Genomic DNA, 144,179 nt, shown 5'->3' on the forward strand with positions numbered 1-144,179 from the left:
TACCTCCACTAGCAGGCAGGAATCTGTCCTATTCCCAGCAGCCACTAGAGGCACTGCCTGACCCTACTGTGGCCACGAGCAGAGGGACCCCAGGATTCTCAACTCCATTACCTTGTCTCGCCTCCCCTAGGAAGCAGAAGAGTGCTATGGTGAGTAGAGATGACCCATGAGACCCAAGCTTTATCTTACTGCAAACAAAATCTACATTAAAAAAGAAATAAGAATTTCCACCCACATTTTATTACTGAAAGCATTTGGAATGAAGCAAAGGATTTAACAATATATATAAAAATATACATTTTTTTAAAAAATCGCAAGTAGACAATAGATTTATGGAATTATTTTTCTGATCATCCAGAAAAGACAGCAATAGTAAACTGCAGTTGGGCAAGACCAGCCACTGGGCCATGAGACCTGAGCAGCCCTAACGCTGCCTCAGCTCTCAAGAGTAGAAGAAATGCTCGACAAACAGAGGGAGGCTGTGGGAGGGCATCAGGACAGCCCCACCAGAAAACCAGAGCCCGAATGGGCTAGACAGGGCCAGGGCTGAGGTATCAGGATGCAGGAACAACCAGGAACCTGTGTGGTTTGGGGAGACATGCCAATTATTCTGGCTTGGAGAGGAATTACCAAGACACAAGAACTCAGACCATCTGCAAGCAAGCTCCCTTGTGTGTGTTCACTTTAAATCAATTCATATTTAACTCACTGAATGAATATGTGGGTTTGGGTGGGAGTCATCCTTGTGTCTAAAATCATCTCAGGGAGACCAAAGAAGGGAAGGCCCAACCGATCAAAGCAGTTTCCCCAATTAAGCTTAAGTGCCCACTAGGATGGGCGCCCGCTGCTGGGGCTTCAGGGAAAGCAAAAGCCATGAGGCCCAGGCCCTGCCTCAAGGAACTGGCACTCTAATGCAGCGAGAGGCACTTGCTCAGAGGATGTGTCTTGTGGCCCATGATTGGATGTGGGACAAAGTAAGAGGATTGTTTCCACATATGTGGACAATTAGGATAGGGTTAGAGAAATCCTTGTGATCTGAGATGGGCCTGGAGGGACAGGTAGGATATTGACAGGCAGAGATGGAAAGTGTGTGGGCAAAATCTTCCCAGGGCCTGTGCAGCAGGAGTGGGAGGTGGCCTTCCCAGGAGGGTTTGGAACATACTGGCAGCTACGGGAAGTGAAGCAGGAAAGGGAGTGCGAGCTGGAGGCCAGGCCAACGCAGGGCCCCAAGCATACTCACTTATTCTTTCATTCATTCAACAAAAATGTGTGGAGTGCACACCCTCTGCCCGGAGCCCCTCCAGGTGCTGGGCACACAGGTGAACAGGGCAGCCCCCACCACCCGAGGCTGGCATTGCCTCCCTGGAGAGTTCTGAGCGGGAGCGTCCCATGCTCAGTGCTGTGCTTCCAGGAGCTCCTGCCAACTACAAGGGAACTGGAGGCTGCAGCCTGGTCTCCAACGAGGGCCAGGCCCTGCACCAGGTATCACAGCTGGGAGGGGTTACTTCACAGGACAGCGAGGTCAGCAGGGTCAGTCACAGAGACCCCCTTACCAGGCCAGCCATGTTCTCCACAGCTGACACTGGGGAAGAAATGTCCCCATCAATGTCTGGGATGGAGGGACAGTAGAACAGGGCTTAGAGAGGAGAAGGGAGGCCCAGAAGTGGGAGAATGAACCCCTAACCCTTCCTCCGCCGCCCTCTGCTGCCGGCTCGTCACTGGCCGAGGTCGTCTGGGGATTCACGCCCCGTGCTCCTCTGCTCTTCTTGCCTGTCGTCGTCCTCCTCCTCCCCCTCTCTGGAAAGTTCTCTCAGCTGCTCTGGCGGCTCCTCATAGGCTGCCCGATTCCTGCAGGGCAGCGGGGGACAGAGGGGAAGGATTTGCTCTCAGGTGGACCCGCAAGGGAGCTGGTCCTCATGAGCAGCCTCCAGACCTCCTCCCCACCCACCAGCTGCAGAGGACACTGGGCTGAAAGGCTGGGCTGAGAGTAAAGGTGCCACACACTTGTTCCATGCATGAGCTGAGGGGGTTACAGGAACAGGCTGGCTCTACCAGCCCAGGAGGAACTGGCCCCGTGACAGGGGCTCCAGGCCACACTTGGCTCTAGTCATGCCGCAGGAAGCCCTGCCCTCAGCTCCCAGACTGGAAAACCACAGGTCTGGGAGGCAGGTCCTGGGGCTGCAATGCACATTTTATGGGTTGGGCAGGTCATTGTTTTGTCAGCACAAAATGGGGGTGATATACTGCACAAAATGGGGGCTGCAAGTAGAAGAGGCTGTGAGGAATTGGGATGCATATTTCCAGTTTCCCCAGACCCTTCCAACAGGCTACCAGCCCAGACACTCACGGCCTTGCATCCTCCTTGTCTTCAGTGTTGTCCTTCCCCTGGCAGCAGCAGCAGTAGATGATGATGCCAATGATAATGAGGGCTGCAACCACGCCCACCGCGATGCCCACATACAGGGCCACGTTCATGGAGGCTGCAAGAGGACAGAGCAGCTGCACTAGCTAAGCTTCTAAGCTAGCTCTGGGCCTCCTCCCAGCCAGGGGAGCAGCAGCTGCCAGCTTCTGGTAACACTCCATGAAAGGCATGGTCTTGGAGGAACGTGACCAGCTATGGCCCAGGAATACTTTTCAGGATGGAGGTGCAGACAGAGACATATAGACCACTTCACATCTTAACACTCTCTGGGCTACCCTGGCGCTGCAAAAGTCCTCAGGTGTCAGCTCAGCCAGCTCGTTAAGCTAGACGTGGTGTCTCACCCCAGAAGGACGTGGTCCAGACTCTGCGGCAGCTGCCCTGGGTACTTCCTCCACGCCCACTGAGTGACTTCTAGGCAGGTGGGACTGATGAAGCCTCTCAGTCCTAGAAGTCAGTCCTAGGTTCCACTTCCAAACACCAGTGGAACTGGACTGGCCTCAGAGTGAGAGGTGCCTGGCACAGAGTCCATCCTGCCTAGGTCACCACAGCTACCCTGCAGGTGCGTGGCCCTAGAGAGGCTCCCCTATTCCTCTTCACGGTGGTCTCTGGACCACCACCAGTTATCCTGTGGCCTTTGTCAGCCCTCCCTCCCCAAACTGCTCTTACGAGATCTGACGGCCACTGTGATGTTGCAGAACTGGATCCCCGCCTCATTGCTGGAGGTACAGATGTAGTAACCCGACGTGTCTGTGGAGACATTCTTCAGGGAGACAGGCTGGCCTGAGGCTGCAGGGGAAGAAGAGTCAGGGTGAAGAGAGGCACCACAGTGGAGTGGAGATAGCCAGGAACGGGAGGTCTGGACTCTTAGGGAGGCACAAACTCTGCCACTGAGCTTCTCCAGGCCAGACCCCCCTCTCCACCTCCAGGGCTGCAGGATGATTAAACCAGGCAGGGCTCACAATGTGAAGTGCTTAGAATTCACTCAGGCACCCTGGGTTTGACACCTGGCTCTGCCACTTATTAATTTGTCTTTAGCAAGTAACTCAGCTTCATTCAACCTCCATGTCCTCAACTAAAATCAGAAACAATAGTACCTGCCTCACAGGGTACTTGCGAGCATAAAATGAGGTACTAATAATAAATGTAAGCCCACAACAGAATACCTAATATGTAGTAAGTGCTCAGGAAACATAATACACATTAGGTATTGCATGAAAATGCTTTCTAATCAGAAGATATTATTACTTTGGAAATCAAAAGCTCTGATCTCTGGATTTCTGCCATGAGAGAAGTGTGTGGGGTGTGTGTGTGTGTTATGCGGTGTGTGTTGTGTGTCAGTGTGTGTGTGGTGTGTCAGTGGTGTGCAGTGTGTGTGTGCTTTGCTCTATGAGAGTAGTGTATGTATGGTATGTGGTGTGTGTGAAATATGTGTAGTGTGTGTGTATACTCTGTGTGTGGTAGGAGTATGTGTGTGGTGTATGTGGCATAAGGAGTGTGTGTGATGAGAGTGTGATGTGTGGTGTGTGTATAGTGTGTGTGATGGGAGTGTGATGTGTGGTGTGTGTATAGTGTGTGTGATGGGAGTGTGATGTGTGGTGTGTGTGGTGTGTGTGATGGGAGTGTGATGTGTGGTGTGTGTGGTGTGTGTGATGGGAGTGTGATGTGTGGTGTGTGTATAGTGTGTGTGATGGGAGTGTGATGTGTGGTATGTGTATAGTGTATGTGATGGGAGTGTGATGTGTGGTGTGTGTGTAGTGTGTGTGATGGGAGTGTGATGTGTGGTATGTGTATAGTGTATGTGATGGGAGTGTGATGTGTGGTGTGTGTGTAGTGTGTGTGATGGGAGTGTGATGTGTGGTGTGTGTGTATAGTGTGTGTGTGGTGGGAGTGTGATGTGTGGTGTGTGTATAGTGTGTGTGATGGAAGTGTGATGTGTGGTGCGTGTATAGTGTGTGTGATGGGAGTGTGATGTGTGGTGTGTATAGTGTGTGTGATGGGAGTGTGATGTGTGGTGTGTATGGTGTGTGTGATGGGAATGTGGTGTGTGCTGTGTGTATAGTGTGTGTGATGGGAGTGTGATGTGTGGTGTGTGTATAGTGTGTGTGATGGGAGTGTGATGTGTGGTGTGTGTATAGTGTGTGATGGGAGTGTGATGTGTGGTGGGTATAGTGTGTGTGATGGAAGTGTGATGTGTGGTGTGTGTATATAGTGTGTGTGATGGGAGTGTGATGTGTGGTGTGTGTATAGTGTGTGTGATGGGAGTGTGATGTGTGGTGTGTGTATAGTTCGTGTGGTGGGAGTGTGATGTGTGGTGTGTATAGTGTGTGTGATGGAAGTGTGATGTGTGGTGCGTGTATAGTGTGTGTGATGGGAGTGTGATGTGTGGTGTGTGTATAGTGTGTGTGATGTGTGGTGTGTATAGTGTGTGTGGTGGGAGTGTGATGTGTGGTGTGTGTATGTGGCATAAGGAGTGTGTGTGGTATGAGATGTGCATGTGGTGAGTGGGTGATGTATGGTGTGCTGTGCACTATGAGAGTGGTGTGTGTGTGTAGTGTGTGGTGTATGTATAAGGAGTGTGTGCTGTGTGTAGTGTGTGGTGTGTGTTTCTGGGGTGTTTGTGGTAGAGGGGTGGTGAATGTGGTGTGTGGTATGTGAATGTGTGTAGAGTGTGGGAGGTATATGTGTGGTGTGGGGACAGTGAGTGTGTGTGGTGTGTGTAGTGTGTAGTGTGTCGTGTGTGTGATGTGTGTGGTGTGTGTAGTGTGTGGGGTACGGTGAGTGTGTGACGTGTCTGGTGTGTGGTGTGTGTAGTGTGTAGTATGTAGTGTGTGTGATGTGTGTGGTGTGCGTATGGTGTGTGTGTGTGGTGTATGGTGTTCTGGGGTGTCTGGGTAGTATATGTGTGTGGTATGGGGGGCAGTGTGTGTGTTGTGTATAGTGTATGGTACGTGAGGGGTGTGTGTATGGTGTGTGTAGCGTGTGTGATGCATGTGTGTGTGATGAGTGTGTGATATGTATGGTGTGTGTATGTGTGGTGTGTGTGGTGAGTGTGATGTGTGTGGTGCATGTAGTGTATATGGTGCATATGGTATGTGTTGTGTGTGGTGTGTGGCATGTGTAGTGTGTGTGGTGCATGTGATGTGGTGTGTATGTGGCAGCGTGTGTAGTGTGTGTGGTGAGTGTGTGATGTGTGTGGTGTGTGATGTGTGTGTGGTGTGTGTAGTGTGTGTGGTGTGTGATGTGTGTGTGTGGTGTGTGTAGTGTGTGGTGTGTGATGTGTTGGTGTGGTGTGTGTGGTGTGTTTAGTGTGTGTGATGTGTAATGTGTGTGGTGTGTGTGTGGCGTGTATAGTGTGTGTGGTGTGTGATGTGTGTAGTGTGTGGTGGCATGTGTAGTGTGTGTGGTGTGCGGTGTGTTTAGTGTGTGTGGCGTGTATAGTGTGTGTGGTGTGTGATGTGTGTGTGTGGTGTGTGTAGTGTGTGTGGTGTGTGGTGTGTGTGTGGTGTGTGTGTGGTGTGTGTAGTGTGTGTGGTGTGTGATGTGTTGGTGTGGTGTGTGTGTGGTATGTTTAGTGTGTGTGGTGTGTAATGTGTGTGGTGTGTGTGGCATGTATAGTGTGTGTGGTGTGTGATGTGTTGGTGTGTGTGTGGTGTGTTTAGTGTGTGTGGTGTGTAATGTGTGTGGTGTGTGTGTGGCGTGTATAGTGTGTGTGGTGTGTGATGTGTGTAGTGTGTGGTGGTGTGTTTAGTGTGCGTGGTGTGTGATGTGTGTGGTGTGTGGTGTGTGGTGTGTGTGTGGTGTGTGATGTGTGTAGTGTGTGTGTGGTGTGTGTAGTGTGTGTGGTGTGTGATGTGTGATGTGTGTGGTGTGTGTAGTGTGCGTGGTGTGTGATGTGTTGGTGTGGTGTTTGCGGTGTGTTTAGTGTGCGTGGTGTGTGATGTGTGTGGTGTGTGTAGTGTGTATGGTGTGTGATGTGTGATGTGTGTGGTGTGTGTAGTGTGTGTGGTATGTGATGTGTTGGTGTGTGTGTGGTGTGTAATGTGCGTGGTGTGTGTGGCGTGTATAGTGTGTGTGGTGTGTGATGTGTGTAGTGTGTGGTGGCGTGTGTAGTGTGTGTGGTGTATGGTGAGTGTGTGATGTGTGGTGTGTGGTGCGTGTGTAGTGTGTGTGGTGTGTGGTGTGTGTGGTGTGTGGTGTGTGTGGTGAGTGTGTGATGTGTGGTGTGTGGTGCGTGTGATGTGTGTGGTGTGTGTGGTGAGTGTGTGATGTGTTGCGTGTGTGGTATGGGGGGTGCTGAATGTGTGTGCTGTTGGGGTGGGACAAAGGCAGACTGTCTAGACTCTTCCTCTGCATCTGCCGCCACTTGAGCAAGCCATTTAACTTCTTTGAGCTCCAGGCTTCTGGAAAGTGGGAGTGAAAACACCTGATCTCCGGAATCCAAGAGAATGGACCAGAATGTCTCATGGAAGACCTTTCCCTCAATCTATCATCCTCTGAATTTCATCATCTTGAGAGCAAGAGCTTTGTGCTTGGGCATATATATATGTCCTGCCATCCAAGATGCTTTGTTATAACTGCTATTTTGAGAGGAGTTGGAGACCTGCATCCTCTAATTTTGCTGCAGAGCCAGGCTTGCCTGATCCCTACTGCCACCAGGTGGTTACACGCCATTCCTAGGAGACGCTCTAAATTGTAAATACGATCCTGTCACTGCTCTGTTCAGACATTTCAGGGGCTGCCCGTAATCTTCAGTAACAAGTCCAAGCTTCAGGTCACAGATATGGCCCTGTCAAGCATAACAACTTTGTCTCTTGCCACTTGGTGCTAGGGGCGAAACCAGGGGAGCAGCCCTCTCTCCTCCCCATCGTCACTTTCTTGCAAGATTGCATCTCAAGATTTTCCTTCTCCAGATGTGCTGCTCAGTACACATCCTCAAATGTGATGTCCTCTATCCTTCCAGCAACCCTCAATATTTCAATCTCCAATTCATGGAGTTAACTGGAGGCTTAAAGAAGTTAAGTGAACTGCTCAAGGACACAAAATTAAGAAATGATAAAACAGGAACAAAAATCCTGTTTCAGGTCTAGAACTCCCTGGAGCCACTGATAATTTTCTTTTAAAAATTTGTGGCCTGGCACAGTGGCTCACGCCTGTAATCCCAGCACTTTGGGAGGCCGAGGTGGGCAGATCACTTGAGGTCAGGAGTTCGGGACCAGCCTGGCCAACACAGTGAAACCCCGTCTCTACTAAAAATATAAAAATTAGCCAGGCATGGTGGTGCACGCCTCTAGTCCCAGCTACTTGGGAGGCTGAGGCAAAAGAATCGCTTGAAGCTGGGAGGTGGAGGTTACAGTGAGCTGAGATCGCACCACTGCACTCCAGCCTGGGCAACAAAGCGAGATTCCATCTCAAAAAAATAAAATAAAATAAAATTTTTTATTATAAAAGCAATGTATGCTCCTTATAATAATTTATAAATGATATAAAACTATTATTTCAATTCAGTTCAATACAGAAAATCTTTAGCTGCTGATCACAGCTATAAACGAGATAAAGAGGGTCCCTGTCCTCTTGGTGTTTCCAGGTTCCCAAAGAAGACAGACATGAAACGATGGTGGTTACAGTTCAAGATGGAGGTACCATCTGAACTTATGGCAAGGGGTTTTAATCTCATCCAAAGGGCCAAGGAAAGCCTCTTTAAAGAAGAGAGAACAAATAAAAATCATTCATAAATTCCATCACCTAGAAATAACACTTTGATTTGGTGCTATTTTCTTTCAGCCTTTTCGCTTGTACTTTCTTCAAATTCTTCCCTTGAACCCCAGGACACACTCTCTGGATGCTCATTCTTCATAAAATGTGCTCCCTTCTATCCTAGAATTCCACGCCTCAGTATGTTTTCTGGAACATTGTTTACATGTGATATTAATATGCGGCATGGAGGGGTCCCTAAAAAAGCAATAGGAATCACTGAGTTAGGGTTAAGTAAGCTTTCTAAGGGCAGCACTTTCAGAGTTCCTACAATGCTGTTGAGCACTGGGAACCTCTGACAGCGGGGTGTGGTATTCATGCTCTCCATTTTCTAAATGAATTGGATTTGTTATTTTTAAGAGGCATCTTGAAGGAATACACTTTAGGAAATGCTCTATGGTCCTGGGCATGCTTACGAGGTCTAGAGCTCGTAACAGATTCCCCACCACTTTAGAGGGTGAAGCTCAGACTCTGGGTTTAGTGTAGGCAGCACATTGCACAGTCAGGACCTTTTTAGTCGTCAGACTCCAGGTTTGAGCTCTAGGCCTTGTTGAGGGTGGGGAACATGGGGTTTCCTAGTCCACTGAGTCAGCGCTATCCTCCCCCAGTTCCCTGATGCAAACGGTGTGCATTAGAAGCTGCTGGGATGAACCAATGCAGGTCTTGTGTCACAGGACCTTCTTTGTTCTGAGTTGGGGCTCCCAAGCCCCTTTTCCTTCGGAACGGGACTAGTAATTTCCGAAATCCGGAGAAAACTAATGTTTTCGCTGCAGTGGCGACACCTTGTGGTCAGAAAGGGGAATGCACAGGACGGTCACACGCTTCCCACCTTCCTCTGCTCCAGCTGTGGTGAGATTCCCCTTAAGAGAACCTCCGGTCTCACCAAGACGCTAATGTCACGTTGACAAGATCTAACGTTTCTGCATCCCCCCAACCCCTACCCAATCCCGTAGCTTGTCGGCAAGCCCCTGCTGCCACCTCTGTCTCACACAGGGCCCTCACGATCCTCCCGGGACTGGTCCCCACCCTTCGCAACCTCCTCCCCTTAAGTGCTCCAGGCCCCAGAACTACCCCCTCCCCCACTTCCTTGATATCCAAATTCCTGTTTCTTCAGCGCATGAAACTCAGCTTCCTGGGACACAGCTTACAACGTCTGTTCAGAGCTATAACGCGTGGGATCTCCTCTCATCCTCTTCACAGCTTTTGGGGAATCCCAATGTTTTTCAAAGGGCAGTACTAAGGGTCAAAGAGGCTGTGAGTGACTCACAGCTCCAAAGTGGAGAAGTCAGGACTCAAATCCTTGTTTCCTGATTCTAGATTCCCTGTTCTTTTCACTGCTAGCTTGTTTCCACTGAGGGTTTAGTCGGAAGAACCAATCTGTAATGTTGGAAATTGTCTTCAGATGTAGGAGGGCAGAGGTACCCTCCTCTGCAAATCATCCATAGTGGACTGAAATGTTTTAAAAGCCAGAAATAATTTAGGCTGACCCACAGAAGTAGAAGAATTAGCAGATTCTCTTTTTTTAAATTTATTTTTTGTTTGTTTGTTTTGTTTTTTTTAAGACAAGATCTGGCTCTAGTGACCAGGCTGCAGTGGTACCATCTCGACTCACTGCAACCTCTGCCTTCCAGGCCCAAGGATCTTCCCACCTCAGCCTCCTAGGTAGCTGGGACTACAGGCATACACCACCATGCCAGGCTAATTTTTGTATTTTTGTATTTTTGGTAGAGACAGGGTTTCATGTTGCCCAGGTTGGTCTCAAACTCCTGTACTCAAGCGATCCACCCACCTCAGCTTCTCAAAGTGCTGGGATTACAGGCATGAGCCACTGCACCTGGCCAGAATTGGCAGATTCTCCAAGGCTCTGTGAAGCGGGGTGGAAGCAAAGGCTTTGAGAACTCTGCCCTCACCCCACAATGTCTCCAGATGCAAGAGCGTGTTGTTATGGACATTAACTATATTCTTTTCTGTCACCCCCAGGTCCGCATTCTGACTCAGCAAATCTTAACTAGAGACAGGATAAAGCTTTCACAAATTAAAGCTTTCACAAATTAAAGAAGCAGTTCTCTTTTCACCTCCTTTCCTGTCCTCAGGATTCTCCCCTTTGGTTAATGAAAGAGCTAAGTTTTGGCTTCTAACAACCAGAGGAGTCTCCCGGTGGAGGCAGGAGAGAACTGCAGCTGTGGCGTCCCTTTGTGAGGCTCCTCAGAAGGTACCTGTGGCTTACAGGACAAAGACTAACCTCCCTGGTGTGACGCACAGACTCTTCGTGATTTCTCGTCACTGTGTTTCTTAACAAGAATATCTCCCACCATTCCTACACTACACATGCACTCTGCCCCTCAGCCACACCAGATAGTCATGATTCCTTCCTTTTCTCCCTGCCAAGCCTCCTCATCCTTGAGGACCCAACTCAGACAACAGCTAATAATACTTAGCATTAAATGAGTGCTTACTACCTACCAGACACTGGTCTCAGTGCTTTATATCTACTTTCATTTAAACTTCACAACCCTATGAAGTAAACACTAGCATTGTGCCCATTTCACAGACATAGAACCTAAGGCACAAAGAAGCTGAGTCACTTGCCAAGGTCATACAGCTAACAAATGTCCGAGCCAGGAGTCAAGCGCATGGCATGCTCTTAACCACTGTCGACTCCAATACCCACTCCTTGGAGAACCCTTCTTTGATCTTATGCATCTTCTGTGTTACATCACCACTGGGTATAAAGCTATTATAGCATTTGCCACCTGTAACCTTCAGCTTTGGGCGCTCTTATACACACTTTGCTGGAAAGAAGATCAGACACTACCAGTGTCCACAGCAGACCTACCATGACCATGACTGGAGTCACTAGGCTATTCACAGACCAGAGAGAGGAGGCCACGGAGCCCTGGGATAGCTGCCAGGTGGTTTCAACAAAAATTCCAGACATACTCGATAAAAAGTTGCCAACTGGAAATACGTAAACACAACTGGAAGCTTGTTGAAAATCTATGTTACATTGACCTATTTTAAGTTAGGTCAAGTGGATTCTACTAACTTTTTTAAGAAGGCAATTTGCCCCCAAACGAGTGATAAAACTCATCCTGGATTGAGTGCACCCCCAGTGTGTGCATCTGTTCGGCTGGGCTTATCCAGGACACCAGATATTCTTCCCCCGGTCCTCACCCCCACCCCTGGGCACCTCATCTTCTCAGAAGAGCTGTGTACCCCGCTGGCTTTGCTTTCCACCTCTGGCCTCCTTTTCCAACTACACTCAACTGAAAGACCTCCCAGAAGCTAAATCTGCTTGACACCTTTCAGGCCTTGTCTTTCTTTTTAAAAAATATTTTATTTTATTTTATTTCATTTTATTTTGAGACAGGGTCTTGCTCTGTCACCAAGGCTGGAGTGCAGTGGTGTGATTATGGCTCACTGCAGCCTCGACCTCCAGGGCTCAAGCGATCCTCCCACCTCAGCCTTCTGAGTAGCTGGGACTAAAGGGTGAGTCTTGCCACGCCCAGTTAATTTTTAAAAAATGTTTTGTAGAGACAGGAGTCTCACCATGTTGCCCAGGCTGGTCTTGAACTCCTAGCCTCATGTGATCCTTCTGCCTCAGCTTCTCAAAGTGCTGGGATTACAGGCATGAGCCACTGCACCCAGCACCCAGCAAGCCTTGTCCTTCCTGATCCTCAGGAGCAGGGGTGGGCACTAGGCGCCCTGGGACTCCACCAGGGTATTTCCACACCCATTGGTTCTGGATGTGGAAAGGACGGTAGGATTTTTATATAGCTCTTTTTTTTTTTTTTTTTTCCAGTTAGTTTCCTGACTGAAAGGTCAAATACCAAGCTGCCCAGTACAAAACTGGTCTCCTGGCAACTACAGCTGAATCTACCATCGCCTCCCCTAAGGACCCTTACAGCAATATGGTGCTGTAGTTGGGTGAAGCCATAAAAGGGTGGTGTGTTTGGGGCAGTGGGGGTCTGTGACCGCTGAGATGGACCCGCCTGGATAAGGAATGGGAAGGTTAAATTTCCCACCTTTGAGTGGAGCCGCTGAGTTAGACTTGGGGTCTCAAATGTATACTTCAGGACACAATCAAATTAAAATCCTACCCATGCTTTCGCACAGAGTGCATATCAGGGCACGTTCATCCAAGAGAACTGAGGAATGCGGAACAAAGAAAACAAGTTAACATTTACCACGGCTTCCGCTACGTGCTTTACATGAATCATTTTTGTTTCTTGCCAGAACCTATGAGGTAGGTATTATTATAAGAAATCAGTGCTGGCTGGGTGCAGTGGCTCACACCTGTAATCTCAGCACTTTGGGAGGCTGAGGTGGGTGGATCACCTGAGGTCAGGAGTTCAAGGCCAGCCTGGCCAACATGGTGAAATCCTGTCTCTACTAAAAAAATACAAAAAATTAGCCAGGCATAGTGGTGGGCACCTGTAATCCTAGCTACTTGGGAGGCTAAGGCAGGAGAATCGCTTGAATCTAGGAGGAGGAGGTTGCAGTGAGCCAAGATCATGCCAACTGCACTCCAGCCTGGGCGACCAGGGGAGACTCTGTCTAAAAACAAGAAACCAGTGCTTAGAGAAGTGGGGATATGGGGATAGGGGTAGGGTAGGGAAGCAAGCGGCCTTCAGGGGGATCTGACTGGTCAACCCGAGTTGCAGCCCCTAGCCAATCAGCTGCACGTGCTGCACCTTGATGTGGGTAGCCCGCCTTCCCTACTGCCCTCTTACCTGGCTGGGCCAGGGGCTGCTCCTGATTCAGGATGTCGTACCTCTTCCAGCTGTACTGAGGGGTTGGTGAGCCCTCCTTTGATTGGCAGGTCAGCTGGATGTCGTTCCCAATTATGGTCTCTCCCTCGATGCCGCATTCTGGTTTGGAGGGTGGCACTATGTAGAGGAGAGACCAAAGAGAAGGCATGAGGCAGGTGGGGCTTGGTGACAGCCACCGTCCCCGCCCCCCACCCCCGCCCACGCACACATACTGCCTTGTTTGTTCACAGGCAGAAAATTCCGTAGTTGAGTAGTGAGATGGAACGCTGTAAAACCAGTTTACCCCAATATGCCCTCAGTGGTCTGTCACCATCACAGAGGAGTGGTACATATGCTGGGAAGCATCGTGGGCCTGCAGTAGCTTTCGAAGGCATGGTTTCATGTGTGCTCTAGTTTACAGTCCTGGGATTTTAAAGATAGCAGAACATGGCTGTTAGAAAGATGGGGATGTTCCAGCTGGGCGAGGTGACTCACACCTGTAATACCAGAACTTTGGGAGGCCGAGGTAGGTGGATCACCGGAGGTCAGGAGTTCGAGACCAGCCTGGTCAACATGGTGAAACCCCATCTCTACTAAAAATACAAAAAATTAGCTGGCCATGGTGGCACGCACCTATAATCCCAGTTACTCAGGAGGCTGAAGCAGGAGAATTGCTTGAATCTGGGAGGTGGAGGTTGCAGTGAGCCAAGATCATGCCATAGCACTCCAGCTTGGACAATAAGAGCAAAATTCCATCTCAAAAAAAAAAAAAAAAAGAAAAGAAAAGTAAAGAAAAGAAAAAAGATAAAGAAAGAAAGATGGGGACATTGAAGCCCAGAGAAGACACTTGCTCATGGGTCCTGGCAAAGCTGGGACTAGAACCCAGCTCTTCTAACTCCAGATCCTGTGCACTCTCCACCAGCCTATATGAGCTCCTTCTGCCACTGATTCATCTGTGCCATTTTGGGGAAATCCTCAATTCCCCTCGACCTCAGTGTTCCATTCTATAAAATTAGTGGACAACAAACCTGTTCTGTACTGGGCCAGGTGGCAATATTTTAGGCCTTGCAGACTACATATTGTCATTGTTGCTGCTACTTTTTCTCTTTAAATAGTATGTTAGAAATGTAAAAACAGTCTGTGGGCTGGATTTGGTCCTAGTTTGTCTACCCCTGGACTAAGTGATCTCTGAAGCCTTCCACTCTAACTTCTTAGTAATGTTCTCTCTGGGTTCGGCACCATCCTCCTCCTGTGCTTTGCTGATAACGTGCAGTTGCCATGAGCACGGGATGACGGGAGGACCCCCAGGCAGCAGTAAAGTTGTGCGCAGGGTGAAGGATGAGGACTGAGGGAACTCGAGCAGGCAGAGGGCGCAGAGATAGGAGAGGGAAGCCCATAGACTGGAGGTTACCCAGAACGGCAGCCACCCTCATCTCAACCCCAACCCGATTCCCTGGATTTCCGGGAAGCTTAACCCTGCGCCTTTCACTCGGCATTGTCAAGATACCATTGTGGAGCTGGGTTCATTCTACAAACCTCACTGGGTGCCTACTGTGTGTCTGACAGTGCTGGGCACTTGGCGGACACAGTGAGTGGGTCAAGGAATCTAGTGGGGTCAAAAGACAAGTAGCTGAACAATGACCAGGCAGGAGGCAAGGCTGCTGGGGTGGATAAGGCCTAAACACAGTCCCAATCCCAAGATCAGCTGTGGCCTAAAGGAAGCAAGACAGTAAACAAGACCAGTGGTGGAGGTGGGAGTGGTGGTCGGAGAAAGAGGTGATGATACTCCAGGCAGAGCGAACAGCACGTGCAAAGGCTCAGAGGCAAGAAGCAGCATGAAGCACGCTTGAGACTTCGGGTCCTGTCCTTGGAGGTGAGAAGCGGAGGACACACAGTGGAGAGGGTTGCTCATGGAATCTCTAGGTGGCAAGCCTGTCCCCTCTGCGTCTTTCTTTTTTTTTTTTTTTTTTTTTTGAGACGGAGTCTCGCTCTGTCACCCAGGCTGAAGTGCAGTGGCCAGATCTCAGCTCACTGCAAGCTCCGCCTCCCGGGTTCCCGCCATTCTCCTGCCTCAGCCTCCCGAGTAGCTGGGACCACAGGCGCCGCCACCTCGCCCGGCTAATTTTTTGTGTTTTTAGTAGAGACGGGGTTTTGCCGTGTTAGCCAGGATGGTCTCAATCTCCTGACCTAGTGATCCGCCCGTCTCGGCCTCCCAAAGTGCTGGGATTACAGGTTTGAGCCACCGCGCCCGGCCGCGTCTTTCTTTTCACATCCCCTTGGATGGCTTGCTTGCCCAAAGAACAGTGCTGCTCATTCTATAATCCAGGTGCATGGTCTCTGAGCATCAGGAGTGCATTCTGATCTCAGCCCCACCCGGCAGCTGCTGAGAGAAACCCTTCCACACACACCACTCCCCTCTAGCCCGGCAGCCACAGTATTTCCTCTTGGAAACAGCCAGGCTATTGCTGGGTGCGCCCAACATCTTCTGCTGCCATAGTCAGGGCTGGCCAGGTGTGGGGCGAGCATGAGGGAAATTAGAGACCCTCCCTGATTGTTGCTTTCCCTTGAATGGTTCCTAAACATCAGAGGTCCAAAGTTCAAGGCCAGGCCTCACTTATCCTGGACCAGACCCTGGGACTGGAGCAGTGTGGGGAGGGGGAGGCTGCGGCCTAAGGACCACTCTTACCAGCAGCCAACAAGCAGGTCCCTGGGGAACAAGAGAAGGTGAACACCACTTCCCACAGGACCCCTAGGATGGGCTTGCTGAGCCAAGCGTTCTCTCTTGAGCTTTTCAGAGGTACGGGAGTATCCCTCGCCACGCATCCAAACCATTCAGCCTTTTCCCAGGAATGCCTTGAATAGGAAGCAAAGGCTTATTCCACAACTGGAGAGCGGGCAAAACACCAATCCCACCGGAGGAGTCCCAGGTGTCCCCAAAGTCATACCAAGTGTGCATGACTGACAGTAGAGCCTTTCTACAACCAGGTTTCGTTGGGATAAAAGACAAAAAGGGAAGAAAAGTAACTGAGGCCTACTGGCATCTACAGAGCACTCAAAGGCATCTGAACGCATCCAAAAACGGTTACGGCTTTGCTGAAACCACCATTTGCTAAGGGAAAACTGCTGAAAGCAAATCCTTAATTCTCTCCAGAGGCAGAGGTACAGACAATGGCAAAGAAGTGACCAGCCACTCCCAAAGAGATCAGCCTCAGGGCGGAATGTGTCAGTTCTCAGCCCCTAAACCCTCTGGCCTCACCCGGGAACCCCTGCTCTCACCCTGTCCAGATCCCTCACTAAGGTCTCTCTCCTCAGCCTTCCACCATGGAACACAGGTAGGACCTCCGATCAAACAGATCTTTAACAGATCAAATCGTCCTTCCACACATGTGGGGACCGTGAGACTCCGGGGCCTCGGTGCAGTCTCAGTCTTACCTCCCCAGCAGACTGCAGATGTTACCTGAATATTTACTAGAGGAGCAGTGATAGGGAGAGAGGGGAAAGGGAACCAGTCGGGTGCCGAGGCCTCTCCGAGGCCTGCGACTCCCGCTACAGACATCAGGGGGCGCCAGAGGCCGGGGAGACCGCCGATCTCGCTCCGCGGCACCGGGTCCCGGGTCCCAGAGCCCCAGTTTTCCCAGCTGAGAACGAGACTGAGACCACGCGTGCTGCCCCGAGGCGCGGGCTGAGGGGCTGCCCGGCTGGGAGCTTCCTGCTCACCTCGGTTTACTGAGGTCATCCAGCCCGAGTGGGCCGGCTGCCTTAAAATAGCCTAGCTGCAAAGCCATTAGGAAAGAAAACGTGTGTGTGTGTTTATATATGTTTTTATTTATGTATGTTTATATGCATATAATTTAAACTTGTTTCTTAGAGTGCATTTAAAAATGGGCTATCTCTTCTCTATGTTTTTTGTTTGCTTGCTTGCTTGCTTGTTTGTTTTGAGGCCGGTCTCTGTCAACCAGGTGGGAGGGCAGCGGCTGGATCACCGCGGCTCGTTGCAGCCTCGACCTCCCCAACTCAAGAAATCCTCCACCTCAATTTTTTTTATTTTTTTTGTAGAGAGGAGATCTGGCTATGTTGCTCAGGCGGGTCTCTGCCTCGGCCTCCTAAAGTGCTGGGATTACAGGCATGAGCCACTGCACCCGACCCTTCTTCTGTTTTAAAAAAGTAAAACATTGGTTTCACCGAGTTCCATAATCTCAGGTTAAATTTGTATCCTTCTGGATCTAGTTGGGAGGCAGGGGATCAGCATTTACATAATGCTTATGTGGAGGATTTCGGGGAAGTGTGCATTAATACTTCCATTGCCCAAAGGAAATGAGAGCGCTTTAAGAGACCCCGAACATACATATGTACATGTGTGTATCGGGGGTGTCTATTGTAGTATTGTTCATACAAAGAAAAAAAGTTAATGGCCTGAATATTCATCAGTATGGAACACTTGAATAAATCATGGTACCTCCATGTGAGAGAATGTATGCTGTTAATCAGTAGATCTGCATGTGCCCGTCTGGATAAATGTGCATGAAACATGGCTAGAAAGAAAAAACGCAGTGATCTTTATAATATGATTCCATTTTTTTAAAGGAAAGAAAGGAAAAGAAAAAAGTACGCAGGAATGTGTGTGTGTTGAAAGGACAGGAGGAAAATAGGGAATACCTACCTGTGCTACCTCTCTAGGGGGTGGGGTGGAAGGAGACCTTAGTTATCCTTTATACAATGCTAGTTTGCACAGTTGTATAGTTTGACTCACTATAATGCTTTCAAAATGTCAGGCAACCACCTTATGGCAATTAAAATATCTTAATTACTAATTAAACTAAATTTTAAAATAAATTTAATTTAAATTAAACATATTAATTAAAAATAAAATGCAATCAAGTATGTAAAAGGAAGAAGGAAAAAGGATCTTTGTTTTGGTTTAAAGCATTGCAACCTCTCAGCAGTGGTGCCATTTCTTATATTGGACATAGACTAAGTGCTCATTAAATAACAGTTATTTTCCAATAACAATTTGACTTTGAGTCAGTTGCTTCCTTTCTCTGGGCCTCATCTACAAAATGAGGATATTAAAGTAGATGATCTTTCAGATCCTTCCCAAACTATAAATTCCAATAATAAGTCATTCCTATGAAAAGAATGTTATCTTGGGACACATTTCAAAGGGAGTAGAACCTGATTGATGGAGTATGTGTTGAGGGATGGGGGTGAGCAGATGGTGGCATGAAGAATTTCTGCTGGGTAGCCAAAGTTATGACAGGGAAAGATACAAGAGAATCATGATGTGCACCCAATTAAGGCACAATGAGTCTTTGCAATAGGATTTAAGATTTTCCTTTATCTTTGTAATAAGTATGGCATGAAAAAGAGGAGTTGGTATGGGGGAAAGGCCACCAACAGAGCAAGGACCACTCCAAATCGGCCTTCTCTGTCCTCGAGAACTGTTGGCCACTGGCGGAGAACTCAGAATAGTGTTTAGTGGCAAAGGGAGGAACGGTCCCTCTGCCGGAGACAACCTGGACGAGGGGAGGAGTCTGAGCTCCTTGTTGCTGCCTCTGGCTTTGTCTCATCACCAGGGCTCTTCTCCCTGTGCTGCCACCAGCCCACCCTCTTCCTGCAACTCCTGAAAGACTGGAGACACTCACGGAGGACCAAGAGGCGGACGCGTGACTTGGTGGTGCCGTCCAGGTCTGACATCAGGGAGACGGAGCACTCGTAGGTGCCGTTGTCAGCCATGGTCAGCTGATCAATGGTGATGGAAGCATCGGACTGCTCAACATTGCTGGATATGTTCACACGATTCTTATAAAGCTCACCATAGATGTAGTCTTTGTTTGAAAACTGCCAGATGACCACCCTTTCCTGGGAGAGAGAAGAAATGGCACTAGGTTTTCACCCAAAGGCCCTTGCCTGGTGCTTCCAGCCTGCCCTGACCACCCTCATCCCCCAGTTTCCAGGACCCAGAAGCATAGACATGTCAACCCCTCAGAACAAATAGCTCGCATACATGCTACTAATTTGTGAATTTCTTTTATTATATATATATGTTTAATTTATTTTTAAAATGAAAATATTGAAAGAAGTTAGGCAGTTCATACCACAGTACACATGTGGGTAAATGGGTCCATCTGGGATCCCAGCGCTTTCACCTCTTGTAATCTCCAGCATCTCTCTTATCCATTCCATTTTCTCCATCGCCTATCTTCATTCATTCAGTCTACCAGTATTTACTGAGCACTTCCATGTACCAGGTGTCTTGCTGGGCAGCCAGCCTTGGCTGCCAAACCCACTTTATTTACTTGACTCTTGCCTTTGGAATGTACTGATTGATTGATAAACTCATCATTTATCAAATTATATGTGGTAATGGCTAAAATCACAGACTTTCAAGCCAGACTGCTTCAATTCAAATCCCCATTCTACCATGTACTAATTGGATGACCTTGAGCAAAATGCTTGACCTGTGATTCTGTTAACTCTTCTACAAAATGGAGATGATGACAATAACACCTGCCTCACAGGACTGTAGTGAGAATTAAAGTAGTAGTATACACAAAGCAGACAGGGCATTGCGTGACATGTTAAGTTTCTAGAAGTGCTAGCCATTATTACAGCTGAGCATCTACTAGGTGTCGACATTCAAAGATGATAATTCACGAATTCTGCACTCAAAGAGTAATGGAAGTGATAGACAACCAAACGTTACAACATCTTATGATTATCTCTAGGACCCCAGAAGAAAGTATCACTTCCAGACTGGGAAGTCAGGGGAGGCTTCCTCAGAGAGGTGACAGTTGCCTTGAATCCTAAAAACAACTAAGAATTTAGCCAGGCAAAGGGCTGGGGTATTGGGAGAGTAAGTGTTGGAGTAGGATAAAGGTGTTGGGCATTTCAGGCAAAGGAAGAACCACAGAGAAAGAACTAGATGTGGGAAGCAACATATCAACCCCAGTCGTTCACTATGAATGGAAGTAGGTGTGTGAGTGAGGGACTGGTGAGAGGGTGAGCTTGGGCAGGTAGCAATAAAGATTATAGCTGCTATTTATTGAGTGTATGCTATGTGCTAGGTACTAGTCTATGCACTTGGTGTATATTATCTCATGGAATCTTCACAACACCTGCGAAGTAGGTATATGATTATACTCATTTTACAAATGAGGAAGCCAAGAAGTTAAATGCCTCCCCCAAGTTCACATGTTTAAGTAAATGACAGGGCTGAGGTTTAAACCGGGCATTCTGGCTCCAGAGCCTGAAGTCCGGAGATTCTACAATGCCAGGTGTCAGACACCATGTATATCAGACTAAACAGTTTGCATTTACCCTGAAGCACTAGAGAGCCATGTATTTAGGAAGTCAGCTCTCACCACGGGATGGAAAGTGACTTGGAAGGAGAAAAGGGACCATTTAAGAAATCAGTTTAACAATTCAGGTAAAAAATCATGGGTCCTCAGATAAGGTTGCGGCAATGCAGATGGAAAGAATAAAATGAATTTGAGGAGTATGAAACGGGGGGCACCAGTGAGACCATGAAACCAGGAGAGGATCGGATGGACAAGGTTAGGGAACGGCAGACCTCCAGGGTGAGAGTTTTTTGGCTTGGATATTTGGTGATGTCATTTCCAAGAGAGGAAACACAAAGGAAGGGAATGTTTTATGAATAAACGATGTGTTCTTTTTACATGTGGGGTGTCTGGAGTGTCGGTGGGAGATCCATCTAGGTGGAGGATTCAGTAAGAGCCAGATGGGTCAGTTTAGTGCAAATAGGGATGAAGATTTGGGAGCCAACGACATGTCAATGTTCACTGAGACATGGGCTAGATGAAGCCACCTGGGATAAATAAGTAGAGAAATGGCAAGTCTCCAAGTTACTTCATTCAAAGGGTCAAGGAGAGTTCAGAGAGCTAAGAGGAAAAGCCAAGACAAGACTGCCAGAAAGTCAAGACGAGAAGACTCCAAGGTTGAAAAGTGGCTGCTGGTGTGAAATGCTAATGAGAGATGAAATAAGATGACCGAATGAAGTGTACTGAATTGAGCAAAAAAAGAGGTTGCTGTTGATTTCTGTAGAGCGTTAGGTATAGAAGTGAGACCATGATGGACAGAGAGAATGTGGAGACCCAACGTCAAGTCTGACGTCTGTGCATGCAGCGCGCTTTGTGCAAATTAGAATAAGGGGCTCTACAACCTGTGCTGGGATACATGGCTTGGCTAACGAAGCACATACCCTTGTGCAGGGTGCAATACGCCCAACCAGAGGCAACAGACCTGGTTGAGGCAGACAGCTCTTTCAGGAAGCTTAGCTGAGAAGCGAGGGAGAAACAAGATGGGAGATGCAAAGGTGTCTCAGGCTGTGGATCAGTCCATGGATACTGGTCTTTCCCAGCTCTCCTCTTTTCTGACCCTGACTGGCTCTGACCAGGACCCTTTGCCCACTAACGCTCCTCCCATCATAGACATCCTAAGGCTCCCTCCCTGGATCTCCCCCAGGCTAGAAGACCTGCTAGGACCTGTCACAATAATGTCCTTGAGGGGCTATATTTAAACCCTTTCTCTGTACTCTTGCAGGGTCTCAAGGCAATTGCCTGAAATCCTTCTGGAAGTAAGTGACCCAGCAGTCAATAAAATAACTTTAGTATCTACCTTAACACCTAGAAAACTGTCAGGCAGAGACCTCATGTCTGGCTTGCTAAACATGTGTGATGGCAAGAGAAGGTGCCCTTTTGCTCCTACAAGCTAAAGGCAGCAGCTCTCCTCTCTGGGATTTTACCCTGGGACTCTGGGTGCAGTCGGGACAGGTGGCTGTGGCCCATCACGGTCCCTTGATGCATCTGACCTAGACTTGCTCTCTTTCCCCATCCATCCTGCTGCTCGAGGCCTTGAGTGTTCCAGGCCACCCCTTCTTTCCTGTTAGGGAAAGAGCTAAGTCTTTCCACTGTAAGGTCGGGGACCTAATGCTTATCTCTGCCAGGCACGTTTGCATTTTAAAAGGATACATCACTTTTAAACTTATGAATAGATGCTCTACTTCTTTTAATTAAAGAAATGTTAATTTGATGATGAATGAGATGCTTTTTCACTTCTCAGACTGGCAAATAGCAAACAGTTTGAGAGTGCTCTGTGTTGGAGAAATAGGTGTCCTCACTGTTGGTGGTGAAAATAAAGATTGGGAGACATTTAATGAGAACAATTTGATGTTATTTATCAAAATGTTTAATTCACATACCCTTTGACCCAGAGTTTTAATAATTTATTATATATATGTATATATAAAGAGAGGTACATATAAGGGTATTTATATTTATGCAGCATTATTTGTAGCAGCAAAATATAAGAAACCAAATGTCCATTCATGGTACATATAGTACCTTCATAAATTGAAATGCCTTATGCAATGTTGAAAAATGAGATAGATAAATATACTCATATACACAAAGAGCCCAAGATGTATTAAGAGTTGAATGCAAAATAGTATGTGTGTAGTACATGTAAATATACATATTCATATATGCAAATGCATCTATTAAAACATATATCCATGCTTGTATATGCCCTGCCTGGGGGTGGAGGAGAGTGGAGGATAGAGGATGAGGGTGTGGGAACAGGGTGGGTGAGACAGGAGAAGCAGGGATGGGACTGAGCCTTATCAATGCACACTTTTTATGAGGTTTTGATTTTCAAATCATGAGATTATATTATCTATTTAAAAATAGAAATAGAAAATAAAGCAAAACTCCTCCACACTTCCCAAAAGAATCCAAACAGGAAAATAAAACCCATAAAATAAAATTTGGCCTCAGAGCAAGGGCTATGCTAATCAAAAGGAGCGACTGACTCACATGATACAATTTAGGTCATTTGAGATTGGCCACCAGAAAGGTATTTTAGGGGCAGGTGACATTTTCAAAATAAAGGTGACATACTCTGGCCCTCCATGAGTCCAACATTCACTGCTCCCTCCTCGCCCACCCCAGCCTGCGTGCTATCATTTATGGAAAGACTGCATAGTGCTTGCCTTCTAAGAGGTCCTGGTCAGGTGATAATCATTCCCACGATGCCTGAACTTGTAAAGCATCCTTACCGTATGAGTGAAGAGAAGTTTATCCCATTGAATAAGTCCCTCTCGACTGGAGGTGGAAGTGTGGTAGGTGCAGGGCAGGGTGACACTCTTTCCATGCAAAGCCCGAAGAACATTCTGCGAAGTTTCCACAGTGATGGCATTGACGGTCACCCTGACTAGAAAGAAAGTAGGCAGTGGAAGAGAAAAGCAAAGGACACGGACAGACATACCCACTCACTGCCCACTGGACCACTGAGGGAGTGCCCAGGGCTGTCCTTGCGCCTCCAGCCACAGCTACAGCCACCTTGGCCACCTTGGCCCTGACAACCAGCTTCTCCTCCAAGACTGCGATGAGGACAAACACATGTGCCTTGGTCCACCTAACTCCACCCCACAGCATCATGAATTGCCTGGCCCCGAACCTCAGCCTTACCTCTTACCAGCTGTGTCAACTTGTCTGAGCCTCAGTTTTCTCATCAATAAAACAGGAGCTCTAACACTTATTTCCTTGAGTTATTGGGGAATTTAATGGAGATACTATGTGTAAGTATTTTTATTAGTCCTTGGCACATAGAAAACTCTCAATAAACATTACCTGCCATCATTTAGGTTGTGATGATGATGTATTCTCTTGTTTAACAAGTATTTATGGAACATTTTTATGTGGTAAAGAATTTTATGAATAAGATTATATCAAGGTAAAGAGATGGGCCCTATTCTCACAGAAGTTTATTTCATGTAAGTTTATTGGAACAAAGTAAGGAAAAAGAATGTGGCCACACTAGCATCTTTTATCACACATACTCTTGCCACGTGATGTTGCCTCTCTTCCCTCAGGAGGTGGGGTCTGTGTTCCTTTTCTTCGAGCCCGGGTGTGCCTGTGACTCTAGTGTAAGGGATGCTATGTGGCTCTGAGGCCAACTCATAAGAGGCCATTCACTTCACCTGGTCCCTTGCGATGCTCACCCTGGAAAACCATCAACATTCTGAAAGAAGGTAAGCAGCCACATGGAAAGACAAGTGTCGGTGTTTGGGACACCAACTGAGGTCCTTTGGGACAGCCAACTTCAACTCCCAGACATGGGAGTGAGCAAACCCAGCCTCCCAGCTGTTGGAACTGATGCCAAGGGGTGCAGAGCTGAGCTGCCCTGCAGATCCCTGCCCAAATTGAAGACTCAAGAGTAAAATAAAAATTGTTATTGTTTTAAGCACTGAGTTTCAGGGTGGTTTGTTATACAGAATAGATGCTTGGCACAGAGAGCCATCTGGATCCCAGTGGTGAGAACTTTCCAGGCAGAGGCTAACCAAGGGTCAGGCAGGGAGACAGGAGTCAGCTTAGTCCATGCACAAGGAACAGCAAGGGAGCTGGTGTAGTGGTAGGGAAGTGAGTGAGGAGGAGAGATGAAGTGGAAAAATTGGGGGGGGTGGCGGATCTCAGATTGCATAGAGCAATGTAGCCCTTATTTAGGACTTTGTATTTCGCTCTGAATGAAGTGAAAATGCCCTGGAGAGATTTAGGCAGAGGAAATATATTTGACGTACTTTTTTTTTTTTTTTTTTTTTTTTGAGACAGAGTCTTGCTCTGTTGACCAGGCTGGAGTGCAGTGATTCGATCTTGAATTGCCTCCTCCTGCCAGGTTCAAGTGATTCTCCTGCCTCAGCCTCCTGAGTAGCTGGGATTATGGTGGCATGCACCACCATACCCGGCTAATTTTGTATTTTTCATAGAGACGAGTTTTTGTCATGTTGGCCAGGCTGGTCTTGAACTCCTGACCTCAGGTGATCTGCCCACCTCGGCCTCCCAAAGTGCTGGGATTGCAGGCGTGAGCCACCATGCCTGGCCTGACATACATTTTTAAAAGATCATTCTGGCTGATGTGGGGTGAACAGATCGAAGTGGAGTGAGGAACAAGAATGGAAGCAGGGAAATCATGCAAGAGTTGACTTCAATAGTCCAGATGAGGGCTAACGTCTTAGACACAGGTGAAGGTGGTGGAGGTGGTGAGAAGTGATCCAAATTGGAATGTATTTAGAAGGTAGGGCCAATGGGATTTGACTGCAGGCTAGATTTGGCGTGTTAGAGGAAAACAGGAGTCAGGAATAGATAGAAGGATTTGGCCTGAGCAACTGGAAGAATGGAATTGTCATTTACTGAAATGACAACAGTTAGGGAAGGAAGAAATTTCAGGGGGCAGATCAGGAGTTTGTTTGAGGACTTGCAAAGTTTGAGATGCTCCTTAGGCACCCTGGTGGAGGTGGCAGTGAGGCAATTATGTGAGTCTGGAGTGTCATAGAGGCACATAATGGGGATACAACTTTGGGAGTCACCAGCTCTCCGTCATTTAAGGTCAGAGGATGTTGAGGATCACCGAGGAAGTGCATGAAGATAGGAAAGACATGTGGGACTGAACCCTGGGACACTCCTGTGCTTCATGATGGAGGAAATTAGGAGAAATCAGTAAGGGAGAAGTAGGAAAATCTGGCTAGGGAGATAGGAAGAGAACCAAGAGCAGGAGAAGTTTGTTGAAAGCAAAGGAGGTCACTACTCAAACGCTGCTGACATGTTCAACCAGGAGCTGAGGGCAGAGAGATGGTCATTGGCTGTGGCCACACAGAGGTGACCTTGGCATGAGCGGATGCAGTGGAGTGGTGGGGATGGAGCCTGAAAGGAGTGAGTTCAAGAGCTGATGGGACAAGAGGAAGCAGACAGTGTTTGCTGGAAAGCAGAGAGAGCACGGAGACTGTAGCAGCTAAAGGAGGCTATAGGGTCAAGAGGAGTTTACGCCCTTTTTTCCAAAATATGTGTATGATGATTTTAAAAATACGTTTACACTGTTTGTTGATGATCAGAATGAGCCAAGAGACAATGGGGACAGAAATGATGTCCTTGTAGGGCAAATGGGGCTGAGGGTATGGTGCTATGGGAGGACAGACCTTAGAAGGGATCCCAGGCTCTCCACCCACTGTAACAGGATGTGGCTAAAGATGCAAGTGGGCTGGTAGATTTGGTGGCAGAAGGGTGAGCAAGTTCTTTCTGAGTGTTCTCATGATGATGGTGCAGCATAAAGAAGGAAAATGTCCTGCTGAAGACCCCCCCCAGCTGGAAGACTCCACTATCCAGTCAAATTCCAACTGGATGAACACACTTCTCTTTCAAAATGCAAATCGCTCGGGGGGAACAGTGAAGCATCTGGGCTGTTCATACTTCAGTATGCAGTATTTCATAAGGTGAAGGTCAGCCACCCTCCCGGAATGTGCACTGTGCAGTGAGGGCCATGTGAGCTCCTGGGGTGAGTTTATATGTCAGGGAGTATTGGATATTGGGAGTGAGAGAGACAGGAAGATGTCAAAAAACAGGTTTCCCCTCTGGCATTTGCATATTTTCCTCATGGTGACGCCAGTGCCAGAAGCCCCTGAAAATTCGTTCAAATGCTGGCTTCCTGAGTCACTGATGTTGTTCCAGAAGGTGATTCCAAGGTGGCCAGGACTTATCAAATGACCCTCCATGTGACTGGTGGTCTTTCCACCACCTTCATCTATCAGAAAACAGTCGCTGGCCGGGCACGGTGGCTGGTGCCTGTAATCCCAGCACTTTGCGAGGCCGAGGTGGATGGATAATCTGAGGTCAGGAGTTCAAGACCAGGCTGGCCAACATGGTAAAACCCTGCCTCTACTAAAAATACAAAAAATTAGCCGACTGTGGTGGTGCACGCCTGTAGTCCCAGCTACTCGGGAGGCTGAGACAGGAGAATCGCTTGAACCTGGGAGGTGGAGGCTGCAGTGAGCTGAGATTGCACCAGTGCACTCCAACCTGGGCGACAGAGCAAGACTCCATTTCCAAAAAAAAAAAAAAAGAAAGAAAAGAAAAGGAAACACATTTGTCATCATTGCTAACAAGTCACCCTTCATCAAAAGGTTATTTGCTTGAATGGAGCCCTCCATTGCCACCTGCCCAGCTCCCAGCTATGGCAGACAGTCTAGATATCATTCCTCATATGACTGGTGTAGTCATGATAACTGCCACCTCACCTCTTCTGTCCTTGCCTGGACCAAGGCATTTTCCCTGGAGACTTGTCCTCAGGGTGACCACTCTCAAGCCTCTCCATGACCTTTACACTGATTCTGTTCTTGTCTATCACCCTGGCCACAGACTACACATTAAGGGACTTCTGCCACTGGCAGAACCTAAATGGCCCATGCACCGTTGGTCCCCCAAACTCAAGCACATTCTATCTGATAGTAACAATTCTCACTCTTGAATCAAAGAGAACCAACCCACTAAGTCATTCCTTTAGACAATGGAGTGTCTAATTACCTGCTCACTCAAGATTAAAGAGATGTTAAGTCAACCATCAATGGATGAAAAATGAGTCACTCTACTGAGTGTTCTCAATTACTGTTAATCTCATGTTATATTAATTACATCTCAATGGTACAGGCACTATACAGGTATTTTACAGATAGTCTCTCATTTATTTTCATACTCTCTTTAACGATAGACATTTGTATTTTCCCTATTTTACTGGTGACATAATTGAGGTTCCAGAAGGTTAAACCCTTTGCTCTATCTAGATGTGACAGCTAGCAAATGGCAGAGCTGCTGGCAAGTCCTCAAATAGAGGCAGCCCTAGTGAGGGTATAGGGCTGCTGCTCAACAGTCAGGGAAAAGTGCTAATTGTTGCCTGCAGGGACTGGGGGATGGTATTTTCCTTGGCTGTCAACAGAATCTATTTCCTATTTTGTTCCTTGACCACATCACACCCCTCAATCTTGTCACAGAAACTCTTCTGCTTTCTTCAGTCAACCAACAAGTATTTAATATGTGCCTAGCATATAAAACCAGCCCCCTGCTCTACACAGCGAGATAAGATAGATGCCCACAAAGTCATCTTCTTACCCTAGCAAAGTTAATGGACATACACTACCTTCACACATACACTTAGATCCTCTTAACCAAATGCTAAGTACAGTATTTGCTCATAGAAGAGAATTCAATGTGACCTTTATATAGGAAAAGAACTAGGGCTGGCAACTGCATAGAAACAACACCCGCTATTCTCTAGCACCTCAAAGTTCTCAGGAGCCTCACATCCTTGTGAGAGGCGAGACTCCGCCAAATGGAATGGCCGAATTGGCTGTATTCAGATTCTCTGAACATCCCCTTCCCAGGAGGGCAATACACTCCCATCAACCACTCCTACCACTTTTTCTTTCTGTCTCCCAGCTCTCCCTTTCTTCTGGTTCAGAAACATCCCTTCGATACTTTAATCCCGGAGCGTGTACCGCTCTGTATCGCACAACTTCTCCATGGCCATTTCAGGAGGCAGCGTGGCATAGAATTTGAATGCACAGGTTCTAGAACGAGAATGCCTCCTTTGGAACTCTGGTTCCTTTCTTTACTACATGTATAACCATGAGCAGTTTCCTTAAGCTCTTTGTGCCACAGAGTTTTCCTTTGAGAAATGGGTTGTGTGAGAATTAAGTGACATGAAATGGTACTTTGTTTAGAATAGTTCCTAACTCATAATCAATAAATGATGGTTACTATTACATATATTTTTCATATTGAGCCACTTCTGTTTCCTTATCTCATACTCTGTTGTGGAGGTGCATCCTTGGTAGAAGTTAATCACAAGAGGCAGCACTCACCGTCACCATGGGTGAGCTGTCAAAAAGGAATAGTAATTGCTAATGATTATAACTAAAGAATAGATCAGTTTTAGAGATCATTATAACAGAGAGTTAAAATCCATTTTATGTTATTAGACCTGTGAAGGAAGAAATGGAAATGAATGAATAAGAAAGAGCTCATAAAGAAAAAAACCAGCCGGGTGTGGTGGCTCACTCCTGTAATCCCAGCACTTTGGGAGGCCAAGGTGGGCGAATCGCCTGAGCTCAGGAATTGGAGACCAGCCTGAGCAACAAGGTGAAACCCCATCTCTACTAAACTACAAAAATTAGCCAGGCGTGGCAGCGTGCGCCTGTAGTTCTTACTCAGGAGACTGAGGGAGGAGAATTGCTTGAACCCAGGAGGTGGAGGTTGCAGTGAGCCAAGATCATGCCACTGCACTGCAGCCTGGGCGACAGAGCGAGACTCCGTCTCCAAAAAAAAATCTTACACAAATATGGAGCACTCTTTCGATGTTATTTGTAAACCTGAGAAGGATCTTAAAAAGCTCATCCCATACCCTGAGGCACACTTAACATTTTCCATAATGTGAGACGAGAAGTTATTCCGTGTTTAAAAACTTTATGCCAACAGCCATCTTGGGAATCCTTCATAGCTAGCCTAAATCCTTTCCACCCATTCAGTCAATATCCTCTTGTCCTGACATTACTGGCAATGAAGACATCTGGCTGGACTTTTTGTAGGTTTAGAGGCTTCTGATGTTTGCAATCACCAGCTTTTTCACTTCCATCTGGAATAAATCCAGTTTCTTTTTCTTCTTTCCACAGGCTTTATGCTTATTAGCGCTGCATCCCTCATTTTCTCTTCTGGGGGTCTTTGCACCCCTACTCAGTGAATGAGACCAAAGCACCAGGTAGGACATCTAAGCTGGGATGAGGAAGTTGAGAAGTGAAGCTCATTTTTAGAGTCTTCCAGCTCCCTCGCTTTTTACTTCCTTGTCTAGGTCGGCATTCAATATCACGTCTCCAGCTGCCCAGAGCCCACCCTCCTCCCAGTAGTTCTGGCTCTCCCATCCAGTCACACCGTTTGCCCTGTGCCCATCATGCTGTAGATATTTTCTTTCTTCCATCCTCTCTCCCCTACTCTCCCTGTCAAGGCTGAGCTCTTCTGATGGTCAAGAAGAGCATCCATCAGATAAGCTAATTTACTGTAAGGTGTTACTAACTAATAATGTATCAATGTGTTAACCTCCAGGGGTATACAAGTTAGAAGTGCAAGCGCCTTTACTTGCAATGAAGGAATCATAACAATCTCTTGCATGATAGCACATGCATCGTCCTAAAGAAGATACCTCAACCTTCCCTAGAAGAATTGATAACTCTGTCCTTTGCGTCACCTACTACCCATGGCTTCCTGCCTCCTAGTCCTTCTCTCTCATAAAAATTTATTATACAATACAGCAGCATGGCCAAGAGCACAAATGCTGGAGCCAAACTATCCAGGTTGGCATCCTCTTTCTTACTTTTCCTAACTGTGTAACTTTACACAACTGAATTAACTTCTCTGGGCTTCAGTTTCCTCAACTGTAAAGTTAGCATCATCATATTATCTGACTCCAGGTTGTGAGAGGGTTGAATGACTTCACATAAGGTGCATATCCTTTACCCTGGGACATAAAGGACTCTACAGGCAATCTAAATTGTCATGTCTCTCTCCTCCACTGCCCTGTGTTTTCTCCATCTTCATATCCCCAGAGCTCAGCAAAGTGCCTAACACGTAAAAGGTCTCAATATGTGCTTTCTGACAGCAAATGAATGAGTTATAGAGAATTTAAGCTTACAGGATGGGTAGGATTTAAAACCAGAGAAACTTGGTGGAAGAACCTATTCAATGAATTGCTGGAAACTGACCAAAAGTAAAATAAAGGACCAAAGGAGCCCCAGAGATGGGAAGTGGAGTCTGCAAGATACCCCAGCTGGAAATGGGAGAGGTCATTTCCCCTCCCTAAGGGGGTCGGTATGGAGAGCCAGCTTGAGGTCTCGATGATTGCTTGTAAAAAATTAAAGTTTATTAAGAAGATAATAAACGATCTCTTGAGAACTAAATGGAAAGTAATACATTGGAGGATAATGAAATGCTTGATGGAACCGGCGGCTTGAGGCATACATAGCACATTATGTGAGCCCTTGGGAAACTGGCATTAATGCCTCCACTTAGGAAAATCCATTTGCTCAGAGAAACCACATTCTTAGGGAGGAGATTCTGGAGGCCAGAAGGGACCCAGCCAGCCCCAGGACCAAGTACCATGCTCTGGTGTTGAGAAAGTGCTGGTCTCTAGGGAGAGGAAGGCAGTTCGCACACACAGGTTGATTTGTCCTTCCTTTATAGGCAGGGGAAACAGCCCCTGCAGGCTCTCAAACTGGCCCCCGAGAGAGGAGAGATTGAGAGGCTAGGAGGGAGGTGGTTTAGGACTCAATAAATGTTGAACCGTTCATTCAACATGATTCTTTAGGCATCTATAAATTCAAATCAATCCAATAAAATTCTCCCAATGTCCTAGTTTAGTGCAAGGCACCATGAAAATGATCAGAGGTATGTTCACACCCCATCTTGGAAGCCCACCAGGACCACCCCAGCCCTTCCTGCTGGCTAGCTTTCCCGAGCCACTTCGGGCAGATGTGTCCCAGGCACATGTAGTTCTCATGTTGATATGGGCTGTGCATCAGGCTCCTTCCCTCAACAGATGGCAGGCTCCTTGGAGCAGGGTCTGAATCTCAGACTTCTCTTATATCCACCACTCGCCGGCTCGACCCGCAACGTGTCTACACTGAGCTGGGTCCTAATAAGGCCTTGTTGATTGAGTGGTCTGTGGCACAATCCCTGCTCAGGAAGCAGTCAGAGGTTACTGTCAGCCAGCATCCTAATAGAGCCTAATTAAGTGTTAAAGTGCAAGTGTTAAGAGAACGAGGTGTGTAGGGGGGGAGGGGAGGAGCTGAGTTAAAACCGGGAAAAGAGATTTAATGGGAAGGCTTATCGAGGAGGCAGAACTTCACATAGCTCCCAAGGGATTCAATTCACGGTGCAGGACTGCATATATAAGGGAATAAAGCAGGATGCAAAACTGTACATACAACAGTGTCCCAATCCCACACAATCACAGACAGAGAGAGCGCGAATATTTCTAGAAGAAAATATACCAAAATACAGTATTAATAACAGTTATCTGTGGCTTCTGAGATCATGGAGCAATCTGAGATTTCTTCTATGTGTACTTTCATTTCCCAAATGCTCTGCAACAAACATACAGCCCTCTTTTAACAATAAAGCCAGCTAGGAGGTGAAGAAGTAGAGACAGTGAGGGCAGCCTATTTTGTCAGGAGCTCGCCTAACACTGGACGATAAGAAAGCTGAGACCAGAGGGGCACAGAGGATCCTGAGCAGATTTCTTTAGCCCCTCTGGGATTGAAGATGGAGAGACAGGGGTGGATTTGTAGGTTATAGGGAAGGTGCTCCCAGCAAGGAAGAGACTGAAAGTGCAGGAGACACCAGATGGAGCAAGCCTGGGAGGGGACCTGAGAGGAGGGGAAGGGCCAGGGCACAGGTGGAAGGCCAGCTTTGCTCACAGGAAGTGTCACCTGTTCCCCAAGTGCAGACGGGTATGTCGGTGGGCAGGTGCAGGGCGTGAGCTCTAGCCAATGAATAAACATTTTATGCTCCTCTCCCAGTGAACTTTGTGATGGCCCTAATGGGAAGCGTCTGTTTGTCGCCATGTTCTGCCCATGCCCGGTGTTTATGGCATCCCTGACTCAGCAGGGCAGAAAAGGAGGAAGCAGCCCAAAGGTCACTGGGTAGGAGAGGAGAGGGAGACACCTCAGGGAGGAGGTGGTTCCAAGCTTGACGGTTGGTGCCCCAGGCAGAGAGGAGAAAGGGTGATCTGGGAACAGAGACAAGCCCCACAGAGCAAGCAGAGAGAAGACGATGGAGGGCACAACCTGAGTGCTGCCAACCTGGGGTGGCTTGAGGGGCAACTGAACTTCCCCGCAAGTCCACTATGTCCTATACCAGCTGTTGGGATACTGAAACTTCCACCATTGACAGAATGCACAGAAACTCCTGCTAAAATGCAGGTGATGTCTGAGAGGCAGGGAAGACACAGTAAGTGACTTTCTCTAAGTCACCTTAACCTGGGGATTAATCCATCTCCCTAACTAGCTAACGCCTCTTATCTATGAAACCCAGGAAAGGAAAGTGAGGCAGGACCATTCTGAGAGAAGCAAGTGAGATTAGGAATGCGGAGCTTGGAGACAAGCAGGGGCAGCCTGGAGGAGGAAGAAAAGCAGGAAAGGCAGGATAGGAAGTGGTGAAGCCAGCCAGCCTGTTGCCGGGGGGCGATTCAGAAGGGTCTGCACTCATTCATTAACACCTATCCAGCAAACGGCTGCTGGGAGCCCGTGTCCTGGGCACTATGCCAGACTCCGGGAATACAACGTGGGGCAGTGACAGATGCAGTTCCTGCTCTCACACGTTCACTGTTCCAGGGAAGTCAGATGGTAATAAATAAATAATCATAGAAAGAAATATAAAACCACCATAGTAACAAGTGTCATGCATTTGATGGGAGGATATAACAGAGAGAGTACCCTGAGGAAGGGCCTTTTGAGCTGAGATTGAAACATAAGCAGGAGTGAACCATGCGAAAATAGGAAAAGAGGTGTGAGGGAAGGGCATCGTGCAGAGGTCAGGGGGTGGCAGAAGGCGAGGCATGTTTCAGAAACTAACACAAGCCTGTGTGTAGCTATGGCACCAGGCAGGTTTCCTGGGGGTACATGATTCCCCATATGATATCCTTTAGCCTCCCACTATCAATCCAAGTAAACTTGTCCAAATACAAAACAAATAAAAACAGCTTCCTTGTCTCATCCAAGTAGTTGAGGACAAATCCTGCTATGCGCCCTTTCAGCCAGATTTCCTGCCCCCATCAAGACCTTCCTACAAGCAACTCAAATCACACCATACATGGCCAGTGCAGCCAGAAATGTGGGCTGGGCCTGGCCCTTATCGGCCATGACAACGATCTGAGTCTTTATCCTAACAGTCATGGGAAGTTACGAAAGGGCTTTAAGCAGAGGTAGTGACATGGTCATGATTTTATTTTACAAGATCATTCTGGCTCCAGGGTGGAGAGCAGTTAGAAGAAGGGCAAACAGACTCAGGAGGCAAGCGAGGCAGCTGTGGCAGTAGCTTAGGCGAGGCAGTGTAGAGCATGAGGTGACAGAGGAAATGGAGAAAAACGGGCAGACTGAAGAAATGCTGGAGAGCTAAAATCATCACACAAAGTGATGATCTGAATTTGTAGGTGGGGGACAAAGAGATCAAGGGTGATGTGGCAGTTTTAAAATGTGGTACCCAAATTCTTTTAAACTGTTCTCGTGAAAAGGTGTTCTTATTCTCTCCCTTGAGTTGGGTTCTGTGACTACTTCTCAACAGAATATGGCAGAAGCGATGCTGGGTCAGTTTCTGGGCTTTGCCTTAAGAAACCAGCAGCTTTAACTTCTTGTCTCTTTAGATGTTTACTCTTGAAATCCAGCCATGACGTTATGAGGAGGCACAAGCTCATCTGTGGAGAGGCCCCTGGAGAGAGGAACTGGACTATATACCAGTTTGTTAGCCAGTGAGTGCATCATCTTGGAAGTGGGTCTTCCAATGCTGGTTAAGCCAACCCAGCTGACACTGCATAAAGCAAAGACAAGCTGTCCCTGCCAAGCACCACCCAAATTGCTAATTTAAGAGCAAAATAAATGATTTTTATTATTTTAAGTCACTAAATGTTGGAGTGATTTATTACACGGCAACAGAAAATGTAACAGATAACTGCTAGATTTCTGGTTTTCCTTCCTGAATGGACAGTTTGTCATTTATTGAGAGAGGTTTGGGGACCCAGGTTTGGGGACAAAGATCCTGAGTTTTGTTTTCAGTTTGAGAGTTTGCAGTGTTCCACAAATCTAGGTTGAGAAGTCACGTGGGCTGTGGGACTTGTGAGACAATAGCTCAGGAGAGATGCTGGGTTTGAAGACAGAAATTTATAAGTCAGCTGGGAATGGGTGGCAACTAAAGCTCTGGAAGTGGCGGTGGATGTAGAGTGACAATAGGAGAGCCTGGGGCACTCTGACATTTCATGGCAGGGCAGAGGAGAATGAGGCTGCTAAGGAGACATGGAAAGATCAAGTCCAGAGATGCAGGAGGAGAACAAGGAGAGGAAGCCTCATGGGAACCAACAGAATAGAGTGTTTCAGGAACGAGGCAGAGATTAGCCAGGTCAAACACTGCCAGGATTACAAGTACATGCTGGGCCAGGCACCCTTTCCCCAGGCTTCCTGGTGACCAGCATCACAATAGGCAGCATGGTTGTATTACCAAAAAGCCCTGAGAAGGGACTCTGCTGGGCAAAGGCAAGATGAGGATCACACCTGTGCCTATGAACCAATTCTTCCCTATGGCCTTGCTTCTCAGACTCTGTGGTCCCTGGACCAGGAGTATCATCCGCTGGGAGCTCATTAGAAATGCAGAATGTCAGGTCCTACCCTGGACATACTGAAGCAACTGATTTTAACAAGATCCTCAGATGACTTGTATGCACACTAATGTGGGAGAATGCATACAATTGAGCCCCCTAAATTGAGGGAATTGGACAGTAACTCAGAGAAGCAGCCAGATGATGAAAAACGGAGCCGAAAGTCACATGCAGTGTATTAGAGGCAACTGTTCATTAAACCGACTTTTCCTCAAGTTCCAATTTGTGTCTGGACACCTAGACTGCACATCAGAATCACCTGGGTAACTTTTCAACAACCAGAGAGAAACTCAGACCCTGCCCCTCTGGATCCTGACTCAGAAGGTATGGGGGAGACTGGGCATCTGTATTTTCACTTCCCAGGTGACTCTGATGGGCAACTAAGGTTGAAAGCCACTGGCCTACACTATTATTCTTCCTCTTTTGAACACCTACCCCTCTTAAATGGACCATTCATTACATCCTTTCCCCATTGAGGCTGGGACTGAGACTAGAGTAGGACATTTTAATCCTGATTGCATCTCGGACAGGCAGGCACCTTTCCCAGGTTAAAGTTCTCCTGAGTTTTTCTCATTTAACTTAGAAAAACAAGGAAGCCTTCTCTCATTCTAGGAAGGTGGGATGTGTAAGTAAGTGTGTGTGAGAGGGAGATTGGGTCTTCAAAGCTTTCACTGTCTCTGAGCAGAGCTGTTCAGTGACTTTTTTCTCCTGGAACTTTCCTCTTTATGTATCCCTTTTCATGCAGCTGTACATGGCAGCACGTCAAATCTTTCATGAAGTCTGGTGGCTGAAGAAAAATCCTGAAATGGAAGTGCCTTGATTTTGTGCACACATTGGAGCATTTTCTCTAACAGCCTTATGGACGGGGCAGCACATGGCGGCTTTTTGGGTGATAATTTAGGGTTCGTCCACAGCGACCTCTGACTCCCTTTCTTGGCACGTGTCTGCCATCTCAGAGCTCTCAGATGATTGGTCACCAAAGTCTACTAATTTTCTGTAACTTACATTTCCCCACAGTAATAACAATAACTGCACTCATAACTGGCATTTATTGAGTGGTTATTATGTGTCAGGTACTGTTCTAAGATTTTTACATGTGCAAACTCATTTAGTACCTATAATAGCCCTGTTGGGGCACAGTGTGAATTTTACACCCTCTCCATTTCAGACTAGAAGACTTTGCAAGAAGACTTTAGCAAGGTGAAGTCATTTGCCCACACCATAGTCAGTTAAGAGGCAATAGGGTCAGCCCCCTTTGATCCCTTGGGATGGCAGTGGAATGTCAGGAGCGACGGGTGGATCATTTCCCAGGCATGGAGGTCTGTTTTGTCACTGACTCTGTTTAGAATTGTCAGCACATGGTAATCATAAAAAGCAGATCATCAGTGGCTCATGTCTGTAATCCCAGCACTTTGGGAGGCAGAGGCAGGCGGATCGCGAGGTCAGGAGTTCAAGACCAGTTTGGCCAGCGTAGTGAAACCCTGTCTCTACTAAAAATACAAAAAATTAGCCAGGCATGGTGGTGCATGCCTGTACTCCCAACTACTCAGGAGGCTGAGGCAGGAGAATTTCTTGATCCTGGGAGGCGGAGGTTGCAGTGAGCTGAGATCATACCACTGCACTCCAGCCTGGGCAACAGAGCGAGACTCTGTTTCACAGGAAAAAAAAAAAAAAAAAGGCCAACTCTTAGTCGGTTTTAAACTCTCTAGTTTAAAAGCACTGCCTTATGTTTGTGTCCCCTGCATGGGACCCTATGAATAGCTTCTGCTTCCTCAAACACCACTTGAGTCCTGGGACCCGTTTATCAGTGCAGTGCTTCCCTGCCCAGGTCTTAGCAGAATCAATTCCTGGGAAAGGTCAGATGGGAAGAGAAAGAAAAGAGAAGCCCAGTAGGTCCTCTGGAACCCAACTGAAGCTCCACTTCCTCCAGGAAGCCTTTCCTAATGTCCCTGCTCCTACCTGGGTCTCCCCTACCTGTGCAGAGGAGGAGGTGGTGTCCTCTCATGACGCATGGTGGGGAGGACTGCCTGGTTGCTTTTGTTCAACCTTTGAAGGTCTTCCTTGCTCACCTGCAGTGGCAATGGCTATTTCACTATTGGGTAAACTCTGTCTATATGCCTCGAGTTGACCACCAAGCCTGGCTTTTCCTGCCCCACTTCTTTGGTCCCTTCCTCCTCTTAATGTAAGATATGGAGGAAGAAACGGTGGTGGGCAAATGATTCTCGGCTGGGCAGGCTGTGGGGGGGCATGGGGCGGAGGTAGAAGACACTCCATCAGTGTGTCTGAAAACATGCCCAAGATTTGTTCTGCTGGGTGCGTTCCCCAGGGGCCACCTGCCTCCTCATAGGAAGAAGCAAAATGTCCTGTTCCAGGCAATTCAGACTTAAGGCCACTTTTCCCTCCAAGCTGGGTGAGCATTTCGTTTTAAGATCTTTTTTCTAAGCCAAATTTTCTTCTTTTCATTCATGCATAGGTTGCAGCCAGACTACAAGTGTGGGGCTATGTGTTGGGAGCTGGGGTGGTGCAGGCGTGGAGCAGCTTCTGGCTTACCAGGAGAAGATGGGAGAATCACTGGCCCAGTCAGGGAGGAAGGGTGTTTCCTTCAGCCTCCCTCCCTCAGGCCCTGAAGCATCCTCCTTGCCTGAATCTGATGGCTGAGATAGGCCCAATTATGACTAATCATTCCAGACTCCTCACTTCTATGGCGCCTGCACAAACTATATGCTCAGTAAAGAGTTGTTCGGATAAAGGAATGAGCCAACCAGTCCATCTTGGTGGATGATGAGGGGCTTTCTGCCTTCAGTCCGATGGACTTGAGCCAGCCTGAGCTAATGATCTTACCCAGATCTTCCTCCAAACCATGTGATCCAGCCCTTCCCCAGCAGCAGGCTGCCCTTCCCTCAAGAGCCCCAATGCCAGGTGTTGAGAGATGAGCGTATCTAGGACCTGGGAGAACCAAGATGAGCTGTAGGCCACGTGGCCCTTAGCTTTCCTGTGTATGCTAAAAAGTGAGCTCTAAACCAGTCTCCTGGTTTCCACTTCCCGAGGCTTAGTGCTCCTGAGATTCCTGGTATAACTCTTCTCCTCCCCATTGCTGCTGGATCCTGGAAGCCCTCAACAGTGTCTGAATTGCAACGTGATGGCCAAATACACTAAACCAAAGATATTCCTAAACTTTCCCAAACCCTGCATCTCTCAACTTCCCTCTCTCCATTCTATTTCCTTCTGATGCCCAGCAAAATAGTTGGAACCTTAATGCCAAGACTTCCATTCTAATCCTTAGACACTCCATAGGTCCCCACACAACACTGTGCTATTAAGCACTTGATTTGGATTCAACCATATGCTCATGAATGTCTGATTTTATTCTGGAAGGTTTCCCTCCCAGAGGGAAATGCTCCGAGTCCCAGAGTTTTCAATGACCAGGGTCCCAGAAGGGGCAAGGAGCTTTGGCCTTTGGAAAAGACCCTTCTAGTTTGTTGTTTGTTTTTAGGGTTTGAATCTTCTCTTGCTCTGAGAATGCTACTGGATAAGTTGCATTGTCTCTTCTCTCTCAGTTTCCCATCTTTTTCTCTGGTTTTAACACAAATGTTCATATACTAGATAATGAACGTATCTAGATCCACACACCCTGGATTTTCTAAGACAACTTGGATTTCAAATACTTTGTCCCCACTGTCAAATTCTGTGTCTGATCCTATAATCTAATTTGGGATAAGAAAATATGGTCTTGAGAGTACTTTGAATTCTTCGTTTCAGCAATGGGCTAGAATGTTATTCACTAATATGCAAATAAAAACCATTCTGATTCCGGGCACTGGCCCGGAATGTGTAATTCTGCCCAGCAGGAACACTGCTGGGTTGCTGGAAGCCCTTCCTGGGAAGGCTCTGGGAGAGTCTCTCCTTCAGCCCTAGGTCCCCATGTCTCACCCACCCCTGGGCGCTGGACAGAAAAGGGGCCTACTCACCTGCACAGAGTGTCCACAGCACAGGCCACATCTTCCCCACCATGGTCTTGCTTCTTCTCTGCCCTAAACCTAGCCTGTCACTGGCAGCCATCTGACAGGTCTGAGCTGTCTGGTTAAGGCAGCCTCTGGCCTGGCCCAACTGGAGGTCCCTGCAGTTCTCCTTCCCACCCACCTCTGCCCAGCCTCAGCTGGATTGGCAGGTGAGCTCCTCAACTAGATTGGCAGGTGAGCTGGGGCTGGGCTCATGCGTCACCTATTCCAAAGGTCCCATGAGGAGTCTTCCCTACTTCCCTCGAGTTCCCCTTAAACCAGCCACCTCCCCTGCCTTCTCCCTACTTAGCAGGTGTACAAAGTCCTAGACCGGTCACAAAGGGGTAGGCTTTATAACTGACAGGAAATAAATAATAAAAAGAGAAATACCCTCAGAGGTAGGGTTCCAAGCTAGTAAAAGAAAGGTGTTGCCCATATTTGCTGAAACACTTCAAGACACAATGTGATCTGTTTCTCTACTTCTCTCCTCTTTTACATCCTCCACCCCACAGTGCGCTAGAGATATAGTCATGAAGAAAACAGGAAATCTCTCCCCTCAGAGTTTATATTCTGATTGGGAAAGTAGCAAGTTCATAAGTGAAAGAAAATCATCTTGGGGACGTGTGACCAACTCCTCTCAGTTTTCCTAGGACTGTCCCAGTTTTCAAACCAAAAGGAACCCCCTCAGTCCCGAGCAAATTGGGATGATGGTCACCCTACTGAAAGAATGATCAGTGGTGTGGAACCATAATTCTCCAGGAGCAGCGGCTGTTGCTGGTTTCTTCCATAGATATTCTAGATATGTGACAGAATAAGCACAAATGATAGCGTTCCATATACATTGTTCTGCAATGATTTATTCATTTTTCATTTAATGAAAGGTTTTGGAAAACTTTTTGTATTGGTATGTATAAAACCACCATTATCTATTTAAAATGGGGATATTTCACTGTATATGAGTGACATGATTTATTTAACCAAACTACTTTTAAGATTGTTTTTCCCCATCTTTCACAATTACGAAACGATTGCAACCAATATCTATTATGTGTACGATATTTCACACGTGTTGTGATTATACATGTAAGATAAATTCTTAAAAGTAAAATTTCTGAAATGACTCACTGAAAGGTTATACGTATTTGTAATTTTTATAGATTTTGCTAAACTAGCTACCAAGAGAATTTTGCAGACTACGCTCCTACTAGCAGCATATGAGGATGACTATCTCCCCACACACTCACTAACACAGCTACCAAATGTCTATGACACAGTTATCAAACTTTCTGCTCATCACCAATCTAAATGAACATGATATCCCATTGTGTCCGGAATTGGTGGATTCTTGGTTTCACTGACTTCAAGAATGAAGCCTCAGACCCTCGCAGGGAATGATGTTACAGTTCTTAAAGATGGAGTTTGTTCCTTCAGATGTTTAGATGTGCCCGGGGTTTCTTCCTTCTCATGGGTTCGTGGTCTCTTCCTTCTCATGGGTTCGTGGTTTCGCTGCCTTTGGAAGGAAGCTGCAGACCTTTGCAGTGAGTGTTACAGTTCTTAAAGCCAGCGCATCTGGAGTTGTCTGTTCTTTCTGGTGGGTTCGAGGCCTCGCTGGTTTCAGGAGTGAAGCTGTAGACTTTTGCGGTTAGTGTTACAGCTCATAAAGGTGGCGTAGACCCAAACAGTGAATAGCAGCTAGATTTATTGCCAAGAGTGAAAGAACAAACTTCCCACAGCTGAAGCGGACCCCACCAGGTCGCCCGGCTGGCTCGAGCAGCCTGCTTCTATTCCCTTACCTGACCCCACCCACATCCTGCTGATTGGTCCATTTTACAGAAAATTGATTGGTCCGTTTTAGAGAGAGCTGATTGGTCCATTTTACAGAGAGCTGATTGGTCCATCTTGACAGAGTGCTGATTGGTGCATTTACAATCCTTTAGCTAGGCACAAAAGTTCTCCAAGTCCCCACTAGATTAGCTAGACATAGAGCACTGATTGCTGTGTTTACAAACCTTGAGCTAGACACAGAGTGCTGATTGTTGCATATACAATCCTCCAGCTAGACATAAAAGTTCTTTAAGTCCCCACCCAACTCAGGAGCCCAGCTGGCTTTGCCTAGTGGATCCCATGCGGGGGCCACAGGCGGAGCTTGCCGGCCAGTCCCGACCCACAGGCAGCACTCCTCAGCCACTGGGCGGTTGATGGGATCAGGCACCCTGGAGCAGGCAATGGCGCCCATCAGGGAGGCTCGGGCCATGCGGGAGCCCACGGTGGGGGCCGGGGGAGGGCTCTGGTATGGCGGGCTGCGGGTCCCGAGCCCTGCAGCTTGGAGAAGCGGCTGAGGCCCTGCGAGAATTCCAGCGCGGCGCTGGGGGGCCGGCAGTGCTGGGGGACCCTGCGCACCCTCCGCAGCTGCTGGCCCGGGTGCTAAGCCCCTCACTGCCCAGGGCCTACAGCGCTGCCTGGCCACTCCCAGTGCGGGCCGCTGAGCCCGCGCCCACTGGGAACTCCCCTGTTCCCACTGGGGCCTCTCCACACTTCCCGGCAAACAGAGGGAGCCGGCTCAGGTCTCAACCAACTCAGAGAGGGTCTCCCAGAGTGCAGTGGCAGGCTGAAGGGCTCCTCAAGCACGGCCAGAGTGGATGCCAAGGCTAAGGAGGCGCCGAGACTGATCGAGGGCTACTAGCACATTGTCGCCTCTCACCATGTATATATAATTTACTTTTAAAAATTATTGGTGAAATTAGGCCAGGCGCGGTGGCTCACACCTGTAATCCCAGCACTTTGGGAGGCTGAGGTGGGCAGATCACAAGGTCTAGAGATAGAGACCATCCTGGCTAACACGGTGAAACTCCGCCTCTACTAAAACTACAAAAAATTAGCCGGGCATGGTGGCGGGAGCCTGTAATCCCAGCTACTTGGGAGACTGAGGCAGGAGAATGGTGAACCCGGGAGGCAGAGCTTGCAGTGAGCCAAAATGGTGCCTCTGCACTCCAGCCTGGGCGACAGAGCAAAACCCCATCTCAAAAAAAAAAAAAATTTATTAGTGAAATTGAAAATATGTTAATATAGTTGTGCATCATATATATAGAGAGAGACTAGGTAGCTCATTTGCCCATATTTCTTTTTTTAATAAATTTTTAAAAATATAGAGAGAGTCTTGCTATGTTTACCAGGCTGGTCTGGAATTCCTGGGCTCAAGCAATCCTGCCTCAGCCTCCCAAAGTGCTGGGATTACAGGCATGAGCCACCACGTCCAGTCATTTGGCCATATTTCTATTGAGTTGTTGATCTTTAGCTTGTTGACTTCTAGCAGCTCTTTGTACATTAGGGAAAGGAACTTTTGGATGTGATAAGCATTGCAAGTATTTCCCCTAGCATTTCTTTGTGTTATGAATTCATAATATCCTGCATGAATTATTGTTATCAATCCTTTTGACTGCTAGGTTTGGTTGACATACAAAATTTGTTGTTTTCTGTTTATTACCTTTCATTCAGGCACCTTGTTAAATTCTCTTATTATATGTAATAATTGTTCAGCCCCAACATTTTATAATATCTTTGCCAAATTATTCTTCCTAACACACAGCCCTGATGCTATTACTTGTCTGCTCGGGTCCTATCACTGACTCTGCAGAACCTAACAAATTGGCTTTTAAGGTATTCTAGCATTTGTTCTCAAACACAGTCTACCTTCCAGAATTTGTAATTTATGCTCTGACCAAGTTAGACATCTTTTCATACCCAGAACTCATACTTCCTTACCCCCAAAACTTTGTTGATGCCACCCCCTCGGTACCCTTCCCCTACTATATCTGCTGTTATAATCTTACTTGTCCTTTAGAAGCCAGCTCATTTATCACCACTGCTTCTAGGAAGCCTTTCCTAATTTCTTCAGTCAGAAGGGCTCTTTCTCACCTTTGAACTCACACAGCACTCTGGATCTCTTTTAGGACACTACATTCTGTCTTATGCTTGAGTTATTTTTGGTCTGTGCCTCATTCCTCCTAATAAACAGTGAGCTCATTCATTCAGCCATTCCGAATGATACTATATACCAGGCATCGTTCCACCTAACTAGGAAGAAAGACAACTTTAAGCTACATGTCTTACCAACTTTGGTCAAGTACGGTGCCATATGTAGTAGGTAATCAATGAATATCTGTAAGTGGGTAAATAGATGGATGGATAAATTAATGAAAAGATGACTATAGTATGTGTGGGATGAGAGGTGTGGGCTATTTGGCTTTGCTTTGATCATAGTGATGGTAGAGGGGGTAGTGGGGTAAGATAGCTTATTTGACATTTATGAAGCTCACAGAATTCTTATGTCACCAGGGTTGCCAATCCATCATCACCTCGGGGTGTGAGTAGAGGGGAGGAAACATGGAGGATGAGGACAACTGTTCAGTTGACCATCCAGAGACATGTCTATTAAAATAAATGTAGGTGGGGAACCGTGGCTCACACCTGTAATCCCAGCACTTTGGAAGGCCGAGGTGGATGGATCACTTCAGCCCAGGGGTTGGAGACCAGCCTGGGCAACATAGTGAGACCCCATCTCTACAAAAAATTTAAAAATTATCTGAGTGTGGTGGCATGTGCCTGTACTCCCAGCTACTCAGGAGGCTGAGGTGGGAAGATCACCTGACCCCGAGAGGTTGAGGCTACTGTGAGCTGTGATGGCTCCACTGCACTCTCACCAGGGCAACAGAGTGAGACCCTGTCTAAAAATAAAGAAAAAGAAATGTAATCCTTGTCACAAGCAATGACTACTCTTTAATTGTACCACAGTACTCTCCCAATATCTACCTGTTGAGGACCCTTTCCATTCTATATATCTGGTCTTTTATTTAGGCCTCTGAGGTTGACATGTGGCTGTGGTAAGTTTTTTATTCTTCTGTATCTTTGGATTTAGACTCTCTTCTGGAAGAACTTTGAATAGGCGGTCCCAGGCAAGAGGGTTTGAAGAGAGAGCCCAGAGAAAAACTGTTTTTTAGGTTCTCCATCTACCATGCACAAACGTCTTCCAATTCTGCTGCTAAATGTCAGTGTTTGGAGAATCAGCCAGGAGGGAAAGAGTTAAGTGAGGACTGCTTTGGGGCCTGGGTCTGGAGCCTGCATTCCTTCCTCCCAGAGATCTGCCAGCCTATGGGGCCAGAGGCTAAATTTAGAGGGTGGCTAAGGTTTCCTGTTAACAGCTGTCCTGCCCCTAGGAGAAGAAGCCCTGGAGAGAGGAGGTGGTTGGTTCCTGTCTCACTGGCCGGAACTTCAGCTTCGGTCATTTCATCTGGGTCCCTCAGCCCTTGGTGGGGAACACCCAGGCAGGTTAGAGGTGAGTGTGCTTCTCCCCTCGTCAGTCCTGGTGAGCCCAGGACTTATAATACAAAGGGCAGCGGCTTTGCCCTGAGTGTCAGGGCACAGCCATGATGGCTGGGACCAGCTGCTGGTATACTTCATGCTCCTTAATAGGCTCCAGGATGACGCCTGAGCCAAAGGCCCTGCCTCCTGTGGCCTTGGTTAGAGTCAGCGAAGGCCAGCTGCGTCTTCCCCAGCAGAGACAAAGGGGTGCACATGGGCGTAGGTGAGGGCTGTGTGTATATGCACACCCTATAATTTCAACTGAAAAATTTTGCTGGTCTGGGGAAGTCATTGTTCTTCAACTTCTTGAGCTGAGTTCAGGTAACCTGCTAGCTCCTCTGCCTGCTCCCTTGCTGGCATCTGTGGAAGAAGCCACACTGGCACCTCAATATTGTTACTTCAAGGTGGTCTCCCAATATGGTGGGGTGCACTTCTTGGTGTCCTGGTAACAGTGGCTGGGCCAGGTCTGACTGGGTTTTCCTTGCCGGTCCTTTGCCCACTGGGACCTTCCTATTCCTAGTTCCACTGAGGTGACATCACCGACACACCTTATCCCCCGACAAAACCTCTGGAACCTAATTCCCTAACTGCCTTTTTCTTGCCAAACTTTCAGAGGCTGGCAGGTTGTCATGGCGACCAGCAAGGACCCAGAGGAGGAGCAGGTAGTCCCAAGTGAGGAGGATGAAGCCAACGTGAGGGCGGTGCAGGCCCACTACCTCCGGAGCCCCTCCCCTAGCCAGTAAGTGACCACTCATCTCCCACCCTCACAGCCATAGCTGGGAGGGGCTGGGGACAGGTTGGGCCATTGGCTCCAGGGAGCCTGCAGCCATCACCTCAGTTCACTCAATTAATATTGAGTACTTGTATGTGTCCTACTTTCTGGAGGAGGTAAATATGCGAATAGACTGATTGCAATGTGGCAGGTGTGTGCTAGATATTAATATGTGCAGGATCTAGTATGTGGTGGACTAGACACTAGGGAAGGGAACAACTGGACTTGGAAGGTCATAGGAGGCTTGGCTGGAAGAGATGATGATGGACCCGAACCTCAAAGGATGAGTAGGAATTTGGCAGTGCTTGATTCACTAGGACTGGGGCTGGATATGGGGATGACAGGCCGTAGACTATAAGAAAAGGGATCAGGAGAGGAGAAGCCCATGGAAGCATTCCCTAGCACTAAAATAACTTTTTATCCATAATCAAGCTGTGTCTTTAAACTGGGAGATGTGCATGCCTGGGGCAAGTGGCAAGATGCCAAGGGGCCTGAGGCATCTTCCTGGAGAGTCCTCTTTTTACCACAAGTAATTTGAAACTTCTTTTATATTAAAATCTTCGACGTTATGTTATCATGTAGAATGAAAAAAAGTTCTTAACGTTTTAAGACAAACCACGAGACATTAAAGAAATATCGTGCTTAATTGCCTGCCGAAACAATACTGTGTGTGCCTGTCCATTTTCTTTTGTCATAAATCGTAACAGGAGACCTGACTTTTAATTATATCTCTGTCACCAAAATGGCATGAAGAATAACTTAAATGATTGAGCCTTTAGTTGGAAACAACTAAGTAAAACATCTGAAATTAACTTCCCCTCTAAGAATTTATCATTCTGCTTGACTTCACTTTTCTTCGATTCTCTTGGGGTCTTGCTGGCTCCTCCCTCCTGTGGTTCAAAAGGCTTCCCAAGTAGAGTAAGATGGGAACAAGGGCAGGTGCTCAGCACTCATGGGCCAGCGCACTTAGCCCAAATGGAGCTTAGAGACTTCTCCTTTAAAATTCAGCATTATGTCGGGAGTCCAAGGCGGGAGGATCACAAGGTCAGGAGATCGAGCCCAAAGCCTGGCCAATATAGTGAAACCCCATCTCTACTAAAAATACAAAACTTAGCAAGGTGTGGTGGTAGGTGCCTGTAATCTCAGCTACTCCGGAGACTGAGGCAAGAGTATCACTTGAACCTGGGAGGCAGAGGTTTCAGTGAGCCGAGATCGTGCCACAGAACTTCAGCCTGGGTGACAGAGGAGTGAGACTCCATCTCAAAAAAAAAGAAAAGAAAAGAAAAGAAAATTCAGCATTATGGTCTCACTTAGGAAAACTGTCAGGATTGAGAGATTTAACATATGTTCTCCTCTCTTGTATACCCGCCAATAAGGCAGAGGTCGCTTCGTGTGTGGTTGGGATAAGTGACAGTTTCATGTATTGCTAAGGGTAATGTTAGCTATTATATCTAAAGGACATTTCTTTCTTGCTCAAATAAGTTCCAAAACAGGTACCTGAGCAGTGATTCAAGAACTAAGACTCCTTCTATCTTGAGGGTTCACCACGTTAAACGTGGCTTCTAAAGTCACAATGCTCATCAGTATCCACATAAAATGGAGACGAGCATGGAGAATTTCCCAGGAGGTTTTATGGTCCAGACCTGAAAATGGCCACTTCATTTTGACTCATATTCCATTGTCTAGAACTCAGCAAGGCCATGCTTTCTTGCAAGGAAGGATGGGAAATAAGGTCCATGAGCCCAAGAAAATGAGGAAATGAGTGTGTTGATAGTAGCAGTCTCAGCCACAATGTACTCCTCTAGTCAGTCAATCCATGTTACCTTTTTTCCCCACCTATAGAACATGTATGTTTACTGCCTCCCAAGTGAGACAACTCAAAATCCCACTCACCAACTGCTGCATACATAGTACCAGGCTAGGTTCTCCAATGGGTGTGCATTCTCTTCCTCAGGCCTGAATGCAACACCTTATGGTCGGATCAGGGTAACTGCCAAAAACAGCTACCATTTTATAAAAGGAGGAAGAGGAAATACTGCAGTCATATAAATAATGAACATGTTGACCCAGGATGTGAGGAAACCTCCTACGTTTGACCTTGATTTGTCTCTCTGAGAGGAATACCCTTGTCTGTTGTTCTCTTTGACCTCTAGCTCTGCCTTCCTAGCTGTCTTGCTTGTCCATTATCCTCCATAGCCACGTTGAAGACATGTCTTCCTTGAAGGCTGTATAGCTTTTGCAGACTGTGTCCTGTTTATGAACATTTGATGACTCAGGGGCTGTTTTAAGGCTTATGCCACCTAAAAGCTTTTGGAAGTTCCGGGTTTCTTTGAAAATACTACCCTTTCAAAAACTCAATAGGTTTATGATCTATGTAGATTAGACAACTCCATGTGTTACTAACCACACTCAAAATTATTTCCTAGATACAGTTTTCAATCCTGATTCATTCATTTGCCTTTTTGTCTCAGTTTAATGTTAGTTATCTTGGGAGGCTGTCTGAAACTGTAAATATGGGTGGGGAGTCCAGGATGCATGTTGTAATTTGTAGTGTAATTGTTAGAAAGTTTTGCAATAGAATGTATAGCTGACAAGCTAATGAAGGGAAGATAAAATAATAAAATATAATCATTCCAAAAGAAGAAAAGAAAGTAGAGAAAAAGAATACAGAAAAAGAACAACTTTTTCCATAAGAAACTATAGGTTAAAAAAAAAAGAAAGAAAAAGAAAAATAAATAAGAAAATAGTAGGATGGTAGATTTAAGCTCAAATATATGAATAACTACATTAAATTTAAATAGACTAAATACTCCAACTAAAAGACAAAGATTGTCAGACTCAATTTTTTCAAAAGGCTACATAGTGTTTACCAGAGACACACCTTAAAAATAAGGATATAGGCTTGTCATGGTAGCTCATGCCTGTAATTCTAGCACTTTGGGAGGCTGAGGTAGGATGATTACTTGAGGCCAGGAGTTTGAGACCAGACTAGGCAACATAGTGAGACCCTGTCTCTGCAAACTTTTTTTTTTCTGAGACAGAGTCTCGCTCTGTCGCCAGGCTAGAGTGCAGTGGTGCGATCTCGGCTCACTGCAACCTCTGCCTCCAGGGTTCAAGTGAGTCTCCTGCCTCAGCCTCCAAAGTAGCTGGGACTACAGGCACACACCACCCCACCCAGCTAATTTTTGTATTTTTAGTAGAGACGGGGTTTCACCATGTTGGTCAGGATGGTCTCGATCTCTTGACCTCGTGATCCGTCTGCCTCAGCTCCCAAAGTGCTGGGATTACAGGTGTGAGCCACTGCGCCTGCCCAAGCATTTTTTAAAAAATTAGCCAGGCATGGTTGCCCATGCCTGTAGCCTCAGCTACTCACGAAGCTGAGGCAACAGGATTGCTTGAGCCCAGGAATTCAAGGCTGCAGTGAGTTATAACCATGCCACTGCATTCCAGCCTGGGTGACAAAGTGAGGCCCTGTCTCAAAAAATAAAATAAAAGAAAATAAAATAAGGATATACAAAAGTTAACAAAGAATAAAAGAAACTATACTACACTGTTCCAGTTACTACTGCTCATAACTTCAAATTTTAGTGGCATAAAATACCATTTTATTGTGTTCATAATCAGGAGCCTAGATGAGGCACAGTGGGGTTAGCCTGTCTTTGCTCGAGGATGTCCAAGGCCTCAGCTAGAAAGATTTGAAGACTGAAGATGACTTAAGGCTGAGGTGACTCACAGAGGCATCTTCACATTTAGCAGTTTATGTTGAAATTTACCTGGGCTTTTGGCCAGAAAACCTAAGATGGTCCTTCCATGTGGGCTACTTTGGGCTTTCTCTAAGCATGGTAGCTAAATTCCAAGAGTTTCATCCAAGAGAATAAGATAGATGTGTATTAATTTTCATGAGCTAGCCTCAGGAGTTACATAGCACCACTTCTGCTGTACTCTGCTGTCACAAATGTCCATGAAGTTTCAAGGGGAGGCACCATAGACTTCATCACTCCATCAGAGAAGTATCAAGGTGATATCGTAAAGTAAGAAAAACAAGCCAGTGAAGCAGATTTTAAAGTAATTATTACTAGATACAAAGAGACAAAAAGAGACATTTCATAATGATTAAAGGTTCAATTCACCAGAAAGATTAAATATTTTTCAATTTCTATGTTTAATAATACAGCCTCAAAATATATAAGGCAAAAAACTGACAGAACTGAATGAAAAATTAAAAGCCACAATCTCCCTCAACTCTATGTATATTTTTAAAAACTATCTCAGCAACTTATAAAATTTTAAAAAATCAAAAGAATAATTTTTAATAAGAATATAAAAAATTTATCAAGAGTAGTTGGACCAAGCAATAAACAAAATTAACCTAATTAGCATTTATAGAACATGTACCCAACAACTACAGGATATATATTCTTGTCATGTACACATGGAGCATTTACCAAAATAGATCATATACTGGGCCATACATATATCAACAAATGTTCAGTGATTGAAATAATGTAGAACATGTTATCTGAACATAGAAGAATAAAGGTAGCGATCAGTTAAAAAATTTAAAAATAGAGATTCAAATTAAAAGCACAATTAAATACTACTACATATTCACCAGAATATCTCAAACTAAAGACCAACAATAGCAAATATGAAGATGTGAAGCAATCAAAATTCTCATTCGTTGCTGGTGACAGTGTAAATTAGTACAACCTTTTGGAACTATTTTGCAGTATCTACTAAAGCTAAACATATGGTTGTCCTCTGATCCAGCATGCTCACTCTTCATAAATACTTAACAAAAACAACTACATATGTGCACCAGAAGATAAATACTATAATGTTTAGCAACTAATAGTCATTAAGAATATAAGATGTATAAACAACATGATGAACTGTCCAATTAGCAGTAGGCTAGATAAATAAAGTCTGGCATATATATTTATTTTAAAAACTGCCTGTCTTGGCCTGTTTTCTGTTGCTATAACAGAATACCTGAGACTGGGTAATGTACAAAGAATAGAGGTTTATTTGGCTCATAGCTCTGGAGGCTGGAAAGTCCAACATCAAGTGGCCACATTTGGCAAGGGCCTCATGCTGGCTCATAACATGGCAGATGGCATCACATGGCATGAGTGCATGTGAGAGAGGAGAGCAGGCATGTGCAAAAGAGACCAAATGCAAGAGGCAGCCTCACTTTAGAACAACCCCCTCTCCTGGTAACTAACCCAGTCACCCAAGAGCAAGAACTCACTCCTGTGAGAAAAGCATTCATCTCTCTTAACAACCTAATCACCTCTTAAAACACTGCCTTCCAATGCCACCCCATTGGAGACCAAGCCTCAACATGAGTTTTGGTGAAGACAAACCATAGCGTTGCCCTAGGGAATATGTATTTTATTAACTGCCTATCACTTTGGAGTGATTGAGCTTCTCAGATTATTGACTGAGGAAGGCAAATAATAAATATGACACAAAGGGGAAGGGGTGAAGGGAGTCACCGAAAGGGGAAATAGGAGGCAGGGAAGACTAATTCTGCTGGTTTACCAATTTTACACCACCTTAGCCTACCACAAGACAAAAGCACTGAAGCAAAGGCATTCAGTTCTTAGCCCTTCCAGCAGCCAGTCTGCCTTACTGGGCAAAAACAGGCTCAACCTGAAAGACCCACTTTCCTGTGCAATGGACTGAACTTCCTTAAAACATGGCCCCGCATCCAGAGCAAATGTCATCTGGATTTGCAGTGACTGCTGCCGAATCCTATTGGCTTTAATGCCCTTCTAGGTTTGTGTCTACTACTCAGCAATTGATTTCTAGAAACTTACCCCAAATCATCTAGCCCTTTTCAGAAATTTTCAAGGAAGGCAAACATGTGGTGACATGGTGACATTTCATAGTCTATCTCTTCCTGCAATGTCCTCATAAAATCTGAACTCTAAACTATTACAATTGCACAGGCTTTGGAGCTATCATCCAATCAATCCCACTTTACTACACAGAACCACACCTAAACCAGTTCAGATGAATGAATCTACAGTGCTTTTTAAAAATGAAAACAGAACCTCAGACCTGGAGAAAATATTTGTAAATTACGTATCTGATAAAGAACTTCTATCTAGAATGTATTTTTTAAAACTTCCACAACCTACTAATAAGGAAACAAACAACTTAATTAAAAAGCAGACAAATGACTTGAATACATAGTCACCAAAAAAGATACGTGGATAGCAAATAAGCTCATGAAAAAATGCTCAAAATCCTTAATCATTAGGGACACAAATTAAAACCACAATGAGTTACCATTACATAACTATTAAAATATCTGAAATTAAAAAGATTGACCATACCAAATGTTGGTGGAAAATGTGGAGTACTTGGGACAATCTTATACTATTGGTGGGAATGTAAAATAGTCCAGCCATTTTACAGTTTTTCAGTTTCTTATAAAATTAAACATACATCTACCTAAACATGCACACCTATATCTACATGATCCTGTCATTCTACTCCTAGGTATATACTCAAGAAAAATGAAAGCCTATGTCTCCTGGGTGCAGTGGCTCATGTCTGTAATCCCAGCACTTTAGGAGGCTAAGGCAAGTGTATCACCTGAGGTCAGGAGTTTGAGGCCAGCCTGCCCAACAGAGTGAAACCCCATCTTAACTAAAAATACAATAATTAGCTGGGTGTGGTGGGTGGGCACCGGTAAGCCCAGCAACTTAGGCTGAGGCAAAAGAATCGCTTGAACCAGAGAGGTGGAGGTTGCAGTGAACCAAGATTGCACCACTGCACTTCAGCCTAGGCAACAGAGTAAGAGTCCGTCTCAAAACAAAACAAAACAAAACCCTATGCCTATGCAAAGACTTGTACATGAATGTTCATAGCAGGTTTATTTGTAATAGCCAAAAAACTAAAAACATCCTAGATGTCCATTGACAAGTGAATGGATGAACACATTGTGTTACATTTATACGTAGAAATACTATACAGCAATGAAAAGAAATGAGCTATTGATTCATACAACAACATGGATGAATCTCAAAGTAATTGCACTGCTTGAAAATCAGACAAAAAAGGGTACACACTATATTATTCCATTTATATAAAATTCTAAAAAATGCAAATACATCTCTATAGTGGCAGAAAGCAGTTTAATGGTTGCCTGGGGGGCATAGGGCAGGGAGGGGGTGAGAGGGAGAGCTTAAAAAGGGGCACAATTTAAAAAAAAAAAAAAAAAGGGGGCACAAGGGATGATGTGATCTTGAGTGTAGTGATCACTTCACGGATGTATACATATGTCAAATCTTACCAGTTTATATATTTTAAATTTGTGCATTTTGTATATCAATAATAAAGCTGTTTTTTAAAAAGTATATATATATAATAAATAAAACCCTCTTTTAGGAGGCAGTATGGTACTGTGGAAAGAAATTAAGTGGTGTAGTGGAGACCAAAATTGAGGTCAGATCTGCCCTCCTACTTATAAACCCTTGAAAGCTTGCTTAAATTATGTAATCAAAAAAATCAGAATACCAGTTTTACCCAGTAGTAGAGAATAAATAATATAACATATATAAAGGTATACTGGATATTTGATAAATGGGGGTTCTCTTCCTTTTTCCTTCCAGAGAAAGATATCTGACAACAAAATTTTTTCAGTAACTCATCATGTCAAGAAATTTTTATTTAGCCAGAGTCCCATACACACTGGTTAAGACATCATGCTTCTCTAATTCTGCCATGAGCAAATCCTGTATTCTAAGAAGCAGAGTATCACTTACTGATATTTGTCCCCGTCCTGAATAGTCCTTCTTGTACTTGATAAGTGCCTGAAATTCCATCCTTCTGGTTTTATGACTTCAAGTAAAGGTTTGAGTCTTTAAGTTAAATTTCAAGTCTTTAAGTTAAATTATGCACCAAGTCAGCAAATACCTTACCAACGGACTCTTAGTCCTTGTACTAGTTTCCTAGGGCTGCCACAGCAAATTACTACAAACTGGGCAGCTTAGAAACAAGAGAAATTTATTTTCTCACATTTTGGAAGCCAGAAGTCTGAAATCAAGGTGGTGACAGAGCCACACAGCCTCCGAAGACTCTAAGGAAGACTCCTTCCTTGTCTCTTGCTCGTTTCTGTTGGCTACAGGCGTTTCTTGCATTGTGGCAGCATGATTCCAGTCTTCAAAAGGCCTTCTGCTCTGTATTCTCTTCTCTTCTAAGGACACTTGCCACTGGCTTTAGAGTTAATCCTAATTTAAGGTTATCTCATTTCAAAAGCTTTAACTTAATTACGCCTGCAATGATCCTTTTTCCAAAAAAGATTATATTCCCAGATTTTGGAAGATATACCATTTTGGAGGGCCATCGTTTAACTCACTACAGCCCTATATCCAGCCCCTAGCAAACATCATTGTACCCTTTCCTGTGGAATTAGAACAGAGTCTTGCAAAACTTCACCCAGTGCTCCAAACAGTCACTAGCAACCAGCCAAAATTAGCAGGGATGTAGCCTGCTTGCTGTCCTGGCAGGGAGTCCTGACATTTCAAGTCTCATCTGTAAATCTCATGCTAGGGTGAATTAAGAACCTGAGAAAGGGGTGTAGACAATGAATGGGGTATCAAATCTTCATTTTTGCCTGAGTTAGGCACTAACTTCACACAGCTTAAATTCAAACCTAGCCACTATGAGTCACTCTCTGAAAGAAAATGGGTGGTTAGAGATTCATCCATCTCATAGCTAGGCAAATTTCCCTAAGTGATTCATGATTCATGAGTTGACACTAAAATTTAAAACCTCCTGTCTGTGGGGCAGCTTGGTGGGGACCTCTCCCTTACCTATAGCCTCTGCCAGACCTTCGCAGTCACCTACATAAATACAGCCTAAGAAGTAAGTGTGCTTGTGATGCAAACCAACCTCTGCCCCGTCTCTTCCTTCTTAGCTATTATCATCAGTTTTCTCTTCCTTTCCAACTAAAGGAGTAAAGACATTTTCATCATTCTCTTGTTCTTGATTTGAAGAATGTTTTTCGACTTGACTTGATATCTTTCCAAGTCAAAATCCATTTCTTGCTTTGGCTTTTAGAGCTGAACTTTTCAAGACTTCGCAGTTTTTTAGAACTGCTTGGTAAGGCTTGATCAGGCTTCCTCTCACGGTGGCACTGGTTCCCTTGACCTTCAGTGAATTTCCTTAACTGTGCTCTCCTTTCCCTTCCTGTGGCGAGCAAGCATCTGTGATGTGTGGGGTAGGAGACAGGGGCATGAAGTGTAATTTCTCGGTGTTTTCATTGTGTTTCTTTGGGAAATGGCTCCTCCTGTCCATCCTTTCTCCTTTACATGTCTTTTTCAATGAAAATTTCTCCACCTCGGCTCTTTCACTAAGCCTGTTGGAAGCAGCTTTCTAAAAATCAATTTTCTTTAGTTTACTGACTTCTTTTCTTCCTTAGAGCCTGAATTTTGCTTGTGTGTGGTCATTTTCTCTGAAGTCACTGAACACTTACAGAAACCTTGTCCTTTTTTGCAAAAGCCAAATCAAGAAATACGGCTCCTCCTGGGCCTCTACCTCCATTTCACTTCCACGGGACTCCTTGACAGGAAGTGATCAGCTACAGGGAAGTCTGGACTGAAGGACCCCAGTTCTACTGCATTCCGTGTCTGGACATCAGGCAACTAGTTTAAAGCAATGGCTTTCAAATTTTGCTGACTGCAATCTGCAGTATGCCAATACCATTTACAGCTCAACTCAGAGATATATACATGTATATATAAATTTTTAAAAGTTCACAAAACTACACTTATCCTTACAATGGGTGTTGCTATTCCCTTTCTTCCTCTTTTCCTTCCTTCCCTCCCTCCCTTCTTTCCTTCTTTCCTTTTTCTGTTTCCTTTTTTTCTTTCTGTCCCAGATGCTGAGCACAACCCATTGAATTGATTTTATGAAACACAGATTGGTCAGTCTGCAATTTTGAAAAATGCAGGTCTAAAGCAAGCTGCACCACTCTCCTGCTCTTGGTTAGGAAGTCCATCAAACTCCCCTTTATTGTTCCTCTTTCAATTCAGCCTCAAGGCTTTTTAGCAGCTGCTTCCTGATCCTATGATGAGGTATGTATTGATCCTAGATCCTTTCTTTCCCCGCCTGTCTTTCTTGAACAGCCAGCCCTCACTGCTTTCTAATCAGGGTGTGAGTGTCATCTCACTCCATCTCAGGTATGCCGGTTGGGACACAGACATAGTCATAAATCAAAACCTCTAGGGCCGCCATCTCACTGACCTTGCAAATATAAACAGGGCCAGTTGTTCAGGTCTCTCCCTCCTTCTTCTCTTCTGTTTCTGCAGTCCTCCTTCTCTGTGGAAAACAAGCACCCGTTTTAGGTATTGCCCCCACACCTTTCTTTATTAGACTTAATAAACTGTGTCTGTGGCAAACAGTTTTATGACTATTAGGTTTACATCTCCCCTCACAGCGGCTGACTCATAAAAGCATTTGTAATCTACATCCTACATTCCACACTGGGTAATACGGAGCAGAGTTTAAAGTTGCTCACATTTTAGCATCAGCAGCCAAAGACAGAAACATCGTGGGGCTGGGGAGGAAATCTGTTCTGAATCCCCTCTCTTTTCTCAATTACAAAGCTGCCAGCTTCTCAAGAGCGTACCGGGTAGGCTCTTCACGTATGATTTCTCAGGCTTGCCGCCTCATTAGCCGAACTTCAATCTTTACCACCACTAAAAAGGAAAGATATTTCACAGTGATTTCTCTTTTCAAATTTTCCCCTATCAAACCCACAGTCTCAGAGTATAGGTATATTTAGGATGGATTCTTGGTTCTCAGTATTTGTTATTTAAAACCAAATGCTCACAATTTAAAGTCAACGTTGTTTAGGGAAAATGGCAGGATGGAGGGCTCCCAGATGGATAATCCCAGGACAGGATCTTGGCAATCCCACCTGCTGAGTTCCTTGCAAGGCCTTTCTGCACACCTGACAGGTGAGGGCACCTCCTATGTCTACTTTCAGTCTGTGTCAGTTGCTTGGAATACTGATTACAATGTGAGAAAGCCTCTTTGGGACGCAAAGGAACAAAGAAAATTGACCAAGTAGAAGAAATGTGGTGCTGTGCAAGGAAGAAGCCCTTGTAATCCCTACAGTAATACAATAATTCTCAGCATGGATCTGTTTGGTTTGGTTTTGCCCCAAACCTCATTTTACATAATACTGACCCTTAATAAATGAAATGATTAATGTTTTGTTAATAGGAGTATAAGTAGTGTTAATTACTGAAAAATAATAAAACTCCCTTAATAAATATTGTTGAAATGGAAAATATGACTGCTCACATTTATATAAAATCTGGGGCTTTGATTCTAGTTTTATGAAATATTGATATATGAAAGCTAGCTGTTCTGAACGCCTGGAGCTCAGAATGTCCACCAGGTCTGGTATAGAGGCAGGGTTTGCTCTATCATATTGGCATTATTTTGTTGTTGCTTCCCATCCACAAAATATTTGGCTCAGTCACTGATATTTATTAGGTTGTGTATCACTGTTGGGGAGAAGAGTGCCTACGCATTTACTTAAAACTTGCTTCTTGGCCCTTGGAATAGCACTGTTCCTGTGATCTACTGGGACTTAACAAATTATCCCAAAACTTAATGACTAAAGACAATAATTTTATTTTGCTCCCCTTTTTGTGGGTCAGGAATTTGGACAGGACTTGACTGGGCAGTTTATCTGTTTCATATGGCATCAGCTGGAGTGGCCTGATGGACTGCAAGGTCCATTTCTAAGAGGATCATTCACATGGTTGGCTGTTGGCTGGGAGCTCAGCAGGGAATGTTGACTAGTGGCCTTTCTAGCTTGGTGCTGGGGGTAGTCAGACTTCTTATAAGGCAGCTCAGGAGTTCCCAGAGAGAGTGCCAAGACCCAGAGAAGGGAGGCTTCCCTCAAGACATAGGCTCAAAAACTGACCAGTTATCACTTCTACCATATTCTATTGGTCAGAGCAGTCACAGAGACTACCCAGATTCTAGGGCAGTAGACATAGACCCCACCTCTCTATGCAAGGAGTACCACAGATCTGGGGTGACCATTACTCTACCATAAGAAAAAATTGCTAATTACTAACATAGGCCTCAGATATTATATACATCTTGGCCTCTAAAGGGCAGAGAGTAGGCATGGAGAGGACACAGCCAAGATCCTCGTTTTGCTTTGAGGCTTGCTACTGGTGTCCCAGTAAAATGATGAGCATGCAGCAAACACTTGATAGACCTTATTGCTGATTGTTGTAACTGCCACATTCCCTTAAGTATAGTACTATTGAAGACAAATTCAGTCAGTGAGTCAGAATTTATCTATTAAACATTTACTGTTTGCCAGACATTCTCCTAGGTGCTAGGAACACGATGGTCAACAAAATACCCAGTCATGGTCCTTGCCCTCATAGAGGGTATTATCTAGTATAGGAGACCAATATTTATCAAATGATTTCATAAATAAGTGTAAAATTGCATCTGATAGAAGTGCCATAAAAACAGATGTATGGTGTAAGATCAAGGAAGACTTCCCTAAAGAAGGGATGATTGAACTAAAATCTGAAAAATGGGGGAAGCAGGTGAGGGCTAACCATCAGGCTGCAGAAATTGACTTCTACAAAGTCCGTAGGCAGAAAGGAACTTGGTAAGAATGACAGCCAAAAGGAGACCAGTGTACTGGAAAGGGTGAGCCAAAGAGAACTCACTGCAAGTTGAGGTTGAACAGGAGGAAGGGGCCAGAGACCACAGGGCCTTGGAAATCATCAGGTTTGATCCCCTAGGTGGTAAGTGGACACCTGACCCAACCTTACCATAGTCCATCCATTCATCCAGACATCCAGCTCTTCATCCATCTGCCCATCTGTCTGTACAGCCACTCGGTCAGTCATCAAACCCTGACTGATCACCTTCCATCTGCTAGAGACACAGGTAAATAAGACCACCTAATCCACCTAATCTGTACCTTTATAGAGCTCACTGCCACCCCAACTAGGTGTTTAAGTCTTTACTATCTTCACCAAGTAATGAGATTCCAAAGATCTCTAGTTTTAACACCCAAAGATAATATCCCACGAACTGTACCCTTAATCCACCCCCACTGTCCAGTAATGCTTATTTGAAAATGCATCTTTTGGTCACAGAAAGTACTTGGTGCTAGAATGGAAATGAGCCAACACAACTGCTATCGTAAAACTCTATTATCTTCACCAAGCAATGAGATCTCTAAAGACCTCTCTAGTTTTAACATCCAAGATAATTTGGAATTGAATTAAATTGAGTCGATTAGGGTTATGGGGGAAAAGAAAGGCAGATAGGAGGCAGGACTAACTTGCAGCTCCCACTTGGATGAACAGAACAGCATGTAGAGACTCACATCATGAACCTTTGCTCCAAGAACTACCACAGGAACATACTAGGAAAACTGAAACGATTCACAGACCCTTTCAAAGAAGCAGCTTGCTGCTGCAAACATCGTGAGATAGCCAAAACACTGTGAATGCCCAAAGAGTGAAAAGGGGAAAGTCTGCCTCCAAACACACATCCTCACTGAAGAACCTGAAAATCCAGATCACAGGAGAAGGATTTAACCATTCCTAGAGGTGAAATGAATTTAGAGAGCTGAGAAACATATAAAAGTAGAAACAGCAGCAGGAAGAGCCCTGTAGGCACTCCCAGTCCCCAGGGAAGCCATTTTTGACTTTATCTCACAGGAGTCCTTGGGGAGGGCAGCCAGGGGTATTGGGGAAGGACCACAGGGAAAACGAAACTTCCAGCTGAACTTTGTAATAATTTCAACAGGTGTAAATTGTCCAGGGCAGAATGGGGATGGGGGAATGGCAAACAGGAAGTGCAAACAAGAGCACAGAAGCCACCACAGGAGAGTAGTGGCCAGGCCTAAAATCTCTGCTTGCTTTTTCCTTAGGGAGGTTTGTAGCCTGGGGCAAGATCTCATCCCTGCTTACTGGCTGCCTAAATATAAACTCAGTGTTGTTGGTGGGGTATAGTGAAAATGAGACTGGCCTTGCTGGCTGTGTGGGAACTGGGTGAGGTGCCCACTGCCAGCTTTATCCCCACTTCCCTGGCAACCTGTATGATGCAGCAGAGGCAACCACAATCCCCCTGGGAACATAACTCCATTGGCCTGAGAACCACACCCCAACAGCAGCCACAACAAGCCCTGTCCGAGGAGAGTCTGAGCTCAGACACACCTAACCCTACCCCCACTTTGTGGTCTTTCTCTACATGCCCTGGTAGCCAAGGACAAAAGACATAATCTCTTGGAAGCTCTATGGCCTCACCCATCACCTGAGAAACCTGAATATTTATCCAGGAGACCTTAGGACAAGTTTGTTTCCCCTGCAGCTGTTGCTTTCCTGAAGGTGCCACCTCCTGGCTGGCAACCAGCTCAAGCCATTACAACAACTTATAAAAGAACAATGCTGCTCCAAGAAAGGAGAAAACAACAGCTAATTCTACCACCTGTAACATCCTGGCTAACCAGAGGTCCTGAGTCTGTACACATGACAACTTTACTGCTGACATAACCAGCATTTGAGAAAACCAGTGCACCAAAGAAAACTGTAACCAAGGACCCTCACAGAGTCCATTTCACTCCCCTGCTACCTCCACTGGAGCAGGTACTGGTATCCATGACTGAGAGACCGGAAGGCGGATCACATCACAGGATTCTTTGTAGACACTCCCCAGTACAAGCCTGAAGCCCTGGTAGCTCCACTGGGTGGCTAGACCTAGAAGAGCAATAACAGTCACCGCAGTCCAGCTCTCAGGAAGCCCCATCTCTAGTGGAAGGAGGAAAGCACCACATCAAGAGAACATCACATGAGACAAAAGAATCTGAATAGTAGCCCTTGAGCCCCAGGTCTTTCCTCTGACATAGTCCAGCCAAATGAGAAGGAACCAGAAAAACAATTCTGGCGATATGACAAAGCAAGGTTCTTTAACACCCCCAAAAGATCACATTAGCTCACCAGCAATGAATCCAAACCAAGAAGAAATCTCTGTATTGCCAGAAAAAGAATTCAGAGGGTCGATTATTAAGCAACTCAAGGAGGCACCAGAGAAAGGTGAAAATCAACTTAAAGAAATTTTAAAAATAATACAGGATATGAACAAAACAAACTCCAGAAAAAATAGATAGCATCAATTTAAAAAATCACAACTGTTGGAAATGAAAGACACACCTAGGGAAATACAAAATACACTGGAATATTTCAACAATAGAATCAAACAAGTAGAAGAAAGACCTTAAGAGCTGAAAGACAAGGTGAGAGAATTAACAATAGTGATGCCATTTTTCTACCTTGGTGATTGTGTTTTCTGCCTTGGTGACAGTGTTCCCAGAAGCAAAGCAAATGTCACCCTCACCCATACCTTTAGCAGAGCATAACAACCCTGACCACAACAAAGTCTGACTGGCCCTTACCACATCCTTCCCTGGCCCCTTACAGTTCCAACCTGCCAGCACTTCCCCAACCCCTCTCCTGCAGAAACTTTATTATAAAAACCTCAGCTTTAAGCTATCAGGGTCTCAACCAGACTCCTGACTGAGACACCTTGCAGGCTTATTCCTGTGAATAAACCTGTTTGGCCATCGAGTTGCTTTCTCTCCATTGCTCTCTTCCTTTATATTTTCCTAACACAAGGTTTTCAAATTAACCCAATCCAACAAAGACAAAGAAAAAAGAATTTTTGGAAGATGAACAAAGCCTCCAAGAAGTTTAGAGCTATGTTAAATGACCAAACCTGAGAATAATTGGTGTTCCTGAGGAAGAAGAGAAATCTAAAAGTTTGGAAAACTTATTTGAGGGAATAATCAAGGAGAACTTCCCTGGCCTTGCTAGAGACCTAGACATTCAAAATCAAGAAGCTCAAAGAACACCCAGGAAATTCATTGCAAAAAGATTATCATCTAGGTATATAGTCATCCAGTTATCTGAAGTCAAGACAAAGGAAAGAATATTAAGAGCTGTGAGGCAAAAGCATCAAATAAATTATAAAGGAAAATCTATGAGAGTAACAGCAGATTTCTCAGCTGAAACACTACAGTCTAGAATGGATTGGGTTCCTATCTTTAATGTCCTTAAATAAAACAATTATTAGCCAAGAATTTTGTATCCAGCAAAACTAAGCTTCATAAATGAAGGAGAGAGAGTATTTTTCAGACAAACAAATGCTGAGAGAATTTGCCACTACCAAGCCAGCACTACAAGAACTATTAAAAGGGGTTCTAAATCTTGAAACAAAACCTCAAAATACACCAAAATGAACTTATTTAAAGCATAAATCTCACAAGGCCTATAACACAATAACACAATAAAAAAAAAAGGTATTCGGGCAACAATCAGCATGATGAATAGAATAGTATCTCACATTTCAATAGGCAAGTTGAATGTAACTGGCCTAAATGCTCCACTTAAAAGAGACAGAATGGCCGAATGGATAAGAATTCACCAACCAAGTATCTTCTGTCTTCAGGAGACTCATGTAACACATAAGGACTCACATAAACTTAAGGCAAAGGAGTGGAAAAAGATATTCCAAGCAACTGGATACCAAAAGCAAGCAGCAATAGCTATTCTTATATCAGACAAAACAGACCTTAAAACAACAACAGTTGAAAAAGACAAAGATGGACATTATATAATGATAAAATAACTAGTCCAACAGAAAAATATCACAATCCTAAATATATATGCACCTGACACTGGCACTCCCAAATTTATAAAACAATTACTAATAGACCTAAGAAATGAGATAGACTGCAACACAATAATAGTGGGGAACTTCAGTACTCCACTGACAGCACTAGACAGATCATGAAGACAGAAAGTCAGCAAAGAAACAATGGACTTAAACTATACCCTAGATCAAATGGACTTAGATATTTTCAGAACATTCTACCCACCAACTGCAGAATATACATTTTATTCATCAACACATGGAACATTCGCCAAGATAGACCGTATGATAGGCCACAAAACAAGTATCAACAAATTTTTAAAAATTGAAATTATATCAAGTACTTTCTCAGACCACAGTAGAATGAAGTTGGAAATCAACTCCAAAAGGAACCCTCAAAACCATGCAAATACATGGAAATTAAATAATCTGTTCCTGAATGATAGTTGGGTCAACAATGAAATCAAGATGGAAATTTAAAAATTACTTGAAGTGAATGATAATAGTAACACAACCTATCAAAACCTCTAGGATACAGCAAAAGCAGGGCTAAGAGGATAGTTCATAGCAATGAATGCCTTCATCAAAAAGTCTGAATGAGTACAAATAGACAATCAAAGGTCACACCTTAAGGAACTAGAGAAACAAGACAAACCAAATCCAAACCCAGCAGAAGAAAAGAAATAACAAAGACCAGAGCAGAACTAAATGAAATTGAAACCAACCAACAAACAAAAATACAAAACATAAATGAAACAAAAAACTGGTTATTTGAAAAGATAAACCAAAACTGATAGATCATTAGTGAGATTAACCAAGAAAAGAAGAGAGAAGGGCCAAATAAACTCAATTAGAATGAAACAGGAGATATTACAACCAATACCACAGAAATACAAAAGATTGTTCAAGGCTACTATGAACACCTTTACATGTATAAACTAGAAAACCTAGAGGAGATGGATAAATTCCTGGAAATACAAAGCCCTCCTAGATTAAACTAGGAAGAGATAGAAACTCTGAAACAGACCAATAACAAGCAGCGAGATTAAATTGGTAATAAAAACATTGCACATACACACATAAAAAGTCCAGGCCCAAATGGGTTCACAGCTAAATTCTATCAAACATTCAAAAAAGAATTGGTACTAATCTTATTGAAAGTATCCCAAAAGATAGAGGGAATCCTCCCTATATCATTCTATGAAGCCAGTATCACTCTAATATTGAAACCAGGAAAGGACATAACAAAAAAAGAAAACTACAGACCAACATCCCTGATGAACACAGAGGCAAAAATCTTCAACAAAATACTATCCAACTGAATCCAACAGCATATTAAAAAGATAATCCACCATGACCAAGTGGCTTTTATACCAGGGATGCAGGGATGGTTTAACATCTGCAAGTCAATAAATGTGATACAGCACATAAACAGAATTAAAAACAAAAATCACATGATCATCTCAATAAATGCAGAAAAAGCATTTAACAAAATTCAGCATTGCTTTATGCTTAAAACCCTCAGAAAACTGGCATAGAAGGGACATACCTTAAGGTAATAAAAGTCATCTATGACAAACCCACAGCCAATATTATACTAAGCAAGGAAAAGTTGAAAGCATCCCCCCTGAGAACTGGAACAAGACAAAGATGCCCACTTTCACCTCTTCCATTCAACATAGTACTGGAAGTCCCAGTCAGAGCAATCAGACAAGAGAAAGAAATAAGGGAATGCAAATCTGTAACGAAGAAGTCAAACTGTCACTGTTCACTGATGATATGCTCATATACCTAGAAAAACCTAAAGACTCATCCAAAAAGCTCCTACATCTGATAAATGAATTCACTAAAGTTTCAGGATACAAAATCAATGTACACAAATCAGTAGCACTGCTATACGCCAACAGTGAACAAGCTGAGAATCAAATCAAGAATTCAACCCTTTTTAAAATAGCTGCCAAAAAAAATGCTTAGGAAGATGCCTAACCAAGAAGGTGAAAGACCTCTACAAGGAAAGTTACAAAACACTGTTGAAAGAAATCATAGATGACACAAACCAATGGAAACACATCCCATGCACATGGATGGGTAGAATCAATATTGTGAAAAATGAGCATACTACCAAAACCAATCTACAAATTCAGTGAAATTCCCATCAAAATACCATCATCATTCTTCACAGAACTGGACAAAAAATTTCTAAAATTAATATGGAACCAAAAAAGAGCCTACACAGCCAGAGCAAGACTAAGCAAAAAGAACAAATCTGGAGGCATCACATTACCTGACTTCAAACTATATTATAAGACTATAGTCACCAAAACAGCATGGTACTGGTATAAAAATAGGCTCATAGACCAGTGGAACAGAATAGAGAACCCAGAAATAAAGTCAAATACTTATAGCCAACTGACCTTCAACACAGCAAACAAAAACATAAAGTGGGGAAAGGACACCATACTCAACAAATGGTGCTGGGATAGTTGGTAAGCTACATGTAGAAGAATGAAACGGGATCCTCATCTCTCACCTTATACAAAAATTAATTCAAGATGGATCAAAGACTTAAATCTAAGACCTGAAACCATAAAAATTCTAGAAGATTACATCAGAAAAACCCTTCTAGGCATTGGCTTAGGCAAAGACTTCATGACCAATAACCCAAAAGCAAATGCAACAAAAACAAAGATAAATAAATGGGACTTAATTAAACTAAAAAGCTTCTGCACAGCAAAAGAAATAATCAGCAGAGTAAACAGACAACCCACAGAGTGGGAGAAAATCTTTGCAAACCATGCATCCAACAAAGGGCTAATATCCAGATTTTACAAGGAACTCAAACAAATCAGCAAGGAAAAAAAAAGAAAAATTCCATCAAAAAGTGGGTTAAGGACATGAATAGACAATTCTCAAAAGAAGATACACTATGGTTAACAACAAACATATTTAAAAATGCTCAACATCACTAATTATCGGGGAAATGCAAATCAAACCACAACATGATACTACCTGACTCCAGCAAGAATGGCCATAATTTAAAAATCAAAAGATAGTAGATGTTGGCATGGATGTGGTGTAAAGGGAACACTTTACACTGCTTGTGGGAATGTAAACTAGTACAACCACTATTGAAAACAGTAGGGAGGTTCCTTAAGAACTAAAGTAGATCTCCCATTTGGTAGCAATCCCACTCCTGACTATATACCCAGAGGAAAAGAAGTCATTATGTGAAAAAGACTTGTTTATATGCGTACGTTTATAGCAGCACAATTCGCTTGTGAAAACATGGAACCAGCCCAAATGCCCATCAATCAACAAGTGGATAAAGAACATGTGGTGCATATATATACACACACATACACACACATACATACATACACATATACACACATATATATACACACACACATATACACACATATATACATATATATGCTATGAAATAATAGCCAAAAAATGGTCTAAAATAATGGCAGTTGCAGCAACCTGGATTGAATTGGAGGCCATTATTGTAAGTGAAGTAATTCAGGAATGGAAAACCAAACATTGTATGTTTTCACTTATAAGTAGGGACTAAGGTATGAGGAGGCAAAGGCATAAGAATGATACAAAGGACTTTGGGGACTTTGGGGGAAGGATGGGAGGGGGTGAGGGATAGAAAATTACACATTGGATACAGTGTACACTGCTCTGGTGATGGGTGCACCAAACTCTCAGAAATCACCACTAAAGAACATGTCCATGTAACCAGACACCACCTGTTCCCCAAAAACCTATTGAAATATAAAAAAATTAGTTGATTAGCAGAACAATTATTTTGTAATAACCATCCACAAATTGTTGTCCAATTTCAGGAGAATGCTGTGCCCAGTGTCAACCAGGCCATGGAGAAGGAAATAACCTTGCCAGGAGAAAGGAGTAGCCTGTGAATCTACTCAGGATATGGCCAGACCTGCCCATGCAGCCTCTAGGAACAAAGCTCACCCTTAATCCACTCCCACTCCCCAGTCATGCATATTTGAAAATGCGTTTTTGGTCACAGGAGTACTTGGTGCTGGAATAGGAATGAGCCGGCACAACTGCTATCAGAAAACTCTCAGATACTATGGATGATGATGCCACATCATGCTGTCCTTGAGGTGGCATAGGCAGTTCTGGCCATGTCCTGGGTGGAGTCCCAGGCTACTTCTTTCTCCTGGCAAGAGCATTGGCCTTGCTGACGCTGAGCACACCATTCTCCCTAGGGTGGACTCATGTTGTGGATGCATGAGAGAATTGTTCTGCTAATCAATTCAACTTAATTCAATCTCAACTTGTCTCAGCTCAAGTCAGCTTTGTTCAGCTCATCTAGATTCTGCTCAACTCAACTTTACTCAGCTTAATTCATCCATGCATCTAGGCTTCCAATAAGCATTTCTTACCTGTCAAAGTCTGCATTGAGTCTGGGAATCCAGCTGGGGTTGCTTCCACTAACCAACCCACCTCCCTGTTCTAATCTAAATGGTATCTGTGTATTGTGTAGAGAACACTGGACCTACAGCAGGACTGCCCTATGTTCTCAACTTAGCCCTGCCATTTACTTACTGCCTTGGACAATTTTCTTAATCTTTCTGAGCTACAGTTTTCTCATCGGTAATGCAGGAATAAAAATAATACCTCATTTGTGGAGGGTTTGTCAGAATTAAATTCATAGAACGCACTCACAAATGGTATCCATTAAATCCTCCCTCTCTAGACCTAAAGGAAAGACTAAGCAGACAAAAGAAAATGACCCAAAGCTCATCTGAACACCTCGAAAACAGGACAACTCACTAGAAAGGCATTTACTAGTGAACTATGGTGTGGTCCCATCCCCACCACCATAGTGCAGTCCCAAGTCTTGTCTCTGCTCTAGACTCTCCACGTTCCTAAAGGTCTCTTTTTGACAACTGCACTGAATTATTTTTGGGAAATTGCTTTGACATTTACCCAAGTTACTTTCTTTGCATCCCTGGGCTCAGCCTGACTCTTGATTTCATGTGCTCAGAATCAGTACCTGTGCATTTGAGTTCATCTTTGGCATTTCACTTGGTGGTATGCCAGTCCTTCATCATTAGCCCATTCCCTTACAAACTTGGAGAAGGAATGGAGAACAGAGGGAACAGAAAGAGTAGTGGCAACCTATTCAGTCCAGCAGTCCAGCAGAAGACTGGCAAAGGCACAATTAAGGACATCCTATAGATTGATAGCAGAGGAAAAAGAGACAAAATTTTTTAAATGAGCAGCAGGACATCCAAGAAAGTGAAGCCACATCAGGGTGGGTTCCCCCAAGCACAGACATACACTCTTGCCTTCCCAACATAGACCACCATGTCATTAAACATCACACAGCATCAGTGCCAACTGTGATCTGAAAACAGGTGGGCATCTGAGTCACAGGATGCCCAGTGTTCTGTATTCTTGGGTCCTTAAACTTAGGAAGGCTTTGCCTTGATCATTCGTTGTTTCCTACTTGTTGCTAAAATCAGAACCAGGTTTCTCATCTAAAAGAATGCCTTTAATTCAGATGCTGCAGGCTTATCTCACATGAATATCCTCTTCCCTTAGGTGTTCGATGGTCTCAGATGCAGAAACAGAAAGCATTTTCATGGAACCCATTCACCTCTCCTCAGCCATTGCAGCCAAACAGATCATCAATGAAGGTAATGCAATCAAAAGCTGGGTGGAAGCAAAGTCCAGTGGTCATCTGGAGACCCTTAGAGGGGGGCCATTGGAAGATGTCAATGTGCCTCTCAGGTGCTGCCCATTACGTTAGGAAGAGCAGATCTGCAGAAGGTAGTTCTGCCAACTCCACCTCCTCAACTTTGATAGGAAGGAAGTGGAAATAATTATACATCAGCATGAACAGGGACAACCAGAGAGTCAGCACTAATCTGTTCCTAGGGCCTCCTGCTCAATTTTTGGTTACGTCAGGGGTCCTGAGGTGGCTTATGGCAGAGGCACAGACCTAAGAGCCCAAGAAATGGCCAGAAGCATCCAGAGGGTTCTCTTCCAAGGGAGCCCAGACTTAGACCTGCACTTCCACCAGTGCTTAAAGATGCTTCAAACTGAAGGGTGCATGGGAAGGAGGGAAAAGCTTGGGTGGGGAGCACCCAATATTAAATATGTTCATATTTACACAGTAAAATTTTGAAGCAGACAACATATTATTGTATTTCATTCAAAGATACTTATCTAGATTAGATGGATTTTTTTTCTAATCAATTTCAGGTAAATAATCTTTTGCAATTTCTTTCTTCCCCTTTCTTCTCCCTTCTCCCTGGATAGCCTCACAACTCTGGTGAGATGGGGTGGAATGGGATAAGGTGCACACTGATGAAGCAAGGCCCAGCTGGCCTTTGGACTTAATCTTGCAACCACCGCTGGTGGCCACAATCCTTTCCTTGGTCTTTCATTATGAGAATCACATGCTACTCTTTGTCCATTCTCACTCTGGTCCCTTCTTTGTCCCCTGACCCATTTGGGTCTCCACCAGGATCTCTAGAGGACGTCTGGACCTCTTGCACACTTCACATAGAACCAGAAATTTGACTTGCTGTTGCTGACTGTTCTGGGCATTCTAGGAGGCCCCATCTTCTTAAAGACTCATCTGCTTCGGGGGATTTTTTTTTTCTTTTTCTTCCATACCTAGGGTCTCTGTTATCTTGCTCCAAGATATCTTATCCCAAGATATCTTGCCCCCAAACCCAGGCAGTGTCTTCACCCTGGTCCAGTTCTCTCTGAATTGCTCCTAGTGCCACCATAGCTCTGGAAAGTCTTTTCTTCCTCTTTTGTGGTTGGAAGTTTCCCTAACCTTCCATTCTGCATCATCTCTGCTTTGTGCTTCATTCTATGGATCATTTTCCAGGCTTTGGTTCTTGATAAGTAAAAGTCCAGCTTTAGGAATTGTGGGGAGAAAAAAAATAAAAAACTTTTTCTCTCTTTGAAAGCTTCACTTTCAAGTCTATAGAATGCTATGGACATTCAGTCTAGTTTGAAACCAAAAGATGTGCAATGCCTTTTTTTATCCTGGCTCTTTATTCTTCCCTTCTCTGGGGGCATCAAATCTAAGTTTCATTAGCCTTAGTGGCTGAAGGGCTGTAGGGGGAGAAAAAACAATATATTAGAGAGAAAGGAAAATGTATCAGGTGATATTTCAAAACACCGCCATGCTCACTGGTGATCACAGGGGTAAAAATGTGTGTTGAAAACCTTCTGCTTTCATGAAAGTCTGCATATGCCACACATCCGAGAGTGTAGGGGAGAAATGTGTGGGCTTTACTCTCTGCTGAAGAAATGTCAGGTAATAGAAAGAAATTGATGCAGGGAGGGAGGCAAACTCTACAGAGGCTGAAGTGTGAACCAGAGACCTAGGGAAAGCAGGAGTTGCCATCAGGGGTGAAGGGCTGGGACATTTGTTTTTAAATTGAAAAGAAATGGAAACAACACCTGCTAGATAAATAGCCGAGGAAGACAATACTGTGTATTTTAATGAGGTGTCAGGAGTCCCATTTTTTATATGTAGTAAGGGAAAGACATCTAAGTAGACAACGGAAGGAGAGGGGTTTGCATTTGCTATGAAAGACCCCAGGAGAGCCAGGGGAGAAAACTGCATGGTGGAGAAAATAGGAACACTTCATCTATTTTTAAACAAAATAGAGCTCTGGGATTGCAGGAGTTTTCTTCTTTCTGCGTTTGAAATGAAGATCAGAGAACGTTTAGAGCTGAGCCCTGATGTAGGGACGTGGGGGCCCCTCAGGGGGGTTAGAGGAGGGAAGAGAGGAGGGAAATGAAATCCTGAGCCCCAGGCAGAACCCAAGGCTCTCAGGATTTGCAGTCCATGAGCAGCAAGCCCTGCTTAGACTCCTGGGAGGAGCAGATTCCATGAGGGGCTGGGCCAAGTCTACCCTCCAAATGTGGCTGGACTCTCTCTGCAGCCCCCACCCAGAGACTGCCCATCAGGGAAAGAGATGGTGCCAGCAAGAGGCTACGGGGAACACAGAGGACACATCTTTCCAGCTTCTTTTCTCTCTCTCTCTCTCTGTTCAGTATTTTTGGCTACCACATGAGAGGAACGATTTTGTTTTTCTTATTTTTGTCTAACTTAAAGAAAGAAAACATCTTACATTTCCCCAAATTTGATAAACTGTGAGCAAATATATTATTAGAAGAAGATAAAGATTCACCCCAGATGTGAGTGAGTTGGGATTTGAGTTCATTTGGAGTTTGAACTTTTCGGACCTGTTGTCAGAAAGGCCCTGAGTCACGTTTTGAGATTAGAATGAGAGCTCATGGCCAATCTTTGCCACCTATCTGTGGGCTGGGAGGCTGAGAATCATAGGTCCTTACATTCTAGTAGGGGGAAGGAGACAATACAAGAAATAAATCAGTAAATTAGATGTATATTAGAAGGTAATATTGCATAAATCACTGCTGAAAGTTTTACTTTTCCTAGGGTTATTTGCAATCCATATGTAAAAGAGTCAAACTAACAGAGTGAATTATACTATGAATGAACGCCATTCACTCATTTGGTAAATACTCCTACCTTTTTTCTTTTTTTTTTGAGACAGAGTCGTTCGTTCTTTTTGACCAGGCTGGAATGCAATGGCGCGCTCTCAGCTCACTGCAACCTTCACTTCCCAGGTTCAAGTGATTCTCCTGCCTCAGCCTCCCAAGTAGCTGGGATTACAGGCGCTCACCACCACGCTTGGCTAATTTTGTATTTTTTGTAGAGACAGTGTTTCACCATGTTGGCCAGGTTGGTCTTGAACTCCTGACCTCAGGTCATCCGCCCACCTCAGCCTCCCAAAGTGCTGGGGTTACAGACGTGAGCCACTGCGCCTGGCCGGTAAATACTTCTGAGCATCCACTTTGTACTGGGCACTGTGGGAATTATTAAGTACGAATCAAAGTACACCTAGTACTTAAGGAACTTGGTCTAAAAAATTATTGACCAGCTTCTGAGAAGCATGGGAGGGAGTAAAAGAAATTGGATCCCCTTTACCCACATCTATACAGTCCTCTTGCTGACCCTGATTACAAGTGTCTGGGCCAGTGCAGCAGGTACCCTGGGCCCAATTAAAATCCTTCCTGGGAGATCCTGCTGGCATTCAGTTCACGGCCAAAATCTTGGCAGCGAACTGGCCAAGAGCATGTTCCCCCCAGGAACAAGGAAGGCCATGATATTCCTAACTCTCTGATGAGAATGCTGCCTGTCTCCTCTAGAACTCAAGCCACGGGGGGTCAGAGCAGACGCAGAGTGTCCAGGCATGCTGGAGTCTGCTGAACAGCTGCTGGTGGAGGACCTGTACAACCGCGTCAGGGAGAAGATGGACGACACCAGCCTCTATAATACGCCCTGCGTCCTAGACCTACAGCGGGCTCTGGTTCAGGATCGCCAAGAGGCTCCCTGGAATGAGGTGGATGAGGTCTGGCCCAATGTCTTCATAGCTGAGAAGTGAGTCTGACTGCTCTTCATGACCCTTTGTCCTACCCCTCTGGTTAGTGCCTGAGACAGACGAAACTCCCCCAACTTTCACCAAAGGCACCCATAGGTCCATCCAGCACAATGAGGCTGCCTAGCCACTTACCCTGCCCCAGTCCAGAGAAAGGCCCCTTCAGTCACCTGCATTCAGAGGTCTCCAGGCAAGATGCCGCCATGACTGCTTATCCTTTGCCCTCTTGCCAGGACTCTCTTGTCCCTCAAGAAGGCCTTCTCTGGGCCTCCTTTCCTTACCAACGTAGGAAAACGTTCACAATACAGTAAGAAAGAATTAGATTACAAGAGAAGACATGTAAGTAAGTGTGCTGCTAATTGAGCAATAGATGTGTGTGTATGTGCGTGCATGTTTTTGTATAGACAACAGTTAGAAGGAAATGTGAGAAAATGATAACAATGTTTCTCTCTGGGAGGTGTTTTTACAAGTGGTTTTTATTTTCTCTTTAGATTTCCTTTGACTTGTACAGGTTTCCTAAAGTAGACATTGTTTTTATAATCCAAAAACTATTATTTTCTAAAAGTTTATCGGGGCTTCCAGAACAAAAACAACTCACTCACATCCTATTTCTTTAGGATGCCAGTGCATAATTGCTACCACCAGGTTAATTAGTGAAACAAATATTTTGCTGATTCATCAAATACTTAATGAGATGTTTTCCCAATGTAATCATCTGGATATCCAGAAGCAAAGGAGGAAATTTGGCCTCAGGGGAGGGAATAGGGAAAACAGCATTGGACAGTGGGTCTCATCTTCACCAAGGAGTCATCCGTTGCCTAGAACTTGATCCTCAGCGCTGGGCACCAAATCCTACGTGATCTTTAGATAGATCTTCAGATCCAGGAGCATTCATCTCATGGTCACTAAGAACCCAGCCATCGCCAGGTATCCTTAGCTAAAAGCGTTTGGTCCTTCTCGGACAACCTGTCCTCAGGGCCTCTTCAAACGAAGCTACACTTATACAGCTACAGCAAAAAGTGCTCTGAACTAGAAATCTAAAACACTAGTTCTTGTTGTCTTTTACTCCTTTCACACTCTTGGGAAGTTATAAGAGCTCTCAGATTGAGTTTTATAATCTTCAAATGGGAATAAAACTAGTGTCCCTGTCTACTTCTTAAATTTATTGTTAGGATAACATGAACTAATGCATGTGAAAGGATTTTGACAGTTATAAGCATGCCATATCAATGCAGAATACACTTAATTTTATTATTTGTGCCTGCCACTTTTGTGCCTTGATGAATGTCCATTCCCAAGGCATGAGGTTTTAAACTACAAGTCTCTGGATCATTCAAATGTTTCCTTTCACGTCACTTTGTTGGCCTCTTCATCTCGTCCTTCCTTGCCTAACTCCCTGTCTTTTCTCCCTTTTGCTGAGGCCAAGCCATCAACTCTTTCTATAATGGTATTTGCAGTGATCCCCAGACAACCAGGGCAGAAAAGGAGGTACTTGCCCAGCTGCGGCCCCAGACCGGCTGAGGCAGGCTCGCCATGGCAGTGGTGACACACCTTTCTAGTTCCGACTCTGGCAAACAGGTCCCTGCCTCTTCCCCCAGGAGTGTGGCTGTGAACAAGGGGAGGCTGAAGAGGCTGGGAATCACCCACATTCTGAATGCTGCGCATGGCACTGGCGTTTACACTGGCCCCGAATTCTACACTGGCCTGGAGATCCAGTACCTGGGTGTGGAGGTGGATGATTTTCCTGAGGTGGACATTTCCCAGCATTTCCGGAAGGCGGCTGAGTTCCTCGATGAGGCGCTGCTCACTTACAGAGGTGAGAGGGGTCTGCCTGCCCCAGGCTGCTGGAATTCCACAGGGGGAAGAGCAACGTGGGGAATGTTAAGAAAACCTGATTAGTTGGCGTGTCTGGAGGGTATCTGTCTTAAGAACACCGTTTTCTCTAAGAAAAGGAGAAAAGACAGGATAATCATTCATCCAGTAAATAATTACTGAGTGCCTAGCATGTACCAAGTACCATTCTAGGCACTGTGGTGAAAGATACAGGCAACACTTCCAGCCTTTGACTCTTACACTGTAAAAGGGGACAGAAAATGAAAAAAAGAGAGAAAAATGTCAGATGGTGATAAGCGTCAGGCAGAGACTAGCTAGGACAATGTGCTAGAGCGACCGACTAGCTCCTTGGAGAGCATGGTGGAGGAGGCCTTCTGACAATGGGACATTTAAGCCAAGTGACAAAGAGCTAGCCATGGGAAAACTGGAAGAAGAGCATTCCTGCGGAAGAGAACTAGTAGTGCAAAGATCCAAAGGTGGAAAGCTTGGTGTGTTCAGGAATCAAAGGCCAGTGTGGATGAGCATGGTGGATGAAGATTGGAGTGGCAGGGCCTCCCCACCCCATCAAACAGGAAGCTAAAAGCCAGGGTAAGAAATTGGAGCAGCACCTTGATCTGATTTATGTTTTAGAAAACTCCCTCCCTCCACCTTGAAGAACAGACCGAGTTGGAAAAGTAGAGAGTAGTGCTTTATATGCTTTCATAGAGAGGGGCTGCTATTGCTATATCCAAGTGAAAGGCGACATGAGACTAGTCTACAGAGGTCACAGACCTCAGGGAGGAGGGGTAGAGCCCATGCAATGGGGCCGACAGCCTGACTGGGAAGAGTTCAGAATTTGGTGTCCAGAAACCTGGGTTTGAGTCCAGGATTTGCTACACTGTATATACAATGTGACCTTGGGCCATTTCCTTTAGCCCTGGGAACTACAGTTTCCTTATACAGAGAACAAAGACAAAAATATCAAATCCTAAAGTTGCTGTGAGGAATAACGTTTTAAAAATGCATATAAAGTAACTCCCTTGGGACAACACTTGGCACAATAAATGCTTTAAAAATTATAGCCATTGCTATAATAATTTTGTTAATAATTTCCTGGAAAGGGCATTTCCTGTCACCACCAATGGCCAGGTTAGGTAACTTCTAATGGAAATTACAAGCACACATATTTTCTTTTTTTATTATTTTTACTTTTTATTTTTAGAGACAGGATGCAGCTCTGTTGCCCAGGCTGCTGGAGTGCTCACTATAGCCCTGACCTCCTGGGCTCAAGTGATCCTCCCACCTCGGCCTCCCAAAGTGCTGAGATTACAGGAGTGAGCCACCATGCCTGGCCAAATACACATATTTGATATATGTGTGTGTATGTGTGTGTGTAAATTTTATATATAGAGAGAGAGGTATGTATATGTATACACATATACATATATACACACATATATACATACACACACATATAAACAGTTTTCAGTTTTCTCCTCTTTTCAATGCTTAAAAACTCCTTTTTTTTTTTTTTTTTTTTTTTTTTGAGGCGGAGTCTCACTCTTGTCACCCGGTCTGGAGTGCAATGGTGCCATCTACGGATCACTGCAACCTCCGTCTCCTGGGTTCAAGCGAGTCTTCTGCCTTAGCATCCCGAGTAGCTGGGATTACAGACGCCCGCTACCACGCCCAGCTAATTTTTGTATTTGTAGTAGAGACGGGATTTCGACATGTTGGCCAGAGTGGTCTCGAACTCGCAACCTCAGGTGATCCGCCCGCCTCGGCCTCCAAAAGTGCTGGGATTACAATAAGCCACCGCGCCCGGCCGAAAAAACTCCATCTTTTTAAAATGTAGGACGTTTGACCAATGTGGGATTGAAAGGGTCTGTCGGTCGTCTGCGGCCTGGAGAGTGTGTCCCACCTCGCTCGGTGGCCCTGGCGCGCATCGGCCGACCTCGAGGCGGAGCTCCAGCATGTGGACACGGCCACGAGCCGGCGGTCCCCAGCAGCATCCCAGGGCGGATAAGACCGATCCCAGAATGTGGAACGCATCGCAGAAGCTATAGCCAGCGTTGGGGATGGAGGGAAGAAGAACGCGCCCAAACGCGGAGGCGGAGTCGGTGCCAGGAGCCGCGCGGGCTCAGCAGGAAGTTTCCTGTCGCGGGTGCAACCCAGGCGCGGCCTTCCCTGCAGCATACCCAAGGCGGGCTGGGTCATGCTGGCCAGGAGCCAGCTTGTCAGCTACACCCGGCCCGAGAGCGTAGGTCTGAGAGCAGGGTGTCCAGATCCCTTGCAGGGGCCAGTGTGCCCTGCGAGCATCTCCTCCCTATTCAGCCTCACTCTCCCGGCCAGGCAGCGAAAGGCCCTTATTGTTGCTGTGCTTGTTGCTTTTGTGGGTCGTTCCTACTCCACCGCAGAGAGGTCGTGGCATCCCTATAATTACTCCCTGAGCCTTAGGTCCTGTGGTTTCCTCTACTCTAGGATGCTTGGGAGTCAGTTCTCCAGAACAGCGAAAGAAACACCTGGCGCCGGCGTTTTACGTGATAATCACAAAGAGCCTATAAGGGGGTGTTGTTATTTACATTGTACACACTGGGAAGTTGAGATCCATGGAAGATTAAGTGGTGACTTTGTATGGTGCACGGTGTAATAATCAAGATTCTCTTTGTTGCTAGTGTGTGGAAACCATCTCAAACTCCTTTACAAGCAGCAAAGGCATTAATTCTGAAGATGCAGGAAAGAAGCCAAAGACAGGAGCCTGGCACGCGGGGCAGGCCTGGAACAAGGACTGGACAATCTCAGGACTCTTGGCTTCTCTCTTCTTTCTCTCTCTACTTCAGATAGCAAATGGCCATCCACAGGCCTGACATCAAACTAGCTAATTTCCTGCCTCAGTCCCATTTCCAAATTTCCTGGAGAATTTGTCAGATACTGGTCCTTTTGTGTACCCTGAGTTCCATCAACAGTGGCAAGTGGGGTGGCTTCTGGGCAAATACAGGTGTGGAGAGGGGTACGTTCTGAGGAAAGAGGGAATTTTGAATTGGGAGAGTATAGTACAATTGCCTGCCATATAAAGGCATACTGAGAGTGTAGAGAATTCAAATCCAGTCTTGCTCAAGTCTGATGCTCTTCCCCAGTAGCTGTACTCTTCAAAAAAAAAAAAAAAAAAAAAAATTTTTTTGAAGGTCCTTTTTTTGAGTCTCACTCTGTCACCCAGGATGGAGTGCAGTAATGTGATCTTGGCTCACTACCTCCGCCTCCCAGACTCAAGGGTTCTCATGCCTCAGCCTCCTGATCAGCGGCAATTGCAGGCACGTGCCACTACTGCTCAGCTAATTTTTGTATTTTTAGTATTGACAAGGGAACCATGTTGGCCATGCCAGTCTCAAACTCCTGACTTCAAGTGATCCACCACCTCGGCCTTCCATGGTGCTGGGATTACAGGTGTGAGCCACCATGCCCGGCTTGTACTTTTCAAATTTTAAAAACAGGGACTCTTCACAATCAGCCCTGCTGGTAATCAAAATGGTAACTCTGCAAATTAGAAAAACGCTACCTTCCTCAAACCATTTTACTGTTGGAAAATTTTCACCATAACCCAAGTATATTTTGATATTTTCATTTCGATGTGAAGAGTCCCCCTAGAGTTGTGCAGAGAAGAATCTATATAGCATCAGCCTACCTCTAACAGAGAAGACAGAAAATCCTGTTGCTGCTCTGGGTGAAGTGGGTAAAGATCCCTGAGTCTCACCCACCCAGCCTCTCTCTTGTCCTTCTGGCTGCCCTTGAGGCTACTCAGAGGAGTCCCAGTGTGCTAGGAACACAGCAGGAAAGACGTGACCCCCCAACCTGGTCTCCACCAGACTGAGTCTAAGTAGTATTTGATGCCCCTGTGAAGAAGACTGGCTGGTCGTGTCCTGAAGGGTCCTGAAGTAAGCTGGTCTGGTGATTCCACCTCCAAAGAAAACCAGTGAGACTTTGAGACTCGTCACAGTATATGGTAGCCTGGTCAGATGGTGAAGGGGAGGTCCTTGTAAGGGACAGCTAAGCCCTGAGCTGAGGGTGAGAGGAGAAAAAAGACAAGTGCTTCTGTAGATGCTCCTTATAAGGCTTTTGCTTGTTTTTTTGTTTGTTTATTCATTTTGTTTTGTTTTGGAGACAGAGTCTCACTCTGTTGCCCAGGCTGGAGTGGAGTGGTGCAATCTCAGCTCACTGCAGCCTTTGCCTCCTGGGTTTAAGTGATACTCCTGCCTCAGCCTCCCGAATAGCTGGAATTACAGGCACGCACCACCACGTCCAGCTAATTTTTGTACTTTTAATAGAGACAGGGTTTTGCCATGTTGGCCAGGCTGGTCTTGAACTCCTGGCCTCAAGTGATCCACCCACCTCGGCCTCCCAAAGTGCTGGGATTACAGATGTGAGCCACTGCACCCTTATTTGTTTCTTTTTGAGACAGGGTCTCATTCTGTTGCCTGAGCTGGAATGCAGTGGGACAATCACCACTCACTGCAGTCTCAACCTCCTGGGCTCACGTGATCCTCCCACCTCAGCCTCCCAGTAGCTGAGACTACAGGCGCTTGCCATGGTTTTTTGTTTTTGTTTTTCAGAGATGAGGTTTCGCTATGTTGCCAGGCCGGTCTCAAACTCCTGGCCTCAAGCGATCCTCCAACTTGTCCTCCCAAAGTGCTGGGATTACACACATGAGCCACCACGCCCTGGCCTGTGGCTTTGACTCTGCTGATTTACCTCCCTCTAGTGGCTGCTGGCTCTTGGCAGTAACACCCTTCATCATTACTGGGCCTCAAGTCCCCTGAATTTTCTGTCTCTGACCTCCTGTGTGACAAAGACATGACCTTAACTGCTGCAAAGATATAATAATAAGTCACCTCCCATCTCATATTGTTAGAGAGGATTTTTAACTGATTTAGCAAACATCCCCAAAGACTGTTGGCAAGTTAGATTGATGAGAGCAGGGAGAAGGTCTCCAGTGGTCCCAGTCTGCATTTTAAACAGCTATTATGATGAAGGCATAGGAGGCATATTTGTCCCCTTCATGAAGGATGCAAAGCCGAAAGGGAGGCTAGAAGCAGATAACTGATCTGTTGAACCCACCAAAAGATGTTAGTAGGAATTTGTGAAATTATCCTTAAGTTTTAAAATGACTGCACATTAAAAGGAACATGACTTAATTGCAATTTTTAAAAACTGTTTTACAAGTTTCAGTTGATGGATGTAAAAGATAACTTGAGTTCACTGTGTGGCATATCTACCCATATTGCAAGCTTATATGGCATCAGTAAAGCCCCAGTGACCCAAACAAGGGTGGGGAAGGGCCCACTCTACTCTGTGTGAGTGAGTCAGTCCAAACCTGAAATATCTTGCTCCATCCTGAATACAAACTCCTAAAAAAAAAAAAAAAAAAAAAAAATCCTGATAAATTCAAGTTTTGACCTGGAGGAAAGTAGCTAGAATAGTAAGAGAACATGAGAAGACGTTCAAATAATGTTTGAAGGACTCAAAATAGCCAGAAAAAGATTTTATATATATATAAAATATATATATGGAAGAATATGATATATATCATATATATGATATACATGGAAGAATATGATATATATGAATATGACTATGATATATATGATTATGAATATGAGTATGATATATGGATATGATATGAATATGAATATGATATATGGATATGATATGAATATGAATATGATATATGGAAGAATATGATATATATATGGAAGAATATGATAGCAATCTTCTTAAGGATTTTTGTATAAAAGCCCTGTTTCATACAATGTATTCATTGTTGACTTTATAATGTCAGAGCAGGAATATTAGATGCTTGTTACAGAAATTTATACTTTTCCCTAACATATGAAAGAAATTTTGAAGCACTAGAGTGATCCAAAAATGCAGTGAGTTGTGTCTATGTGCCCATGTGAGCTAATGAACTCCCCGTCACTGGAAGCACTCAGCAGTGGCTGGATGACAGGTATGACAGGTGATCCAGCATCAGGGATGTTGTAAAGGGAATTCTCAAGTTTAGGATGTGACTTATGATGCTTCCCAACACGAGATTCTATTTCTCTGTGATTCATTTATCTTAGCCTCTAATTCCTTTTCTGCTTTATCACCCTTCCCCCTGTTCTTCTATTTCTCCTCCCTCTGATGCTCAGTTTGTGAGAAGAAAGTAGAAATGCAATCCAGTGTTTATAATACAGGGCCAGTGGGGACTGTGGTGTCATACAGATGTGGTGACCCCATCTGTAATATGGGGTCAGTGATGCTGAGCCCTCCTGTGTCTTGAGCCGCGATGAACTTCAGAGGCAAAGTAAACACCTTAAGTGCAGCACATTAAAACCGCACTTACCAAAGAAAACAAACAAGAACACTACAAGGAAGCCACTGTCATTACATCATTTTCTCTTGTGTTTTATTTTCAGGGAAAGTCCTGGTCAGCAGCGAAATGGGCATCAGCCGGTCAGCAGTTCTAGTGGTCGCCTACCTGATGATCTTCCACAATATGGCCATCCTGGAGGCGTTGATGACTGTGCGTAAGAAGCGGGCCATCTACCCCAACGACGGCTTCCTGAAGCAGCTGCGGGAGCTCAACGAGAAGCTGATGGAGGAGAGAGAAGAGGACTACGGCAGGGAGGGGGAATCAGCTGAGGCTGAGGAGGGTGAGGGCATGGGGAGCACGCTCGGGGCCAGAGTGCACGCCCTGACGGTGGAGGAGGAGGACGACAGCGCCAGCCACCTGAGTGGCTCCTCCCTGGGGAAGGCCAGCCAGGCCTCCAAGCCCCTCACCCTCATTGACAACGAGGAGGAGGAGAAACTGTACGAGGAGTGGAAGAAGGGGCAGGGCCTCCCCTCGGGCAAGGTCTCCCAGGGTGGAGGTGGCCGGCGCTCAGCCTCTTCTGGCCAGGGTGGGGAGCAGCTCGAGGACGAGGACGAGGACGAGGACGTGGAGAGAATCATCCAGGAGTGGCAGAGCCGAAACGAGAGGTATCAAGCAGAAGGGCACCGGAGGTGGGGAAGGGAGGAGGAAGAAGAGGAGGAGAGCGACGCTGGCTCCTCCGTAGGGAGGCGGCGGCGCACCCTGAGCGAGAGCAGCGCCTGGGAGAGCGTGAGCAGCCACGACATCTGGGTCCTGAAGCAGCAGCTGGAGCTGAACCGGCCAGACCACAGCAGGAGGCGCCGCTCAGACTCGATGTCCTCGGATAGCACCTGGGACGCGTGGAACGAGAGGCTGCTGGAGATTGAGAAGGAGGCTTCCCGGAGGTACCATGCTAAGAGCAAGAGAGAGGAGGCGGCAGACAGGAGCTCAGAGGCAGGGAGCAGGGTGCGGGAGGATGACGAGGAGAGCTTGGGCTCTGAGGCCAGCTCCTTCTACAACTTCTGCAGCAGGAACAAGGACAAGCTCACTGCCCTGGAAAGATGGAAGATCAAGAGAATCCAGTTTGGATTTCACAAGAAAGACTTGGAAGCAGGAGACAGCAGCAGTGAGCCCGGTGCAGAGGAAGCAGTGGGGGAGAAGAAGAACCCCTCCGACATCAGCCTGACAGCCTACCAGGCCTGGAAGCTGAAACACCAGAAGAAGGTGGGCAGTGAGAACAGGGAGGAGGTGGTGGAGCTCAGCAAGGGGGAGGACTCGGCCTTGGCTAAGAAGAGGCAACGGAGGCTGGAGCTGCTGGAGAGAAGCCGGCAGACGCTGGAGGAGAGCCAGTCTATGGCAAGCTGGGAGGCGGACAGCTCCACGGCCAGCGGGAGCATTCCCCTGTCTGCGTTCTGGTCTGCAGCCCCCTCAGTCAGTGCTGATGGGGACACGGCGTCAGTACTGAGCACCCAGAGCCACCGCTCCCACCTGTCTCAGGCTGCAAGCAACATAGCGGGGTGTTCAACCTCCAATCCCATCACACCCCTGCCTAACCTGCCAGTGGGGCCTGGAGACACCATTTCCATTGCCAGTATCCAGAACTGGATTGCCAATGTAGTCAGCGAGACCCTTGCTCAGAAGCAAAATGAAATGCTGCTGTTGTCCCGCTCCCCGTCTGTTGCAAGCATGAAGGCAGTACCAGCGGCCAGTTGCCTGGGGGATGACCAAGTCTCCATGCTCAGTGGACAAAGCAGCTCCTCCTTGGGTGGCTGCCTGTTGCCTCAGAGCCAGGCAAGACTCAGCTCTGACATGCAGTCTGTGCTGTCCTGCAACACCACACTGAGCTCGCCCCCTGAAAGTTCCAGGAGCAAAGTGAGGGGGACCAGCAAGCCCATCTACAGCCTCTTTGCTGACAATGTGGACCTGAAGGAACTTGGCCGGAAGGAAAAGGAGATGCAGATGGAGCTTAGGGAGAAGATGTCTGAGTACAAAATGGAAAAGCTGGCCTCAGACAACAAACGCAGCTCCCTCTTCAAGAAGAAGAAGGTCAAGGAAGATGAGGATGATGGTGTGGGTGATGGGGATGAGGACACTGACAGCGCCATAGGGAGCTTCCGGTATTCTTCCCGCAGTAGTTCCCAGAAACCTGAAACAGACACATCCTCCTCCCTGGCTGTCTGTGATCACTATGCAAGTGGCAGCAGAGTTGGCAAAGAGATGGATAGCAGTATTAATAAGTGGCTCAGTGGCCTCAGGACAGAGGAAAAACCTCCTTTCCAAAGTGACTGGTCTGGAAGTTCCAGGGGGAAGTACACCAGATCATCCCTGCTCAGGGAGACAGAGTCTAAATCCTCCAGTTACAAGTTTTCCAAATCCCAGTCAGAGGAACAGGACACCTCCTCCTACCACGAGGCAAATGGCAACTCTATAAGAAGCACTTCACGGTTCTCGTCTTCCTCCACCAGGGAGGGCAGAGAGATGCACAAGTTCTCCAGGTCCACGTACAGCGAGACCTCAAGTTCCCGAGAGGAGAGCAGCCCAGAGCCCTACTTCTTCTGCCGGACCCCAGAGCCCTCAGAAAGGGAAGAGTCCCCAGAGTCACAGCAACCAAATTGGGCCAGGTCCAGAGACTGGGAAGATGTGGAAGAATCATCCAAGTCAGACTTCTCTGAATTTGGAGCCAAGAGGAAATTCACCCAGAGCTTTATGAGGTCTGAAGAAGAGGGAGAGAAAGAGAGGATGGAAAACAGAGAAGAAGGGAGGTTTGCATCTGGACGGCAGTCCCAGTATCGAAGAAGCACTGACAGAGAGGAAGAGGAAGAAATGGACGATGAAGCCATCATTGCTGCTTGGAGACGTCGGCAAGAAGAAACCAGGACCAAGCTGCAGAGAAGGAGGGAGGACTGAGCTGGGGAAAAGCTGAGAACACTGAAATAAACCACTCACCTTAGCATAGGGCTCAGGGCACACATTGCCACCACCCATCAGGGGATGAGGATACAGAGAGAATCTGCCAGAGGGGCAGAGCCAGAATGAGAGGTACCAAGCATAAGGGCAGCAAAGGTGGAGTAGGAAGGAGGCAAGGACGGGGAGAACCATCAATATGAGGTCCGAATGCTGGACCAACTGACACCATTTTCTGTTGCCCAGCACCCTCTAAGCTTTGGTGTTTCACTTAGTGTATTTGATAGTGTTCATCACAGACTAGAGAGGTGAGCTTGGAAAAGCACTGTAGTTTGTCAGAGACTCCAGTTTACATCCAGAAAGGCCATGAACATAGGACACGCTTCTGTCTGTAGAGGTTTCACATGAAACCCAGAAAGTCTATCCTATGGCAAGTCTGACCTCTCCTGGCAATGCTCAGTTCTGATTTTTTTTTTTTTTTTAATGTTTTGAGTCTCCAATAAAAATGGTATATTGGCAAATAGTTCTTTATTCTGGTCATATTTAGCTCTTTGGATATTAGAAGAAAACCACTTTAAAAGACACAAATGTGTTATCCTGAGCCAGTCTCACCTTGTTTCACAAAAGCTGGGCCTCCAGACAATGCCATCATCATCTCATTATAAAAAATAACAAACAATTATTTAGCCTATGGTACAATACAGTAGGAGACTACACTAGGAAAACCCTTGAGAGTAACAGAGGGAACTAGAGAAAGAGAGAATTAGTTTTATTGTGGCAAGAATAGCAAGATGTAAAGTAGAGAGAAGGCCTCTCTGGAAGGCAGAAAAACAAAAACAGCATGGGGAGAGAAGAAAATAAACCCAGTACAAGGAAATGAAGACATGTTTTTATAAAATCTAGTAATCACCTTTGCTTCTTATTCCTAGGAGGATCACTGGGTAATGCAGTGGATAGTACACTGGATTCTTCCCTGCGCTCTGAGTGGGCTAAGTTGGTGAGAATCTTTTACCTTTTGTTCCCAAGGCATGTCTTTCCCTAAAACACAGGTTGAGTTGCCAAATCAGGGAGACACTTTGAACACTTTACAACAGTGATTGATGGACTGGTTTCTACAGTTCTTTTCAAGCTGCGGCACCTTGAAGGATTTGAAAACAACTGTGTGCTATGCAGGGGTCTGAGATGTCTTGATCAATCAAAAAATCCAATTCAGGAGACACAAATGGTGATGAAATCATTAAAGAGAGGGAAGAAGAGTAAGGAGTAATCCACCAATGAGATAAATAGTAAGTGTTAATTATGTGATCACTTTTTCTAAAAATGGAGTTTCATGGGTCATGGAGATTACGTAACCTTCCTATGTAGATTAGTTCAGCATCACATATTTCAAAGAGCACAAAGATAAATATATCAAGGCAAACAGAAGCTGACTTGAACACAAACTCACAATGCCACATAACTGCTGTTAAAGCAACTGAATAAATTTGTTTGCCTTCCCTCTATCACTTTAGCCCACTGTTCAGTTGCTAGTGGTACTTCTCTCTCCTTCACTGATTGAGGACTTGAGAAAAAAAATACTGCTCAGTCTTTGCCCATTTGCCCCTTTTTCTTCTTTTGTTTGTCTTTATTCAGTCTCAGCCCCTAGTTTCCAGTGCTGGACGGGTCATTTCCACCACAGAAAATGGTGTTATTAACCTGGCATGGTGCTGCGTGCCTATGGTCCCAGCTACTTGGGAGACTGAGATAGGAGGATCACTTGAGCCCAGGAGTTTGAGTCCAGCCCGGGCAATGTAGCAGAACCCTCATCTCTTTTTTAAAAAGCATTATTCTAATACACCCCACAGCAAGAAGGCTGTTGTGGTCCATTTTACTTTCTGGGAGAGCTCTCATTTCACTCTTATAGAGAAGTTGCTGATATAGGCACAATTAACTGGGCATCTACTCTAGAAGTTTGACCTTCTGGAGAGAAGAATGGGAATATTCTTTGATGGGTCCCTTGTGCCCACCCATAAGGAGCCAATTAGCTCAGATCTCTACACATGTCTTTTTTTTTTTTTTTTGTAAGTAACAAAATATATAAATTGATCTCATGTCAAAGTAGACAAGAATTTTTTTTAAAAAAAAACTATTCTTAGTAAATCTCAACTCAATCTCATACAGATTTTTTTCTTCATCCAAAGGTAAGGCCCTGGAGGAAATGAGATCTGTGGGGGCACTGAATAAATGTTGAACAAACATTTCAAGCATATTGGCTTGAAGAGTCACTCCAGTTTTTCTCCAGCCCTGGATGTGAGTCTGGGGGAAACAGACCATGGAGACTGCCTAGTTTGCTTTTAGTTGAGCTCTTAGGCTAGAGGGTCAATAATGACCCCTGTGGCCTGCATGGAGACCAGTTTGGCTCACCAGAGGAAACCAGATGTCTCAGAGTGAAGCTTTCAAGAAATGCCTTTGCTTTCTGTGTCTCCAAAGATAGCTGCCTCGAGATCCTGTACTCAGGGAGGTGTCTGCCAAAGAATTCAGAATTCCGAATTTAACTTATTGCTGGAGTTTAGGGTATATTTTGGGAAACCAGATCAATAGAAAATGTATTGGATTTATCATGAACTTGAAGAAATATCTGGGCTTTGAAGTGTTAGAATCCCAAGGGTGACTTCTGAATTCTACCTAACCTAGTGTGTTAGGTTGCAAGCCAGCCTTCCAGCCTCCGAATGACAATTAAAGATATCTCAGTAAAAGTCCCCACAGGAAACAGATGGCACACCCAAAGTGGTGCCTGATAAGAATTTAATGCAGGGACCATTTACAGAGGCATAGGAAGGAATGAGGGAGCCAAAAAGAAATAGTAAAGCACCCAGGTACTAGCAACACTGATACCACCCTAGCACTGAAAGGACAAAGGGACAAAGCTGTTTCCAGAGCCCAGCATCATGGAGAGCCATCACCATGGAGAAAGCCACCTGACAACCTGGCAGAGGAGTAGGGGGAATAAATACCCCAGCCCTTCTCTGCTCCTGGTTTTCTGTTCAATGCTAGTAACTTCCATGGACTAAACCTAACTGGAAGCAAGTGGGTAGGACAGCGTAGAAGTCTGGAGAAGGACAATAAGTAGATCTGGAGGCAAACACAAAACTACCAGCACAGAGGTCAACATGTTTAAATGGAGAGGCCATCTCTGTAGGATTTTTTCCATTGATGTCTGTCTTAAATGACCAGAAACACTATACAATGAACACAAAATCGACTCTCTGTTAAGAATTCATCAACAGGCCGGTTGCAGGAGCTCACACCTGTAATCCCAGCACTTTGAGAGGCCAAGGCGGGCGGATCACCTGAGGTCGGGAGTTTGAGAACATGGAGAAATCCTGTCTCTACTGAAAATACAAAATTAGTTGGGCATGGTGGCATATCCCTGTAATCCCAGCTACTCGGTGAGGCAAGAGAATCACGAACCCAGGAGGCAGAGGTTGCAGTGAGCCGAGATCATGCCATTGCACTCCAGCCTGGGCAACAAGAGTGAAACTTCGTCTCAAAAAAAAAAAAAAAACATTAACAATTCAAGCAGAGTTTCGGCTACATAAAACCGACTATCAGAGTCAATGATTTTGTTTTACAGAAAATAAAAAGAGGAACTGATCTGAATTACTAGAGCCCACTCCCAAGTCTCATAAACAGTTCACTAGGAGAAAGCTCCCACATTATTCAGCACAGAGAATCGTGCACTGAAAGGGGCCCTACAAGATGAAAATCCTGCTCAGACTCCTGAGGTGAGGGCTGGGTAAAAGAGAGGCAGAGAGAAGGAAAACAGATTTTTTTCTTCATCCAAAGGTAAGGCCCTGGAGGAAATGAGATCTGTGGGGGCTGTGAAGAAATAAGAAATAAAGTGTATCAGGCAGCATCCCAGCAGGAAACAGAAGGCATGCCCAAATTAGGGTGATTCAAAGGGGGCATTTTCTAAAGGAGCTATTCACAAAGGAGTGAACATGGTACAGGGTACAGGAAACCACCAGGCACAGTTCACAGTCCAAAGCCAGGGGCCTCTCCTAGGCCTGGAGAGACAAGGGAGGAGCTGTTACTGGGCCCCTAGAGACACAGAGGGCTACGTGGAGGGGCTGTCTTAAGAGCTAAGACCTTGGGTCTAGAGAGCCAGCCTGATGTGACCCCACAGGAAAGGAGGCAGAGGACTTTAGCCCCTCTTACTCCGACCTCCATCAACCTCCCCACAGGCCAAACCCAACCAAAACCCATAGGGAAGAGAGTTGGTGTGTGCAGTCCATTCTGTCAGCCCATGGGACCCCAGGGAGAGTGGGGAGAAGGGTGGATGTGGATCCGAAAGGGCAAACAGAAGATATACAACAAGGGCAAAATTTCAGGCTGGTGACATATTGTTGGTGCTGCGTTATGAAGACCCTGCTTTTAGTGTCTTGAATGTTGCCAGAAGAGGAAATATTAATTTTTCTGGACTTTTAAAACTTATTTCTTGTGTTGTTTGGGAGAATTATCAACCAACGACAATCGAATAACTAGTAACCTGCCTTAAAGCATGCTACATAGAATTGCCCTTGTGTGAAGAATCTTGAATAAAAATCTACACTGTTCTTAGGCACACTACTCTCCGGAGTTCTGATTCAAGCCTCGTGCTTTAAAGCATCACCTATTTTGTGAACCCTGCAACAAGTCTTCCCTCAGCTCCACTTGCTCTGCAAGATGCCTGCCATCTGTCCCAGGTGCCACACAGAAACCACCTGCCCGCCACCCTCCCACACATATGCACGCATGAGTGAATTTCATGTAAAACCTGTATATTAAGTCACACTGCCCCCAAAATACCTGCCAGATGTAGTGTAAACCCATCCAGCCATTTTGCCTCATAGAGGTAATTAACAATATTCTATAATTTTAATCTCATAGGTTCCAAACAGTTCAGCAGTCATTTTCAGACACTGTGATCCCTGCAGTGTCTGTAAGCAAGCTGTGCATATAGATCAGCCAATGCAGTAGCCAGGCCACACCACTGCCTGCCATTCAGTCCCCTGGATCCTGAGTGGAAGTCCCTCAGAGCAGGGAGCAGACCCACTTGGATTAGCTTCATCTGTCTCTAGGCTCCTGAAGGCAGAAGTTGGATTCACTTTTGGTGGCAACCAAGACAGTGGCCTCAAACCAATCATTTGATTCCATTTAGCTCAGCTTGATAAACATTTCTCGAATGCCAACCTTGCACTAGCACTGCACCAGGGTACTGTGCTATCAAGAGCACATGCGACATGAAGTCATGGAAGGTGGAGACAATCTCAAGTTAGAGAAAGGCCCAGTCCCTCATGAGAAATAATTTTTGAAATATTGTCTGAGTTAAAGAACCCTCAAGCTATCTGGGTCTGAACTTACCAGTGTGCCAAGTATATCAGAAGAGCATCAACCACTCACGCTTGAAACCTCACAGTCGGGTTTGACACCTTCCTTTGCCTCTTGCCTGCACCTAGGCCAGGTAATTCTGCTCATTGTATTTGCTCTCTCCATTCTGTTATCACTACCACCTCCCCAAACCAGGTCTCAAAGTGAAGCCCTCAAGAAATGCCTTTGCTTTCTGTGTCTCCAAAGATAGCTGCCTCGAAGCTCTTGGTGTAGCGCCTGGCACATGGTAAACATTTAATATAAATGTTGGTTGTTTTTCAATTGGATTACAAAGTTGTGTTCTCAACTACTTTACCACATTGTGTCCAAACTAACTGACAAATATTATAGAATTGTATATAACAATGTGCAGTTACTGAATTCTACTTAATTCTATGAACTGTCTAGGCACATTAAAATCATGTCTTATTTAATTATAACCTCACAATAATCCTGAGGGGTAGATATTCTTATCCTTCTGCCCTAAATTCCTATAATAAGAAGCAGACTGTGGCAAGCATGGATAGACATAAACAAATTGCTGTGCGATTTCAAAGGAGGGGGAGACTCATGTGGCCGAGGTGGCCGGAAGAGGTTTAACAGAGGAGAAGCTCCTAGAAGAACCTTGGAGGGTGAGGGGATCTCAGCAGGGAGGAAGTAGATTGGGGTGGGAAAGCTGAGCCAGGGGGAAAAGCCAGGTTCCAAATGTTGTGCGGTTCACACATGGCCGGAAGGTGAGGCGCACGAAGGGAGTAATACAGTAGGACTGGAAAGGGTGGGGAACGTGGTCCTTGAATGCCAAGTGAAGGAATTTAAGATTCATTTCATTGGTAATAGGAAACCATTAAAGACTTTTTAGGCAGAGGAAAAAAGAACCAGAATTGGGAACTTGGGAAATTAATTTGGTCCTAGAGTAGATGCAAAGGAGATGAGGCTGGAACTGGCTAACAAGGTTACTGCAGTAGCCAGGTGGTATATAAAGGAGACCTTGTTTCCCATGTAGCCCTCTGTGTCTTTACTATATTTTTTTGGCTCCCTTGACCCTTCCTATGCCTCTGTAAATGATCCTTGCATTAAATTCTTATCAGTCGCCACTTTGGGTGTGCTGTTTCCTGTTAAGCAGGAAAAAAAAATCCTCTTTAAGCATAAATGCCTTTTTAAGCATAAGATGTGCTAAACGCTGGGCTAGGCTCTGGGCATTCAGCAGAAATAAAAACAAATCAAACTTGCCCTTAAGGAGCTAACACTTTTATTAAGGGAGATGGGCAGTAAGCAAGTAATTTAGAATATTTGCTATATTATTTGTTTTTGGCCTGCCTACTTCTCTGCCTCTCCCTACTAGAATGTAAGCTCCATGGGGGGAGTTGGTATTCATTGTTGTATCCCCTGCAACTAGAAACCAGGCCTGGTCTAAGCAGGACTTCGCGCAAACATTTGTTTTTGTTCAAGACAATAAGTGCTCAGAAGGAAATTATCGGATTAATCTGATAGATAACAATGACAGATGGGGTGTGGCATTATTTAAGACAGGGCAATCAGGGAGATCTCCAGGAGGAGGTAATATTTAAGCTAAAACCTGGAGAAGGAGAAGGAGCCAGCCAAGCAAGGACCCAGAGCCAACACTGGGAAACTGACAAGGACACTGAGGTTTAGGGAGAAGAAATCACAAATTAGCCAAGGCCATATGGCTACTCCATGTCGAAGCCAAAATTCAAATTGAGAGTCTGATTTCAGTGCCCATACACCTTACAGGGTAGGTAGCATCTGTAAAGTGCTTAGGACAATGCCTGGCACATAATAATTGCCAAGGAAGTTATCTTTTATATCCTCTACTGCATTTTAAGTTTTAAAATTATTCTTGTTTTGAAAGCATGGAAGTATTGATTAGCTAATTAATCCAGCATGGGTCATATTTAGGACCCAAAGATGCCAGTTCGTTTCTGTCTAGTTTCAGAGTAATCTTTTTCCTTTTTAAAAAATTTCTCATGAGTGGGCAAGATGGTTAGGGTGTGATGAGATAGAGAATGTCACAGGATACTGGAGGTTGGAGGGAATTCCAGGCATCTTTGGGAGGTGCAAGAGTTTAGCCAGCTGCTTGGAAGAATAGCCCCTACTACAACTACACTGACTGCTGGGCCAGAGTTACTGAAAGCATCTCTCTCCAAGCCACAGGGATGCTGTGAGTGCGTTAGTACAGCCAGTGTTGACAAATGTCCATGCTCTCAAAGGCAGAGAAGAGGCTGGGGTGGGGCAGAAGGGAGGGGAAAAATAAAGCAGCTCCAAAGGCCACGATGGTAATAATTGGTCCTAGCCCTTGCTCTGTGCCATGCCAGCTACAACCAGCCTGCTGTGACCTCATTCACACAAAATGGCTAAGAGCTGGTCTGGGGGAACCAGACATTCCTCAAAGGAACACAGAGTAACTAAAACCCCTGTGGCAAGCAAAAGGGCAGACAGCAGGCATGACTCACTGCCTTTGCAGGACATTGAGAACATGTGGCTTAAATGGATCTTTCTCTTATTAACGTTTCTCAAACAAGAATGCAATGCAAACAAGCCCTTAAATGGGAAGACAAGGCAAGTGATTTCCTGCTCCCAGCCCTGGTGGCCCCTGAGAGGGGCGGAGCAAAAAAGGCCCCAGAATTGGACCACTTTTCTTTTTGGAATTCCATTTGGAAAGCTGATTGACCACCTCTCAGCCAGGTTCCATTCAACTCTGCTGAACAATACAGCAACTCTGCAAAGCAGATATTAATACCACCTTGTTACAGATGGGAATACTCAGAGGGGTGCTATGGCTTGAATGTTTGTGTCCCCCCAGAATTCATATGCTAAAACCTAATCCCTAATGCCGTACTAAGAGGTGGGGTCTTTAGGAGAAAATTAGGTCCTGAGGGCTCCATCTTCATGAATGGATTAGTGTCCCTACGAAAGAGGCCCCAGGGATCTTGCTTTCTCTTTCTGCCATGTGAGGACACAGCAAGAAGGCACTATCTAAAAAGCGAGAGCAAGTCTTTACCAGACACTAAATCTACTAGTGCCTTGATCTTGGACTTCCCAGCCTCTAGAACTGTGAGCAATACATTTCTATTGTTTATAAATTACACAGTCTATGGTAGTTTGTTATGTAGCATGAATAGACTAAGACAAGGGGTTAATATAATATGCCCAGAATCGCATAATAAGTAGGCAAGCAAGGATTTGAACCTAGCTATATCTGATTTTAAAGCCACTTTTTCTACCACACCATTTTGCCTTAAAAAGATCTATGCCCAGGGAGAGATTAAAACTACAGTTGCAGAGAAATCTGGAATCAGAGTACAGGGCAACTGATGGATTGGCCATTCAGAAGATACAGTCTCTGAACAAAGCCTGTGCTCCAGTTGGCCTTCCTCCATCGTCCGTGTTAGCCGTCTCACTAATAAACAGTCCTGTGCAAAAGAGTGTCAGGAAGATGACAAGCAGGGAGCCCCCAGGGACTGCTCTTAAATAGGAGCTTTACTTAAAGGACAGGATGTTCAAAGAGGTTAAGATTTCTGTGCGCTCTCTCTTCCTGACTCCCAGGAGAGAAGCTTTCATTTCAGGGAGTCACAATATTTGCGCGTCTTTCAGACAGCGTTCTCTTTTTAAAGCTGCACAGTGCAGGTAGTTATGTAGCTCTCGATTTATTACAAAGGCTGCTGGTGTGGGGAGCAGGGAGGGGAATGGCAAAGAGCTGGAGGAGGGGAGTTTCAGCAGCTTTTTCTGGGTCGAGGCAGGATCTGTTCCCAGATCTGTTTTGGTGTGTGTGTGAGAGAGATATGAGGCAAATTACTCATCCCAACAGTGTCTCTCAAACAGAAGCAAAATTGCTGCCTGTTAGATAGCAATGGGGTCAGGATGAAAGAGGACTTCAGACAAGGACAAAATTTAGACAATTAGGTCTAAAAGTATACCTATTAATTATTGTTATTAATATATTTCAATAGGTATCTTCTAATACCTATTATTAATATATATTTTAACAGGTATTTTCTAATAGGTATTAGAAAATTTTAATAGGTATTAAGAAATACCTATTAAAATATATTAAAGACAATAATTTGAGATCTGCCGTAAAATATCTCCCTCATCAGCTTCATTTTTACTCTTTCATTCGACAAGCATTTACGGGGTACTTACCATGGGACAAGAATTGTTCTGGGTGATGGAAATGCAATATCTTCCTCTGAAGAGTTCCAATGCAAGTCTGGTGAGTTTGCTAACAAAGACAGACACTCGAAGCCCAGGGGCTACTTCAGCTTTAAATCCCAGTGTTACACTCAATCCTTTGAGTTAAAGCCTCAGCTACGGTTAAAAAGTCTGTGAATTAGGGATAACTCAGTGGCATGGATTAGCCAGGATCTCTTTGAAAAGAGGACACCCAGACGTTAAGTTTTGATGGAGGAATATCAAAAGGTCCAGGAGCCTACAAGTTGTGTCAGAAGACTAACAACGGCAATATGGGGCTATTTGCAAATCAAGACATGGACCTCCTTTCCTCCCTATTCAGTGCAGAGGTGCAGTGAATCCCAAGATATAGCAGAGCTCACTTTCCACATACTGGCCCTCCACTACAAAAAAATCCCATATGGCAGCAGTTCAGTCAAGCTCATCAATGCTTTTTATTTGATCGAGAAAATTGTAGAGTTTAGGTAATGATGTTTACTGGACACAAAGTATATTGGTTCTGATATTATTATAAACTGGATGATTTTTCAAAATTGCAACTACTATAATAAAATATTTTCACCCCCTCATAATAAACAATATGATCTAAGTACTCAAAACTCTGGTTTTGCAGGCCTGACCCTCAATGAAATCTCAGCTTTAAGAACAAGCTCTGCTGGAAATCATGCTAGATAAATGTGAATGAGCTGGCCATCAGATTCTTACAGCACCTCCACTGTCTCAGATACACCTGGCCAAGCAAGTGGGGTTTACCATGGAAGACAAACAAATAGGGACAGTTCAGTTCCATGGAGATCATTCCAAAGTTCTCTCCCTTTAGCCTCAAAATACTATTTTATTAACCTGTGCATTTGTCTATGTAAGATGACTGTCATGGTGTGTTTGTTTCAGTGTGATAAAGAAATGATCAAGAAAATCTTTACAATAAAATGGCATCACACATTATACTTTCATCTTTTTTGTTTTTAAATATAATTATGTGCCTCTAAGTCTAATGTTTTCAGAAATTCCTCTCTGACTTGCTCTAGGACTCAGCTGCTTTTGTTGTAGCCCCAGCTTTCCCCGCTGTTTCTCCACAAATATCTCCCAGCTCGTCTCTGACCGCCTGTGTTGGAAACACCCTGTGTTACACCCTGTGTCTCCAGGACTCTCCAGGGCCTTTAAGTCAGCTGATGCCAGCACATCCCAGCTTTTGTGACTCTGCATAATCTCAGTGGTCACACAATAACGAAAGCTAAGTGTAATCATCATTGTACAGATGCAAAAACAGATTCAAAGTTAAATTACTTGCCCGAGGTCAATCAACTAAGGAAAGGCAGAGTAGGGAATCTATGCTGTACCTTTGATCCCAGATGCCACAATGTTTCCACTGTGTTACCCTTATTGAGTTGAGCTCTAGATCCTAAGCAATATTTAAAGGCATTTAAATTTTTTAATTAAAAATAATTAGTTAATAATTTAAGTGTGTCTATTACAACATTGCAGGTATTTTCTGATTTAATGTTATGGATTAGGAAAATGATTTTACACATTTTTCACATCTACCTCCATCCTCCAGTCATTAGGAACTTTCCAGAATATTGTCAGTTTACTTGAGGTGAGTCTGTTGTTTTTAATTTCCTTTTAAAATGAAATTGTGGGTTTCCGCAAGAATATCTTTAAAATTTCTAGACAACACTTTTTTTTTTCTCCCAAACTTCTTTTGACATGGTGGTATCTATTTGCCACATTTTAGTGTGGACTTTAATGTGAAAGAGTTGGACTCAAGAGTCCCATAAACAAATGAATGTTGGTTACATTAGATATGGTTACAGCCCATGGTTACTCAGTGATCTAACCTCGTGATTAGTCTTAAACAAAAGTTTTCTGCCATTTTCTCCAGTAAATAACTAGATACCTCCTTAAAGCACCCAATCATTTGTGTGTATTTGTTTGTTTATCCAAGTCTGTTTTGCATCTCTATATGAGATTGTGCACTGTCCCTGCATGCTGCCAGTAATGCTAAGTGCCACCATTTGTGGAGTGCCTGCAGGCACTACCCCAGATATTTCACAACAACCCTGTGAGACAGATGTGTCTATACCCATTTTACAGATGAGAAAATAGGTTCAGACAAGTTCAATTACTTACTCAAAGTCACATGTCTAGACTATCAGGGCTAACCTTAAAATACATTTCCGCCTGACCCTCTCTCCTCCTATGTGGCTTCCCAGTTACGAAGTGCTCCAACAGGTACAACATGGAATTCTGGAAGTTTAGAGACTTCTATGATACTCCTAATTTATTTTATCTGCCATTCCCAGGTCCCCAAATTAAGGACTAATATCATAAATAAACACTGGGCACATAACTTTTAATTTCGTGGTCTATAATATTGATGTTTCCTCAGTTGGATGTCCTGATCATGTCGGGTTATTTTCTGTTTGTTTCGTCTTCCTCTGGGGAAATAAATTTGATCTCAGAGCATCTGTTATTTTCTGAAACAATTTTCTCATTTTGCTTTAAGCTTACTGTAGGTATCAGAGTTGCTGGTGCACACCACAAACATTATTACTACCTATGGCTTCAGAATATTCGTGGAAAGGGAGAATGGCCTTTGTTAGTAATGCTACTATCAGCTTTCTTAAGTTGCTGGTACTTGATGTTCTGGGTATTTTGAAGGAGACACAAGAAAAATGGATACTGTGCTAATGGTGTTCTGCAGCTGAGGTGCCCTCCTCACAGTGCCAAGAAAAAAGATCTGTACCTATTACAGACGATTAATAATTCTATTAGTGTATTACAAGGGCTGCAGCGCAAGGATGTTGGCGAGATTAGCAACTTGTGCAGACTTCTGCTGCCATTCAGAGTAAAGCCACTGTTTAAAGAGGGTTTAATTGCTCTGGTCTGAAAGACACATTAAGAATAACAGAAAACTCTTCATGTCAAAAGAGTTTCTTATAAGATGTACAGTTTCCAGATTGGAAAAGATGAAACTAACACCCAAGGATCAATTACAGAATCAATTAAAGAATATTAAAAGAGTAGATAATGAAGTGGGAACTGGGGTGCTACAGACCATTATACTTTTATTCAATAACATTATTGACTTCTCCCCCCTCCATTAACAAAAAAGAAAAAAAAAAAGCAAACACAGTACATGCAGAAAAACACAAAAAAGAAATTAAATTTAAAACTATCTATAATCATGCCATTGGGAGAGAATCACCATTGATATTTTTCTAAGTATATAACATTTCACTCTCTATATATTTGAAATAATATGTACAGACGATTTTTAAAGTTAATTTTCACTTAGCATTTTGCCATGGAAGACATTTTTCTGTAACATGAGTTTTCATAACTTTATAATGCTCTATTTTTGGCTGGGACTACCATACTTTACCAATCTCTATTATTGAACAAATTATGTTTTCTATTTTATGTTGTAAACAACACTAAAGCTGAGCATGGTGGTACACACCTGTAGTCTCAGCTTCTCGGAGGCTGAGGAGGGAGGCTCATTTGAGCCTAGGAGTTCGAGACCAGCCTCCTGGCAACATAGTGAGACCCCATCTCTAAAAAACAAACAAAAAACAACACTGAGATGAATCATTTGGTTATAAACAACACTGACATGAATCACATGGTTGTGTATCTGTCAAGTTATTTCTTCAGAATAAATTTCTATGAAGTCACTACCTCAATGTGTACCTACTTATAAAACAAAAACTCCTTTGTAACGTGTTGCCAAATTGCCTTCTAGAAGGTATGTATAAATTCAGCATCAGCAATAATACCTAGTTCTCCATACTCCCACTTGTGCTTGGCATTATCAAATGCATTCACCTTGGCCAATATAATGTGAATAACGGCTAAGGTTGCTAAAGGCTTGCTGTGTGCCAGGCACTGTGCTAATGCTAAGAGCGTGTGCAAGTCAGCCATTTTTAGATCCTCCGTCAGCCCGGCCAAGTGAGGCAAACCTTGTTGTCCCAGGCCATTGTATGCTGCTCTCAAAGAGATTGCAAACTAAAACCCCAATCCTCTTTTATCTGATAAAGTTCACCTGTCAGCCACCCTGGCCATCCAAAATGACATACATGTAAAACAATGTGCATGTATTATTTGGATAAAAAATAAAATTTTATTCCTAGTATGTTAAGTGTTTTTTAATGGAATTTTCTTGTGATATCTTTGTCTGGTTTTAGTATTAGGGTAATATTGGCCTCATAGAATAAATTGGGAAGTATTCCTTCCATTTCTGTTTTAGGAAGAGTTTGTGAGGGATTGGTATTAATTCTTCTCCAAACTTTGGTTCAACAGTGAAACCATGTGGCCTGGGATTTTTGTGTGGGGGGGATGTTTTTAAATTACTAATTCCATCTTTAGTTTTTATAGATTTATTCAGGATTTCTAGTTCTTCTTGAGTCAGTAGTTTGTGTCTTTCTAGGAATTTGTCCATTTCATATATGATATCCATTTTTTTTTTTTTTTTTTTTTGAGACGGAGTCTTGCTCTGTCGCCCAGGCTGGAGTGCAGTGGTGCGATCTTGGCTCACAGCAACATCTGCCTCCTGGGTTCCAACGATTCTCCTGCCTCAGGCTCCTGAGTAGCTGGGATTACAGGCACATGCCACCATGCCCGGCTAAATTTTGTATTTTTAGTAGAGACGGGTTGCACCATCGAACTCCTGACCTTGTGATCCGCCCACCTCAGCCTCCCAAAGTGCTGGGATTACAGTCGTGAGCTACCACGCCCGGCTATGATATCAAATTTGTTGGCATGCAGTTATTCACAGTATACCTTATGATCCTTTTTATTTTTGTAAGGTTGGTAACGACATTTTGTCTCTCTTTCTTTCTTTCTTTCTTTCTTTCTTTCTTTCTTTCTTTCTTTCTTTCTTTCTTTCTTTCCTTTCTTTCTTTCTTTCTTTCTTTCTTTCTTTCTTTCTTTCTTTCTTTCTTTCTTTCTCTTCCTTCCTTCCTTCCTTCCTTCCTTCCTTCCTTCCTTCCTTCCTTCCTTCCTTCCTTCCTTCCTTCCTTCCTTCCTTTCTTTTTTTTGAGACAGGCTGGAGTGCAATGGCACAATCTCAGCTCACTGCAACCTCCACCTCCTGGGTTCAAGCGATTCTCCTGCCTCAGCCTCCCAAGTAGCTGGGATTACAAGTGCATGCCGCCATGCCCAGCTAATTTTTTGTATTTTTGGTAGAGACAGGGCTTCACCATATTGACCAGGCCGGTCTCTTAACTCCTGACCTCAAGTGATCCACCCGCCTCAGCCCCTCAAAGTGCTGGGATTACAGCCACCACACCCTGCCTCTTTTTATTTTTTTTCATTCCTGATTTTAGTAATTTCTGTCTTCTCTCTTTTTTTTTCTTGGTAAGTTCAATTAAGGATAATGTCTATATTTTCTTGCCATATTAAACCTCTTATTAATATACAATGCCCTTTTTATCTCTTGTAAACTTTTTTGATTTAAAGTCTATTTTGTCTGATATAGTCACCTTTGCTCTCTGTTGGTAACTATTTGCATGGAATATCTTTTTTCATTTTTCACTTTCAATGTATTTGTGACTTTGGATCTAAAGCAAGTCACTTGTAGACAGACCATATAGTCATATGCAGCATAATGACGTTTTAGTCAATGATGGACCACATATAGGATGGTGGTCTCATAAGATTATAACACCATATATTTACTGTACCTTCTCTAGATATGTTTAGGTACACAAATATTTATAATTGCCTAGAGTATTCAGTACAGTAACATGACATACAGGATTGTAACCTAAGAACAATAGGCTATGTATCACGTACTCCAGGTATGTAGTAGACTATTCTGTGTAGGTTTATGTAAGTCCACTGTGTGTTCACACAATGATGAAATCACGTAATGACACATTTCTCAGAATGTATTTATCATTAAGCAACACATGACTGCAACTGTATTTGGATCTTGTGGGATTTTTTTATTCCATTCTGCCAATCTTTGTCTTTTGATTGGATAGTTTAATCATTTAGACAAATTAATTGCTGGTAAGGAGGGGCTTACTTCTGTCTTTCTAGTATTTGTTTTCTATATGCCTTATAACGTTTTGTTTCTCATTTCCAACACTACTATCTTCTTTTTATATTTGGTTGATTTTATGAGAGTGAAGTGTTCAAATTCCTTTTTAAATTTCCTTTTGCATGTATGTATAACTCTTTTATTTATGTTTACAATGGTGATTACATTTAACATCCTAAAGTTATAACACTCTAATTTGAATTTATACTAGCTTAACTTCAATAACATGTAAAAACTCTGTTCCTTTATAGCTCCATCCCCATCCCTTTTGATTGGTGATGTCACAAAATTACATCTTCATACATTTTGTGCCCCAAACCATAAACTAATAAATCTATTATAGTCTCTTAAATTATATAGAAAACAAAATGTGAAGTTACAAAGTATAATAATACTAGTTTTTAGACTAATAATTTTAAAAAGTGCATTAATCTCTCAAATCATGCAGAAAACAAACAGTAGAGTTACAAACTATTGCTATAATAATATCAACTTTTATAATTTCCTATGTATTTACCTTTATCAAGATCTTTATTTCTTCAGATGGCTTCAAGTCACTGTCTAGTGTCTCTTCACTTTAACCTGGATTATTCCCTTTTGCATTTCTTGCAGAGCAAGTCTAATGGTCTAAAACTCCCTCTGCTTTTATCTGGGAATGCCTTAATTTCTCCCTCACTTTTTAAGGATAGTTTTGCTGGATGTAGGAGTTTTGGTTGACAATGTTTTCTTTTAGCACTTTGAACGTATTAGCCCACTGCCTTCTAACCTCCAAAGTTTCTGATGAGAAATACACTGATAATCTTATTGAGGATCCTTATGTATGATGAGTCATTTCTCCCTTGAAGCTTTCAAGATTATTTTGGTCTTTATCTTTCCAAGATTTGAATATAATGTGCCTTGGTGTGGATTTCTTTGAGTTAATCTGACTTAGAGTTTGTTAAGCTTCTTGGATGTTTATGTTCATGTCTTTCATCCAGTTTGAGAAGTTTTCAGCCATTATTTATTCAAATATTCTCTCCTCCCCTTTCTCTCTCTCATCTCCTTCTGGGACTTCATATGTTTGTTCACTTATTTGTGTCTTACAGGTCCCTTAGGCTCTCTTCACTTTACTTCAAATGTTTTTCTTCCTATTCCTCAGATTTTATAATTGTCATTGTCCTGTCTTCATGTTTGTTGATTCTTTCTTCTAACTGCTCAAATCTGCCCCTGAATCCCTCTAGTGAATTTTTTACTTCAGTTATTACACTTTCCATCTCCTGAATATCTTGTTTCTTTTATAGTTTTCAATACCTTTATTGATATTTCCATTTTGTTTGTACATTGTTTCCTTGACTTTCCCCGTATCTTCCATTAGTAATTTGAGTGTCTTTAAAACAGTTGTTTTAGGGCCAAGCACGATGTTTCATGTCTGTAATCCCAGGATTTTTGGAGGCTGAGGGGGGCAGATCACCTGAGCTCAGGAGTTCCAGACCAGCCTGGCCAACATGGTGAAACCCCTGCCTCTACTAAAAATACAAAAGTTAGCTGATCATGGTGATGTGTGCCTGTAATCCCAGCTACTTGGGAGGCTGTGGCAGAAGAATCACTTGAACCCAGGAGGCGGAGGTTGCAGTGAGCTGACATTGTGCCAGTGCACTCCAGCCTGGGTAACAAGAGTGAAACTCTGTCTCAAAATAAAATAAAATGGGCCGGGCGCGGTGGCTCAAGCCTGTAATCCCAGCACTTTGGGAGGCCGAGACGGGCGGATCACGAGGTCAGGAGATCGAGACCATCCTGGCTAATATGGTGAAACCCCATCTCTACTAAAAATACAAAAAACTAGCCGGGCGAGGTGGTGGGCGCCTGTAGTCCCAGCTACTCGGGAGGCTGAGGCAGGAGAATGGCGTGAACCCGGGAGGCGGAGCTTGCAGTGAGCTGAGATCCGGCCACTGCACTCCAGCCTGGGCGACAAAGCGAGACTCCGTCTCAAAAAAAAATAAAAAATAAAAAATAAAATAAAATAAAATAAAATAAAATAAAATGGTTGTTTTAAAAATTTTTGCCTAGTAGGTCTGCCATTAGATTTTTTTCATTAAGTTTCTGTTTATTTTGTTTCCTTTAAATGGGCCATAGTTTTTTTGTTTTTGTTTTTTCATTGCATGCCTTATGATTTTCTGTTGAAAACTGGACATTGGAAGCTAATAATGTGGTAACCCTGAAAATCAGATTCTCCCCCTTCTTCAGGGTTTTCTGGGTTTTGTTAACTTATTCATTGTTTTGGAGGTTAAAAAAATTTTTTTTAGGCCCTCTCTGTACCAAGGATCAGCCTGAGGTATAAGCTTAAGGTTTTCTCAGGTCTTTGCTGAGCTTACACCTTTCCCTGAGTATGTGCAGTCACTTTCTAATTTTACCATACATGCAGTTACTTTTGAATGTCCTAGTTTAGCTCTCAAAAAGACAAAATGAAAAAAAAAATGTGGAAAAGGACACTGGCCCTTTAAGCCTCCTGAAAATCACTCTAGCCAGAGGTGGAGGGGCATGCAACAATGGGGAGAGGTGCAACAACAATGGCTGTGATCAGAATCAGTAATCCGTGATTGGAGTACAGATCCCTGATGTTAGAGGACAAGGATATTTTTTTTTCTCACTCTGGCTCCCACAAGCTGTAAGCCAGCTGCTCCAGCTGCCTGCCGGGGGCTGGGGATGGGGGATGGTAGTTTCTACTGTGCTTAAAAGCTGAAATTGGCCAAAAGTCACTGCAATTTACCATCCTATTCTTCCCCTGGAAGTTGCAAGCCTTTAATAGACTCCAGAGTTCCAAAATAGGAAGATACTGGCATACAGCTGTCTTTAGGTGGGGAGACAGGTTCCTGGTGCTTCTTAAATCTGCCACCTTCCCAGAATTCTTTCCCCACTGCCTGTTACTATACATAAAATTATATTAAAATCTACTCACACCCAGCTCATTTATTCATTGTTGATAGCTGCTTTCACACTACAATGCCAGAAGTGAGTAGTTTTGACATGGACTGTATAGCCTGCAAAGCCAAAAATGTTCACTATTTGGCTCTTCACAGAAAAAGTTTGCCAATCACTATGGGGGAATAGAGTATGTAGGGTATGAAAACTAACAAGATAGCCTACAAATAGGACATCTATTTTCTAAATAAATGTAAATTATAGCTATAAAATATAATTTAATAAATACATGAAACACTATGAAAGCATTTACCACCACCAAAATTGTGCTGCTGCAAGTAATCTTGGTAAGTGTCCAACTTCAATCAAAGTGACCATTACTCAATACTAGAAGGTAACCAAAGAAAGCTCAAATTGGATCATGCATACCCTGAAGTACTCACAAAATTTGGAAAGTCAGACTTTTAAACTTTCTGGAATATCAGTATTTCCAGAATACAGTTGAGTTTAAAATGTGAATGTAAACACAGCAATACCAAGGAGTAAAATGTAAAATCTGTATGCATTTTTAAGATAAAACAAATTACTACATGATGCTCCTCTTGATTGCAATGTGTTGATTGAGCTACCCCCAAAACTCCTAGCAAGTTACCTTTATTCACTCTACCTTAGCAAGTTGCTGTGGAATTGTGGTATATGAATAGGATATTCTTTGTAATAATCTTATGTGGGTGTGGGAAGTTCTCAATTCATTGCTCTTCAATACCTAAGAAGTTGGCCCAGAAAGCATTAGCTGAAACATTCTGAGGTTGAAGCCAACTTGGCACTCTAGATGTCAGCCAAGGAACATTTGTTCTAATTTTAAATAACAACCCAGTGTCAAGGCAGAGTTCCTACTACTGAAAAGACACATAAAGCACTCCCCAACAGGGCAAGCAGGAAGGGCAGGATCCCCAACTTGGGTGCAGAGTCAAACTGCTACTAACAGACTGAGCTTCTTGCTATGGATTATATCAAAGCTACCTTAATTGAAGAAACAAAAGCTTAAAACAGCTTGTCAACTTTCATCTTAAAGGACTGCAAGGAGTGTTGCTTCTGTTAGCTTATTCCAGGAGGCCAGAGCTCTCTGGAGTCTTCTCTTCCCTGGACCTTCCCAGGGCCACTTTCAAGTCCTCTCAATCTCCCTTCTTTTCCCTATTCTCCAGTCTTTGGGTTAAAGGGTGTTAGAAAGAAGGAATAAAATTTCCTTAAAAAGCCATAAGCCACTGCTTTTTTCCTTCCTTTTCTAGGGTGAAACTGTCGGCTAGAGAGAAAACTTCAGGGGCCTTGATTAGTAATTCAGCATTCCATTCATAATGGATATGGGTATTTCAGTGGAAACATTTGCTCAGCGGCACCAGTGCACGCTGACCAGTCCTACAGTAGAGTGGTCTGCATGGAATGTATAAGAGGGGAAGAATGTTATTAACATTTTATCAGTGTTTATTCAATCCCACAAAAGAAAAATTGATGCAGCATTCCAGGAATGAATATTCCTAAATGGGGCAGGGATGTTCATCTATCTTTTCCATAGCCCAGTGAAACATCATTCAAGAGTATCTAAGTGGCTAATCTCTGATTCGACATTTGCTATGAAATTGTTCAACCTTGTTTCCGTAATAATGACCGAGATTGGTAGCTGTCTACCCAATGTTCTTTCTCTCTCCTGCTTCTTTAGTAGCATAGTTCTGATTTTGACAGGAGAGGGAGTGATGATAAGTCTGGCTGAAGAATTAAATTTCTCAGCTTCTCTTACAGAGATTGGGTAACTCTCTAACTGAATTCTAGCTTCTAATACATAAGGCTTTTCAGGGAAAACCCCTTGAAAAAGGAGTGTTGAATCAGCTAGGCGTCCTTTTGGTGGCTCCCCCATCCTCTTTCTTCCTGCTGGAATGATGGATTCAATGGCTGGAGAGGCAGTGTCTAACATGTGAACTTGAAGTGACTTTGTGAATGGGTGGCTTATTGAAGGAGGCGGAAGCATTGATGATTCCACAGAGCCAGCATAACAGCCTTTAATTGTCCATATCTGTATTTCATTTACGTGAGAGAAACAGAAACATCAATAACTTCAATATTCTGTAAGCCACCATTACTGAGGAGTACAATTACTAACACCCCATGTGCCAGGTAGGATGCCCTGGTCATTGCAGAGGAAAAATTGTGATACAGATTTGTACACCAATCTCCTTCAAGTTTGGTTAGTAGGAAACAAGCCCCTGGAGACATCTGCACCCAGTAAACTACAAAATTAAATTTCTGAGTCTTGCGGTGCGTGGAGTCTGAGATAAGAAGCCTCTACCTAGGAGAGCAGTAAAGGAAACAGGTCCTTAACTATGATCAGCTCTCAGTTAAGAGAAAGTGGTAGAGAGAAAGTTCTATGAGAAGTCTGAAGATGAAACAGAAGCAATTCAAAAGGCAGGAGAGTTCTGAATGATGAAGGTAGGAGTCATTTCAGCATTTTCCATGCGAATCTCGGCTGCCCATCCCACCCCACATCCCATCACTCCCATGCTCACACATTCCTGTAAGCCTAGAATTCATGCATGTTCCCTAGTCTCAGGACTTGGTAGCACAACCTCCACTGACTTGCCCAATAGAAAGCAAGTTTCGGCCGGGCGCGGTGGCTCAAGCCTGTAATCCCAGCACTTTGGGAGGCCGAGACGGGTGGATCACGAGGTCAGGAGATCGAGACCATCCTGGATAACACGGTGAAACCCCGTCTCTACTAAGAAATACAAAAAACTAGCCGGGCGAGATGGCGGGCGCCTGTAGTCCCAGCTACTCGGGAGGCTGAGGCCGGAGAATGGCGTGAACCCGGGAGGCGGAGCTTGCAGTGAGCTGAGATCCGGCCGCTGCATTCCAGCCGGGGCTACAGAGCGAGACTCCGTCTCAAAAAAAAAAAAAAAAAAAAAAAAGAAAGCAAGTTTCTCTTCTTGCCATCTGAATTCCACATTTGGTGTGCCTGAAGTAAATCCTAAGAGCCCATATTAATTCAGTTCTAGAACTTTACTGTCATCCAGTACATAACCCATGTTCAGTAAATATTAGTTGATTTAACAGAAGACAAAAAAATTATAATCCCCAAAGTAAAATAGTCTGAAAATATCCGGTGAAAAAGTTGAGAGGAATGGTATTTAAAAATAAATGCAGCTGGACGGGCACAGTGGCTCATGCCTGTAATCCAGGCACTTTGGGAGGCCGAGGTGGGCGGATCACCTGAGGTCATGAGTTCGAGACCAGCCCAGCCAACATGGGGAAACCCTGTCTCTACCTAAAAATACAAAAATTAGCCAGGAGTGGTGGTGGGTGCCTGTAATCCCAGCTACTTGAGAGGCTGAGGAGGGAGAATTGCTTGAACTCAGAGGGCGGAGGTTGCAATGAGCTGAGATCGCACACTTCACTCCAGCCTGGGTGAAAGAGCAAAACTCTGCCTCAAAATAAATAAATAAATAAATAAAGTAAAATTTTAAAAAATGCAGTCAACTTATAGTTAGGATTTGTGTTGATAGTTGTTGGAAGGTAAAGAGAAAAATCCCATATAAAAATATTCTGTTACTCTGGCCCATAAAATCATCACTTTGAAAGAAACAAGGTGGAAGGTAGGGCTGAAAGGGATATTGAGAGGACACTGATGACCAACTTCTGTGAGCCACAATTTTGCCTAAGGCCTGCTCTGGTACCAAAGTGGCCATTTCTCTCCTCAATGACCCCTTTCCAGACTGGCTGCCCACTCTATCCTGCTTTGCTTCTGCCACCTACTTCCTGGGCTTCTAGTGCTGGGCTGGTACCATTTATTTGTTTATTCAGGGCAGGAAAGGACTTGACCAGGTGTCTGTAGCACCAAATGCCTGTGGCTCCCTAGAGCAGGAGAGTCAGGCCCAAGGTAATACACACAGTGACCACCTCGAAGTTTCCACTCGAGGCAGGGCTCAGACAGAACATTCCCAGAGAAACTCACTCCCTCAAAGTTACAGTCACTGTAGTCATTTTAGCTATTGAAGACCACAGTTCTCTGTATGTGTTGGCTCATTTGTGCTCCAACCTCCTCTACGACATCAGTTCTATTAGTATCTCCATTTCTCAGTGGAGGAAACCACTTATACAGGTTTAGTATTTTGTCCAAGATCACAGTTCCTAAGTGGTAGCTCTGGGATTCACACCCAAGCAGTGTGACCGTGGAGCCAGACTCCAGCCATTGTATGTATTATTTACTCCCTGTTGTCTGTGAAATGTAGAAAAGAAAAGGAAAAGAATAAAAATCCCCTCTGACTCCGGCAACAGAGATAACTATTTGCTTTTTCCCCACCTGCTATCCTTATGCAAACCGCCACCTTTATGTGGTGGTAACATCAGCTTCCCAGGCATATTCCTGTGGGAAATAGTCTGTCTCCCTCCCTGGCAGTGGCATGTCTCAGAAGTATCCTTTGGCAACCTCTTGGTGAAGTCTGTGTCTCCCTCCCACACCCCGCCATGCTACCCTCTCAGGTGACCTCTGCAGAGCCCACACCAGCAGGATTTCTTGACTAGTCCCCAGGCGCGCCCCTCTCCCTTCCCACCCCAGAGACTGTTTCTGCAGAGGCCTGCCCTCTCTTGCCCACAGCCTGGCTAGCCTAATCATCTCAGGTCATAAATGCTGAAGCTCTAGCAGGTTACCCCTCCCAGGCGACATGCTTGTACAGGCATTTTTGAGAGATACTGTACTTTTTAACCAAAAGCCCCAAAGTGGAGACACACTGGGCTTGGCCAGGGTTTTGGTGTTCTCTTAAAGCACACCATCCCTTTGCTGCTTCACCAGTGGGAGTGAAATGTTTTCACAGGGAAACCTCCCTCCGGCTGCCAGGCTGTGATGGGGAGGTGTCAGTGGGTGGGTGCCGGAGGGGAAGATGTTTTATGTTACAACACAGGAAGTCAATGACCTTGGGGCCTCTGAGCACTCTGGCAGGTCAATTCATCTCAGAGGTTGTTCTTTCCTGCCCCAAAGCCTAGGCTGACTACAAAGCTCCTTCCGCCCCTCAAAGCAATTAGAGAAACAGAAAGAAGCAGAGTACCAGGACCTGAAAATGGAGCAATGCAGAGAGAAAGCTAGTGTAAGACCATGCTTCTCAATCCTTTCACACATAATACTTAACTTTTATAAGAAATATTTCAAAATATTCATTTTACTATCTAGGAATGAGGTTCTTAGATATATAATCTTCCTACACATACAATTTTTAAAATAAATATAATGTCCTACCGACAATGTAAAGAAAAATAAAAGGAGAGTAGCAGGTAATAAAATATATTTAAATATGTGAATTCTAGTACACAGCTGCCCTAGAAGACATAGCAAAGGGCCAGGTGCACCTTTACTTAAAATCATTGTGAACACAAGGGATATAGCTGCGGTTAAATTGGTGATTCAATATTATGAGAAGGGTTGCTGTCAGAAACATGCATTTCCAAAATTGTGAATAATTCTTGTTAAAGTTATTTTTTTTTGAGACAGGGTCTCACTCTGTCACCCAAGCTGGAGTGTAGTGGCACAAATATGGCTCACTGTAGCCTCAATCTCTTGGGCTCAAGTGATTCTTCTGCCTCTGCCTCTTGTGCATCTGGTACCACTGGTGCATGCCACCACACCTGGCTAGTTTTTAAATTTTTTGTAGAGATGGGGTCTCTCCATGTTGCCCAGGCTGGCCTCAAACTCCTGGGCTCAAGCAATCCTCCTACCTTGGCCTCCCAAAACTCTGGGATTATGGACGTGAGCAACTGAGCTCAGGTTAAAGTTCTAAACAAAACAAAATATTATCTTGCCTTGATTCCCACAATAGTTATAATCCTAAAAATTTCAGTATGTATTAAACTATCCAAAAAAAAAATTATGTTTATACATAAAACAGAGTTACATTCCAGCACGGGTAATCTGTAAGATTTTCATCAATACATATGTCTATTGTGATTTTCCAAAGGCACATGGGACATAGAACAGTTGCATTTCAGGAAGTCTAGCATTCTTGGCCCCCACTTCCTAAAATGCTAGGTGACCCTCCAGTCATTGTGACAAAAATGATCCCATAAATGTCTAAAATACACACTCCCCAGAAGTATGGCCCCCATTGAAAATCAATTTTCGTTTGAGGCGACCCCAGGAAATGATTAGCAGGAAGATCACATACCTTAACTCTGTATGGCATGAATTGCTCAGTAGCATCAAGGAAACTGAGGGCAAAATACTGATAAACAATATAGGCAAGTGTTAGTGACATGCTTCTCAAGAAGTTAAAAATACTTGCCCTCAAGAAGATCAGTGTAGCAGGATTCATTCAGAACTTGCTAAATCATCTTAAAGAACTAGGAATGCCCAAGATTTAACTAGAGAAGATTTAACAGTAACTTAACTGAGGATAATAAATCCAAAGAAGAACTAAAATTAAATTTGATGAAAGCCAATTTGTCAAAGGTCAATTCTCCAAAAGTCAAGTCACTCAATGACCAATTCACCAAAAGCCAATGTGTCAAACATTAACTTGCTGAAAGATTAATTCACCCAAAACTGCCAAATTTAGTACTTTAAGCCATGTCTAGAACTGTAGCAATTTCACCATAAGCCAATTTGCTACCATTGAGTCACTGTGGCTGGCCAAATCCTAGTGTATTTGGCACTTTTGGTCTGTCATTAAGTAATGAGAAGATCCTGGGTGTTTCAAATGTTGTGCATTTTGCACATCTCGAATGTCAAGGAATTTATGAAAAATAAGGTAGATTTCTCTCTGCCAGTACATATAACCAACTGCCTTCCCTATTACTCTTAATCATGGCTTTGTGAATAAGCTCAATCAAATAAATATTTAGTGCATGTTTCAAATTTCAAACTCTTTCATTTGATATCATATACATGAAAGAAGAGTTTGCCCTTTAAACAGTTTTATATCAATTTGCCCTTCCCTATTTGTGCTGACTTTGTCAGTCTTTTGAACGAAGTTTTTGTCTGCATGTCAATTTTTATGTATCCACAAAATATGTGGAAACTAGCAAAAATTCTTTCTATGAAGTGGGGTCTATACACAAATTTAGGAATGCGGCTAAAATCCAAGTTAGGCATAAAGCCTCAAAACTAGAGAAGGTCATAATCTGTGTTGAAGGGCAAGCTCCCCCCATTCACATATAAAATGCTGTACAAGAAGTGCAAGGCCCTAAAAGGTGAAAAACATGAAATGAACATTCAAATAAGCTGCCCTGATAAATTCTCAGGGAGAGAGATGAGGTGAAGCAGTTCCTGTGAGCCACACCAAACAAAAACGGAAAATAAATCTTCAAAGACTATTGAAGCAATTTCATACAAACAATCTGTTATAAGCTCCATAGGCAATTAATAGAATCAAGGTTTTGGTGAATCAGTAATTTGGTAAATTGGTTATTCGGTGAATTGATGAGTTGCTACGCTATATTTTAGTGACTGGGATAGCACCGTCTTTTGGAGCATTAGTTTGCCTTCCTCGCGAAGTAATGTGGTAGGCAGGTGGGGAGTTGGAAATAAAAGAGCAACAGAAGCAAGCATGGGGTGTGCCCAACTTAGCACAGCCCATTAGAGATGATGTCCCTTCTCCATTCTGACCTGCATGCATGTCCCCACCGTGGAGACAGATGCCTCGGGCTAGCTCAGCCGGCTGCCAGTAACAGGTGAATCCCATAACCAATTCTTGTTCCGCTTTTACACTCACCTGAAATGCTCCTGATTATAAATGAGCTTCCTCAGTCGTTTTCCATCAGAGAGAGAAATTGTAGTCCAAGGGTCATGCGTACCTGGTCACCTTGGTGAATATAAATCTCAATGTGCATTAATAAATGAGCATCTTTGTTTTTACATCTGTATTTTATGAGCTTCCTAAGTGTGGACCAGCGCCACTGAGTCTGATCACCCCTGAGACCCTGGTAAGATTAATTTTTCACAGCATCTGTGGGTAATGGCCAGACCCAGGTCTGTTCTGAATGCATCCCTGTTGGCTCCACATCTTTACTTTATGTTTCTACAATCTATAAAACATAGTGGAGGAAGACTCTACATGTAAATGGTGGGCCTAAAATAATTGCGAACAGGGAGAATTGAATATTTTTGTTACATATTTTATATAAAAGCCCTGAAGTGATAGTCTGTGTATCGGAGCACTAAGACAGGTCACGTGAACAGACATAAGCATTATTTCTCTGGCTCCAGCTTGAACCAGCTATTGTGGGCCTTCCATCTTTCCTTGCTTCACCCCCCACCCCCCACAGCCACCCCTACCCCACCAGTTATTTAGGGGAGGTACCAAGGAGTTCTTGTGTGCTAATGAGGAGGTCTCTCAGCTCTTCCTGCCATTGTCCTCCCTGTTTCACTCCTGTCTCAGTCCGTTTGTGCTGCTATAATAAAATACCTGAGACTCAGTAATTTATAAAGAACAGAAATCTATTTCTCACAGTTCTGGAGGCTGGGAAGTCCAAGATCAATGTGCCAGCAGATTCAGTGTCTGGTGGGGGGTGCTGTCTGTTTCCAAGATTTTGGAATCTTGGAATATTGCTGCTGTGTCTTCACATAGCAGAAGAGATGGAAGGACAAGAGGCACTAGGGTTCTCCCTTCAACTGCTTTTATGAGAGCACTAACCCATGAGGGCAGAGTCCTCAGAACTTAATCATTCTCGGAAAGCCCCCACTACTTAATACTATCACATTGGTTATTAGGTTCCAGCATATGAATTCTGGAGGTACACGTATGTTTAAACCACAACTTCCTTCAATTCTATCTATTGCTTCCTTGTGAAGCAAGGAAGGGCTGGCACTGAAGGTGGTCCTGTCCATGCCAAGGGCAACCTTCTGCTGCTGGGCCTCTTCCCGCTGCTTCTCCAGCTGGAGCCAGGGTTTTGGGCACAACTCCAGGCCCTCTGGATGCCCTGGATCTCCAAGTGCCAATGCAGGGCCTCACTTGCTGTTACCTCTAACTTGACATGTTCTGCACAAAAAGGCATGTGAGGAGCATCTCTCCCTTCTCCTTTGCGTCACAGTAGACACAGGGCCCTGAAGTGCTGCCTCGTGTTTCCCAAGAATTCTCATGTCAGTCTACAGTCAACCAAGTCTCTAGATGAGGGAGTGATCATTGCTACACAGAATCAGAACATAGATAAGCTCAGGGTGCCACAGAGAATCAGAAAGTGATGCAGAAACACCTAACCAAAAAAGATAGAGGCCATGTACACCAGGTTAGTGATGGGCTCTTGTCTACCCCTGGCCTGTCCTGCTTACCCTGATGGAGAAGAAAGTGAGGATTGCCATTAAGCCATGCTGAAGAACAGAGGTTAATTTTGTAGTCAGAAAAAAATGGTGACATTTCAAACCATCATTGTAATAAAACAATACATTTATTTATTTAATTCAATGCTTGTAGTCACATTATACAAATTGCCATCAGGTCACAGGTCTCAATAGTGTGGGTACAGTCACTCTCAATGAATCATTTTGCCATCTCCATAAAGTCACAGGTGAACAAGGGCCTTTAGATAGTATAGGGAGAGACACCAGATCCAACTGGACCCAACTAAATGACATGCAGCATTTCATTACCCTGAATGGGCAGGTCAGAAAAATAGCTTTCTATACACCTCTCCCTTTTCCCATACCTTCAAAATAGGGCCTCAGTGGGACTGGGGGGCAGTGAGCCTTACCTGGGCCTGCCCCAGGTTCCATTTCTGGTATCAAGGACTTTTCAGCCCCTCCCTACCTTGTCATGTATCTATGAATAATCACATGCATGCGTGCACACACACACACACACACACACACACAATTTCACCCTGGCCCGGACAATTTCCAAGGCTGCTGGTCAACCCTGGTGCTGGTTTCCTGATTAACAGTTGCTCACTCCAGGCTTTACCTTGTAAACCTAAGGAATTGTCCCTGGTTCTGCTCTGCTGCTGTAGGAGGCAGAGAACCTCTGTGCAGGCTGGAATCTCACCTTTCCAACATCATTTCCAGACAGGATTCACCAAGGACATCTGTGTCCTATGGGAAGTCCAAACTCCCATTCTGCAAGTATGTCTAATTTATTTCAGCATTCAGCTGTCCCTTTTCTGTGAAATTTTTCTTTTATCCCATGTGTCTTTCTCTGCCTCGCCCTCTCAGTCTCACCCTTCCTTCCAACTAAGTTAGGAGAGGGACTCTGCTATTTATGGTTGACCTTACCCTGTGCTTTGTAAGGTATGCTAAAGGATTTTCTCCCCACCTTTGCCAGTGGATTTTTAAATTAATTTTAAAAGAGAACGCAATTTCTGAGGCTGTCCTTCCTTGAAGGACACTTTTTATTCCCTCTGCAGAATGTGCACTGGGGATTGGTCTATAGAAAAAAAATCTTCTGTGCCTCTGTTTTATTTTATTCCTGGGGTGGTTTGGAGGATGGGTGATCTGATGACACAACTAACCTCACAAAGTGTCCTCCTTCTCTGTCGGAGTTCAATTTACAACATAATCGGGCTTGGCAAGGGATATCCTGAAACAGCAGTAACCCTCTACACAAAACATCACTTTGCTTCAGGCCAAGCCTATTCACCTTCAAGGTTACTTTTACACAGTGTCTAGTATCTTGTGTACAACTATAATACTTGGTCCTCAGTGATTAAAAAGAACACAGGGTTTGTCTACACACACACATACACACACACACACTCAGACTCTGGGAGAAGTGTGCCTTCCAGAAGTGTTCCTTGCATTGCTGCCCAAATCCAAACCTCTTCTTTGAGAAGGCAAGGGCACATTAAAGGAGGTGCCTGAACCCTTCTCTGGGTCGGGGGCCCATGGTTTCCTCCACCTCCCTGGTGGAGGCCTAGAGTCGGAGTGGGAGAGGGAAGTGGTTGGAGAAGAGGAGAGAGCTATGTTGAAAGACAGCTGGGGAGAAAGCAAGCCCTCTATTCCCCTCTGCCCCTTAGTCCATGCTGAAACCCCAGAGTACACTAGCAGAAGCGGAAATGGGCAGTCCTGCCATTTCCAGGTTCTGGTGGGCACCTTTCCACATCCTAAACCAAAACACGGGACATGGACTGTCTGGATTTGTTCTGAAGAGGTGGCAGGTCCATTTTTTCATGGAAATCCTGACAGTGTCAGCTGTGAATCCCACTGATGCTGGTGTAGGGTTAACACCATGGAGGTTGCAGGGGCCTGTGCTCTTGCTGTACTTCCCTCACAGCTCTCTCTGTTATTTACTTTCCCCTTAATTTCACATTTGTTAGTTGTGGGTTTGGGTAGGGCAGGAGAAGCAATAATTTCCATTTACTACCAACCACATAGCACACAAAACCAAATGTAGACCACTCCTCAGTCACCGACCACTGTTTCTGATGGTACAGGGACATTCTAGGATGGGGGATGAGATATCCATCATTCAAAATGAGCCCAGAGGGTCACTGCTGTAAATATATGTGGTTGGCTGAATATAAATGTCTGACTGTATATTTTTTAAGATAAACTTTTTGTCTGTTTTGTTTTGTTTTGAGACAGAGTCTCTCTCTGTCTCCCAGGATGGAGTGCAGCGGCATGGTCTCGGCTCACTGCAACTTCCACCTCCTGGGTTCAAGCAGTTCTCCTGCCTCAGCCTCCTGAGTAGCTGGGATTACAGGCATGCACCACCATACCCAGCTAATTTTTGTATTTTTAGTAGAGACAAGTTGGCCAGGCTCGTCTTGAACTCCTGACCTCAAGTGATCCACACACCTTGGCCTCCCAAAGTGCTGGGATTACAGGTATGAGCCACCACGCCCAGCCAAGATAAACTTTAAAAAAAAAAAGACTTTAATTAGCTGGAACCCCACTAACCAGCACTCTGACTTAATTAGGACAATAAACTATCAGGAAAAGAAACAAATGATAACAAAAAAAGATAAAAATAATAGCTATTTATTGTGTCACTTCCGTGTGCCAGGAAGTTATTTCATATACTTTTTATACCAACCCTGGGGAAACTCTAAATGTCAAAGAGGTTAAGTAAGCTAGCTAAGAGCATACCTCCATTTACAAGTGAGTCAAAACTCAACCCCAGGTTCTATGCTCTACAGAGCTATTCTATATGCCTAAGTTTTGTCATGTGTTGCCATAACAGAATATCTGAGAATGTAATTTAAAAAGAAAAGAGGCTGGGCGCAGTGGCTTTTGCCTGTAATTCCAGCACTTTGGGAGGCCGAGGCGGGCAGATCACAAGGTCAGGAAATCGAGACCATCCTGGCTAACATGGTGAAACCCCGTCTCTACTAAAAATACAAAAAATTAGCCGGGCTTGGTGGTGGGCACCTGTAGTCCCAGCTACTCCAGAGGCTGAGGCAGGAGAATGGCGTGAACCTGGGAGGTGGAGCTTGCAGTGAGCTGAGATTGCGCCACTGCACTCCAGCCTGGGCGGCAGAGCAGGACTCCATCTTAAAATAAATAAACAAATAAATAAATAAATAAAATAAAAAAAAAAGAAAAGAGGTTTATTTGGCTCACATTTCTGATGGCTGGAAAGTCCAAGAGCATGGCATTGGCATCTGCTCTGCTTTTGGTGAGGGCCACATGCTGTGTCACACATGGCAGAGAAGCAGAAAGGCAAGTGGGTGTGTTCAAAGAGGGCAAAACATGAGAGTCAACTCTGCTTTGTAACAAACCACACTAGTGGGAACTAATCCATTCCCAGTAGAACTAACCCTGTCTTGGGAGAAATACATTAACCTATCTTAACCACCTAATCACCTTTTAAAGGCACCATCTCCCAACACTGCTACATTGGCAATTAGATTTCAGCATGAGTTTTGTCAGAGACAAACCACATCTAAACCACAGCACTTTATATATCTTGCTTTTTTGTTTGTTTGTTTTGTTTTTGTTCTGAAGTCCTAAATAATGAAATGGGTAAGACTTTTACAGCTACTAGGGTAGTCATTAGCACTGTTTATCAAATATTTTTGGATTGCCACCTTCTGAACATAGAGAAAGACAATATTTTCCAGCCCCCTCCTGAGTGGGACACTGTGGCTGATACAAGTCAGTATGTTGTGAGTGGAAATAATAGAAGTGATGTGTGTCACCTCTGAACTGGGGCATTTAATCACTAACAGGAGACTCTCCAGAGCTCTCTTTCCTTCTGCAAAAAGGCAAGTTCCAGCTCCATCAGCATAGGTCTCGAAGTGAGGATGATTTCAAACCAAGCCTCAGCTGCCCCATGGTAGATATGTTATATGCCTGAGAGTTGGGGATTATCTGATACTGCAGCATAATCTAGCCTATCCTAACTGAAAGGATCACAACCTAAAGAGTGCAGAAATATATCTTTATTTCCTCATAACTAACTTAACTCTCAAGCCCCCACTTCCACCAATAGTAGAAAATTTAGTGTTGTCCATTCAACTCACTTTGAGTGTAGCTCTCCCCCATTTTTTGAGGAGAGAATACTTGGTTAATTCCAAGTTCCACCCCTTGGGATAAGGATGGGACAGTACATCTAAGTTTCGGGTAATGAAGTGGGTAAAAAGAATAGTTTTTTTTTGGTTGTTTTTGTTTTGAGATGAAGTCTCACTCTGTCACCCGGGCTACAGAGTGCAATGGCAAGATCTCAGATCACTGCAACCTCCGCCTCCCAGGTTCAAGTGATTCTCCCACCTCAGGCTACCAAGTAGCTGGGAATACCGGCATGCGCCACCACGCCCGGCTCATTTTTGTATTTTTAGTAGAGATGGGGTTTCACCATGCTGGCTAGGCTGGTCTCGAACTCCTGACCTCAAATGATCTGACCACCTCAGCCTCCCAAATGCTGGGATTACAGGCGTGAGCCACAGTGCCTGGCCAAGAGCAGTTAAGTGCCCCATAACAAAGAGAGGCACTGGAAGTTACCTTTGTCCCAGGGCTGTCTTCTCATCTGCAAGCCATCACAGCCACGTGGCTCTTTCCTCTCTACCTTTGTGGTGGATGTGTCAGAGGCACGTGAACCAGAGCGACTCCATCTTGAATAGGGGCTGGGTAAAATAAGGCTGAGACCTACTGGGCTGCATTCCCAGGAGGTTAGGCATTCTTACTCACTGGATGAGATAGTAGGTAAGCACAAGGTACAGGTCACAAAGACGTTGCTGATAGAAGGATGCAGTAGAGAAGCCGGCCAAAACCTACCAAACCCAAGATGATGATGAAAGTGACCTCTAGTCGTCCTCACTGCTCATTATACACTAATTATAATGCATTTGCATGCTACAAGACAATCACACCAGCACCTTGACAGTTAATAAATGCCATGCCAATGCCCAGAAGCTACCCTATATGGTCTAAAAAGGGGTGGAACTCTCAGTTCCAGGAATTGCTCACCCTTCCCGGAAAACTCATGAAAAGTCCACCCCTGTTTAGCATATAATCAAGAAACAGCCAACCAGCAGACCTCAGGTCTGCTCTGCCTATGGATTAGTCATTCTTTTATTCCTTTACCTTCTTAATAAACTTGCTTTCACTTTATGGATTTGCCTTGAATTCTTTCTTGCACAAGATCCAAGAACCCTCTCTTGGGGTCTGGATCGAGACCCCTTTCCAGTAACAGACGCCTGCAACACTGCCAAGGCTTCTGAACATGAGGCAAGCCAGTCTGCCTCGTCCTCATCTTAACCCAAGACCTCTAAGGTTTCTAGCCCGCTCACAATGTTTCTCCCTTCTCCGCATCAGATCTCTGGACCTCAGGCTGCTGGGACACTGTGAGGCAGTCCTCGAGTAACTCATGGAGCTACAGTGACTATTGCTCTGACATCATGTGTGCCTCTCTAAGGGCCTCACTGTCTGCCTACGCTACAGCTTGGGGAGCAAGGCACGAGTGCCCTCTTGCCTCAGGCCCTAACCCCACCAAACCAATCAGAGGTTTATTTTTGTTCATTTGTTTTGTGCCGTTGTCCTAGGTTTCTTGAAAATATTACAGTATTGCAGAAAGATTCAAACAGATCCCTGAGGCGTTTTGAAAGTCATGTCACCTGTAGGCTGACTGACCTGCAGGTTGGACAGACTGCCAAATGCTGGAGTCCAAAAGCATTTTCTTAGCATCAGGATCTACTTCAATGATCTCCTGATCCAGGGCTGAGACCTCGGGAATATGATTGTCTCTTTTTTCTCCCTCCTCCTCCTGCAGCTTGATGGAGATACCTCTTACTGCGTCCCTCCGAATCCACTTCATCAGATGCGTGACATAGCCTGCTATCTTGTTGTGGAGCTTCTTGCTGGGGATAATGGTGATCTCCTCACACACGTGCTTGTCCGTGTGGCAGTCGTTGCCCAGGCACGTGTAGTACTTTTCTATGATGACCCGGACTGCCTTCTTCATGGTTTGGGTGTGAACGCGGCCCATGTTGGCGGGTCCTTGGTAAAAGAGGCCCTATCAGAGGTTTCTAACACATTTTCTACACCCCACTTCTGGCATGAAGTCAACGGGGTAGGGGGAGAGGGGTTGGGACTCTGAACATTCTCACAGGGAAGCCCAACAATATCAATATCTTACTTTCCTGCTTTCCTTTCCCAACTCTCGGGTCCCTCCCCTTTTGGAATGTAAAACTATCTCTTACATCAGAGCTACTCAAAGTGCTGGTTGGCAACAAGCTAAGTCTGGTTGGTGTCAGCACGTAAATCACCGTATTGCTTCCTTCATCAAGAAAGTCTTGCTAAAAAAAAAAAAAAAAAAAAAAAACCAACAACGAAAAAAAAAAACAGCAATAGTGCCAACTGAACGAAACAGTGTTCGTAGTGATAAAGTTGATTTACATTCTGGAATAGGCTTCTTATCTCAGTAATAAACAGGTCTCAGGAGGTAGCCGAGTTTGTTGTATGTTCCTACCTATTCTGTGGTTTGTGGATAAATTTTATGCCCAGCTTCCTTCCAGCTTCGGCTTTTTTTTTTTTTTTTTTTTGAGGCGGAGTATCGCTCTGTCGCCCAGGCTGGAGTGCAGTGGCGCAATCTCGGCTCACTGCAAGCTCCGCCTCCCGGGTTCCCGCCATTCTCCTGCCTCAGCCTCCCGAGTAGCTGGGACTACAGGCGCCGCCACCACGCCCGGCTAATTTTTTTTTGTATTTTTAGTGGAGACGGGGTTTCATTGTGTTAGCCAGGATGGTCTCGATCTCCTGACCTCGTGATCCGCCCGTCTCGGCCTCCCAAAGTGCTGGGATTACAGGCTTGAGCCACCGCGCCCGGCCCCAGCTTCGGCTTTTGATGCTCAAAGCCAGCTTTTGGAATTTAAAAAACCTTTCCACTCTCTGGTACCTTGTCTTTCAAGACTGTTGTTTCAGCTCTGAGTTTCAACAACCCCATCCAACAATTCCATTGACTCCTTTGTTCCAGCCTGTGTCTGCCCTCGTCCGGAGAATATTTTTGTTTAAATCATTGCTGAGAGACTGGTGGGGAAAAGATAATAATTCTGCCTCTGCGCTGTTCGGCTTTTTAATTGTATCTCCTGTCTCCCTGGCTAGAATGTGGCATAGTTTTTAAGGTTGAGATTTATTTTATAAAGAAGAATTAATTCTCTAAGCATTCAGATTAATCAAAGTTTGCCTAGCTCTTTGTAAAAATGACTTTTTAATTACCAGTCATTTTGAATCTGCTCCCCTCTAACAGCACACATAATGAAAAAGTCACCCAATTAATGTGATGTTTATTAAGAATATGTAATGACATGAATAAATGCTTCTTATAATATGAACTGAAAAAAGTGGGTTACAATGTTGGGTTACAGTGTACATATAACTTTAAAAATACAACAAAAGGTCTAGGACTAGGAAAAACAATAGAAATAAATGCATTTGTTTATATTTTTAATTTATATAATATTCTTTAATAGAAAAAAATTTTAATTTTTTAAAAAAGTGACTACACTTCCCTATTGACTTATAACTTGGAAAACACATTAGTCTTGATTCCATTTTGTCTTACATTATTCTTTTGATGGTTTATCTCTCCAGTATCTGCTCTAAGAATCTTTTCTGCCATATTTTAATAACCTTCGAAAGCAATTGAACTCCTCCGTTGTGGTGCTTTTCTTTTTTTTTCTTTTTTTTTTTTTTTGAGGTGGAGTCCCTCTGTGTCACCCAGGCTGGAGTGCAGTGGCATGATATTGGCTCACTACAACCTCCACCTCCCGGGTTAAAGCCATTCTCCTGCCTCAGCCTCCTGAGTAGCTGAGATTACAGGTATCCACCATCACACCTGGCTGATTTTTGTATTTTTAGTAGAGATGAGGTTTCACCATGCTGGCTGAGGCTGGTCTCGAACTCCTGACCTCAGGTGATCCACCTGCCATGGCCTCCCAAAGTGCTGGGATTACAGATGTGAGCCACCATGCCCAACCGTGGTGCATTATTATTTCATCAACCCAGTGAAGAACTCCTCTACATTCCTGATCCTCATTTCTACCCAACCCCCAGGTCTCCATATGTATTACTTGTCTGGCAATACACGTGTACCCTCACTCACTGCATATGTATTGCTGATCCATGTACAAACATGCTTCCAGTGTGCATGAAGGCTCAGTGTCATGCTATGCCAACCGTCTCTTACTTTGCTCATCATTGCCTCATTTTCAGGATTTTTCCCATCACCACACCCTTGTTGTTTCCTATCTCAAAGAATAGTGAGGCATCCCAAATCCCTTACACAGACTGTGAAGTGTCTGGAATTAAATTTCTGAGTGACCTCCACCCTGAGATTACACTCTGCTACCAGGTCTGTAGAATGTTTTCTAAAGCTTTATTGAGATATAATTTACGTAGTACAAAATTCACCTATTTAAATGGTGCAATTCAGTGGTTATGTGCACACTGCAACCCAACATTATAACCCACTTTTTAAAGTTCATGTTATAAGAAGCATTTATTCATGCTATTACACATTCTTAATAAACATCACATTAATCTAATGACTTTTTGATTATATGTGTTGTTAACGGGGAACAGATTCAAAATGGTAATAAAAAGTTATCTTCACAAAGGGCTGGGCACACTTTGATTAATATACTCCAAGGTCGTACAACTATCACCACTAGGTAATTCCAGAATATTTTTATCACCCATAGAAGGAACTCTAAGCCCATCAGCTGTTATTCCCCATTCATCTCTCCTCCCAAACCTTGGCAACCACTTTTACTCCCTGTCTCAATGAATTTGCACGCTTTGGACATTTCACGTAAGTGGAATCATACAATATGTTGTCATTTATGACTGGCTTCTTTCACTTAACATAAGGTTTTCAAATTTCACCCACAATGTAGTATTTCATTTAGTATTTTATTCCTCTTCCTGGCAGAATAATCTTCCATTACATGAATATACCATATTTTGTTTATCCATTGGGCTTGTAGAATTTAAAGCAGCATCACTTTTAGTACTTAAAGTATAGTGAATTTCTGTCAAGTAATTAGGATAATTATGTCTTTTTAAAAATAATAATAATTTAGGCATCTGAGCAAATGAACAGAAAAAAGAAGGGATTTAGGGAAAACATAGGAAATTTCTATATTTTTCTATTCTTTCAGTAAAACAGAATTCTATGCAAGCTAGAAATGTTTTCTCACATTTTTCCTGTGCCTACACGTCTCTATACACCTTCCTAATCCTGAAAACCCAGAACACAGTGCTATACTGACTTGGTACTGAATCCCCAGTAAGTGTTGAATAAAGGGTGGATGAAGAGTGAATAAGAGACACCATCTTGCTCTTTCTTCTCCCGGAAGCCTCCCCCGACCTCCACCTTGCTAGTCTTCCTTTCTGCAGTGCAAATGGTTGAGCAGACAGTAGTGGGGAGAGCTGCAGGAGAGGTCAGCGGTTAAGCTTAATTACAAGTAAATACAATTTCTCTGGGGTTGCTGTGGAAAGGAGAACAGATAAGATCAGCGAAAGTACTTGGAGGGCCTTGGAAGACAGCCCCTCTGCAAATATAGGATTGGCTTTTATTGTTGTTGCTGCTAATAAAACAGATGTTCTCAAAGCATTCCTCCAACCAGTAAGAGGGCTGGGGAAATTGCTGTGTCTTTACTGGTTGCTGAAACTAAATAAAAATCAAATTAAAGTTTAATTCACCTCATAATTTTCTTCATGGCAGGTCTGCTCAGCAGCCTTGAGGCAGCGCCAACGTCCTCCTCCTCTGTGGCATATATCACCCTCAGCCCGGGGCCTCCAGAGGTCAGCTGCACATTTCCCTCTCCTGGAGGTCCAGTGTGGGTGTTTGCAGCTGAAGAAAAGGCCCAGGCCAAGATGAAAGGATGCTGGGAGCTGCTGGAAGATACCAGAAAGGACTTTGCTCCTCTTCCCCTCTCCAGGGTCTCCATGGCAACAGGGGGAAAGCTGCTAGGTATTCCAGCTATGTGACCTGGGCCATGCATATTACCCAGCCTCCTGAGGGGTGCCAGACCATAAACACTGAGAGGCCTACAACCACAGATGGCATGCTCTCTCCTATGCTCTTCATACCCAGGACAGTGTCTGTGATAAGGAGGGCTCAAGGATCATTTCATGCACCCGTGCAATGAAGTTTCCTGTTCAGTCAATACACAAGTGAGGGAATGAAGTAATTTTTTGCAAGTGTTTCCTTTTAAAATAATATCCGTTCTTTTTTAAACCTCCTTCCTCCCTTCTTTTCTTCCTTCCTATTCTTTGACACACAAATAATGTAAAACTTCCCAGGGCACCGTTCCAACTCTAACAGATGATTCCCCACGTGCTGGGAGTTAACAGCTTGCTACTGACTGTAAACTCAGAGTTGGGTTTTGCAGTTTTTAGATATATTGAGTGCTCTACAGATGCAAAGCAGTGACCTCCTCATCTAAATCAGACAAATGCAGATAAGGAGAAGATCATGAGGAAGCCAAGAGGTGGATAAACACAAATGCCCAAAAGAGTCTTCAAGGTCAAGAACTGTCTCTAGAAAAGCCATTGCAGTGACATGAGAATGTCAGAAGTAAAACCCAGGTAGGATCACACATTCTCCTTTGAAATTAGTCCCTGCTCATCCATTCATTTAACATTTCAGTGCCTACAAAGTGGACAAGACCATATGGAGATGAATGAGGCTGACTGTGAGGGGCCTGCAGACTAGTAGGGGAGGCTGAAGTGGAAATGAATTGTTATCTTACAAAGTGGCAAAGGCTGCAGGAGAGACATAACGTCCAGGTGGTGCTGGGAGATGCTCCCCAGAGGAGGCAATGGGGAGATTCCTAGCAGGAATAACCTGACTCAGTCCGGGTCTTATAGAGTGGAGTCAACATCAGGGGGAAGTTCAGGATATAAGAATGTAACTGCCCAATGTAACCTTGCCTGTTGCCTAGGCAGAGCCAATTTATCAAGACAGGGGAATTGCAATAGAGAAAAAGGAATTCACACAGAGCGAACTGTGCAGGAGACCTGAATTTTATTATTACTCAAATCAGTCTCCCCAGCATTCAGGGATCAGAGTTTTTAAGGACAACTTGGTGGTCAAAGGAAAGCTAGTGAGCCAGGAATGCTGATTGGTCAGGTCAGAGATGAAATCATAGGGAGTTGAAGCTGTCTTCTTGCACTGAGTCAGTTCCTGGGTGGGGGCCACAAGAACAGATGAGCCAGTTTATTGACCTAGGTGGTATCAGCTGATCCATCAAGTGCAGCGTCTGCAAAATATCTCAAGCGCTGATCTTAGGAGCAGTTTAGGGAGCGTCAGAATCTTGTAGTGTCCCGCTGCATGACTCCTAAACCATAATTTCTAATCTTGTGGCTAATGTTAGTCCTACAAAGGCAGTCTTGTTTGGGGAAAGGGCTGTTATCATCTTTGTTTAAAGCTAAAAACTAAGTTCCTCCTATGCCCAGGAATGAACAAGGACAGCTTGGAGGTTAGAAGCAAGATGGAGTCAGGTTAGATCTCTTTCACTGCCTCAGTCATAATTTCGCAAAGGCAGTTTCAATCATGGAGAAGAGAACACATTTGAGAGAGACTGTTTCTTAATCCATCTTCAGTCTCTGTTGTGAGGCAGACACTACCTCCACCAGGCATTTCCCTCTTTAAGAGTGTCTTTGAAGACACCCTAAACTTTAATATTTGTGGCGGACCTGATCTTTGCACAAATGATTGGGAGTTATTCTTTAAAGGGCCAGGGAATTTATCATTGCATATCTTTTGGCATAAGGTTAACGAGAAGAAGGTGTAGAAATCCTGACATTGGTAAGAGATATTTTTCACTTTGTTTTATAAAATATAATGCATTTTCCGAAACTGTATATAAGCTAACCAGCTTCTATCTCCTCTATCACAGATGGAACTGAGCAGAGTTAAGCATTCTGATTTTAATTCATGAAGCAGGAAATCTTTCTGGCAGGTCCTGGTGAGTTTCCAGTTTGGCTGCTGACAGATAGAGAAATGTGCTTTCTATAATCTCTTCCTCTCCATCCCACGTCCACTGTGCACATTCTTCAGAGCTGGCAAGAGTCACTGACAGGACATGGCACCCATGGTTTGAAGAGCCAACTTTGTTCTGCAGGCGGCCCAGAGCCAGTGAAGGGCTTTCTTGAAGCACATAGCACGCCATGGTCATGCAACAGCGATATGTAGCCTGGGTGTCACTCACCGAGACACATTTCCTTCCTCCACTCCCTCACCCATCTTTCTTAAAATTTAGCATTTTCTGGACAAGATCAGGCTTACTATAAGAGAGTGCTTAGAAAAACTGATGTTAAGTTAAGAGGGAAAAAATAAGGGAAGGTGAGGGAAGAAAAGTTGGGAAAGAGATTAGAAAAAGAGGAGGAAGAGGATGGGGAAACTGGAAGCAAAGAGTTTTAAAAAAAGTGGGGAGGAATAATGCTGTGAGGTTGAAGACTCCTACCTCAAGGCCTTTGCATTTGCTGCCTCCACTAGTAACTCTCTCTCCTCAGTGATCTCACTCCCTCAATTCACTTCAAACATCACTTTACAGTGACACCATCCTTGGGCTCCCTAGTAAAATCCACCCCCTTCCATCACTCACTAATTGCTTAACCAGTTCTACTATTCTTCATAGCAGTGATCACCACCTAGTATATTACACATTTATTGGTTTGTCTTTCCTCAAAGGAATGTAAACTTCACCAGTACAGGGACTTTTTCCATTTCATTCCATGCTATATTTTAAGCATCTAGTACAATGCCTGGCACAGAGCAGGTATATTAGTCAGAGTTCTTCAGAGAGACAGAACGAATAGGCTATGGACACACATAGAAAGATACAAGAAGAGATTGATTAGGGGAATTGGCTCATGTGATTATGGAAGCTAAGAAGTCCCATGACAGGCTACCACTATGCTAGAGACCCCGGGAAGCTGGTAGCATGACCTAGTCCAAGTCTAAAGACCTCTGAACCAGGGAAGCCAATGGTGTCACTCTCAATCCAAGGCCAAAAGCCCAAGAAAACCAGGGGGAGGCCACTGGTGCAGGTCCTGAGCTGACCTAAAGGCCAGAAAGCCTGGAGTTCTGATGTCCAAGGGTAGGAGAAGAAGGGTGTGCCAGCTCCAGAAGGGAGGGGAAATAATTTGCCTTTCCTCTACCTTTTTGTTCTATTCAGGTCCCCATTGATTGGACAGTGCCTGTGTACACTGAGGGCAGACTTCCTCCCTCAGTCCACTGACTCACAGGCCGGTCTCCTCTGGAAGCACCCTCATAGACACACCCAGAAACAATGCTGTACCAGTTCTCTAGGTATTCCCTAATCTTGTCAAGTTTGGCACCTACAATTAACCATTAAAGTAGGTGTTCAATAAACATTTGTTGAATACATAAATCGGAGGTCTCGGGGCTCCTTAAGAAAAAAAAAAAAAAAAAAACCTCCTCCTTCCCCACCCGATCTCACAATGTCCCTGGAAAGAATGATCATTTTTATTTCATATCTTTATTTCATGGAGAGAAATTGTTTTTATTCACATATAGTTTGAACCTTCCCCTCCTTTTCATAATTTTTTCCTACCAACACCCTAACCTCCTGTAGAGTGAGAGAGAAAGAGAGCAGGAGGACACGTGCCAGTTCGTGTGCCATCAAAGGAATCGGCCTTTCTTTCATGGCAATGCCTTTGGAGCAAACCTGAAGCCTGTAAGGCAACAACAATAACAGTCTCTTTCCCACCTCCCAGAAGAGGATGAGAATGAATCCAGCGATAATGGGAAGAGTGTGATGTGAGGCAGAGCTAACATCACAGAGATCCCAGGGAACATTATTTTTCCCTCTTCTTTCTAAAGACACCATAAAAAGCTCCCGATTTTTCTTTCTAAGTGGTGACTGCTTTAAAGAATATAAAATCTGAGATACTGTGAACCCCCACATGATTTCACCTCTGGCAACTGATGTGAGACACAGTGATGGGACTTCATGGTTGTTATATTTGACTTGCAGCCTTGGGAGGAGGGCAGTTAGAAAGGAGGACTGTCCTGAAGTAACGGTGGCCCCATTGGGGTTTGGGGCTTTGTGTCATAGTTTAAGCAATTCAGGCAGGAAAGATTGAAGGAACGGATGAAAAGGAACCACAGGAAAGAGAGGTGGGGGAGATGCAAAAGTGAGGAAGGGGGAGAGAAGAGACAAAGGAGCCAAGCTCACCTGTTGCCCTGTCTATGGGGACCAAGAAAATCTCCAGCTTGGGTTTGATCAGTTTAGGGCAATGACCCTCAAATCTTCACTTCCAGCAATCCTTAATCATTTGATGGAATTTTCTATCCAGCATACTTTATGTCATATAATAAAGGACTTGTCTGGTCTTTTTCCCAGGTTCCTGGGACTCTCTCAGCCCTCACCCCATGTGTCTCTTCATGTGGCTGGTCCTGACCTATATCCTTTCTCGTAAGTGCCTGTAATTGGAAGTAGAGCACTTTCTTGAGTTCTGCGAGTCGTTCCAGTGAATTATCTAACCTGACAGGTCATGAAAACCCCTGAATATCTAGTTAGTCAGAAGTGTAGGTGGCCTGGAGACCCCCTGAACTTGTGACTGGTGTCTGAAGTTGAGACCATCTTGAGGGGGACTGTGCCCTTCATTTGTGGGGTGTATTACTCAGGGTCCTCCAGAGAGACAGAATCAGTGGGATATATGAAAGGTGATTTATTAGGGGGAGTTGGCTCACACAATCATGGAAGTGGAGAAATCCCACAATAGCCGTCCGCGACCTGGAGAACCGGAGAAGCCAGTAGCATAGTTCAAAGCTGGTAGCATGAATGGTTCAGTCCAAGTCTGGAAGCCTCAGAACAGGGAAGCAGACAGTGCAGGCCCCCATCTGAGGCTACAGACCTGACTGTCCCCAGAAGGCCACTGGCACAAGTTCCAGAGTCCAAAAGCAGAAAAGTCTGAGTCTTATGTCCAAAGTCAGGAGGAAAAAAAGCATTCCATCCCAGAAAGGAGAGAGAGAAAGAAAGTGAGAGAGAGAACAATCCCCCTTCTGCCTGCTTGTGCCAGCCAGGGCCCCTGACGATTGGATGGTGCCTGCCCCCTTAAGGGCAGATATTCCTCTCTCTCAGTCCACAGACTCACACCCTCACAGGCACGTCCAGAAACAACGCTTCATCAGCCATCTAGGCAGCCCTGAATCCAGTTAAACTGACACGTAAAATTAACCATCACATGAGATCTGCACTGTCTCTGGGTGGTTAACGCCAGAATTCATTTGCAGTACACCAATGGGTGTTAGAATACCCTACTTATTCAATTTAGCAAAAATGTCAATTCCTTGGTGAAGGCTTCCTTGACTTCCCCAAAATTAGTTGCTCCCTTTCTCTCCTTTTATTCTATTAATATATCTATGATAGCACACACCATATTTTTGCACACACATAATTTTTCTGTTGAGAGGTCTGTTTCCCCTATTATCTGGGCCCTTTGCAGGCAGGGCCCCCCTACTGTGTGCAGCCTAGGGACTTGGTGCCCTGCATCCCAGCCGCTCTAGCGGTGGCTTAAAGGGGCTAAGGTACAGCTCAGGCCACTGCTTCAGAGCATGCAAGCCCCGAGCTTTGGCAGCTTCCACAGGGTGTTGGGTCTGTCAGTGCACAGAAGTCAAGAACTGAGGTTTGGGAACTTCTGCCTAGTTTTCAGAGGATGTATGGAAACACCTGAATATCCAGGCAGAAGTTTGCTACAGGGGCAGAGCCCTCATGGAGAACCTCTGCTAGGGCAGTGCAGAAGGGAAATGTGGGGTCAGAGCCCCCACACAGAGTCCCCACTGGGGCACTGCCTAGTGGAGCTGTGAGATGAGGACCACTGTCCTGCAGACCCCAGAATGGTAGATCCACAGACAGCTAGCACCATGTGCCTAGAAAAGCCACAGACACTCAATGCCAGCCCATAAAAGCAACTAGGAGTGGGGCTGTACCCTGCAAAGCCACAGGGGTGGAGCTGCCCAAAGCTGTGGGAGCCCACCTCTTGCATCAGTGTGACCTGGATGTGAGACACGGAGTCAAAGGAGATTATTTTAGAGCTTTAAGATTTAGTTACTGCCTCATTGGATTTTGGGCTTGTATGGGGCTGTAGCCCCTTTGTTTTGGCCAATTTCTCCCATTTGGAACAGTTGTATTTACCCAATGCCTGTACCCCCACTGTATCTAGGAAGTAACTAACTTGCTTTTGATTTTACAGGTTCATAGGTGGAAGGGACTTGCCTTGTCTCAGATGAGACTTTGGACTTGGACTTTTAAGTTAATGCTGAAATGAGTTAAAACTTTGGGGGACTGTTGGGAAGGCATGATTGGTTTTGAAATGTGAGGATATGATATTTGGGAGGGGCTTGGGTGGAATGATACAGTTTTCCTGTGTCCCCATCCATATCTCATCTTGAATTGTAGCTCCCATAATTCCCATGTTTTGTGGAAGGGACCCGGTAGGAGGTAATTGAGTCACGGCACAGGTTTTTCCTGTGCTGTTCTCATGATAGTGAATAAGTCTCGCGAGATCTGATGGTTTTATAAAAGGGCATTTCCCCTGCACATGCTCTCTTGCCTGCCACCATGTAAGATATGCCTTTGCTCCTCCTTTGCCTTTGGCCATGATTGTGAGGCCTCCCCAGCTATATGAAACTGTGAGTCCATTAAACATCTTTCTCTTTATAAATTCCCCAGTCTTGGGCATGTCTTTATTAGCAGACTAATACAAAATACACCAAGGAAGTCCAATGAGAGGTAAACTCCCCAGGGAGAGATGGTGGCTTCTTCATGTATCTCAATGTGTATTTGGGGGCTGGAGCCTGATAGGAAGATGTGATGAATGGTCCTAAGGAAATTGTCCAGGCCCTGTCTGCAGAACAGAAAGCTAGGGCTACCCTGGAGAAAATGTCAGATTTTTAGGGAAAATTGACATTTGTAATCATCAGCATTGCAAATCAGTTTGGTTGTGTCTAATTTCACATCCAGCCCATACTTTCCTAAATCCCGTGGCACATTCTATCCCATCTTAGCCCATGCCCTGGCCCCTTTCTCAGCAGGGATCCCCCAGTGCTCTCTGACTCATTTTCCTTGCAGCAGCAGCAGTAGCAACTAGCTTTCTGTGTCCTTCATTGGCTGCAAGATGAGACGAGGAGAAAAGTTATGTTCTAGAAGCCTTTGCAGCTTCAGATAAGAATAGAATAGCTAGTCTCTGGGAAGAGATAAGTTCCAGAGAGGGTACAGATTAAGAATTTAGGGGTGGGGACTTTTATAAACTGTGCCTCAACTCCATGAAAGAATGAGGGAGAGGGAGCTCAGGGGCTGGCTCCACAGGAAAGCCTGGATTGGGAGATGACTAATGCAATTACCCATTTGGAATTTAGCTTAGAAGGTGGAAAGAAATAGACCAGAGGTGACAGGTTTAAAATTTTCTTTTTTTTTTTTTTTTGGTTTGTTCCCAATTCTCTCCTAGTCCAGAGTTGAGAGAGGAGCTGCAGAAAGGAGAGTGGAGAGAGAGAGAAAGGAAGGATAAATAAAAAGAGATTTTAAAAAGAAAGGGAGTCCTAATGTGGGGAAGATCAGTAAAAAGTAAATAAATAAATACAATTTAAAAAGAAAGCGAGTATGTGAGGACACCAAGGAGTGTGGCGAATGTGGTTAACCCTGGCCCGAGGACAAGCTAGGGTATTAATTTTGATCTCCCAGACTTAGGATTGCCATGAAAATGCATAGTTGAGAGGCAGGGGCTAGACAGTGGGGAATGGAAAGCAAGTGTCTGATTCCGGAGGAAAGCAGAGAGTTGCCAAGGTAAGAGAAAAACTCTCACCTGAGAGATCATAGTCCCTGGCTTTGGAAAACCTAATGCAAGAACAGAGAGAAGAAACCACCAAAAAATTGGCCTAACCAGCTAACAAGTCACTGCCACGGGCTGACTCTGAGCTGTGCTGTGTCTCCCTCCTTCCCTAGCCATGGCCCCATCTTTCCCATGTGGTTGGACATTCTCACCACTGGGACGTCAGGAGATATAGAGTTTAATTCAGGTTCTTCCACCAACTAGTTCTGTGACTCCTGTTTAATCTCCAGAAGCTTCATCTGAATATTCCTTTCAGGGAAAGCACACCAGCCAGAGCTGTGGTGGGGAGAATAGCTTGATCTGTATAACCAACTAGGTATTTTTTCAGATCTTAAAAGACTGAGAAACTGTCACAGCCAAGAGGAGTCTAAGCAGACATGACAACTAAGTAGAGTGTGGTAGACTGGATGGGATTCTGGGACAGAAAAGAGACATTAGGAGGAAACAGAAAATCTGAATGAAGTGCAGACTTCTGTTAATAAAAATTTGTCAAAATTGGTTCATTGATTGTGACAAGTGTACCATACTAATGTTAGATGCCAATAATAGGGGACATTTGGTGTGGGGTATATGGGAACTCTCTGTGCTATCTTTACAATGTTTCTGTGAATCTAAAAATATACTTAAATAAAGTTTATTTAAAAACTGTGAGTTACCTTATAGTGTGGACTCAAAAATGAGGACATGGCCTCTGGAAGGGCCACATTTAAGATACCTCTGTGTGTGTGTGTGTGTGCGCACGCGCATATATAAACAGATAAGTTTTCTATGATGAACATGTAATACTTCTGTAATGAAACAGTAATTTAAAGTTAGTTGCATATTACACACTATTTGCAAGAAGAAAGGAGGTAAAGCAGCCATTTCAATGAATATGTTTATGAATTCATTTATTGAATCTTTTATTTAACAACATGTACAAAGCTTGCACATAACTGGACAAGGCATTCTATGGCAGGAATGAGACAAACAAAGCCTGATTTTTACAGGTGAGAAGTAGCTGTGGAGAGCTGATGCACAAGCCCACAGTAGGGTGAGCAAGCCTGGAGTACAGTGACAACATGGAGAAGGGAACGCCTGGCTCTGCTAGGGATCGGCCAAGGCTCAACGGTATTTATGCCTTAAGACAAGAAAACAGCATGGAGTTGAGAGCCTTAGCTCTGGAAATGGGCAAGTTCTCTCAAAGCCTCATCGGCTACTCTGAGAATTAAATTAAAACACTAAGAAGCACAGAATAAGCTAGTTCCTGATATAGTAAGCATTTATTATGGGCCAAGAACTGTTGTAAGTACTTTACATCTGTTAAACTCATCTAATCCTTATATCCAATCTATGAAGGAGACACTGTCATTACCCCTCATTCTAGAGATGAGGGAGCTGAGGCACTGAGAAGATACCAATTTGTCCGTGGATACCAGCTAGTTAATGGTGGAACCAGGGCAGAACCCAGGCAGTCCAGCTGTAGAGTCTGTATACTGAACTCTCATCCCAGTCACATCTTTCAATGACTAACACAATTATCATTTTGAAGGGTGAGTAAAGGCCAGTAGGGAGGTGAGGTGATGAAAGCTTTTATAGATCTTACAACTTAATAGCCTAGACCTCAGGGGAGGTCTCACTGTGATGTAGATTTGAGGTCTTCAGTACATGGTGGAAGGTGAGGCCTCTGAGTTGATGAAATGGCCCAGGAGAGCACCCTGCCCAGTGCCAGCACAGGACATCTGGAGCTCTAAACAGAGTTCAATAGCAGCTGTTTTAGTTCAGGTTGCTATAACAAAATGCCACAGACTGGGTGGTTTAAAAAACATATATGTATTTCTCACAGTTCTGGAGACTGTGAAGTCCAGGATCAAGGTGCTGGCAGATCCAGTGTCTGATGAGGGCTCTCTTCCTGGTTTGCAGATGGCCATCTTCTTGTTTTGTCTTCACATAGTGGAGAGAAGAGAGAGGAAGCAAACTCTTGTGTTTCTTCTTATAAGGGCACTAATCCTTTACATGAGGCCTCCACCCTCATAACCTAAGTACCTCCCAAAATTCCCACCACATAATACCATCACATTGGGGATTAGAATTTCAACATATGTATTCTGGAGAGATAAAAATCATGCAATCCATAATGTTCTGCCCATGGCCCCCCACACCTCATGTTCTTCTCACATGCAAAATACATTCATTCCATTCCGACAATCCCAAAAGCCTTAACTGGTCGCAGCATCAACTCTAAAGTCTAAAGTCTGAAGTCTCATTGAAATATTATCTAAATCAGGTTTGGGTGAGACTGAAGGTGCAATTCATCCTGAGGCAAAATTCCTCTGCATCTGTGAACCTGTGAAACAAAACAAGTAATGTGCTTCAAAAGCACAATATGGTTGGATAGTCAGAGGATAGATAGTCCCATTCCAGAAGTAAGAAGCTGGAGAAAAGAAAAGGGTGATGGGGCCTCAGTAAGTCCAAAACCTAGCAAGGCAAATCCCATGAGGTCTTAAGGCTTGAGAATAATCCTCTTTGGCTTGATGATCTGTCCTCCACACCCACTGGGGTGGCAATGTCAGCTGCAAAGCTCTGAGAGGCACATTGTCATGGCTTCTTTTGAAGGCCCTCTACTCTGTTGAAACCTAGGGAGTTGCCAGATGTTCTGTGAATCATCTTCAGGGGGCCTTCTTCCCATGTCTTTCCCTTCCTTCCCTCTCTCCCTCCCTCCCTCCCTCCCTCCCTTCCTTCCCTCCCTCCCTTGTTCCTTCCCTCCCTCCCTTGTTCCTTCCCGTTTTCTCTGTTTCTGTTAGTCCCAGCTGGCAGTGTTTCTGCTGGTATAATCTCATCTCTATTCTTGATGTTTTTTGAGATGGTTGATTAAGTCCATGATTCACACCTGCACTAATCTCCTTATTAAAGGCTCAGTTTGCCACCTCCTTAGTGTTTTCTTCTGAACATACTTTCTCACTTTTGTGTTCTGAAAAGGCTGAGAATTTTCCAAATCTTTAAATTCTGGTTCCTGTTTGCTTAACAATTCTGTCCTTAAGTCATTTCTTTCCTCTTGCATTTTACTACAAGCAGTCAGGAGACACCATGCTGCTCCTTCAATATTTTACTTCAAAATCTGCTCAGCTAAATAGCCAGGATCATTGCTTGCAAGTTCTACTTTCCACAAAACACTAGAATTTGAACACAATTCAGCCAAGCTCTTTGCTACTCTATAACAAAGATGGACTTTTCTTCATTGTCCTTCCTATGTGTTCCTCATTTCCATCTGAGACCTCATCAGAATGGCCTTTACCATCCATATTTCGACCAATATTATGCTCATGATAGCTTAAATATTCTCTTAAAAATACGTTTTCTCTACAGGTCTCCTCCTCTCCTTGTGAGCCTTCAACAGATGTCCCTTTGCAGCAATATTGGGTTTTTCTGGCATGTACCTCAAAAGTCTTCCAGCCTCTACCCATTACCCAGTTCCACAGCTACTTCCATATGTTCAGGTATTTGTTACAGCAGCACCCCACTTCTAGTACCATTTTCTGTCTTAATCGATTTGGGTTACTGTAACAATTTGCTATAGAATGGGTGGCTTAAACAATAAACATTTATTTCTCACAGTTCTGGAGGCTGAGAAGTCCAAGATCAAGGTGCTGGCAGATCCAGTGTCTGGTGAGGGCCCAAGAAGTGCTTGGGTTGTAGATGGCCACCCTCCCTTGTATCCTCAGATGGTGGAGAGCAGAATGAGATCAAGCTCTGTCATGTCTCTTCTTAGAAGAGGGCTCCGCCTTCATGACCTAATTACTTCTAAGGACTCCACATTCTAATACCATCACATTGGAGGTTAAGATTTTGACATAGGAATTTGGGCAGGGACACACATGTGCAGTCTATAACAGGAACCATCTATTATAATTTCTTTCTGAGGAAAGGAACAGAAACCTATCACTTGAGTGACTATGATGTGCCAGGCCTTGTTCAAAAACTCAATGGCAGGTAAGATGATACTCGATTTCCAGATAAGTAACCTGCAGCTCTGAGGATTGAAGTAAGTTTCCCAGTTGCAGGCTGGTCAATGTGAGATCAGGAAATCCCAGGGCTGTGTGTGCTCTTTCTTCCACACTGCACCCATCGCAGGTGAGCCAGGCCATTAGAGCAGCCCTCTGCAGGCAGCACCTAAGAGGAGACGTGGTCCTGGTGAACACACACGAGAGGCCCTTCCAGCAAGGGCCTAGCTGCTGGAACTGTAAAGCACAGTGGGCTCTGGCCCCTTTCTGACTATCAGGCCCCATTATTTGTATCTCCCTCCATGGTGTTGGCCCAGGTTCCAGCCCTAGGATGATGGTCTCTGGGTAATTTCTGAGATTTCAGGTCATTTTTGTTTTTTCTCTTTTTTGTTCTTATTGGTATTCTGGGTTTTCTTCAGTGAATATAATAGAAATAATAAGTAAAGAAAGATCCTGCTCCTCTAGAAAGCAGATGAACATGTAAACAGGTAACTATTGCACAGGATGGAGCCAAACACAGAAAGCAGAGGACTGTGTCAGTTCAAAGAGAAAAGTGATTCATTCTGCCTGTAGAAATCAAAGATTCAAGGAGGAGGTGACTATTCTGGGCATTAAAAAATGAATAGGATTTTGATATATAAAAAGTCTCCTGGGCTGTGGGAATAGACTTGAATTAAGGCCCGGAGTCATGCTAGGGTATGACAGGTCAGAAAGCAAAAGTTGTAGAGGGAGACTGAGTTAGGCAGCCCATAATATGGCCTTAGGAACCCTTACCTCCTGGTATTCGCACGTTTCTATAGTCCTCTCCCACACAGTATCAGGGTTGGTCTGTCCAACCAGAGGAACACAGTAGAAGGGATGGTGTGCCACTTCTGAAATAAGTTATAGAAGACACTGCAGCTTCCATCTTGGTCACTGTCTCGTATGCCTTATTTGTCTTGGATCACTCACCCTATGGAGAGACCCACATGTTGAGGGACTGAAGTTTCAGCAGCACATGAGTGACCTTCAAAATGGATCCTCCCTCACTTTCAGATGACTGCAGCCCTGGATCACGACTTCACCACAACCTTGAGAGTGACCCTCCGCAACAACCTCCCAGCCAAGCTGTTGTCAGGTACCCAGAAGCCATGTGAAATGATAAATGTTTATTGTTTTAAGCTGCTAAATTCAGGGGTAATAGGTTATACAGCAAGAGATAACTAAGATAGATGTAGTGGAAGCTAAAGCTGAAGAGAAATTTGAAGCCAAATCATAATCAACCTTGAATGCCCTGTCAAGAAATGTGGACTGACCTGTCAGCAATAGGGACCTGTTAGAAATGATCAAGGACCGAAGCACTGAAATATGCATTAAACAGGATCTCTGAAGGCTGTGTGAGGGAAGAACTGGAGACACGTCAGGATGCTCATACAGCAGGCTAGATGAGAAAGAACAAGGGCCTGGCTGGGCATGGTGGCTCAGACCTGTAATCCCAGCACTCTGGGAGGCTGAGGCAGTCAGATTGCTTGAGCTCATGAGTTCGAGACCAGCCTGGGCAAGATGACAAAACCCTGTCTCTACAAAAAATACAAAAAGTAGGCTGGTGTGGTGATGTGCACCTGTAGTCCCAGCTACTTGGGAGGCTGAGGTGGGAGGATGGCTTGAGCCTGGGAGGTGGAGGTTTCAGTGAACCAAGATTGTGCCACTGTACTCCAGTGTGGGTGATAGAGCCAGAATTGTCTCAAAACAAAAAACAAAGCAAACAAACAAACAAAAGCCACAAAAAGCAAGGGCCTGGACTGAGCAATGCCAAAGGGGAGAGAGAGGAGGTGGCAGTTAGTAGATACCCTGGAGGTAGAACTTCTGGGACTTGTTTACTGGTTGAATTGGGGGTCTGAAAGGGTGAGGGAGGTGTTAGACTCTGAATTGTGCAAAACAGACTCTCACTCAAATGCACCAAACAAGGGGAATGACGACAGAGGAGAAGCCATAAACCAGGCCCTCTGCAAGCACTGTTCAGGCACTGGAAGAAGTGCTATTAGGAGGTTGCCTTGTCACCCATCAGCAGCAGCACGCCATTGGTCTTCTATCTGCTACTGGGGACTTCTCTTGTCTCACAACTTGCTTCCCCTTAGCTTTTGCAGTCTTGTGGCACATGACTTTATATCTGCCTCTCATCTTTCCTCTATGTGTCTTTTAACTTCTACTCCCCACTGGCTAATCGACTTGCTCTCTGAATCTCTAGTTGGAATTTTGAGAGGGAAGGTCTTGACAATTCAGTTTATATCCATTGTCTCTGTGAGGCAACAGTCTCAGTAATTTGGCTGCCAGTGCTTCAAGTCCATCAGCTGTGGACAGGGAGGCAAGGTCACTTTGTCTGAGCAGGGCACTCTGGCTAGAAGAAATGTTTGGGAGAAGGGCTGCAGGCATGATAGGCTTTTTCAGACTGAGCCTACATGGAAACTATCAGAAAGGACTGCAAAGTTTCTAGCCTGGGTCACTATAAGAGAGGTTAAGGGAAATTGGCAATGAAGGATGAGAAGCCAGTTGGCTTGGTGGATGGAGAGGTTTGAGGTACATGTAGGAGAGAAAGACATACATGAAGGGAGATACCGAGAGGAAGCTGCAAATTCAGGCCTGGAATTCAAGAGAGGTCAGCCCTGGGGAAGAAGATTTAGAGAAGAGTACCAGAATGATCACAGAAGTTGTAAGAATGAGGTGCCCTGGACAGGAGGAGATAAAATTCAGTCCCCTCTGGGGATAGGAGGGCAAAGGAATAACTGGACTGATTCTTTGTCTTTCTCCACAGAAGGCCAGATAACTTCCAGAATTACCCAAGGATTCATCATATCAAAGGGCAGATGGCTTCCTGTTTCTCTCTGTGTCCTCTCAGGGCATTAGTGTCTGGCCCTCTCTCAAGGTACCTGAATGCTGGGAGCCTGAATCTGACAATGCCCATTGCACCTCACAAATCAGCTTGAGACAATGCTCACATACATTCTCCCTGTTTTGTATCTCTCAGTTATACTTGAGTAATGCTCATATACTTTTACCCTGTTTTGTATCTCTCAGTTACACTTGAATAATGCTCATCTACTTTTCCCGTTTTGTATCTCTCAGTTATACTTGAGTAACACTCATACACTTTTCCTGTTTTCGTATCTATCAGTTGTACTTGAGTAACGCTCATATACTTTTCCCCTGTTTTGTATCTCTCTGTTATACCTTGAGTAATGCTCATATACTTTTCCCCTGCCTTGCATCTCTTAATTAGAAAAATGCCACACATAGTGTTCCAGGCTACTCTCTCAAGAGATTATGTAAGTAATGAGTCCTAAACTGGGAAAAGACATACAACTTCACAAATGAGTTTGAACTCTTTTCTCCTCCCTTCCTCCAGGTGGTTCCTTTCCAAAGATGATATAATTAGCAATAAAGTCAATAAAATCTGGATTTTTTTCTAACTCATCCAAAAACTGTTACCCAGCATGTAGAATAGCTATTAGCAGTCATTGAGCAATGCCCACTCACCATTTGGAAGGCACTTTTATTTTCTGGTCTCAGCAGCCCAGGAAGAATAACTGTTGGTAGTCATGGGCCTAGTTTAAGAGCAGAGCCACTGGATGCACACCACGTGTGCTCATCAGATCACAGAAGCAGTCAGTCGTTCTCAGACACAAGGGCCTGCTGAAAGAGAGAATGGGGCAGGATGCTCAGGACAGGACTGTCTAATCTCTAGTTCCCTCTTCCCTGCAGTTACTATCCACATATACATCAGCTATCTCTTCTACCTCCAGTAATCCCCCATTAATGCATATCTTTAAAAAAAAAAAAAAACAGATACAATTTGAATTTAACTTGGAATATGGATGATCTGTAGCTATATTAGCCAAAATAGACTGGGTTATGCTGTGGTAACAGACCACCCCAAAATCTCAAGGGCTCACAACCACAAAAATTTATTTCTTGCTCATGCACCACATTCATCTAGGATCAGCTATGGTTGCACTCCATGTTGCCTTTATTCTAGGACCCAAATTGATAAAGCAATCTTTGCCTGGAGTGTAACTGGTATCATTTTAGAAGGCAAAGAGAACTGGGGAAAACACAAGTTGGCTCTTAATGTTTTTACATTGTGGGAAGCAACCCGTGTTACTTATACTCATGGTATTAGTTACCTATTGCTGTATAACAAATCACTTCAACATGTAGTCATTTATTATCTCACAGCTTCTGTGGGTCAGGAATTCAGGCTGCATGGCTCTGGCTCAAGATCTCTCATGAGATTGTAGCTGAGGCTGCCTCATCTGAAGGCTTGTCTAGGGCTGGAATATCTACTTTCAAAGTAGCTCATTCACAAGGCTGGCAAGTTGTAGCTGGTTACTGGCTGGGGTTTCAGTTGCTCTCCATGTTTGTCTCTTCATGGAGTTGTTTTAGTGTCCTCATACTATAGTTCATGACCTTCCCAGACCAATGATCCTAATTGGGAAGTCAGAAGCTTCGTATAACTTTCTCTTTGAAATTACATGTTGTTACTCCTGCCATATTCTATTGACCACAGGGCCATCCCCTACTCAGTGTAGAAGGGGGTTACATTAGGGCGTGAATGCCGGAAGAAGAGGATCCCTAGGGGCCATTTGGTGACCTCACTCACATTTCTTTGGCCAAAGTAAGTCCTGTGACCAAACCTGACTTCAGTGAAATGACAATGCACAACCCCTATGGAAAGGAAACTGAAATATTTAGCCAGCTGAAATACCATCTGTCATAATGGCTCATAGATGAAGACTCTAACACATCACTAGCCCAAAGAGTTTTCTTTTTCCTGTTACTTCTTCTCAAAGTTCTTGCCTCCACCAATAGTACAGTCTAATCCTGCTCAATTTTCTTCAGTGGGCTTAGGGACCCCTTCCAGGAATGCCATGGAAATGTAAAATTGAAAAGTCTTCAATGAAGTGAAGGAGATTAAAGATCACTGGTGTGATGACTCTTAAGACTCTTCCAGTAAGCCAAGGCTTTGAGAAAGTGTGCTAAGATCAGCTATGTCTGTTTAGAACACTTGCACACTTTTAGCAGAAGCTCAAGGTAGAGCCTCGGGAGCTAGAAACAGACCCAAGTCAGACCTCAGGCCATGTATTGGTCAGAAGCTGGTCAAGAGCAGTGAGGCAGGGATCTCAGGGTGCAGAGCAGGAAAAAACAGCAAATCAAACACCAGGAGAACAAAAAGGTGGAACAAGGAGGATATACGCCTTGAAGGCCAAGCCAAGTCCAATGTTCTTGTGTCATATCAGGAAGTCAAGAGTCAAGGAGGCCAAGGACCAGATTCACAACACCACAGAGACCTTGGTTCTGAGATAAATTCCCATCTCAGCTCTTAGAACCACGTTGCCCTTGACCTTGTCTTCTGGATGTGTCCCATTCACATTCAGTACAGCCCAAGTATATTTACCAAAACCAAGATTGTGATTTCTACAATTGTTACTACAAAATTGATTTCTATAATTGTTATCACAATACAAAGTTCCGTATACCATGAGTGCTCAAGAAATATTTATTGATAGTTAACTATTGCCATCCATTCCCATATAATAAAATATATGGGAAAATGTAGCTGTTCAGCATTCTCAGGTGTCCAGGTCCTGAGAGTTTTGAGTTTCCCTCAGTAACCAAAACAGATGACCTCATTAATGAAAGGAAACTTGAAGAGGCAGGTTAAAGATGGCTAGAAATTTTTTGACATTCCTTCTGTTAAGAGATGGGGTTTATTTCTCTTCTTCTTAAATCAGAGAAAGCCTGGCTGCTTCGATCAACAGAGCATGGTGAAAGTGATGCTCGGCCGGTTCGGGTCTTGCCTGCATACACAATAATAGCTTCGAAAAAGTAACAAGATCTACACCTGAGTGACCCCTGCCCTGGCTGAGCAACAGCTCACACTCTCTAAGAGTGCATATTAGAAGACACAATGCTTATTTAAGTATTGGAAATCACGTTAGCATCTAAAGCTCCTGCCTTCGTGAAGTATTTGGAGTGCTTTAAGTAAGAGGGCTGTGATTACAAGCGTCTTTATTGTTATTAGCCCCAAGATCTGAAGGTTCACTCATTCATCTGGCCACTTCTATCATATTACAAAGAAGCTGCATAGACAGCTCTTTCAGCAGTAATGTTCCTTCACCACCACGTAATAGAAGGAAATTAGACAACTGTAATTCCCACATGGAATGTAACCCAGAGGCTCCAGAGTCTCTTACTCCCAACCTACTACCTCAATTCGAGAGAGGATATGGGGGCAGGGTGGGAAACTTTTGGACTATAACATAGGATAATCTAATTTGGAAGTTGGTATCTCCTTGAGATCCCTTTTTTCTTCCCCTTTTCTTTTTCAAGTTCTTGGTAAAGAAGAGATACTTTTTCAACAACCAAGCAACTGATTCTTCCCGACACTGCCAACCCCAACTCAGGCATGGTCCATCCCTGATGGTGGTCTCTCATGGTGGTTCCCAAACTCTGATTCTCAGACAAGTGCTGGGCAGGCTGCATCAGAATCCCCTGGGGAGCTTGTAATGTGGTCTCCAGGCTCCACCTGAGAAGTCTCTGATTGTCCAGGTCTGGGGTCATCCAGAGGATGCATATTTTCCCCCAAGCCTCCCCAAATAATTCTGATTCACAGCCAGGTCTGGAAACCACTGGTTTAAGTGAATGTTGGTTCATTTCAATAAATCAAAAACACATGCCAAGACCATATGTTGCTACTGATATATACCAAACCCACTCACACACAGAGGAGTCAAAAGTAGTTACGGTAATGCTTAGTAACAATGCTACCCTTTGACTAGGAAGAAGACAACAAACACCCACAACCTTTATCAGTGACTGTGTGTATGTAATAGAAGTTTAAGCAAAAAAAGGTGATTTATTATTTATTTATTTATTATATTATTATTATTTATTATTATTATAAGGAAACAAGAGGCCGGGCATGGTGGCTCACGCCTGTAATCCCAGCACTTTGGGAGGCCGAGGCGGGCAGATCACGGGGTCAGGAGTTTGAGACCAGCCTAGCAAACATGGTGAAACCCCGTCTCTACTAAAAATACCAAAATTAGCTGGGTGTGGTGGCAGGCACCTGTAATCCCAGCTACTCGGGAGGCTGAGGCAGGAGAATTGCTGGAACCTGGAAACTGGAGGTTGCAGAGAACTGAGATTGCACTACTGCACTCCAGCCTAGGTGATAAGAGCAAGTCTCCATCTCGGCGGGGTGGAAAATAATTAGCCAGGCATGGTGGCAGGCACCTGTAGTCCCAGCTACTCGGGAGGCTGAGGCAGGAGAATCACTTGAACCCGGGAGGTGGAGGTTGCAGTGAGCTGAGACCGTGCCACTGCACTACAGCCTGGCGACAGAGTGCGACTCCGTCTCAAAAAATAAATAAATAAATAAATAATAAGAAAACAAGGATATCTTACAGAAGAACCCAAGCTCCAGAGCTACAGACTAGAAGAAAAACCTAGAATAAAAACTATGCTGTCAGGACCCAGGTCTCTCTTTCTACCATTTTTTAGTTTGGTTTTTGTTGGTTGGTTGGTTTTTAATCTCTGCTTTTGTCATTACCACCCTTTTATTTTGTATCTGCAGTGTGGCTGTCTCTGCTTCCCTGGACATGTGGGAAACATAGCATCCTCAGCCGCTGGTTTGCCATACTTTCTTATCCTTGTTTCCAACAAGGACAGTCTAGAGACTGCCCAGAGCAGCCAGAGGATGCAAACTGGTGCGCTGTAGCAGACGTGGCCTGCAACTGTTTGCTTTGAACAAAATGTTTTTTTTCAAATATAAAATAATTATTTTGAGATTTCATATGAAAATGTAAATTCTGGACTTCTGTAAATATCAGAAAACCTGACAAACTGGGATTACATGTGGCAACAATTGGCTGGAGTTGAATGATGGCCACCTCTTGGCACGGAGCATGTGCTCTCCAGTTTGCCACCATCTCTATCGTATCTATCTTAGCTCAGGCTGCTCTAACAAGAATACTGCAGGCTGGGTGGTGCAAACAAGAAACATTTATTTCTCACAGTTCTGAGGCTAGGATGTCTGAGACCAGGGTGCCAGCATGGTTGGTTTCTGGTGAGGGCTGTCTTTCTGGTTCTCTCACATGGCAAAGAATAGAGAGAGGAAGGAATTTCTTTCATGTCTCTTCTTACAAGGGCACTAATTCTATCATGAGGTCACTACCCGCATGAGCTAATTACCTCCTAAAGGTCCCAGTTCCAAAAACAATCACATTATGGGTTAGGATTTCAGCATATGAATTGTGGGGGGTGCTATGGTCTCAAAAACTCATGTAGAAATTTAATTGCCAGTGTAACAATATTAAGAGGTGATTAGGAATGGATTAATGTCATTATCACAGGAGCAGTTAGTTATCGTGGGAATGGGTTCCTGATAAAAGGATGCATTATGGTCCCCATCTTCTTTTTGTCTTGCATGCTTGTTTGCCCTTCTGCCTTCTGCCCTTCACCATGGGATAATGCAGCACAAAGGTCCTTACCAGATGCCAGCACCATCTGGACTTCCCAGCCTCCAAAACCATGAGCCAAATAAGCTTCTATTTTTTATAAATCACCCAGTCTGTGGTATTCTGTTATAGCAGCACAAAATGAACTAAGCCAGAGGAACACAAACATCCAGTTCATAGCAGGATCCCAGAACCCAAGGTCATGGATCAGATGCTGTCTACCATAGCAGTTGTGCTATTGGTTTCCTTATACCTGTATCACTCATTACGTTACCTGCTAGACCTTTGCAAGCATTTTAATTAGCAGCCCCACTGAATTTTCTGGGTGTATATTCTAAACTCCCCAGAAAAAAATTAGATTGACCCAGCTTGATCGTGTATCTGCCCCTGGTCCAAGCAGCTCAGCCATGATAGGACGCATGTAGCTCAGGACCCACTCAGTAAAAACCATGGGAGCAGAAATTCTGAGATGGAGGTGAGGGCAAGTTGTCCAAGAAGACAGTATGGGGAGGGAGGAAGTCGCTGATGATGGCTCTTTTATACCTGCCATTGGTTTCACTTCTAGGATTCATACTCTTATCCTTCTGTATTTTATCTGGGCATAGATAAGCCCTCTATGACCAAGCCACAAACATTTTGTGCAAGATAGGCAACAGAGTTTATGGGTGTAATCTGAGTTGGTGGACACTGCAGAGGTCTGAATGGGTTTTTTATTTTGTTTTGTTTTGTTTTGTTTTAAGAGATACTGTGGTGTAAGCTCTGCAAAGGCAATAATTTTTGTAAGCTTGGTTTTCTGATTGATCTCAAGCACCTAGAACAGTGCCTAATCCACAGATGTGCCCTACGCACATTGAGAGAGCAAGTGAATCAATGAACTGAGTCTCTGACATATGGTGAAGAGCCATGGTTTTCAGCTGGGAGCGCCCCTTTTAATCACTTGGAATGTTTTGTTTTGTTTTGCCAGAGTTTCACTCTTGTTGCCCAGACTGGAGTGCAATGGTGAGATCTCAGATCACCGAAACCTCCGCCTCCTGGCTTCAAGCAATTCTCCTGCCTCAGCCTCCCAAGTTGCTGGGATTACAGGCATGCGCCACCACACCTGGCTAATTTTGTATTTTTAGTAGAGATGGGGTTTCTCCATGTTGGTCAGGTTGGTCTCGAACTCCCGACCTCTGGTGATCCACCAGCCTCGGCCTCCCAAAGTACAGAGATTACAGGCATGAGCCACCACGCCCAGTCGAAAGTTTTTAAAAGTACAGACTTGCCGGGTGCAGTGGCTCACACCTGTAATCCTAGCACTTTGGGACTTTGGGAGGCTGAAGTGGGTGGATTGCCTGAGTTTAGGAGCTAGAGACCAGCCTGGGCAACGTGGTAAAACTCTGTCTATACTAACATACAAACAATTAACTGGGTGTGGTGGCATGCACCTGTAGTCCCAGCTACTTGGGAGGCTGAGCCACCAGAATTGCTTGAACCTGGGAGGGAAAGGTTGTAGAGAGCTAAGATCGTGCCACTGCACTCTATCCTGGGAACAGAATGAGACTGTGTCTCAAAAAAAAGAAGAAGAAGAAGAAGAAGAAGAAGAAGAAGAAGAAGAAGAAGAAGAAGAAGAAGAAGAAGAAGAAGAAGAAGAAGAAGAAGAGGAAGAGGAAGAGGAAGAGGAAGAGGAAGAGGAAGAGGAAGAGGAGGAAGAGGAAGAGGAAGAGGAAGAGGAAGAGGAAGAGGAAGAAGAAGAAGAAGAAGAAGAAGAAGAAGAAGAAGAAGAAGAAGAAGAAGAAGAAGAAGAAGAAGAAGTAGTAGTAGTACAGACTCCTTGGCCATATCATAGACTTACTAAAATAAACTTTCCATAGGTAGGGCCAAGGAGTCTACATTTTTGGAAAAGCATATTAGGAGATTTTGATGAACAGGGATTATTTTTAAAAACAAATAAACAACAAAAATACTCCCATGGTCTCAGATTATTTAACAAAATTCTCTGAAATAACTAAAGAACCAGGGGAAGGGAGAGAGGCAGAGGAAAAAGGGATAAATAGAAAAATTGAAAACAAAGGAAATAGAGGAAAACAAATGTTGAAGCTTTTCAAATATGTTAAAAGCATTTCTAGCTAGTGTTACTTACTTAGCACAAGCTGAATTAGCACAAATTGGATTTAAAAGACCTTTGAAAACAATTTGTACAATTTTCATTGTGAAAAATCAAGCAGCCACTTTATAATTTCAAAAAATTTCATTTTCAGGTAGTCATTTTGTTATAATAATTGTCTAAGAATGGCTACCAAGATTATGTGTTGACTTTTCTCTTGAACATTTGTACAGGGGGTATTAAACTTTAAATAAGTATGAATAGATACTTAGGCTAAAAAAATTAATCTGCCCTAAGTTAGTCTCCTGCTGTTTGTACAAAGGCAAAAAACTGCCTGCTTCTGCATGGGTGTCATCATGGCAGATCACATTTTCAAATGATTCTGGTGAATGCACAATGTAGCACATGCTGATCACATGAGCCTTAGAGCATGGCCTCTCAAAGGTCACTGGCATTCTCAGGCAGTGATCAAAATCAAGTCATACAATACACTATGCAGTTTATTCTGAGCACAGCCCTGTGAAATGGTGAGGTTTCAATTTCATTAAAATAAATATGTAAGGACAACCAGTGCTGGAAGTTGGGAGTGTTTTACCTCACTTTCAGTAAACTTTACCCCACATCCCTGAGGGTGGGTAAACTAGTGCTTAGACAGAACGAAAGTTAACAAGATGTTGAGCACTGGAGTCTGTACCACAAGACCCCAAAATGAAATCCAAAGGTGGTGAGCAGGCAACTGATAGCAGCAACAAGCTGGAGAGATGGAGGTGGTTACAGGACGTTCTAAGGGTCAAACACAATGACCCAGCACCTCAGGAATTACCTTTCTATCTGCCCCTTTTCTCATATTATTTGTAAGTGTGAGCCAGCTAGAACCCTATACCCAGAAACATACCCCAACAGACCCCAACAGGAAGCCAGGAAGGTCTCTCTTTTTTTTTTTTTTTTTTTTTGAGACATAGTCTTGTTCTGTCGCCCAGGCTGGAGTACAGTGGTGCAATCTTGATTCACTGCAACCTCCAGTTCAGTGCAATCTCTGCCTCCCGAGTTCAGGCGATTCTCATACTCAGCCTCCTGAGTAGCTGGGATTACAGGTGCCTGCCACCACACCCAGCTAATTTTGGTATTTTTAGTAGAGATGGGGTTTCAGCATGTTGGCCAGGCTGGTCTTGAACTCCTGACCTCGTGATCTGCCCACCTCGGCCTCCCAAAGTGC

At 44.4% G+C, this 144,179-nt stretch overlaps 2 protein-coding genes and 1 pseudogene across 4 annotated transcripts; 1 reads left to right on the forward strand and 2 right to left on the reverse strand.

Moving 5' to 3' along the window:
* Positions 1-218: 218 nt before the first annotated feature.
* Positions 219-39,424, reverse strand: GPA33 (glycoprotein A33). The gene is made up of 7 exons (XM_015125386.3): positions 39,144-39,424; positions 22,997-23,151; positions 18,567-18,783; positions 12,907-13,062; positions 3,089-3,208; positions 2,348-2,480; positions 219-1,848 (listed from the first exon to the last, which is right to left on the reverse strand). The coding sequence occupies exons 1-7, from the start codon at positions 39,232-39,234 to the stop codon at positions 1,716-1,718; spliced, it is 1,005 nt and encodes a 334-aa protein (XP_014980872.1). The 5' UTR covers positions 39,235-39,424; the 3' UTR covers positions 219-1,715.
* A 4,664-nt stretch (positions 39,425-44,088) lies between these two features.
* STYXL2 (serine/threonine/tyrosine interacting like 2) lies at positions 44,089-83,123 on the forward strand. Of its 3 annotated transcripts, none has more exons than XM_015125371.3 (6): positions 44,089-44,505; positions 45,145-45,270; positions 67,612-67,706; positions 71,272-71,503; positions 73,100-73,317; positions 79,766-83,123. In XM_015125371.3, exons 2-6 carry the CDS (start codon positions 45,161-45,163, stop codon positions 82,603-82,605), a joined length of 3,495 nt encoding a protein of 1,164 aa, XP_014980857.3. In that variant the 5' UTR covers positions 44,089-44,505; positions 45,145-45,160; the 3' UTR covers positions 82,606-83,123. The 3 variants fall into 3 exon arrangements, with proteins under 3 accessions (XP_014980857.3, XP_077855246.1, XP_014980862.3); XM_077999120.1 differs by having other exon boundaries at positions 44,367-44,494; XM_015125376.3 differs by lacking the exon at positions 44,089-44,505 and adding an exon at positions 44,687-44,852.
* A 33,031-nt stretch (positions 83,124-116,154) lies between these two features.
* Positions 116,155-116,553, reverse strand: LOC697548 (small ribosomal subunit protein eS17 pseudogene; annotated as a pseudogene).
* Between the last annotated feature and the right edge of the window lie 27,626 nt (positions 116,554-144,179).

The sequence above is a fragment of the Macaca mulatta genome, chromosome 1 (assembly GCF_049350105.2).
Source record: "Macaca mulatta isolate MMU2019108-1 chromosome 1, T2T-MMU8v2.0, whole genome shotgun sequence".
NCBI lineage: Eukaryota > Metazoa > Chordata > Mammalia > Primates > Cercopithecidae > Macaca > Macaca mulatta.

Coding starts and splice junctions, on each gene's coding strand:
- GPA33 (XM_015125386.3), bottom strand. CDS start 39,234: ATGGCTGCCAGTGACAGGCTAGGTTTAGGGCAGAGAAGAAGCAAGACC. Junction 23,152..39,143: donor GCTGTGGACACTCTGTGCAG/GTGAGTAGGCCC, acceptor CTTTCTTTCTAG/TCAGGGTGACCGTCAATGCC. Junction 2,481..3,088: donor CACAGTGGCCGTCAGATCTC/GTAAGAGCAGTT, acceptor GTCCTCTTGCAG/CCTCCATGAACGTGGCCCTG.
- STYXL2 (XM_015125371.3), top strand. CDS start 45,161: ATGGCGACCAGCAAGGACCCAGAGGAGGAGCAGGTAGTCCCAAGTGAG. Junction 45,271..67,611: donor CGGAGCCCCTCCCCTAGCCA/GTAAGTGACCAC, acceptor CTCTTCCCTTAG/GTGTTCGATGGTCTCAGATG. Junction 71,504..73,099: donor AATGTCTTCATAGCTGAGAA/GTGAGTCTGACT, acceptor CTCTTCCCCCAG/GAGTGTGGCTGTGAACAAGG.